Raw genomic sequence first — 144,179 nt, 5'->3', positions numbered from 1 at the left:
GCCAGCTGGTTGCATCACAATGTTGTTTAATTTAATGGAAGTGATCATCATTCTGTATAGCATATGATGTGTTTGAATAGCCTTATATAAAGATATTCCTAAAAACTTATGAGCAATCTGGTTTCACCAGAGTGTGTTCCTCAGTGAAGGAATCTTACAGAGATTCTGTCAGAGCAGTAGTGACATGTTTGGTGTTTTGTATGAAGAAACCCTAAATGGCTTCCTGCAAGATGAGTTCAACACAGTGTTATTTCATTTTAAGAAAATGATAGTCATTCTGTTTGGCATAAACTGAAATATTAGAAAAGCCTTATATCAAGAGGTTCCTAATTAGCTACCAGCAATCTGGCTTCACAATAGTGTTCTTTCATTGAATGGATGTAATAGATACTTTGTAGTGAAATGTATGATAAGTCTCTTATGAAAAGGTTCCTAAACAGCTGCCTGCAATCTGGCTTCAGCACATTATATCATTGTCTCAAAGTGATATTCATTCAGTATGTCTTATATGGAAACGCTTGAAATGGTGAACATGAAGAAGTTTCTAAATATGTACAAGCAAGATTGTTTCTCCACAGTTTTCTTTCAGTGACTGAATGTTATGTATAGTCTGTCACGACTATTGTAAAATGTTTGATGAGTCTTATGTCAAAACGTTCCTAGATAGCTATCTGTGAGCTCTATTTAGCACAGTGTTCTTTCATTGTAGGAAAATGATACCCATTCATTATGGCATATACTGAAATGTGAGAAATGTCTCAAATACAAATGTTCCTAATAATAGCTTCAAGATGCTTTCACCACAGAGTTCTTTCAGTGAAACAATATTGCAGATATTCTGTGACACTTGTAGTGAAGTGTTAGTTAAAACTTACTTGCAAGCTGGATTCAGCACAGTGTTTCTTTCATTGTTTGAAACTCATATTCAATCAGAACAGCAAATATTGAAATGGTTATAATGACTAATATGAAGAGGATCCTTAATGGCTGCAAGTAAGATGGTTTCACCACAGTTTTCTCTCAGTGAACAAATGCTATATATATTCTGTCCCGCATGCAATGAAATGTTTGTTAAGTCTTATATGAACATGTTCCTAAACAGCTACCCGCAAACTGGGCTTAGAACAGTGTTCTCACACTGTTAGTAATTGATAGGTCATCTGTAGGGCATATGCTGAAATGTTTGAAATGTCTTATGTGAATATGCCCCTAAACAGCTGTAAGCACATTTGTTTCACCAGAGTTCCTTTAGTGTCTGAATCTTATGGATATTTTTCAAGTCTGTAGTGTAATTTTTTAAGTATTTTATGAAGTTCTTCCTAAACGGATACTAGGAAACAAGGGTTCAGCTCATCCTTCTTTCCTTGAGTGAATATTAAAATCATTCTGTCATGACCATAGCGCAATATTTGTTAAGACTTATAAAAAGATATTTCTAAAAGACAACTTTCCAGCTGGGTTCTTAACATTGTTCTTTCATTTTATGGAAGTGATAACCATTCTGGATGGAATACACTGAAATGTTTGAAAAGACTTGTATGAAGATACTCCTAAATAGCTACAAGCAATCTGGTTACACCACAGTGTTCTTTCATTTAATAAACTTTATATATAGTCTCCTAAGGCTGTAGTGAAATGTTTTATATCATATATGAAAATGTTCCTACAGCTACCTGCAAGCTGGGATCAGCACACTGACTTTTCATTGTAATAAAGTGATAGTTACTTTGTATGGCATACACTGAAATGTCAGAAAAGACTTATATGAGTGTATTTCTAAAGAGATACAAGCAAGCTGGTTTCACAATAGTGATCTTTCATTGAATTAATGTAATAGATATTCTGTCGCACATGTTGTGAAATGTTCAATAAATCTTACATGAAAATGTTACTATAAGTCTACCTGAAAGCTGAGTTAAGTACAATGTTTTTTCATTTTAAGAAAGTATAGCTGTTCTCTATGGCTCATACTGAAATGCTAGAAAAGACTTACATGAAGATGTTCCTTAAAAGCTACAAGGAAGTTGCTTTCACCACAGCATTCTTTCAATGAGGGAATGTTATAGATATTCCATCATGCCCGTAGTGAAATGTTTGATAGGACTTATTTGAAGATTCCCCTAAAGAGCTGCAAGCAAGGTGTTTTCACCACAGTGTTCATTCAGAAAATGAATGTTATACGTATTCTGTCATGCCTCAAGAGAACTATTTGATGTCTTATGTGAGAGTGTTCCTGAACAGCTACAAGCAAGCTTTTTCAACATAGTGTGGTTTCCTTGAATGAATGTTATGGATATCATGTTGCGGCTGTAGAGAAACGTTTGATAAGACATAAATGAAATGCTCATAAAGAGCCACTGGTTTCATCAGAACGTTCTTTCTGGATATGGAAGTGATAGCCATTCTGTAGGCATAATGAAGTGTTTGAAGAGCCTTATACGAAGACATTCCCAAGGCGCCAGAAGTAATCTGGCTTCACCACAGTGTTCTTTCAGTGAACGAGTGTTATAGCTAGTCTGTCATGCCTGTAGTGAAATGTTTAATAAGTCTTATATGAAGAGGTTTCAAACAGCCGCCAGCAAGCCGGGTTTAGCACAGTGTCCTTTAACTGTAAGTAAGTGAGAGCCATTCTGTATGGCATATACTTAAATGTTAGAGAGGTCTTATATGAAGATGTTCCTAAATAGAATCCAACAAGATGTGTTCAGGACAGAATAATTTCATCATAAGATAGTGACAGCCGTTTAGTATGGCATATACTGAAATGCTGAAAAGGACTGAAATGAAGATCTTCCTTAACAGTAAAACCAAGCCACTTTCACCATAGTGTTCTTTCATTGAATGGATGTAATAGATATTCTGTCACGCCTGTAGTCAAATGTTCAATAGGTCTTACATAAAAATACTCCTAATAATCTACCTGAAAGCTATTAAACACAACCTTCTTTCCTTGTAAGAAGGGTATGGCCATGCTGTATGCCACATACTGAAATGCTTGAAAAGCTTTATACGAAGATGTTCCTCAACAGTTACAAGAAAACTGCTTTCATCCCTGTGTTCGTTCAATGAGTGAATGTTTAGAGATTCTGTCATTCCTGCAAAGGAATGTTTAATAAGTCTTACATGAAGATGTTTCTAAACAGCTACAAGGAAATTTTTTTAAATATAGTGTTATTACATTGAATAAACATTAAAGACATCCTGTCATGACTGTAGGCAAATGTCTGATGAGACTTGAGCAAGATATTAATAAACAATTACTTGCAAGCTGGGTTCATCACAGTATTCTTTCCTGGCTATGGAGATGATAGCCATTCTGTATGGCATAAAGTGATATGTTTGAAGAGCCTTTGATTTATATTCTTAAACAGCTAACAAGCAAGATGGTTTCTTCACAGTGTTCTTTCAGTGAATGAATGTTCTAGATATTGTCACATCTGTGGTGAAATATTTGATATATGATGTTCCTAAACAGCTACCTATAAACTGGATTCAGCATGTGTTCTTTCATTTTGTGAAAATGATAGTCGCTCTGTGTGGAATATACTTAAGTATTTGCAGTGTATTATGTGCAGATGTTCCTAAACAGTGAAAAGAAGATGGTTTTTGCATAATTTTCTTTCAGATAACAAATGTTATAGACATTGTCACATCTGTAGTCAAATGTTTGATATGATTTATGTGAAAATATCCCTAAACAGCTACCTGTTGGCTTGATTAAGCACAATGCTCTTTCATTGTAAGAAAGTGATAGCTGTTCCATGTGGCATATACTGAAATGTTTGAAATGTCATCTGTGAAGATGTTCCTTAAGAGCTACTTGCTAGGTGTTTTCAAGACAATGTTCTTTCAGTGAATGGATGTTGTAGATAGTCTATCACACCCGTAGTGAAATGCTGGATAAGTTTTATGAAGATGTCCCTAAGTAGCTACAAGCAAAATGGTTTCACAACAGTGTTCTTACAGACATTGAAGGTTATAGATATTCTGTCATGCCTGTAGTGAAATGTTTGATAAGACTTGCATGAACACTTACATGAAGATGTTTCTAAACAGCCACAAGCAAGCTTTTTCAACACAGTATTTCATTGAATGAATGTAATAATTATCACATTGTGGCTGCAGAGAAACGTTTGATAAGACACACACAAAATGTTCATAAATAGCATGTGCCAGCTGGTTGCATCACAATGTTTAATTTAATGGAAGTGATCATCATTCTGTATAGCATATGATGTGTTTGAATAGCCTTATATAAAGATATTCCTAAAAACTTATGAGCAATCTGGTTTCACCAGAGTGTGTTCCTCAGTGAAGGAATCTTACAGAGATTCTGTCAGAGCAGTAGTGACATGTTTGGTGTTTTGTATGAAGAAACCCTAAATGGCTTCCTGCAAGATGAGTTCAACACAGTGTTATTTCATTTTAAGAAAATGATAGTCATTCTGTTTGGCATAAACTGAAATATTAGAAAAGCCTTATATCAAGAGGTTCCTAATTAGCTACCAGCAATCTGGCTTCACAATAGTGTTCTTTCATTGAATGGATGTAATAGATACTTTGTAGTGAAATGTATGATAAGTCTCTTATGAAAAGGTTCCTAAACAGCTGCCTGCAATCTGGCTTCAGCACATTATATCATTGTCTCAAAGTGATATTCATTCAGTATGTCTTATATGGAAACGCTTGAAATGGTGAACATGAAGAAGTTTCTAAATATGTACAAGCAAGATTGTTTCTCCACAGTTTTCTTTCAGTGACTGAATGTTATGTATAGTCTGTCACGACTATTGTAAAATGTTTGATGAGTCTTATGTCAAAACGTTCCTAGATAGCTATCTGTGAGCTCTATTTAGCACAGTGTTCTTTCATTGTAGGAAAATGATACCCATTCATTATGGCATATACTGAAATGTGAGAAATGTCTCAAATACAAATGTTCCTAATAATAGCTTCAAGATGCTTTCACCACAGAGTTCTTTCAGTGAAACAATATTGCAGATATTCTGTGACACTTGTAGTGAAGTGTTAGTTAAAACTTACTTGCAAGCTGGATTCAGCACAGTGTTTCTTTCATTGTTTGAAACTCATATTCAATCAGAACAGCAAATATTGAAATGGTTATAATGACTAATATGAAGAGGATCCTTAATGGCTGCAAGTAAGATGGTTTCACCACAGTTTTCTCTCAGTGAACAAATGCTATATATATTCTGTCCCGCATGCAATGAAATGTTTGTTAAGTCTTATATGAACATGTTCCTAAACAGCTACCCGCAAACTGGGCTTAGAACAGTGTTCTCACACTGTTAGTAATTGATAGGTCATCTGTAGGGCATATGCTGAAATGTTTGAAATGTCTTATGTGAATATGCCCCTAAACAGCTGTAAGCACATTTGTTTCACCAGAGTTCCTTTAGTGTCTGAATCTTATGGATATTTTTCAAGTCTGTAGTGTAATTTTTTAAGTATTTTATGAAGTTCTTCCTAAACGGATACTAGGAAACAAGGGTTCAGCTCATCCTTCTTTCCTTGAGTGAATATTAAAATCATTCTGTCATGACCATAGCGCAATATTTGTTAAGACTTATAAAAAGATATTTCTAAAAGACAACTTTCCAGCTGGGTTCTTAACATTGTTCTTTCATTTTATGGAAGTGATAACCATTCTGGATGGAATACACTGAAATGTTTGAAAAGACTTGTATGAAGATACTCCTAAATAGCTACAAGCAATCTGGTTACACCACAGTGTTCTTTCATTTAATAAACTTTATATATAGTCTCCTAAGGCTGTAGTGAAATGTTTTATATCATATATGAAAATGTTCCTACAGCTACCTGCAAGCTGGGATCAGCACACTGACTTTTCATTGTAATAAAGTGATAGTTACTTTGTATGGCATACACTGAAATGTCAGAAAAGACTTATATGAGTGTATTTCTAAAGAGATACAAGCAAGCTGGTTTCACAATAGTGATCTTTCATTGAATTAATGTAATAGATATTCTGTCGCACATGTTGTGAAATGTTCAATAAATCTTACATGAAAATGTTACTATAAGTCTACCTGAAAGCTGAGTTAAGTACAATGTTTTTTCATTTTAAGAAAGTATAGCTGTTCTCTATGGCTCATACTGAAATGCTAGAAAAGACTTACATGAAGATGTTCCTTAAAAGCTACAAGGAAGTTGCTTTCACCACAGCATTCTTTCAATGAGGGAATGTTATAGATATTCCATCATGCCCGTAGTGAAATGTTTGATAGGACTTATTTGAAGATTCCCCTAAAGAGCTGCAAGCAAGGTGTTTTCACCACAGTGTTCATTCAGAAAATGAATGTTATACGTATTCTGTCATGCCTCAAGAGAACTATTTGATGTCTTATGTGAGAGTGTTCCTGAACAGCTACAAGCAAGCTTTTTCAACATAGTGTGGTTTCCTTGAATGAATGTTATGGATATCATGTTGCGGCTGTAGAGAAACGTTTGATAAGACATAAATGAAATGCTCATAAAGAGCCACTGGTTTCATCAGAACGTTCTTTCTGGATATGGAAGTGATAGCCATTCTGTAGGCATAATGAAGTGTTTGAAGAGCCTTATACGAAGACATTCCCAAGGCGCCAGAAGTAATCTGGCTTCACCACAGTGTTCTTTCAGTGAACGAGTGTTATAGCTAGTCTGTCATGCCTGTAGTGAAATGTTTAATAAGTCTTATATGAAGAGGTTTCAAACAGCCGCCAGCAAGCCGGGTTTAGCACAGTGTCCTTTAACTGTAAGTAAGTGAGAGCCATTCTGTATGGCATATACTTAAATGTTAGAGAGGTCTTATATGAAGATGTTCCTAAATAGACTCCAACAAGATGTGTTCAGGACAGAATAATTTCATCATAAGATAGTGACAGCCGTTTAGTATGGCATATACTGAAATGCTGAAAAGGACTGAAATGAAGATCTTCCTTAACAGTAAAACCAAGCCACTTTCACCATAGTGTTCTTTCATTGAATGGATGTAATAGATATTCTGTCACGCCTGTAGTCAAATGTTCAATAGGTCTTACATAAAAATACTCCTAATAATCTACCTGAAAGCTATTAAACACAACCTTCTTTCCTTGTAAGAAGGGTATGGCCATGCTGTATGCCACATACTGAAATGCTTGAAAAGCTTTATACGAAGATGTTCCTCAACAGTTACAAGAAAACTGCTTTCATCCCTGTGTTCGTTCAATGAGTGAATGTTTAGAGATTCTGTCATTCCTGCAAAGGAATGTTTAATAAGTCTTACATGAAGATGTTTCTAAACAGCTACAAGGAAATTTTTTTAAATATAGTGTTATTACATTGAATAAACATTAAAGACATCCTGTCATGACTGTAGGCAAATGTCTGATGAGACTTGAGCAAGATATTAATAAACAATTACTTGCAAGCTGGGTTCATCACAGTATTCTTTCCTGGCTATGGAGATGATAGCCATTCTGTATGGCATAAAGTGATATGTTTGAAGAGCCTTTGATTTATATTCTTAAACAGCTAACAAGCAAGATGGTTTCTTCACAGTGTTCTTTCAGTGAATGAATGTTCTAGATATTGTCACATCTGTGGTGAAATATTTGATATATGATGTTCCTAAACAGCTACCTATAAACTGGATTCAGCATGTGTTCTTTCATTTTGTGAAAATGATAGTCGCTCTGTGTGGAATATACTTAAGTATTTGCAGTGTATTATGTGCAGATGTTCCTAAACAGTGAAAAGAAGATGGTTTTTGCATAATTTTCTTTCAGATAACAAATGTTATAGACATTGTCACATCTGTAGTCAAATGTTTGATATGATTTATGTGAAAATATCCCTAAACAGCTACCTGTTGGCTTGATTAAGCACAATGCTCTTTCATTGTAAGAAAGTGATAGCTGTTCCATGTGGCATATACTGAAATGTTTGAAATGTCATCTGTGAAGATGTTCCTTAAGAGCTACTTGCTAGGTGTTTTCAAGACAATGTTCTTTCAGTGAATGGATGTTGTAGATAGTCTATCACACCCGTAGTGAAATGCTGGATAAGTTTTATGAAGATGTCCCTAAGTAGCTACAAGCAAAATGGTTTCACAACAGTGTTCTCACAGACATTGAAGGTTATAGATATTCTGTCATGCCTGTAGTGAAATGTTTGATAAGACTTGCATGAACACTTACATGAAGATGTTTCTAAACAGCCACAAGCAAGCTTTTTCAACACAGTATTTCATTGAATGAATGTAATAATTATCACATTGTGGCTGCAGAGAAACGTTTGATAAGACACACACAAAATGTTCATAAATAGCATGTGCCAGCTGGTTGCATCACAATGTTGTTTAATTTAATGGAAGTGATCATCATTCTGTATAGCATATGATGTGTTTGAATAGCCTTATATAAAGATATTCCTAAAAACTTATGAGCAATCTGGTTTCACCAGAGTGTGTTCCTCAGTGAAGGAATCTTACAGAGATTCTGTCAGAGCAGTAGTGACATGTTTGGTGTTTTGTATGAAGAAACCCTAAATGGCTTCCTGCAAGATGAGTTCAACACAGTGTTATTTCATTTTAAGAAAATGATAGTCATTCTGTTTGGCATAAACTGAAATATTAGAAAAGCCTTATATCAAGAGGTTCCTAATTAGCTACCAGCAATCTGGCTTCACAATAGTGTTCTTTCATTGAATGGATGTAATAGATACTTTGTAGTGAAATGTATGATAAGTCTCTTATGAAAAGGTTCCTAAACAGCTGCCTGCAATCTGGCTTCAGCACATTATATCATTGTCTCAAAGTGATATTCATTCAGTATGTCTTATATGGAAACGCTTGAAATGGTGAACATGAAGAAGTTTCTAAATATGTACAAGCAAGATTGTTTCTCCACAGTTTTCTTTCAGTGACTGAATGTTATGTATAGTCTGTCACGACTATTGTAAAATGTTTGATGAGTCTTATGTCAAAACGTTCCTAGATAGCTATCTGTGAGCTCTATTTAGCACAGTGTTCTTTCATTGTAGGAAAATGATACCCATTCATTATGGCATATACTGAAATGTGAGAAATGTCTCCAATACAAATGTTCCTAATAATAGCTTCAAGATGCTTTCACCACAGAGTTCTTTCAGTGAAACAATATTGCAGATATTCTGTGACACTTGTAGTGAAGTGTTAGTTAAAACTTACTTGCAAGCTGGATTCAGCACAGTGTTTCTTTCATTGTTTGAAACTCATATTCAATCAGAACAGCAAATATTGAAATGGTTATAATGACTAATATGAAGAGGATCCTTAATGGCTGCAAGTAAGATGGTTTCACCACAGTTTTCTCTCAGTGAACAAATGCTATATATATTCTGTCCCGCATGCAATGAAATGTTTGTTAAGTCTTATATGAACATGTTCCTAAACAGCTACCCGCAAACTGGGCTTAGAACAGTGTTCTCACACTGTTAGTAATTGATAGGTCATCTGTAGGGCATATGCTGAAATGTTTGAAATGTCTTATGTGAATATGCCCCTAAACAGCTGTAAGCACATTTGTTTCACCAGAGTTCCTTTAGTGTCTGAATCTTATGGATATTTTTCAAGTCTGTAGTGTAATTTTTTAAGTATTTTATGAAGTTCTTCCTAAACGGATACTAGGAAACAAGGGTTCAGCTCATCCTTCTTTCCTTGAGTGAATATTAAAATCATTCTGTCATGACCATAGCGCAATATTTGTTAAGACTTATAAAAAGATATTTCTAAAAGACAACTTTCCAGCTGGGTTCTTAACATTGTTCTTTCATTTTATGGAAGTGATAACCATTCTGGATGGAATACACTGAAATGTTTGAAAAGACTTGTATGAAGATACTCCTAAATAGCTACAAGCAATCTGGTTACACCACAGTGTTCTTTCATTTAATAAACTTTATATATAGTCTCCTATAGCTGTAGTGAAATGTTTTATATCATATATGAAAATGTTCCTACAGCTACCTGCAAGCTGGGATCAGCACACTGACTTTTCATTGTAATAAAGTGATAGTTACTTTGTATGGCATACACTGAAATGTCAGAAAAGACTTATATGAGTCTATTTCTAAAGAGATACAAGCAAGCTGGTTTCACAATAGTGATCTTTCATTGAATTAATGTAATAGATATTCTGTCGCACATGTTGTGAAATGTTCAATAAATCTTACATGAAAATGTTACTATAAGTCTACCTGAAAGCTGAGTTAAGTACAATGTTTTTTCATTTTAAGAAAGTATAGCTGTTCTCTATGGCTCATACTGAAATGCTAGAAAAGACTTACATGAAGATGTTCCTTAAAAGCTACAAGGAAGTTGGTTTCACCACAGCATTCTTTCAATGAGTGAATGTTATAGATATTCCATCATGCCCGTAGTGAAATGTTTGATAGGACTTATTTGAAGATTCCCCTAAACAGCTGCAAGCAAGGTGTTTTCACCACAGTGTTCATTCAGAAAATGAATGTTATACGTATTCTGTCATGCCTCAAGAGAACTATTTGATGTCTTATGTGAGAGTGTTCCTGAACAGCTACAAGCAAGCTTTTTCAACATAGTGTGGTTTCCTTGAATGAATGTTATGGATATCATGTTGCGGCTGTAGAGAAACGTTTGATAAGACATAAATGAAATGCTCATAAAGAGCCACTGGTTTCATCAGAACGTTCTTTCTGGATATGGAAGTGATAGCCATTCTGTAGGCATAATGAAGTGTTTGAAGAGCCTTATACGAAGACATTCCCAAGGCGCCAGAAGTAATCTGGCTTCACCACAGTGTTCTTTCAGTGAACGAGTGTTATAGCTAGTCTGTCATGCCTGTAGTGAAATGTTTAATAAGTCTTATATGAAGAGGTTTCAAACAGCCGCCAGCAAGCCGGGTTTAGCACAGTGTCCTTTAACTGTAAGTAAGTGAGAGCCATTCTGTATGGCATATACTTAAATGTTAGAGAGGTCTTATATGAAGATGTTCCTAAATAGAATCCAACAAGATGTGTTCAGGACAGAATAATTTCATCATAAGATAGTGACAGCCGTTTAGTATGGCATATACTGAAATGCTGAAAAGGACTGAAATGAAGATCTTCCTTAACAGTAAAACCAAGCCACTTTCACCATAGTGTTCTTTCATTGAATGGATGTAATAGATATTCTGTCATGCCTGTAGTCAAATGTTCAATAGGTCTTACATAAAAATACTCCTAATAATCTACCTGAAAGCTATTAAACACAACCTTCTTTCCTTGTAACAAGGGTATGGCCATGCTGTATGCCATATACTGAAATGCTTGAAAAGCTTTATACGAAGATGTTCCTCAACAGTTACAAGAAAACTGCTTTCATCCCTGTGTTCGTTCAATGAGTGAATGTTTAGAGATTCTGTCATTCCTGCAAAGGAATGTTTAATAAGTCTTACATGAAGATGTTTCTAAACAGCTACAAGGAAATTTTTTTAAATATAGTGTTATTACATTGAATAAACATTAAAGACATCCTGTCATGACTGTAGGCAAATGTCTGATGAGACTTGAGCAAGATATTAATAAACAATTACTTGCAAGCTGGGTTCATCACAGTATTCTTTCCTGGCTATGGAGATGATAGCCATTCTGTATGGCATAAAGTGATATGTTTGAAGAGCCTTTGATTTATATTCTTAAACAGCTAACAAGCAAGATGGTTTCTTCACAGTGTTCTTTCAGTGAATGAATGTTCTAGATATTGTCACATCTGTGGTGAAATATTTGATATATGATGTTCCTAAACAGCTACCTATAAACTGGATTCAGCATGTGTTCTTTCATTTTGTGAAAATGATAGTCGCTCTGTGTGGAATATACTTAAGTATTTGCAGTGTATTATGTGCAGATGTTCCTAAACAGTGAAAAGAAGATGGTTTTTGCATAATTTTCTTTCAGATAACAAATGTTATAGACATTGTCACATCTGTAGTCAAATGTTTGATATGATTTATGTGAAAATATCCCTAAACAGCTACCTGTTGGCTTGATTAAGCACAATGCTCTTTCATTGTAAGAAAGTGATAGCTGTTCCATGTGGCATATACTGAAATGTTTGAAATGTCATCTGTGAAGATGTTCCTTAAGAGCTACTTGCTAGGTGTTTTCAAGACAATGTTCTTTCAGTGAATGGATGTTGTAGATAGTCTATCACACCCGTAGTGAAATGCTGGATAAGTTTTATGAAGATGTCCCTAAGTAGCTACAAGCAAAATGGTTTCACAACAGTGTTCTCACAGACATTGAAGGTTATAGATATTCTGTCATGCCTGTAGTGAAATGTTTGATAAGACTTGCATGAACACTTACATGAAGATGTTTCTAAACAGCCACAAGCAAGCTTTTTCACCACAGTATTTCATTGAATGAATGTAATAATTATCACATTGTGGCTGCAGAGAAACGTTTGATAAGACACACACAAAATGTTCATAAATAGCATGTGCCAGCTGGTTGCATCACAATGTTGTTTAATTTAATGGAAGTGATCATCATTCTGTATAGCATATGATGTGTTTGAATAGCCTTATATAAAGATATTCCTAAAAACTTATGAGCAATCTGGTTTCACCAGAGTGTGTTCCTCAGTGAAGGAATCTTACAGAGATTCTGTCAGAGCAGTAGTGACATGTTTGGTGTTTTGTATGAAGAAACCCTAAATGGCTTCCTGCAAGATGAGTTCAACACAGTGTTATTTCATTTTAAGAAAATGATAGTCATTCTGTTTGGCATAAACTGAAATATTAGAAAAGCCTTATATCAAGAGGTTCCTAATTAGCTACCAGCAATCTGGCTTCACAATAGTGTTCTTTCATTGAATGGATGTAATAGATACTTTGTAGTGAAATGTATGATAAGTCTCTTATGAAAAGGTTCCTAAACAGCTGCCTGCAATCTGGCTTCAGCACATTATATCATTGTCTCAAAGTGATATTCATTCAGTATGTCTTATATGGAAACGCTTGAAATGGTGAACATGAAGAAGTTTCTAAATATGTACAAGCAAGATTGTTTCTCCACAGTTTTCTTTCAGTGACTGAATGTTATGTATAGTCTGTCACGACTATTGTAAAATGTTTGATGAGTCTTATGTCAAAACGTTCCTAGATAGCTATCTGTGAGCTCTATTTAGCACAGTGTTCTTTCATTGTAGGAAAATGATACCCATTCATTATGGCATATACTGAAATGTGAGAAATGTCTCCAATACAAATGTTCCTAATAATAGCTTCAAGATGCTTTCACCACAGAGTTCTTTCAGTGAAACAATATTGCAGATATTCTGTGACACTTGTAGTGAAGTGTTAGTTAAAACTTACTTGCAAGCTGGATTCAGCACAGTGTTTCTTTCATTGTTTGAAACTCATATTCAATCAGAACAGCAAATATTGAAATGGTTATAATGACTAATATGAAGAGGATCCTTAATGGCTGCAAGTAAGATGGTTTCACCACAGTTTTCTCTCAGTGAACAAATGCTATATATATTCTGTCCCGCATGCAATGAAATGTTTGTTAAGTCTTATATGAACATGTTCCTAAACAGCTACCCGCAAACTGGGCTTAGAACAGTGTTCTCACACTGTTAGTAATTGATAGGTCATCTGTAGGGCATATGCTGAAATGTTTGAAATGTCTTATGTGAATATGCCCCTAAACAGCTGTAAGCACATTTGTTTCACCAGAGTTCCTTTAGTGTCTGAATCTTATGGATATTTTTCAAGTCTGTAGTGTAATTTTTTAAGTATTTTATGAAGTTCTTCCTAAACGGATACTAGGAAACAAGGGTTCAGCTCATCCTTCTTTCCTTGAGTGAATATTAAAATCATTCTGTCATGACCATAGCGCAATATTTGTTAAGACTTATAAAAAGATATTTCTAAAAGACAACTTTCCAGCTGGGTTCTTAACATTGTTCTTTCATTTTATGGAAGTGATAACCATTCTGGATGGAATACACTGAAATGTTTGAAAAGACTTGTATGAAGATACTCCTAAATAGCTACAAGCAATCTGGTTACACCACAGTGTTCTTTCATTTAATAAACTTTATATATAGTCTCCTATAGCTGTAGTGAAATGTTTTATATCATATATGAAAATGTTCCTACAGCTACCTGCAAGCTGGGATCAGCACACTGACTTTTCATTGTAATAAAGTGATAGTTACTTTGTATGGCATACACTGAAATGTCAGAAAAGACTTATATGAGTCTATTTCTAAAGAGATACAAGCAAGCTGGTTTCACAATAGTGATCTTTCATTGAATTAATGTAATAGATATTCTGTCGCACATGTTGTGAAATGTTCAATAAATCTTACATGAAAATGTTACTATAAGTCTACCTGAAAGCTGAGTTAAGTACAATGTTTTTTCATTTTAAGAAAGTATAGCTGTTCTCTATGGCTCATACTGAAATGCTAGAAAAGACTTACATGAAGATGTTCCTTAAAAGCTACAAGGAAGTTGCTTTCACCACAGCATTCTTTCAATGTGTGAATGTTATAGATATTCCATCATGCCCGTAGTGAAATGTTTGATAGGACTTATTTGAAGATTCCCCTAAACAGCTGCAAGCAAGGTGTTTTCACCACAGTGTTCATTCAGAAAATGAATGTTATACGTATTCTGTCATGCCTCAAGAGAACTATTTGATGTCTTATGTGAGAGTGTTCCTGAACAGCTACAAGCAAGCTTTTTCAACATAGTGTGGTTTCCTTGAATGAATGTTATGGATATCATGTTGCGGCTGTAGAGAAACGTTTGATAAGACATAAATGAAATGCTCATAAAGAGCCACTGGTTTCATCAGAACGTTCTTTCTGGATATGGAAGTGATAGCCATTCTGTAGGCATAATGAAGTGTTTGAAGAGCCTTATACGAAGACATTCCCAAGGCGCCAGAAGTAATCTGGCTTCACCACAGTGTTCTTTCAGTGAACGAGTGTTATAGCTAGTCTGTCATGCCTGTAGTGAAATGTTTAATAAGTCTTATATGAAGAGGTTTCAAACAGCCGCCAGCAAGCCGGGTTTAGCACAGTGTCCTTTAACTGTAAGTAAGTGAGAGCCATTCTGTATGGCATATACTTAAATGTTAGAGAGGTCTTATATGAAGATGTTCCTAAATAGAATCCAACAAGATGTGTTCAGGACAGAATAATTTCATCATAAGATAGTGACAGCCGTTTAGTATGGCATATACTGAAATGCTGAAAAGGACTGAAATGAAGATCTTCCTTAACAGTAAAACCAAGCCACTTTCACCATAGTGTTCTTTCATTGAATGGATGTAATAGATATTCTGTCATGCCTGTAGTCAAATGTTCAATAGGTCTTACATAAAAATACTCCTAATAATCTACCTGAAAGCTATTAAACACAACCTTCTTTCCTTGTAAGAAGGGTATGGCCATGCTGTATGCCATATACTGAAATGCTTGAAAAGCTTTATACGAAGATGTTCCTCAACAGTTACAAGAAAACTGCTTTCATCCCTGTGTTCGTTCAATGAGTGAATGTTTAGAGATTCTGTCATTCCTGCAAAGGAATGTTTAATAAGTCTTACATGAAGATGTTTCTAAACAGCTACAAGGAAATTTTTTTAAATATAGTGTTATTACATTGAATAAACATTAAAGACATCCTGTCATGACTGTAGGCAAATGTCTGATGAGACTTGAGCAAGATATTAATAAACAATTACTTGCAAGCTGGGTTCATCACAGTATTCTTTCCTGGCTATGGAGATGATAGCCATTCTGTATGGCATAAAGTGATATGTTTGAAGAGCCTTTGATTTATATTCTTAAACAGCTAACAAGCAAGATGGTTTCTTCACAGTGTTCTTTCAGTGAATGAATGTTCTAGATATTGTCACATCTGTGGTGAAATATTTGATATATGATGTTCCTAAACAGCTACCTATAAACTGGATTCAGCATGTGTTCTTTCCTTTTGTGAAAATGATAGTCGCTCTGTGTGGAATATACTTAAGTATTTGAAGTGTATTATGTGCAGATGTTCCTAAACAGTGAAAAGAAGATGGTTTTTGCATAATTTTCTTTCAGATAACAAATGTTATAGACATTGTCACATCTGTAGTCAAATGTTTGATATGATTTATGTGAAAATATCCCTAAACAGCTACCTGTTGGCTTGATTAAGCACAATGCTCTTTCATTGTAAGAAAGTGATAGCTGTTCCATGTGGCATATACTGAAATGTTTGAAATGTCATCTGTGAAGATGTTCCTTAAGAGCTACTTGCTAGGTGTTTTCAAGACAATGTTCTTTCAGTGAATGGATGTTGTAGATAGTCTATCACACCCGTAGTGAAATGCTGGATAAGTTTTATGAAGATGTCCCTAAGTAGCTACAAGCAAAATGGTTTCACAACAGTGTTCTTACAGACATTGAAGGTTATAGATATTCTGTCATGCCTGTAGTGAAATGTTTGATAAGACTTGCATGAACACTTACATGAAGATGTTTCTAAACAGCCACAAGCAAGCTTTTTCAACACAGTATTTCATTGAATGAATGTAATAATTATCACATTGTGGCTGCAGAGAAACGTTTGATAAGACACACACAAAATGTTCATAAATAGCATGTGCCAGCTGGTTGCATCACAATGTTGTTTAATTTAATGGAAGTGATCATCATTCTGTATAGCATATGATGTGTTTGAATAGCCTTATATAAAGATATTCCTAAAAACTTATGAGCAATCTGGTTTCACCAGAGTGTGTTCCTCAGTGAAGGAATCTTACAGAGATTCTGTCAGAGCAGTAGTGACATGTTTGGTGTTTTGTATGAAGAAACCCTAAATGGCTTCCTGCAAGATGAGTTCAACACAGTGTTATTTCATTTTAAGAAAATGATAGTCATTCTGTTTGGCATAAACTGAAATATTAGAAAAGCCTTATATCAAGAGGTTCCTAATTAGCTACCAGCAATCTGGCTTCACAATAGTGTTCTTTCATTGAATGGATGTAATAGATACTTTGTAGTGAAATGTATGATAAGTCTCTTATGAAAAGGTTCCTAAACAGCTGCCTGCAATCTGGCTTCAGCACATTATATCATTGTCTCAAAGTGATATTCATTCAGTATGTCTTATATGGAAACGCTTGAAATGGTGAACATGAAGAAGTTTCTAAATATATACAAGCAAGATTGTTTCTCCACAGTTTTCTTTCAGTGACTGAATGTTATGTATAGTCTGTCACGACTATTGTAAAATGTTTGATGAGTCTTATGTAAAAACGTTCCTAGATAGCTATCTGTGAGCTCTATTTAGCGCAGTGTTCTTTCATTGTAGGAAAATGATACCCATTCATTATGGCATATACTGAAATGTGAGAAATGTCTCAAATACAAATGTTCCTAATAATAGCTTCAAGATGCTTTCACCACAGAGTTCTTTCAGTGAAACAATATTGCAGATATTCTGTGACACTTGTAGTGAAGTGTTAGTTAAAACTTACTTGCAAGCTGGATTCAGCACAGTGTTTCTTTCATTGTTTGAAACTCATATTCAATCAGAACAGCAAATATTGAAATGGTTATAATGACTAATATGAAGAGGATCCTTAATGGCTGCAAGTAAGATGGTTTCACCACAGTTTTCTCTCAGTGAGCAAATGCTATATATATTCTGTCCCGCATGCAATGAAATGTTTGTTAAGTCTTATATGAACATGTTCCTAAACAGCTACCCGCAAACTGGGCTTAGAACAGTGTTCTCACACTGTTAGTAATTGATAGGTCATCTGTAGGGCATATGCTGAAATGTTTGAAATGTCTTATGTGAATATGCCCCTAAACAGCTGTAAGCACATTTGTTTCACCAGAGTTCCTTTAGTGTCTGAATCTTATGGATATTTTTCAAGTCTGTAGTGTAATTTTTTAAGTATTTTATGAAGTTCTTCCTAAACAGATACTAGGAAACAAGGGTTCAGCTCATCCTTCTTTCCTTGAGTGAATATTAAAATCATTCTGTCATGACCATAGCGCAATATTTGTTAAGACTTATAAAAAGATATTTCTAAAAGACAACTTTCCAGCTGGGTTCTTAACATTGTTCTTTCATTTTATGGAAGTGATAACCATTCTGGATGGAATACACTGAAATGTTTGAAAAGACTTGTATGAAGATACTCCTAAATAGCTACAAGCAATCTGGTTACACCACAGTGTTCTTTCATTTAATAAACTTTATATATAGTCTCCTAAGGCTGTAGTGAAATGTTTTATATCATATATGAAAATGTTCCTACAGCTACCTGCAAGCTGGGATCAGCACACTGACTTTTCATTGTAATAAAGTGATAGTTACTTTGTATGGCATACACTGAAATGTCAGAAAAGACTTATATGAGTCTATTTCTAAAGAGATACAAGCAAGCTGGTTTCACAATAGTGATCTTTCATTGAATTAATGTAATAGATATTCTGTCGCACATGTTGTGAAATGTTCAATAAATCTTACATGAAAATGTTACTATAAGTCTACCTGAAAGCTGAGTTAAGTACAATGTTTTTTCATTTTAAGAAAGTATAGCTGTTCTCTATGGCTCATACTGAAATGCTAGAAAAGACTTACATGAAGATGTTCCTTAAAAGCTACAAGGAAGTTGCTTTCACCACAGCATTCTTTCAATGTGTGAATGTTATAGATATTCCATCATGCCCGTAGTGAAATGTTTGATAGGACTTATTTGAAGATTCCCCTAAACAGCTGCAAGCAAGGTGTTTTCACCACAGTGTTCATTCAGAAAATGAATGTTATACGTATTCTGTCATGCCTCAAGAGAACTATTTGATGTCTTATGTGAGAGTGTTCCTGAACAGCTACAAGCAAGCTTTTTCAACATAGTGTGGTTTCCTTGAATGAATGTTATGGATATCATGTTGCGGCTGTAGAGAAACGTTTGATAAGACATAAATGAAATGCTCATAAAGAGCCACTGGTTTCATCAGAACGTTCTTTCTGGATATGGAAGTGATAGCCATTCTGTAGGCATAATGAAGTGTTTGAAGAGCCTTATACGAAGACATTCCCAAGGCGCCAGAAGTAATCTGGCTTCACCACAGTGTTCTTTCAGTGAACGAGTGTTATAGCTAGTCTGTCATGCCTGTAGTGAAATGTTTAATAAGTCTTATATGAAGAGGTTTCAAACAGCCGCCAGCAAGCCGGGTTTAGCACAGTGTCCTTTAACTGTAAGTAAGTGAGAGCCATTCTGTATGGCATATACTTAAATGTTAGAGAGGTCTTATATGAAGATGTTCCTAAATAGAATCCAACAAGATGTGTTCAGGACAGAATAATTTCATCATAAGATAGTGACAGCCGTTTAGTATGGCATATACTGAAATGCTGAAAAGGACTGAAATGAAGATCTTCCTTAACAGTAAAACCAAGCCACTTTCACCATAGTGTTCTTTCATTGAATGGATGTAATAGATATTCTGTCACGCCTGTAGTCAAATGTTCAATAGGTCTTACATAAAAATACTCCTAATAATCTACCTGAAAGCTATTAAACACAACCTTCTTTCCTTGTAAGAAGGGTATGGCCATGCTGTATGCCATATACTGAAATGCTTGAAAAGCTTTATACGAAGATGTTCCTCAACAGTTACAAGAAAACTGCTTTCATCCCTGTGTTCGTTCAATGAGTGAATGTTTAGAGATTCTGTCATTCCTGCAAAGGAATGTTTAATAAGTCTTACATGAAGATGTTTCTAAACAGCTACAAGGAAATTTTTTTAAATATAGTGTTATTACATTGAATAAACATTAAAGACATCCTGTCATGACTGTAGGCAAATGTCTGATGAGACTTGAGCAAGATATTAATAAACAATTACTTGCAAGCTGGGTTCATCACAGTATTCTTTCCTGGCTATGGAGATGATAGCCATTCTGTATGGCATAAAGTGATATGTTTGAAGAGCCTTTGATTTATATTCTTAAACAGCTAACAAGCAAGATGGTTTCTTCACAGTGTTCTTTCAGTGAATGAATGTTCTAGATATTGTCACATCTGTGGTGAAATATTTGATATATGATGTTCCTAAACAGCTACCTATAAACTGGATTCAGCATGTGTTCTTTCATTTTGTGAAAATGATAGTCGCTCTGTGTGGAATATACTTAAGTATTTGCAGTGTATTATGTGCAGATGTTCCTAAACAGTGAAAAGAAGATGGTTTTTGCATAATTTTCTTTCAGATAACAAATGTTATAGACATTGTCACATCTGTAGTCAAATGTTTGATATGATTTATGTGAAAATATCCCTAAACAGCTACCTGTTGGCTTGATTAAGCACAATGCTCTTTCATTGTAAGAAAGTGATAGCTGTTCCATGTGGCATATACTGAAATGTTTGAAATGTCATCTGTGAAGATGTTCCTTAAGAGCTACTTGCTAGGTGTTTTCAAGACAATGTTCTTTCAGTGAATGGATGTTGTAGATAGTCTATCACACCCGTAGTGAAATGCTGGATAAGTTTTATGAAGATGTCCCTAAGTAGCTACAAGCAAAATGGTTTCACAACAGTGTTCTCACAGACATTGAAGGTTATAGATATTCTGTCATGCCTGTAGTGAAATGTTTGATAAGACTTGCATGAACACTTACATGAAGATGTTTCTAAACAGCCACAAGCAAGCTTTTTCACCACAGTATTTCATTGAATGAATGTAATAATTATCACATTGTGGCTGCAGAGAAACGTTTGATAAGACACACACAAAATGTTCATAAATAGCATGTGCCAGCTGGTTGCATCACAATGTTGTTTAATTTAATGGAAGTGATCATCATTCTGTATAGCATATGATGTGTTTGAATAGCCTTATATAAAGATATTCCTAAAAACTTATGAGCAATCTGGTTTCACCAGAGTGTGTTCCTCAGTGAAGGAATCTTACAGAGATTCTGTCAGAGCAGTAGTGACATGTTTGGTGTTTTGTATGAAGAAACCCTAAATGGCTTCCTGCAAGATGAGTTCAACACAGTGTTATTTCATTTTAAGAAAATGATAGTCATTCTGTTTGGCATAAACTGAAATATTAGAAAAGCCTTATATCAAGAGGTTCCTAATTAGCTACCAGCAATCTGGCTTCACAATAGTGTTCTTTCATTGAATGGATGTAATAGATACTTTGTAGTGAAATGTATGATAAGTCTCTTATGAAAAGGTTCCTAAACAGCTGCCTGCAATCTGGCTTCAGCACATTATATCATTGTCTCAAAGTGATATTCATTCAGTATGTCTTATATGGAAACGCTTGAAATGGTGAACATGAAGAAGTTTCTAAATATGTACAAGCAAGATTGTTTCTCCACAGTTTTCTTTCAGTGACTGAATGTTATGTATAGTCTGTCACGACTATTGTAAAATGTTTGATGAGTCTTATGTCAAAACGTTCCTAGATAGCTATCTGTGAGCTCTATTTAGCACAGTGTTCTTTCATTGTAGGAAAATGATACCCATTCATTATGGCATATACTGAAATGTGAGAAATGTCTCCAATACAAATGTTCCTAATAATAGCTTCAAGATGCTTTCACCACAGAGTTCTTTCAGTGAAACAATATTGCAGATATTCTGTGACACTTGTAGTGAAGTGTTAGTTAAAACTTACTTGCAAGCTGGATTCAGCACAGTGTTTCTTTCATTGTTTGAAACTCATATTCAATCAGAACAGCAAATATTGAAATGGTTATAATGACTAATATGAAGAGGATCCTTAATGGCTGCAAGTAAGATGGTTTCACCACAGTTTTCTCTCAGTGAACAAATGCTATATATATTCTGTCCCGCATGCAATGAAATGTTTGTTAAGTCTTATATGAACATGTTCCTAAACAGCTACCCGCAAACTGGGCTTAGAACAGTGTTCTCACACTGTTAGTAATTGATAGGTCATCTGTAGGGCATATGCTGAAATGTTTGAAATGTCTTATGTGAATATGCCCCTAAACAGCTGTAAGCACATTTGTTTCACCAGAGTTCCTTTAGTGTCTGAATCTTATGGATATTTTTCAAGTCTGTAGTGTAATTTTTTAAGTATTTTATGAAGTTCTTCCTAAACGGATACTAGGAAACAAGGGTTCAGCTCATCCTTCTTTCCTTGAGTGAATATTAAAATCATTCTGTCATGACCATAGCGCAATATTTGTTAAGACTTATAAAAAGATATTTCTAAAAGACAACTTTCCAGCTGGGTTCTTAACATTGTTCTTTCATTTTATGGAAGTGATAACCATTCTGGATGGAATACACTGAAATGTTTGAAAAGACTTGTATGAAGATACTCCTAAATAGCTACAAGCAATCTGGTTACACCACAGTGTTCTTTCATTTAATAAACTTTATATATAGTCTCCTATAGCTGTAGTGAAATGTTTTATATCATATATGAAAATGTTCCTACAGCTACCTGCAAGCTGGGATCAGCACACTGACTTTTCATTGTAATAAAGTGATAGTTACTTTGTATGGCATACACTGAAATGTCAGAAAAGACTTATATGAGTCTATTTCTAAAGAGATACAAGCAAGCTGGTTTCACAATAGTGATCTTTCATTGAATTAATGTAATAGATATTCTGTCGCACATGTTGTGAAATGTTCAATAAATCTTACATGAAAATGTTACTATAAGTCTACCTGAAAGCTGAGTTAAGTACAATGTTTTTTCATTTTAAGAAAGTATAGCTGTTCTCTATGGCTCATACTGAAATGCTAGAAAAGACTTACATGAAGATGTTCCTTAAAAGCTACAAGGAAGTTGCTTTCACCACAGCATTCTTTCAATGTGTGAATGTTATAGATATTCCATCATGCCCGTAGTGAAATGTTTGATAGGACTTATTTGAAGATTCCCCTAAACAGCTGCAAGCAAGGTGTTTTCACCACAGTGTTCATTCAGAAAATGAATGTTATACGTATTCTGTCATGCCTCAAGAGAACTATTTGATGTCTTATGTGAGAGTGTTCCTGAACAGCTACAAGCAAGCTTTTTCAACATAGTGTGGTTTCCTTGAATGAATGTTATGGATATCATGTTGCGGCTGTAGAGAAACGTTTGATAAGACATAAATGAAATGCTCATAAAGAGCCACTGGTTTCATCAGAACGTTCTTTCTGGATATGGAAGTGATAGCCATTCTGTAGGCATAATGAAGTGTTTGAAGAGCCTTATACGAAGACATTCCCAAGGCGCCAGAAGTAATCTGGCTTCACCACAGTGTTCTTTCAGTGAACGAGTGTTATAGCTAGTCTGTCATGCCTGTAGTGAAATGTTTAATAAGTCTTATATGAAGAGGTTTCAAACAGCCGCCAGCAAGCCGGGTTTAGCACAGTGTCCTTTAACTGTAAGTAAGTGAGAGCCATTCTGTATGGCATATACTTAAATGTTAGAGAGGTCTTATATGAAGATGTTCCTAAATAGAATCCAACAAGATGTGTTCAGGACAGAATAATTTCATCATAAGATAGTGACAGCCGTTTAGTATGGCATATACTGAAATGCTGAAAAGGACTGAAATGAAGATCTTCCTTAACAGTAAAACCAAGCCACTTTCACCATAGTGTTCTTTCATTGAATGGATGTAATAGATATTCTGTCATGCCTGTAGTCAAATGTTCAATAGGTCTTACATAAAAATACTCCTAATAATCTACCTGAAAGCTATTAAACACAACCTTCTTTCCTTGTAAGAAGGGTATGGCCATGCTGTATGCCATATACTGAAATGCTTGAAAAGCTTTATACGAAGATGTTCCTCAACAGTTACAAGAAAACTGCTTTCATCCCTGTGTTCGTTCAATGAGTGAATGTTTAGAGATTCTGTCATTCCTGCAAAGGAATGTTTAATAAGTCTTACATGAAGATGTTTCTAAACAGCTACAAGGAAATTTTTTTAAATATAGTGTTATTACATTGAATAAACATTAAAGACATCCTGTCATGACTGTAGGCAAATGTCTGATGAGACTTGAGCAAGATATTAATAAACAATTACTTGCAAGCTGGGTTCATCACAGTATTCTTTCCTGGCTATGGAGATGATAGCCATTCTGTATGGCATAAAGTGATATGTTTGAAGAGCCTTTGATTTATATTCTTAAACAGCTAACAAGCAAGATGGTTTCTTCACAGTGTTCTTTCAGTGAATGAATGTTCTAGATATTGTCACATCTGTGGTGAAATATTTGATATATGATGTTCCTAAACAGCTACCTATAAACTGGATTCAGCATGTGTTCTTTCCTTTTGTGAAAATGATAGTCGCTCTGTGTGGAATATACTTAAGTATTTGAAGTGTATTATGTGCAGATGTTCCTAAACAGTGAAAAGAAGATGGTTTTTGCATAATTTTCTTTCAGATAACAAATGTTATAGACATTGTCACATCTGTAGTCAAATGTTTGATATGATTTATGTGAAAATATCCCTAAACAGCTACCTGTTGGCTTGATTAAGCACAATGCTCTTTCATTGTAAGAAAGTGATAGCTGTTCCATGTGGCATATACTGAAATGTTTGAAATGTCATCTGTGAAGATGTTCCTTAAGAGCTACTTGCTAGGTGTTTTCAAGACAATGTTCTTTCAGTGAATGGATGTTGTAGATAGTCTATCACACCCGTAGTGAAATGCTGGATAAGTTTTATGAAGATGTCCCTAAGTAGCTACAAGCAAAATGGTTTCACAACAGTGTTCTTACAGACATTGAAGGTTATAGATATTCTGTCATGCCTGTAGTGAAATGTTTGATAAGACTTGCATGAACACTTACATGAAGATGTTTCTAAACAGCCACAAGCAAGCTTTTTCAACACAGTATTTCATTGAATGAATGTAATAATTATCACATTGTGGCTGCAGAGAAACGTTTGATAAGACACACACAAAATGTTCATAAATAGCATGTGCCAGCTGGTTGCATCACAATGTTGTTTAATTTAATGGAAGTGATCATCATTCTGTATAGCATATGATGTGTTTGAATAGCCTTATATAAAGATATTCCTAAAAACTTATGAGCAATCTGGTTTCACCAGAGTGTGTTCCTCAGTGAAGGAATCTTACAGAGATTCTGTCAGAGCAGTAGTGACATGTTTGGTGTTTTGTATGAAGAAACCCTAAATGGCTTCCTGCAAGATGAGTTCAACACAGTGTTATTTCATTTTAAGAAAATGATAGTCATTCTGTTTGGCATAAACTGAAATATTAGAAAAGCCTTATATCAAGAGGTTCCTAATTAGCTACCAGCAATCTGGCTTCACAATAGTGTTCTTTCATTGAATGGATGTAATAGATACTTTGTAGTGAAATGTATGATAAGTCTCTTATGAAAAGGTTCCTAAACAGCTGCCTGCAATCTGGCTTCAGCACATTATATCATTGTCTCAAAGTGATATTCATTCAGTATGTCTTATATGGAAACGCTTGAAATGGTGAACATGAAGAAGTTTCTAAATATATACAAGCAAGATTGTTTCTCCACAGTTTTCTTTCAGTGACTGAATGTTATGTATAGTCTGTCACGACTATTGTAAAATGTTTGATGAGTCTTATGTAAAAACGTTCCTAGATAGCTATCTGTGAGCTCTATTTAGCGCAGTGTTCTTTCATTGTAGGAAAATGATACCCATTCATTATGGCATATACTGAAATGTGAGAAATGTCTCAAATACAAATGTTCCTAATAATAGCTTCAAGATGCTTTCACCACAGAGTTCTTTCAGTGAAACAATATTGCAGATATTCTGTGACACTTGTAGTGAAGTGTTAGTTAAAACTTACTTGCAAGCTGGATTCAGCACAGTGTTTCTTTCATTGTTTGAAACTCATATTCAATCAGAACAGCAAATATTGAAATGGTTATAATGACTAATATGAAGAGGATCCTTAATGGCTGCAAGTAAGATGGTTTCACCACAGTTTTCTCTCAGTGAGCAAATGCTATATATATTCTGTCCCGCATGCAATGAAATGTTTGTTAAGTCTTATATGAACATGTTCCTAAACAGCTACCCGCAAACTGGGCTTAGAACAGTGTTCTCACACTGTTAGTAATTGATAGGTCATCTGTAGGGCATATGCTGAAATGTTTGAAATGTCTTATGTGAATATGCCCCTAAACAGCTGTAAGCACATTTGTTTCACCAGAGTTCCTTTAGTGTCTGAATCTTATGGATATTTTTCAAGTCTGTAGTGTAATTTTTTAAGTATTTTATGAAGTTCTTCCTAAACAGATACTAGGAAACAAGGGTTCAGCTCATCCTTCTTTCCTTGAGTGAATATTAAAATCATTCTGTCATGACCATAGCGCAATATTTGTTAAGACTTATAAAAAGATATTTCTAAAAGACAACTTTCCAGCTGGGTTCTTAACATTGTTCTTTCATTTTATGGAAGTGATAACCATTCTGGATGGAATACACTGAAATGTTTGAAAAGACTTGTATGAAGATACTCCTAAATAGCTACAAGCAATCTGGTTACACCACAGTGTTCTTTCATTTAATAAACTTTATATATAGTCTCCTAAGGCTGTAGTGAAATGTTTTATATCATATATGAAAATGTTCCTACAGCTACCTGCAAGCTGGGATCAGCACACTGACTTTTCATTGTAATAAAGTGATAGTTACTTTGTATGGCATACACTGAAATGTCAGAAAAGACTTATATGAGTCTATTTCTAAAGAGATACAAGCAAGCTGGTTTCACAATAGTGATCTTTCATTGAATTAATGTAATAGATATTCTGTCGCACATGTTGTGAAATGTTCAATAAATCTTACATGAAAATGTTACTATAAGTCTACCTGAAAGCTGAGTTAAGTACAATGTTTTTTCATTTTAAGAAAGTATAGCTGTTCTCTATGGCTCATACTGAAATGCTAGAAAAGACTTACATGAAGATGTTCCTTAAAAGCTACAAGGAAGTTGCTTTCACCACAGCATTCTTTCAATGTGTGAATGTTATAGATATTCCATCATGCCCGTAGTGAAATGTTTGATAGGACTTATTTGAAGATTCCCCTAAACAGCTGCAAGCAAGGTGTTTTCACCACAGTGTTCATTCAGAAAATGAATGTTATACGTATTCTGTCATGCCTCAAGAGAACTATTTGATGTCTTATGTGAGAGTGTTCCTGAACAGCTACAAGCAAGCTTTTTCAACATAGTGTGGTTTCCTTGAATGAATGTTATGGATATCATGTTGCGGCTGTAGAGAAACGTTTGATAAGACATAAATGAAATGCTCATAAAGAGCCACTGGTTTCATCAGAACGTTCTTTCTGGATATGGAAGTGATAGCCATTCTGTAGGCATAATGAAGTGTTTGAAGAGCCTTATACGAAGACATTCCCAAGGCGCCAGAAGTAATCTGGCTTCACCACAGTGTTCTTTCAGTGAACGAGTGTTATAGCTAGTCTGTCATGCCTGTAGTGAAATGTTTAATAAGTCTTATATGAAGAGGTTTCAAACAGCCGCCAGCAAGCCGGGTTTAGCACAGTGTCCTTTAACTGTAAGTAAGTGAGAGCCATTCTGTATGGCATATACTTAAATGTTAGAGAGGTCTTATATGAAGATGTTCCTAAATAGAATCCAACAAGATGTGTTCAGGACAGAATAATTTCATCATAAGATAGTGACAGCCGTTTAGTATGGCATATACTGAAATGCTGAAAAGGACTGAAATGAAGATCTTCCTTAACAGTAAAACCAAGCCACTTTCACCATAGTGTTCTTTCATTGAATGGATGTAATAGATATTCTGTCACGCCTGTAGTCAAATGTTCAATAGGTCTTACATAAAAATACTCCTAATAATCTACCTGAAAGCTATTAAACACAACCTTCTTTCCTTGTAAGAAGGGTATGGCCATGCTGTATGCCATATACTGAAATGCTTGAAAAGCTTTATACGAAGATGTTCCTCAACAGTTACAAGAAAACTGCTTTCATCCCTGTGTTCGTTCAATGAGTGAATGTTTAGAGATTCTGTCATTCCTGCAAAGGAATGTTTAATAAGTCTTACATGAAGATGTTTCTAAACAGCTACAAGGAAATTTTTTTAAATATAGTGTTATTACATTGAATAAACATTAAAGACATCCTGTCATGACTGTAGGCAAATGTCTGATGAGACTTGAGCAAGATATTAATAAACAATTACTTGCAAGCTGGGTTCATCACAGTATTCTTTCCTGGCTATGGAGATGATAGCCATTCTGTATGGCATAAAGTGATATGTTTGAAGAGCCTTTGATTTATATTCTTAAACAGCTAACAAGCAAGATGGTTTCTTCACAGTGTTCTTTCAGTGAATGAATGTTCTAGATATTGTCACATCTGTGGTGAAATATTTGATATATGATGTTCCTAAACAGCTACCTATAAACTGGATTCAGCATGTGTTCTTTCATTTTGTGAAAATGATAGTCGCTCTGTGTGGAATATACTTAAGTATTTGAAGTGTATTATGTGCAGATGTTCCTAAACAGTGAAAAGAAGATGGTTTTTGCATAATTTTCTTTCAGATAACAAATGTTATAGACATTGTCACATCTGTAGTCAAATGTTTGATATGATTTATGTGAAAATATCCCTAAACAGCTACCTGTTGGCTTGATTAAGCACAATGCTCTTTCATTGTAAGAAAGTGATAGCTGTTCCATGTGGCATATACTGAAATGTTTGAAATGTCATCTGTGAAGATGTTCCTTAAGAGCTACTTGCTAGGTGTTTTCAAGACAATGTTCTTTCAGTGAATGGATGTTGTAGATAGTCTATCACACCCGTAGTGAAATGCTGGATAAGTTTTATGAAGATGTCCCTAAGTAGCTACAAGCAAAATGGTTTCACAACAGTGTTCTTACAGACATTGAAGGTTATAGATATTCTGTCATGCCTGTAGTGAAATGTTTGATAAGACTTGCATGAACACTTACATGAAGATGTTTCTAAACAGCCACAAGCAAGCTTTTTCACCACAGTATTTCATTGAATGAATGTAATAATTATCACATTGTGGCTGCAGAGAAACGTTTGATAAGACACACACAAAATGTTCATAAATAGCATGTGCCAGCTGGTTGCATCACAATGTTGTTTAATTTAATGGAAGTGATCATCATTCTGTATAGCATATGATGTGTTTGAATAGCCTTATATAAAGATATTCCTAAAAACTTATGAGCAATCTGGTTTCACCAGAGTGTGTTCCTCAGTGAAGGAATCTTACAGAGATTCTGTCAGAGCAGTAGTGACATGTTTGGTGTTTTGTATGAAGAAACCCTAAATGGCTTCCTGCAAGATGAGTTCAACACAGTGTTATTTCATTTTAAGAAAATGATAGTCATTCTGTTTGGCATAAACTGAAATATTAGAAAAGCCTTATATCAAGAGGTTCCTAATTAGCTACCAGCAATCTGGCTTCACAATAGTGTTCTTTCATTGAATGGATGTAATAGATACTTTGTAGTGAAATGTATGATAAGTCTCTTATGAAAAGGTTCCTAAACAGCTGCCTGCAATCTGGCTTCAGCACATTATATCATTGTCTCAAAGTGATATTCATTCAGTATGTCTTATATGGAAACGCTTGAAATGGTGAACATGAAGAAGTTTCTAAATATGTACAAGCAAGATTGTTTCTCCACAGTTTTCTTTCAGTGACTGAATGTTATGTATAGTCTGTCACGACTATTGTAAAATGTTTGATGAGTCTTATGTCAAAACGTTCCTAGATAGCTATCTGTGAGCTCTATTTAGCACAGTGTTCTTTCATTGTAGGAAAATGATACCCATTCATTATGGCATATACTGAAATGTGAGAAATGTCTCCAATACAAATGTTCCTAATAATAGCTTCAAGATGCTTTCACCACAGAGTTCTTTCAGTGAAACAATATTGCAGATATTCTGTGACACTTGTAGTGAAGTGTTAGTTAAAACTTACTTGCAAGCTGGATTCAGCACAGTGTTTCTTTCATTGTTTGAAACTCATATTCAATCAGAACAGCAAATATTGAAATGGTTATAATGACTAATATGAAGAGGATCCTTAATGGCTGCAAGTAAGATGGTTTCACCACAGTTTTCTCTCAGTGAACAAATGCTATATATATTCTGTCCCGCATGCAATGAAATGTTTGTTAAGTCTTATATGAACATGTTCCTAAACAGCTACCCGCAAACTGGGCTTAGAACAGTGTTCTCACACTGTTAGTAATTGATAGGTCATCTGTAGGGCATATGCTGAAATGTTTGAAATGTCTTATGTGAATATGCCCCTAAACAGCTGTAAGCACATTTGTTTCACCAGAGTTCCTTTAGTGTCTGAATCTTATGGATATTTTTCAAGTCTGTAGTGTAATTTTTTAAGTATTTTATGAAGTTCTTCCTAAACAGATACTAGGAAACAAGGGTTCAGCTCATCCTTCTTTCCTTGAGTGAATATTAAAATCATTCTGTCATGACCATAGCGCAATATTTGTTAAGACTTATAAAAAGATATTTCTAAAAGACAACTTTCCAGCTGGGTTCTTAACATTGTTCTTTCATTTTATGGAAGTGATAACCATTCTGGATGGAATACACTGAAATGTTTGAAAAGACTTGTATGAAGATACTCCTAAATAGCTACAAGCAATCTGGTTACACCACAGTGTTCTTTCATTTAATAAACTTTATATATAGTCTCCTATAGCTGTAGTGAAATGTTTTATATCATATATGAAAATGTTCCTACAGCTACCTGCAAGCTGGGATCAGCACACTGACTTTTCATTGTAATAAAGTGATAGTTACTTTGTATGGCATACACTGAAATGTCAGAAAAGACTTATATGAGTGTATTTCTAAAGAGATACAAGCAAGCTGGTTTCACAATAGTGATCTTTCATTGAATTAATGTAATAGATATTCTGTCGCACATGTTGTGAAATGTTCAATAAATCTTACATGAAAATGTTACTATAAGTCTACCTGAAAGCTGAGTTAAGTACAATGTTTTTTCATTTTAAGAAAGTATAGCTGTTCTCTATGGCTCATACTGAAATGCTAGAAAAGACTTACATGAAGATGTTCCTTAAAAGCTACAAGGAAGTTGCTTTCACCACAGCATTCTTTCAATGTGTGAATGTTATAGATATTCCATCATGCCCGTAGTGAAATGTTTGATAGGACTTATTTGAAGATTCCCCTAAACAGCTGCAAGCAAGGTGTTTTCACCACAGTGTTCATTCAGAAAATGAATGTTATACGTATTCTGTCATGCCTCAAGAGAACTATTTGATGTCTTATGTGAGAGTGTTCCTGAACAGCTACAAGCAAGCTTTTTCAACATAGTGTGGTTTCCTTGAATGAATGTTATGGATATCATGTTGCGGCTGTAGAGAAACGTTTGATAAGACATAAATGAAATGCTCATAAAGAGCCACTGGTTTCATCAGAACGTTCTTTCTGGATATGGAAGTGATAGCCATTCTGTAGGCATAATGAAGTGTTTGAAGAGCCTTATACGAAGACATTCCCAAGGCGCCAGAAGTAATCTGGCTTCACCACAGTGTTCTTTCAGTGAACGAGTGTTATAGCTAGTCTGTCATGCCTGTAGTGAAATGTTTAATAAGTCTTATATGAAGAGGTTTCAAACAGCCGCCAGCAAGCCGGGTTTAGCACAGTGTCCTTTAACTGTAAGTAAGTGAGAGCCATTCTGTATGGCATATACTTAAATGTTAGAGAGGTCTTATATGAAGATGTTCCTAAATAGAATCCAACAAGATGTGTTCAGGACAGAATAATTTCATCATAAGATAGTGACAGCCGTTTAGTATGGCATATACTGAAATGCTGAAAAGGACTGAAATGAAGATCTTCCTTAACAGTAAAACCAAGCCACTTTCACCATAGTGTTCTTTCATTGAATGGATGTAATAGATATTCTGTCACGCCTGTAGTCAAATGTTCAATAGGTCTTACATAAAAATACTCCTAATAATCTACCTGAAAGCTATTAAACACAACCTTCTTTCCTTGTAAGAAGGGTATGGCCATGCTGTATGCCATATACTGAAATGCTTGAAAAGCTTTATACGAAGATGTTCCTCAACAGTTACAAGAAAACTGCTTTCATCCCTGTGTTCGTTCAATGAGTGAATGTTTAGAGATTCTGTCATTCCTGCAAAGGAATGTTTAATAAGTCTTACATGAAGATGTTTCTAAACAGCTACAAGGAAATTTTTTTAAATATAGTGTTATTACATTGAATAAACATTAAAGACATCCTGTCATGACTGTAGGCAAATGTCTGATGAGACTTGAGCAAGATATTAATAAACAATTACTTGCAAGCTGGGTTCATCACAGTATTCTTTCCTGGCTATGGAGATGATAGCCATTCTGTATGGCATAAAGTGATATGTTTGAAGAGCCTTTGATTTATATTCTTAAACAGCTAACAAGCAAGATGGTTTCTTCACAGTGTTCTTTCAGTGAATGAATGTTCTAGATATTGTCACATCTGTGGTGAAATATTTGATATATGATGTTCCTAAACAGCTACCTATAAACTGGATTCAGCATGTGTTCTTTCATTTTGTGAAAATGATAGTCGCTCTGTGTGGAATATACTTAAGTATTTGAAGTGTATTATGTGCAGATGTTCCTAAACAGTGAAAAGAAGATGGTTTTTGCATAATTTTCTTTCAGATAACAAATGTTATAGACATTGTCACATCTGTAGTCAAATGTTTGATATGATTTATGTGAAAATATCCCTAAACAGCTACCTGTTGGCTTGATTAAGCACAATGCTCTTTCATTGTAAGAAAGTGATAGCTGTTCCATGTGGCATATACTGAAATGTTTGAAATGTCATCTGTGAAGATGTTCCTTAAGAGCTACTTGCTAGGTGTTTTCAAGACAATGTTCTTTCAGTGAATGGATGTTGTAGATAGTCTATCACACCCGTAGTGAAATGCTGGATAAGTTTTATGAAGATGTCCCTAAGTAGCTACAAGCAAAATGGTTTCACAACAGTGTTCTTACAGACATTGAAGGTTATAGATATTCTGTCATGCCTGTAGTGAAATGTTTGATAAGACTTGCATGAACACTTACATGAAGATGTTTCTAAACAGCCACAAGCAAGCTTTTTCAACACAGTATTTCATTGAATGAATGTAATAATTATCACATTGTGGCTGCAGAGAAACGTTTGATAAGACACACACAAAATGTTCATAAATAGCATGTGCCAGCTGGTTGCATCACAATGTTGTTTAATTTAATGGAAGTGATCATCATTCTGTATAGCATATGATGTGTTTGAATAGCCTTATATAAAGATATTCCTAAAAACTTATGAGCAATCTGGTTTCACCAGAGTGTGTTCCTCAGTGAAGGAATCTTACAGAGATTCTGTCAGAGCAGTAGTGACATGTTTGGTGTTTTGTATGAAGAAACCCTAAATGGCTTCCTGCAAGATGAGTTCAACACAGTGTTATTTCATTTTAAGAAAATGATAGTCATTCTGTTTGGCATAAACTGAAATATTAGAAAAGCCTTATATCAAGAGGTTCCTAATTAGCTACCAGCAATCTGGCTTCACAATAGTGTTCTTTCATTGAATGGATGTAATAGATACTTTGTAGTGAAATGTATGATAAGTCTCTTATGAAAAGGTTCCTAAACAGCTGCCTGCAATCTGGCTTCAGCACATTATATCATTGTCTCAAAGTGATATTCATTCAGTATGTCTTATATGGAAACGCTTGAAATGGTGAACATGAAGAAGTTTCTAAATATATACAAGCAAGATTGTTTCTCCACAGTTTTCTTTCAGTGACTGAATGTTATGTATAGTCTGTCACGACTATTGTAAAATGTTTGATGAGTCTTATGTAAAAACGTTCCTAGATAGCTATCTGTGAGCTCTATTTAGCACAGTGTTCTTTCATTGTAGGAAAATGATACCCATTCATTATGGCATATACTGAAATGTGAGAAATGTCTCAAATACAAATGTTCCTAATAATAGCTTCAAGATGCTTTCACCACAGAGTTCTTTCAGTGAAACAATATTGCAGATATTCTGTGACACTTGTAGTGAAGTGTTAGTTAAAACTTACTTGCAAGCTGGATTCAGCACAGTGTTTCTTTCATTGTTTGAAACTCATATTCAATCAGAACAGCAAATATTGAAATGGTTATAATGACTAATATGAAGAGGATCCTTAATGGCTGCAAGTAAGATGGTTTCACCACAGTTTTCTCTCAGTGAACAAATGCTATATATATTCTGTCCCGCATGCAATGAAATGTTTGTTAAGTCTTATATGAACATGTTCCTAAACAGCTACCCGCAAACTGGGCTTAGAACAGTGTTCTCACACTGTTAGTAATTGATAGGTCATCTGTAGGGCATATGCTGAAATGTTTGAAATGTCTTATGTGAATATGCCCCTAAACAGCTGTAAGCACATTTGTTTCACCAGAGTTCCTTTAGTGTCTGAATCTTATGGATATTTTTCAAGTCTGTAGTGTAATTTTTTAAGTATTTTATGAAGTTCTTCCTAAACAGATACTAGGAAACAAGGGTTCAGCTCATCCTTCTTTCCTTGAGTGAATATTAAAATCATTCTGTCATGACCATAGCGCAATATTTGTTAAGACTTATAAAAAGATATTTCTAAAAGACAACTTTCCAGCTGGGTTCTTAACATTGTTCTTTCATTTTATGGAAGTGATAACCATTCTGGATGGAATACACTGAAATGTTTGAAAAGACTTGTATGAAGATACTCCTAAATAGCTACAAGCAATCTGGTTACACCACAGTGTTCTTTCATTTAATAAACTTTATATATAGTCTCCTATGGCTGTAGTGAAATGTTTTATATCATATATGAAAATGTTCCTACAGCTACCTGCAAGCTGGGATCAGCACACTGACTTTTCATTGTAATAAAGTGATAGTTACTTTGTATGGCATACACTGAAATGTCAGAAAAGACTTATATGAGTCTATTTCTAAAGAGATACAAGCAAGCTGGTTTCACAATAGTGATCTTTCATTGAATTAATGTAATAGATATTCTGTCGCACATGTTGTGAAATGTTCAATAAATCTTACATGAAAATGTTACTATAAGTCTACCTGAAAGCTGAGTTAAGTACAATGTTTTTTCATTTTCAGAAAGTATAGCTGTTCTCTATGGCTCATACTGAAATGCTAGAAAAGACTTACATGAAGATGTTCCTTAAAAGCTACAAGGAAGTTGGTTTCACCACAGCATTCTTTCAATGTGTGAATGTTATAGATATTCCATCATGCCCGTAGTGAAATGTTTGATAGGACTTATTTGAAGATTCCCCTAAAGAGCTGCAAGCAAGGTGTTTTCACCACAGTGTTCATTCAGAAAATGAATGTTATACGTATTCTGTCATGCCTCAAGAGAACTATTTGATGTCTTATGTGAGAGTGTTCCTGAACAGCTACAAGCAAGCTTTTTCAACATAGTGTGGTTTCCTTGAATGAATGTTATGGATATCATGTTGCGGCTGTAGAGAAACGTTTGATAAGACATAAATGAAATGCTCATAAAGAGCCACTGGTTTCATCAGAACGTTCTTTCTGGATATGGAAGTGATAGCCATTCTGTAGGCATAATGAAGTGTTTGAAGAGCCTTATACGAAGACATTCCCAAGGCGCCAGAAGTAATCTGGCTTCACCACAGTGTTCTTTCAGTGAACGAGTGTTATAGCTAGTCTGTCATGCCTGTAGTGAAATGTTTAATAAGTCTTATATGAAGAGGTTTCAAACAGCCGCCAGCAAGCCGGGTTTAGCACAGTGTCCTTTAACTGTAAGTAAGTGAGAGCCATTCTGTATGGCATATACTTAAATGTTAGAGAGGTCTTATATGAAGATGTTCCTAAATAGAATCCAACAAGATGTGTTCAGGACAGAATAATTTCATCATAAGATAGTGACAGCCGTTTAGTATGGCATATACTGAAATGCTGAAAAGGACTGAAATGAAGATCTTCCTTAACAGTAAAACCAAGCCACTTTCACCATAGTGTTCTTTCATTGAATGGATGTAATAGATATTCTGTCATGCCTGTAGTCAAATGTTCAATAGGTCTTACATAAAAATACTCCTAATAATCTACCTGAAAGCTATTAAACACAACCTTCTTTCCTTGTAAGAAGGGTATGGCCATGCTGTATGCCATATACTGAAATGCTTGAAAAGCTTTATACGAAGATGTTCCTCAACAGTTACAAGAAAACTGCTTTCATCCCTGTGTTCGTTCAATGAGTGAATGTTTAGAGATTCTGTCATTCCTGCAAAGGAATGTTTAATAAGTCTTACATGAAGATGTTTCTAAACAGCTACAAGGAAATTTTTTTAAATATAGTGTTATTACATTGAATAAACATTAAAGATATCCTGTCATGACTGTAGGCAAATGTCTGATGAGACTTGAGCAAGATATTAATAAACAATTACTTGCAAGCTGGGTTCATCACAGTATTCTTTCCTGGCTATGGAGATGATAGCCATTCTGTATGGCATAAAGTGATATGTTTGAAGAGCCTTTGATTTATATTCTTAAACAGCTAACAAGCAAGATGGTTTCTTCACAGTGTTCTTTCAGTGAATGAATGTTCTAGATATTGTCACATCTGTGGTGAAATATTTGATATATGATGTTCCTAAACAGCTACCTATAAACTGGATTCAGCATGTGTTCTTTCATTTTGTGAAAATGATAGTCGCTCTGTGTGGAATATACTTAAGTATTTGAAGTGTATTATGTGCAGATGTTCCTAAACAGTGAAAAGAAGATGGGTTTTGCATAATTTTCTTTCAGATAACAAATGTTATAGACATTGTCACATCTGTAGTCAAATGTTTGATATGATTTATGTGAAAATATCCCTAAACAGCTACCTGTTGGCTTGATTAAGCACAATGCTCTTTCATTGTAAGAAAGTGATAGCTGTTCCATGTGGCATATACTGAAATGTTTGAAATGTCATCTGTGAAGATGTTCCTTAAGAGCTACTTGCTAGGTGTTTTCAAGACAATGTTCTTTCAGTGAATGGATGTTGTAGATAGTCTATCACACCCGTAGTGAAATGCTGGATAAGTTTTATGAAGATGTCCCTAAGTAGCTACAAGCAAAATGGTTTCACAACAGTGTTCTTACAGACATTGAAGGTTATAGATATTCTGTCATGCCTGTAGTGAAATGTTTGATAAGACTTGCATGAACACTTACATGAAGATGTTTCTAAACAGCCACAAGCAAGCTTTTTCAACACAGTATTTCATTGAATGAATGTAATAATTATCACATTGTGGCTGCAGAGAAACGTTTGATAAGACACACACAAAATGTTCATAAATAGCATGTGCCAGCTGGTTGCATCACAATGTTGTTTAATTTAATGGAAGTGATCATCATTCTGTATAGCATATGATGTGTTTGAATAGCCTTATATAAAGATATTCCTAAAAACTTATGAGCAATCTGGTTTCACCAGAGTGTGTTCCTCAGTGAAGGAATCTTACAGAGATTCTGTCAGAGCAGTAGTGACATGTTTGGTGTTTTGTATGAAGAAACCCTAAATGGCTTCCTGCAAGATGAGTTCAACACAGTGTTATTTCATTTTAAGAAAATGATAGTCATTCTGTTTGGCATAAACTGAAATATTAGAAAAGCCTTATATCAAGAGGTTCCTAATTAGCTACCAGCAATCTGGCTTCACAATAGTGTTCTTTCATTGAATGGATGTAATAGATACTTTGTAGTGAAATGTATGATAAGTCTCTTATGAAAAGGTTCCTAAACAGCTGCCTGCAATCTGGCTTCAGCACATTATATCATTGTCTCAAAGTGATATTCATTCAGTATGTCTTATATGGAAACGCTTGAAATGGTGAACATGAAGAAGTTTCTAAATATATACAAGCAAGATTGTTTCTCCACAGTTTTCTTTCAGTGACTGAATGTTATGTATAGTCTGTCACGACTATTGTAAAATGTTTGATGAGTCTTATGTAAAAACGTTCCTAGATAGCTATCTGTGAGCTCTATTTAGCACAGTGTTCTTTCATTGTAGGAAAATGATACCCATTCATTATGGCATATACTGAAATGTGAGAAATGTCTCCAATACAAATGTTCCTAATAATAGCTTCAAGATGCTTTCACCACAGAGTTCTTTCAGTGAAACAATATTGCAGATATTCTGTGACACTTGTAGTGAAGTGTTAGTTAAAACTTACTTGCAAGCTGGATTCAGCACAGTGTTTCTTTCATTGTTTGAAACTCATATTCAATCAGAACAGCAAATATTGAAATGGTTATAATGACTAATATGAAGAGGATCCTTAATGGCTGCAAGTAAGATGGTTTCACCACAGTTTTCTCTCAGTGAACAAATGCTATATATATTCTGTCCCGCATGCAATGAAATGTTTGTTAAGTCTTATATGAACATGTTCCTAAACAGCTACCCGCAAACTGGGCTTAGAACAGTGTTCTCACACTGTTAGTAATTGATAGGTCATCTGTAGGGCATATGCTGAAATGTTTGAAATGTCTTATGTGAATATGCCCCTAAACAGCTGTAAGCACATTTGTTTCACCAGAGTTCCTTTAGTGTCTGAATCTTATGGATATTTTTCAAGTCTGTAGTGTAATTTTTTAAGTATTTTATGAAGTTCTTCCTAAACGGATACTAGGAAACAAGGGTTCAGCTCATCCTTCTTTCCTTGAGTGAATATTAAAATCATTCTGTCATGACCATAGCGCAATATTTGTTAAGACTTATAAAAAGATATTTCTAAAAGACAACTTTCCAGCTGGGTTCTTAACATTGTTCTTTCATTTTATGGAAGTGATAACCATTCTGGATGGAATACACTGAAATGTTTGAAAAGACTTGTATGAAGATACTCCTAAATAGCTACAAGCAATCTGGTTACACCACAGTGTTCTTTCATTTAATAAACTTTATATATAGTCTCCTATAGCTGTAGTGAAATGTTTTATATCATATATGAAAATGTTCCTACAGCTACCTGCAAGCTGGGATCAGCACACTGACTTTTCATTGTAATAAAGTGATAGTTACTTTGTATGGCATACACTGAAATGTCAGAAAAGACTTATATGAGTCTATTTCTAAAGAGATACAAGCAAGCTGGTTTCACAATAGTGATCTTTCATTGAATTAATGTAATAGATATTCTGTCGCACATGTTGTGAAATGTTCAATAAATCTTACATGAAAATGTTACTATAAGTCTACCTGAAAGCTGAGTTAAGTACAATGTTTTTTCATTTTCAGAAAGTATAGCTGTTCTCTATGGCTCATACTGAAATGCTAGAAAAGACTTACATGAAGATGTTCCTTAAAAGCTACAAGGAAGTTGCTTTCACCACAGCATTCTTTCAATGAGGGAATGTTATAGATATTCCATCATGCCCGTAGTGAAATGTTTGATAGGACTTATTTGAAGATTCCCCTAAAGAGCTGCAAGCAAGGTGTTTTCACCACAGTGTTCATTCAGAAAATGAATGTTATACGTATTCTGTCATGCCTCAAGAGAACTATTTGATGTCTTATGTGAGAGTGTTCCTGAACAGCTACAAGCAAGCTTTTTCAACATAGTGTGGTTTCCTTGAATGAATGTTATGGATATCATGTTGCGGCTGTAGAGAAACGTTTGATAAGACATAAATGAAATGCTCATAAAGAGCCACTGGTTTCATCAGAACGTTCTTTCTGGATATGGAAGTGATAGCCATTCTGTAGGCATAATGAAGTGTTTGAAGAGCCTTATACGAAGACATTCCCAAGGCGCCAGAAGTAATCTGGCTTCACCACAGTGTTCTTTCAGTGAACGAGTGTTATAGCTAGTCTGTCATGCCTGTAGTGAAATGTTTAATAAGTCTTATATGAAGAGGTTTCAAACAGCCGCCAGCAAGCCGGGTTTAGCACAGTGTCCTTTAACTGTAAGTAAGTGAGAGCCATTCTGTATGGCATATACTTAAATGTTAGAGAGGTCTTATATGAAGATGTTCCTAAATAGAATCCAACAAGATGTGTTCAGGACAGAATAATTTCATCATAAGATAGTGACAGCCGTTTAGTATGGCATATACTGAAATGCTGAAAAGGACTGAAATGAAGATCTTCCTTAACAGTAAAACCAAGCCACTTTCACCATAGTGTTCTTTCATTGAATGGATGTAATAGATATTCTGTCATGCCTGTAGTCAAATGTTCAATAGGTCTTACATAAAAATGCTCCTAATAATCTACCTGAAAGCTATTAAACACAACCTTCTTTCCTTGTAACAAGGGTATGGCCATGCTGTATGCCACATACTGAAATGCTTGAAAAGCTTTATACGAAGATGTTCCTCAACAGTTACAAGAAAACTGCTTTCATCCCTGTGTTCGTTCAATGAGTGAATGTTTAGAGATTCTGTCATTCCTGCAAAGGAATGTTTAATAAGTCTTACATGAAGATGTTTCTAAACAGCTACAAGGAAATTTTTTTAAATATAGTGTTATTACATTGAATAAACATTAAAGACATCCTGTCATGACTGTAGGCAAATGTCTGATGAGACTTGAGCAAGATATTAATAAACAATTACTTGCAAGCTGGGTTCATCACAGTATTCTTTCCTGGCTATGGAGATGATAGCCATTCTGTATGGCATAAAGTGATATGTTTGAAGAGCCTTTGATTTATATTCTTAAACAGCTAACAAGCAAGATGGTTTCTTCACAGTGTTCTTTCAGTGAATGAATGTTCTAGATATTGTCACATCTGTGGTGAAATATTTGATATATGATGTTCCTAAACAGCTACCTATAAACTGGATTCAGCATGTGTTCTTTCATTTTGTGAAAATGATAGTCGCTCTGTGTGGAATATACTTAAGTATTTGAAGTGTATTATGTGCAGATGTTCCTAAACAGTGAAAAGAAGATGGTTTTTGCATAATTTTCTTTCAGATAACAAATGTTATAGACATTGTCACATCTGTAGTCAAATGTTTGATATGATTTATGTGAAAATATCCCTAAACAGCTACCTGTTGGCTTGATTAAGCACAATGCTCTTTCATTGTAAGAAAGTGATAGCTGTTCCATGTGGCATATACTGAAATGTTTGAAATGTCATCTGTGAAGATGTTCCTTAAGAGCTACTTGCTAGGTGTTTTCAAGACAATGTTCTTTCAGTGAATGGATGTTGTAGATAGTCTATCACACCCGTAGTGAAATGCTGGATAAGTTTTATGAAGATGTCCCTAAGTAGCTACAAGCAAAATGGTTTCACAACAGTGTTCTTACAGACATTGAAGGTTATAGATATTCTGTCATGCCTGTAGTGAAATGTTTGATAAGACTTGCATGAACACTTACATGAAGATGTTTCTAAACAGCCACAAGCAAGCTTTTTCAACACAGTATTTCATTGAATGAATGTAATAATTATCACATTGTGGCTGCAGAGAAACGTTTGATAAGACACACACAAAATGTTCATAAATAGCATGTGCCAGCTGGTTGCATCACAATGTTGTTTAATTTAATGGAAGTGATCATCATTCTGTATAGCATATGATGTGTTTGAATAGCCTTATATAAAGATATTCCTAAAAACTTATGAGCAATCTGGTTTCACCAGAGTGTGTTCCTCAGTGAAGGAATCTTACAGAGATTCTGTCAGAGCAGTAGTGACATGTTTGGTGTTTTGTATGAAGAAACCCTAAATGGCTTCCTGCAAGATGAGTTCAACACAGTGTTATTTCATTTTAAGAAAATGATAGTCATTCTGTTTGGCATAAACTGAAATATTAGAAAAGCCTTATATCAAGAGGTTCCTAATTAGCTACCAGCAATCTGGCTTCACAATAGTGTTCTTTCATTGAATGGATGTAATAGATACTTTGTAGTGAAATGTATGATAAGTCTCTTATGAAAAGGTTCCTAAACAGCTGCCTGCAATCTGGCTTCAGCACATTATATCATTGTCTCAAAGTGATATTCATTCAGTATGTCTTATATGGAAACGCTTGAAATGGTGAACATGAAGAAGTTTCTAAATATATACAAGCAAGATTGTTTCTCCACAGTTTTCTTTCAGTGACTGAATGTTATGTATAGTCTGTCACGACTATTGTAAAATGTTTGATGAGTCTTATGTAAAAACGTTCCTAGATAGCTATCTGTGAGCTCTATTTAGCACAGTGTTCTTTCATTGTAGGAAAATGATACCCATTCATTATGGCATATACTGAAATGTGAGAAATGTCTCCAATACAAATGTTCCTAATAATAGCTTCAAGATGCTTTCACCACAGAGTTCTTTCAGTGAAACAATATTGCAGATATTCTGTGACACTTGTAGTGAAGTGTTAGTTAAAACTTACTTGCAAGCTGGATTCAGCACAGTGTTTCTTTCATTGTTTGAAACTCATATTCAATCAGAACAGCAAATATTGAAATGGTTATAATGACTAATATGAAGAGGATCCTTAATGGCTGCAAGTAAGATGGTTTCACCACAGTTTTCTCTCAGTGAACAAATGCTATATATATTCTGTCCCGCATGCAATGAAATGTTTGTTAAGTCTTATATGAACATGTTCCTAAACAGCTACCCGCAAACTGGGCTTAGAACAGTGTTCTCACACTGTTAGTAATTGATAGGTCATCTGTAGGGCATATGCTGAAATGTTTGAAATGTCTTATGTGAATATGCCCCTAAACAGCTGTAAGCACATTTGTTTCACCAGAGTTCCTTTAGTGTCTGAATCTTATGGATATTTTTCAAGTCTGTAGTGTAATTTTTTAAGTATTTTATGAAGTTCTTCCTAAACAGATACTAGGAAACAAGGGTTCAGCTCATCCTTCTTTCCTTGAGTGAATATTAAAATCATTCTGTCATGACCATAGCGCAATATTTGTTAAGACTTATAAAAAGATATTTCTAAAAGACAACTTTCCAGCTGGGTTCTTAACATTGTTCTTTCATTTTATGGAAGTGATAACCATTCTGGATGGAATACACTGAAATGTTTGAAAAGACTTGTATGAAGATACTCCTAAATAGCTACAAGCAATCTGGTTACACCACAGTGTTCTTTCATTTAATAAACTTTATATATAGTCTCCTATAGCTGTAGTGAAATGTTTTATATCATATATGAAAATGTTCCTACAGCTACCTGCAAGCTGGGATCAGCACACTGACTTTTCATTGTAATAAAGTGATAGTTACTTTGTATGGCATACACTGAAATGTCAGAAAAGACTTATATGAGTCTATTTCTAAAGAGATACAAGCAAGCTGGTTTCACAATAGTGATCTTTCATTGAATTAATGTAATAGATATTCTGTCGCACATGTTGTGAAATGTTCAATAAATCTTACATGAAAATGTTACTATAAGTCTACCTGAAAGCTGAGTTAAGTACAATGTTTTTTCATTTTCAGAAAGTATAGCTGTTCTCTATGGCTCATACTGAAATGCTAGAAAAGACTTACATGAAGATGTTCCTTAAAAGCTACAAGGAAGTTGCTTTCACCACAGCATTCTTTCAATGAGGGAATGTTATAGATATTCCATCATGCCCGTAGTGAAATGTTTGATAGGACTTATTTGAAGATTCCCCTAAAGAGCTGCAAGCAAGGTGTTTTCACCACAGTGTTCATTCAGAAAATGAATGTTATACGTATTCTGTCATGCCTCAAGAGAACTATTTGATGTCTTATGTGAGAGTGTTCCTGAACAGCTACAAGCAAGCTTTTTCAACATAGTGTGGTTTCCTTGAATGAATGTTATGGATATCATGTTGCGGCTGTAGAGAAACGTTTGATAAGACATAAATGAAATGCTCATAAAGAGCCACTGGTTTCATCAGAACGTTCTTTCTGGATATGGAAGTGATAGCCATTCTGTAGGCATAATGAAGTGTTTGAAGAGCCTTATACGAAGACATTCCCAAGGCGCCAGAAGTAATCTGGCTTCACCACAGTGTTCTTTCAGTGAACGAGTGTTATAGCTAGTCTGTCATGCCTGTAGTGAAATGTTTAATAAGTCTTATATGAAGAGGTTTCAAACAGCCGCCAGCAAGCCGGGTTTAGCACAGTGTCCTTTAACTGTAAGTAAGTGAGAGCCATTCTGTATGGCATATACTTAAATGTTAGAGAGGTCTTATATGAAGATGTTCCTAAATAGAATCCAACAAGATGTGTTCAGGACAGAATAATTTCATCATAAGATAGTGACAGCCGTTTAGTATGGCATATACTGAAATGCTGAAAAGGACTGAAATGAAGATCTTCCTTAACAGTAAAACCAAGCCACTTTCACCATAGTGTTCTTTCATTGAATGGATGTAATAGATATTCTGTCATGCCTGTAGTCAAATGTTCAATAGGTCTTACATAAAAATGCTCCTAATAATCTACCTGAAAGCTATTAAACACAACCTTCTTTCCTTGTAACAAGGGTATGGCCATGCTGTATGCCACATACTGAAATGCTTGAAAAGCTTTATACGAAGATGTTCCTCAACAGTTACAAGAAAACTGCTTTCATCCCTGTGTTCGTTCAATGAGTGAATGTTTAGAGATTCTGTCATTCCTGCAAAGGAATGTTTAATAAGTCTTACATGAAGATGTTTCTAAACAGCTACAAGGAAATTTTTTTAAATATAGTGTTATTACATTGAATAAACATTAAAGACATCCTGTCATGACTGTAGGCAAATGTCTGATGAGACTTGAGCAAGATATTAATAAACAATTACTTGCAAGCTGGGTTCATCACAGTATTCTTTCCTGGCTATGGAGATGATAGCCATTCTGTATGGCATAAAGTGATATGTTTGAAGAGCCTTTGATTTATATTCTTAAACAGCTAACAAGCAAGATGGTTTCTTCACAGTGTTCTTTCAGTGAATGAATGTTCTAGATATTGTCACATCTGTGGTGAAATATTTGATATATGATGTTCCTAAACAGCTACCTATAAACTGGATTCAGCATGTGTTCTTTCATTTTGTGAAAATGATAGTCGCTCTGTGTGGAATATACTTAAGTATTTGAAGTGTATTATGTGCAGATGTTCCTAAACAGTGAAAAGAAGATGGTTTTTGCATAATTTTCTTTCAGATAACAAATGTTATAGACATTGTCACATCTGTAGTCAAATGTTTGATATGATTTATGTGAAAATATCCCTAAACAGCTACCTGTTGGCTTGATTAAGCACAATGCTCTTTCATTGTAAGAAAGTGATAGCTGTTCCATGTGGCATATACTGAAATGTTTGAAATGTCATCTGTGAAGATGTTCCTTAAGAGCTACTTGCTAGGTGTTTTCAAGACAATGTTCTTTCAGTGAATGAATGTTGTAGATAGTCTATCACACCCGTAGTGAAATGCTGGATAAGTTTTATGAAGATGTCCCTAAGTAGCTACAAGCAAAATGGTTTCACAACAGTGTTCTTACAGACATTGAAGGTTATAGATATTCTGTCATGCCTGTAGTGAAATGTTTGATAAGACTTGCATGAACACTTACATGAAGATGCTTCTAAACAGCCACAAGCAAGCTTTTTCAACACAGTATTTCATTGAATGAATGTAATAATTATCACATTGTGGCTGCAGAGAAACGTTTGATAAGACACACACAAAATGTTCATAAATAGCATGTGCCAGCTGGTTGCATCACAATGTTGTTTAATTTAATGGAAGTGATCATCATTCTGTATAGCATATGATGTGTTTGAATAGCCTTATATAAAGATATTCCTAAAAACTTATGAGCAATCTGGTTTCACCAGAGTGTGTTCCTCAGTGAAGGAATCTTACAGAGATTCTGTCAGAGCAGTAGTGACATGTTTGGTGTTTTGTATGAAGAAACCCTAAATGGCTTCCTGCAAGATGAGTTCAACACAGTGTTATTTCATTTTAAGAAAATGATAGTCATTCTGTTTGGCATAAACTGAAATATTAGAAAAGCCTTATATCAAGAGGTTCCTAATTAGCTACCAGCAATCTGGCTTCACAATAGTGTTCTTTCATTGAATGGATGTAATAGATACTTTGTAGTGAAATGTATGATAAGTCTCTTATGAAAAGGTTCCTAAACAGCTGCCTGCAATCTGGCTTCAGCACATTATATCATTGTCTCAAAGTGATATTCATTCAGTATGTCTTATATGGAAACGCTTGAAATGGTGAACATGAAGAAGTTTCTAAATATGTACAAGCAAGATTGTTTCTCCACAGTTTTCTTTCAGTGACTGAATGTTATGTATAGTCTGTCACGACTATTGTAAAATGTTTGATGAGTCTTATGTCAAAACGTTCCTAGATAGCTATCTGTGAGCTCTATTTAGCACAGTGTTCTTTCATTGTAGGAAAATGATACCCATTCATTATGGCATATACTGAAATGTGAGAAATGTCTCCAATACAAATGTTCCTAATAATAGCTTCAAGATGCTTTCACCACAGAGTTCTTTCAGTGAAACAATATTGCAGATATTCTGTGACACTTGTAGTGAAGTGTTAGTTAAAACTTACTTGCAAGCTGGATTCAGCACAGTGTTTCTTTCATTGTTTGAAACTCATATTCAATCAGAACAGCAAATATTGAAATGGTTATAATGACTAATATGAAGAGGATCCTTAATGGCTGCAAGTAAGATGGTTTCACCACAGTTTTCTCTCAGTGAACAAATGCTATATATATTCTGTCCCGCATGCAATGAAATGTTTGTTAAGTCTTATATGAACATGTTCCTAAACAGCTACCCGCAAACTGGGCTTAGAACAGTGTTCTCACACTGTTAGTAATTGATAGGTCATCTGTAGGGCATATGCTGAAATGTTTGAAATGTCTTATGTGAATATGCCCCTAAACAGCTGTAAGCACATTTGTTTCACCAGAGTTCCTTTAGTGTCTGAATCTTATGGATATTTTTCAAGTCTGTAGTGTAATTTTTTAAGTATTTTATGAAGTTCTTCCTAAACGGATACTAGGAAACAAGGGTTCAGCTCATCCTTCTTTCCTTGAGTGAATATTAAAATCATTCTGTCATGACCATAGCGCAATATTTGTTAAGACTTATAAAAAGATATTTCTAAAAGACAACTTTCCAGCTGGGTTCTTAACATTGTTCTTTCATTTTATGGAAGTGATAACCATTCTGGATGGAATACACTGAAATGTTTGAAAAGACTTGTATGAAGATACTCCTAAATAGCTACAAGCAATCTGGTTACACCACAGTGTTCTTTCATTTAATAAACTTTATATATAGTCTCCTAAGGCTGTAGTGAAATGTTTTATATCATATATGAAAATGTTCCTACAGCTACCTGCAAGCTGGGATCAGCACACTGACTTTTCATTGTAATAAAGTGATAGTTACTTTGTATGGCATACACTGAAATGTCAGAAAAGACTTATATGAGTCTATTTCTAAAGAGATACAAGCAAGCTGGTTTCACAATAGTGATCTTTCATTGAATTAATGTAATAGATATTCTGTCGCACATGTTGTGAAATGTTCAATAAATCTTACATGAAAATGTTACTATAAGTCTACCTGAAAGCTGAGTTAAGTACAATGTTTTTTCATTTTAAGAAAGTATAGCTGTTCTCTATGGCTCATACTGAAATGCTAGAAAAGACTTACATGAAGATGTTCCTTAAAAGCTACAAGGAAGTTGCTTTCACCACAGCATTCTTTCAATGAGGGAATGTTATAGATATTCCATCATGCCCGTAGTGAAATGTTTGATAGGACTTATTTGAAGATTCCCCTAAAGAGCTGCAAGCAAGGTGTTTTCACCACAGTGTTCATTCAGAAAATGAATGTTATACGTATTCTGTCATGCCTCAAGAGAACTATTTGATGTCTTATGTGAGAGTGTTCCTGAACAGCTACAAGCAAGCTTTTTCAACATAGTGTGGTTTCCTTGAATGAATGTTATGGATATCATGTTGCGGCTGTAGAGAAACGTTTGATAAGACATAAATGAAATGCTCATAAAGAGCCACTGGTTTCATCAGAACGTTCTTTCTGGATATGGAAGTGATAGCCATTCTGTAGGCATAATGAAGTGTTTGAAGAGCCTTATACGAAGACATTCCCAAGGCGCCAGAAGTAATCTGGCTTCACCACAGTGTTCTTTCAGTGAACGAGTGTTATAGCTAGTCTGTCATGCCTGTAGTGAAATGTTTAATAAGTCTTATATGAAGAGGTTTCAAACAGCCGCCAGCAAGCCGGGTTTAGCACAGTGTCCTTTAACTGTAAGTAAGTGAGAGCCATTCTGTATGGCATATACTTAAATGTTAGAGAGGTCTTATATGAAGATGTTCCTAAATAGAATCCAACAAGATGTGTTCAGGACAGAATAATTTCATCATAAGATAGTGACAGCCGTTTAGTATGGCATATACTGAAATGCTGAAAAGGACTGAAATGAAGATCTTCCTTAACAGTAAAACCAAGCCACTTTCACCATAGTGTTCTTTCATTGAATGGATGTAATAGATATTCTGTCATGCCTGTAGTCAAATGTTCAATAGGTCTTACATAAAAATACTCCTAATAATCTACCTGAAAGCTATTAAACACAACCTTCTTTCCTTGTAACAAGGGTATGGCCATGCTGTATGCCACATACTGAAATGCTTGAAAAGCTTTATACGAAGATGTTCCTCAACAGTTACAAGAAAACTGCTTTCATCCCTGTGTTCGTTCAATGAGTGAATGTTTAGAGATTCTGTCATTCCTGCAAAGGAATGTTTAATAAGTCTTACATGAAGATGTTTCTAAACAGCTACAAGGAAATTTTTTTAAATATAGTGTTATTACATTGAATAAACATTAAAGACATCCTGTCATGACTGTAGGCAAATGTCTGATGAGACTTGAGCAAGATATTAATAAACAATTACTTGCAAGCTGGGTTCATCACAGTATTCTTTCCTGGCTATGGAGATGATAGCCATTCTGTATGGCATAAAGTGATATGTTTGAAGAGCCTTTGATTTATATTCTTAAACAGCTAACAAGCAAGATGGTTTCTTCACAGTGTTCTTTCAGTGAATGAATGTTCTAGATATTGTCACATCTGTGGTGAAATATTTGATATATGATGTTCCTAAACAGCTACCTATAAACTGGATTCAGCATGTGTTCTTTCATTTTGTGAAAATGATAGTCGCTCTGTGTGGAATATACTTAAGTATTTGAAGTGTATTATGTGCAGATGTTCCTAAACAGTGAAAAGAAGATGGTTTTTGCATAATTTTCTTTCAGATAACAAATGTTATAGACATTGTCACATCTGTAGTCAAATGTTTGATATGATTTATGTGAAAATATCCCTAAACAGCTACCTGTTGGCTTGATTAAGCACAATGCTCTTTCATTGTAAGAAAGTGATAGCTGTTCCATGTGGCATATACTGAAATGTTTGAAATGTCATCTGTGAAGATGTTCCTTAAGAGCTACTTGCTAGGTGTTTTCAAGACAATGTTCTTTCAGTGAATGGATGTTGTAGATAGTCTATCACACCCGTAGTGAAATGCTGGATAAGTTTTATGAAGATGTCCCTAAGTAGCTACAAGCAAAATGGTTTCACAACAGTGTTCTTACAGACATTGAAGGTTATAGATATTCTGTCATGCCTGTAGTGAAATGTTTGATAAGACTTGCATGAACACTTACATGAAGATGTTTCTAAACAGCCACAAGCAAGCTTTTTCAACACAGTATTTCATTGAATGAATGTAATAATTATCACATTGTGGCTGCAGAGAAACGTTTGATAAGACACACACAAAATGTTCATAAATAGCATGTGCCAGCTGGTTGCATCACAATGTTGTTTAATTTAATGGAAGTGATCATCATTCTGTATAGCATATGATGTGTTTGAATAGCCTTATATAAAGATATTCCTAAAAACTTATGAGCAATCTGGTTTCACCAGAGTGTGTTCCTCAGTGAAGGAATCTTACAGAGATTCTGTCAGAGCAGTAGTGACATGTTTGGTGTTTTGTATGAAGAAACCCTAAATGGCTTCCTGCAAGATGAGTTCAACACAGTGTTATTTCATTTTAAGAAAATGATAGTCATTCTGTTTGGCATAAACTGAAATATTAGAAAAGCCTTATATCAAGAGGTTCCTAATTAGCTACCAGCAATCTGGCTTCACAATAGTGTTCTTTCATTGAATGGATGTAATAGATACTTTGTAGTGAAATGTATGATAAGTCTCTTATGAAAAGGTTCCTAAACAGCTGCCTGCAATCTGGCTTCAGCACATTATATCATTGTCTCAAAGTGATATTCATTCAGTATGTCTTATATGGAAACGCTTGAAATGGTGAACATGAAGAAGTTTCTAAATATATACAAGCAAGATTGTTTCTCCACAGTTTTCTTTCAGTGACTGAATGTTATGTATAGTCTGTCACGACTATTGTAAAATGTTTGATGAGTCTTATGTAAAAACGTTCCTAGATAGCTATCTGTGAGCTCTATTTAGCACAGTGTTCTTTCATTGTAGGAAAATGATACCCATTCATTATGGCATATACTGAAATGTGAGAAATGTCTCCAATACAAATGTTCCTAATAATAGCTTCAAGATGCTTTCACCACAGAGTTCTTTCAGTGAAACAATATTGCAGATATTCTGTGACACTTGTAGTGAAGTGTTAGTTAAAACTTACTTGCAAGCTGGATTCAGCACAGTGTTTCTTTCATTGTTTGAAACTCATATTCAATCAGAACAGCAAATATTGAAATGGTTATAATGACTAATATGAAGAGGATCCTTAATGGCTGCAAGTAAGATGGTTTCACCACAGTTTTCTCTCAGTGAACAAATGCTATATATATTCTGTCCCGCATGCAATGAAATGTTTGTTAAGTCTTATATGAACATGTTCCTAAACAGCTACCCGCAAACTGGGCTTAGAACAGTGTTCTCACACTGTTAGTAATTGATAGGTCATCTGTAGGGCATATGCTGAAATGTTTGAAATGTCTTATGTGAATATGCCCCTAAACAGCTGTAAGCACATTTGTTTCACCAGAGTTCCTTTAGTGTCTGAATCTTATGGATATTTTTCAAGTCTGTAGTGTAATTTTTTAAGTATTTTATGAAGTTCTTCCTAAACGGATACTAGGAAACAAGGGTTCAGCTCATCCTTCTTTCCTTGAGTGAATATTAAAATCATTCTGTCATGACCATAGCGCAATATTTGTTAAGACTTATAAAAAGATATTTCTAAAAGACAACTTTCCAGCTGGGTTCTTAACATTGTTCTTTCATTTTATGGAAGTGATAACCATTCTGGATGGAATACACTGAAATGTTTGAAAAGACTTGTATGAAGATACTCCTAAATAGCTACAAGCAATCTGCTTACACCACAGTGTTCTTTCATTTAATAAACTTTATATATAGTCTCCTATAGCTGTAGTGAAATGTTTTATATCATATATGAAAATGTTCCTACAGCTACCTGCAAGCTGGGATCAGCACACTGACTTTTCATTGTAATAAAGTGATAGTTACTTTGTATGGCATACACTGAAATGTCAGAAAAGACTTATATGAGTGTATTTCTAAAGAGATACAAGCAAGCTGGTTTCACAATAGTGATCTTTCATTGAATTAATGTAATAGATATTCTGTCGCACATGTTGTGAAATGTTCAATAAATCTTACATGAAAATGTTACTATAAGTCTACCTGAAAGCTGAGTTAAGTACAATGTTTTTTCATTTTAAGAAAGTATAGCTGTTCTCTATGGCTCATACTGAAATGCTAGAAAAGACTTACATGAAGATGTTCCTTAAAAGCTACAAGGAAGTTGGTTTCACCACAGCATTCTTTCAATGTGTGAATGTTATAGATATTCCATCATGCCCGTAGTGAAATGTTTGATAGGACTTATTTGAAGATTCCCCTAAAGAGCTGCAAGCAAGGTGTTTTCACCACAGTGTTCATTCAGAAAATGAATGTTATACGTATTCTGTCATGCCTCAAGAGAACTATTTGATGTCTTATGTGAGAGTGTTCCTGAACAGCTACAAGCAAGCTTTTTCAACATAGTGTGGTTTCCTTGAATGAATGTTATGGATATCATGTTGCGGCTGTAGAGAAACGTTTGATAAGACATAAATGAAATGCTCATAAAGAGCCACTGGTTTCATCAGAACGTTCTTTCTGGATATGGAAGTGATAGCCATTCTGTAGGCATAATGAAGTGTTTGAAGAGCCTTATACGAAGACATTCCCAAGGCGCCAGAAGTAATCTGGCTTCACCACAGTGTTCTTTCAGTGAACGAGTGTTATAGCTAGTCTGTCATGCCTGTAGTGAAATGTTTAATAAGTCTTATATGAAGAGGTTTCAAACAGCCGCCAGCAAGCCGGGTTTAGCACAGTGTCCTTTAACTGTAAGTAAGTGAGAGCCATTCTGTATGGCATATACTTAAATGTTAGAGAGGTCTTATATGAAGATGTTCCTAAATAGAATCCAACAAGATGTGTTCAGGACAGAATAATTTCATCATAAGATAGTGACAGCCGTTTAGTATGGCATATACTGAAATGCTGAAAAGGACTGAAATGAAGATCTTCCTTAACAGTAAAACCAAGCCACTTTCACCATAGTGTTCTTTCATTGAATGGATGTAATAGATATTCTGTCATGCCTGTAGTCAAATGTTCAATAGGTCTTACATAAAAATACTCCTAATAATCTACCTGAAAGCTATTAAACACAACCTTCTTTCCTTGTAAGAAGGGTATGGCCATGCTGTATGCCACATACTGAAATGCTTGAAAAGCTTTATACGAAGATGTTCCTCAACAGTTACAAGAAAACTGCTTTCATCCCTGTGTTCGTTCAATGAGTGAATGTTTAGAGATTCTGTCATTCCTGCAAAGGAATGTTTAATAAGTCTTACATGAAGATGTTTCTAAACAGCTACAAGGAAATTTTTTTAAATATAGTGTTATTACATTGAATAAACATTAAAGATATCCTGTCATGACTGTAGGCAAATGTCTGATGAGACTTGAGCAAGATATTAATAAACAATTACTTGCAAGCTGGGTTCATCACAGTATTCTTTCCTGGCTATGGAGATGATAGCCATTCTGTATGGCATAAAGTGATATGTTTGAAGAGCCTTTGATTTATATTCTTAAACAGCTAACAAGCAAGATGGTTTCTTCACAGTGTTCTTTCAGTGAATGAATGTTCTAGATATTGTCACATCTGTGGTGAAATATTTGATATATGATGTTCCTAAACAGCTACCTATAAACTGGATTCAGCATGTGTTCTTTCATTTTGTGAAAATGATAGTCGCTCTGTGTGGAATATACTTAAGTATTTGAAGTGTATTATGTGCAGATGTTCCTAAACAGTGAAAAGAAGATGGGTTTTGCATAATTTTCTTTCAGATAACAAATGTTATAGACATTGTCACATCTGTAGTCAAATGTTTGATATGATTTATGTGAAAATATCCCTAAACAGCTACCTGTTGGCTTGATTAAGCACAATGCTCTTTCATTGTAAGAAAGTGATAGCTGTTCCATGTGGCATATACTGAAATGTTTGAAATGTCATCTGTGAAGATGTTCCTTAAGAGCTACTTGCTAGGTGTTTTCAAGACAATGTTCTTTCAGTGAATGGATGTTGTAGATAGTCTATCACACCCGTAGTGAAATGCTGGATAAGTTTTATGAAGATGTCCCTAAGTAGCTACAAGCAAAATGGTTTCACAACAGTGTTCTTACAGACATTGAAGGTTATAGATATTCTGTCATGCCTGTAGTGAAATGTTTGATAAGACTTGCATGAACACTTACATGAAGATGTTTCTAAACAGCCACAAGCAAGCTTTTTCAACACAGTATTTCATTGAATGAATGTAATAATTATCACATTGTGGCTGCAGAGAAACGTTTGATAAGACACACACAAAATGTTCATAAATAGCATGTGCCAGCTGGTTGCATCACAATGTTGTTTAATTTAATGGAAGTGATCATCATTCTGTATAGCATATGATGTGTTTGAATAGCCTTATATAAAGATATTCCTAAAAACTTATGAGCAATCTGGTTTCACCAGAGTGTGTTCCTCAGTGAAGGAATCTTACAGAGATTCTGTCAGAGCAGTAGTGACATGTTTGGTGTTTTGTATGAAGAAACCCTAAATGGCTTCCTGCAAGATGAGTTCAACACAGTGTTATTTCATTTTAAGAAAATGATAGTCATTCTGTTTGGCATAAACTGAAATATTAGAAAAGCCTTATATCAAGAGGTTCCTAATTAGCTACCAGCAATCTGGCTTCACAATAGTGTTCTTTCATTGAATGGATGTAATAGATACTTTGTAGTGAAATGTATGATAAGTCTCTTATGAAAAGGTTCCTAAACAGCTGCCTGCAATCTGGCTTCAGCACATTATATCATTGTCTCAAAGTGATATTCATTCAGTATGTCTTATATGGAAACGCTTGAAATGGTGAACATGAAGAAGTTTCTAAATATGTACAAGCAAGATTGTTTCTCCACAGTTTTCTTTCAGTGACTGAATGTTATGTATAGTCTGTCACGACTATTGTAAAATGTTTGATGAGTCTTATGTAAAAACGTTCCTAGATAGCTATCTGTGAGCTCTATTTAGCACAGTGTTCTTTCATTGTAGGAAAATGATACCCATTCATTATGGCATATACTGAAATGTGAGAAATGTCTTAAATACAAATGTTCCTAATAATAGCTTCAAGATGCTTTCACCACAGAGTTCTTTCAGTGAAACAATATTGCAGATATTCTGTGACACTTGTAGTGAAGTGTTAGTTAAAACTTACTTGCAAGCTGGATTCAGCACAGTGTTTCTTTCATTGTTTGAAACTCATATTCAATCAGAACAGCAAATATTGAAATGGTTGTAATGACTAATATGAAGATGATCCTTAATGGCTGCAAGTAAGATGGTTTCACCACAGTTTTCTCTCAGTGAACAAATGCTATATATATTCTGTCCCACATGCAATGAAATGTTTGTTAAGTCTTATATGAACATGTTCCTAAACAGCTACCCGCAAACTGGGCTTAGAACAGTGTTCTCACATTGTTAGTAATTGATAGGTCATCTGTAGGGCATAGGCTGAAATGTTTGAAATGTCTTATGTGAATATGCCCCTAAACAGCTGTAAACACATTTGTTTCACCAGAGTTCCTTTAGTGTCTGAATCTTATGGATATTTTTCAAGTCTGTAGTGTAATTTTTTAAGTATTTTATGAAGTTCTTCCTAAACAGATACTAGGAAACAAGGGTTCAGCTCATCCTTCTTTCCTTGAGTGAATATTAAAATTATTCTGTCATGACCATAGCGCAATATTTGTTAAGACTTATAAAAAGATATTTCTAAAAAAACAACTTTCCAGCTGGGTTCTTAACATTGTTGTTTCATTTTATGGAAGTGATAACCATTCTGGATGGAATACACTGAAATGTTTGAAAAGACTTGTATGAAGATACTCCTAAATAGCTACAAGCAATCTGGTTACACCACAGTGTTCTTTCATTTAATAAACTTTATATATAGTCTCCTATAGCTGTAGTGAAATGTTTTATATCATATCTGAAAATGTTCCTACAGCTACCTGCAAGCTGGGATCAGCACACTGACTTTTCATTGTAATAAAGTGATAGTTACTTTGTATGGCATACACTGAAATGTCAGAAAAGACTTATATGAGTGTATTTCTAAAGAGATACGAGCAAGCTGGTTTCACAATAGTGATCTTTCATTGAATTAATGTAATAGATATTCTGTCGCACATGTTGTGAAATGTTCAATAAATCTTACATGAAAATGTTACTATAAGTCTACCTGAAAGCTGAGTTAAGTACAATGTTTTTTCATTTTAAGAAAGTATAGCTGTTCTCTATGGCTCATACTGAAATGCTAGAAAAGACTTACATGAAGATGTTCCTTAAAAGCTACAAGGAAGTTGCTTTCACCACAGCATTCTTTCAATGAGGGAATGTTATAGATATTCCATCATGCCCGTAGTGAAATGTTTGATAGGACTTATTTGAAGATTCCCCTAAACAGCTGCAAGCAAGGTGTTTTCACCACAGTGTTCATTCAGAAAATGAATGTTATACGTATTCTGTCATGCCTCAAGAGAACTATTTGATGTCTTATGTGAGAGTGTTCCTGAACAGCTACAAGCAAGCTTTTTCAACATAGTGTGGTTTCCTTGAATGAATGTTATGGATATCATGTTGCGGCTGTAGAGAAACGTTTGATAAGACATAAATGAAATGCTCATAAAGAGCCACTGGTTTCATCAGAACGTTCTTTCTGGATATGGAAGTGATAGCCATTCTGTAGGCATAATGAAGTGTTTGAAGAGCCTTATACGAAGACATTCCCAAGGCGCCAGAAGTAATCTGGCTTCACCACAGTGTTCTTTCAGTGAACGAGTGTTATAGCTAGTCTGTCATGCCTGTAGTGAAATGTTTAATAAGTCTTATATGAAGAGGTTTCAAACAGCCGCCAGCAAGCCGGGTTTAGCACAGTGTCCTTTAACTGTAAGTAAGTGAGAGCCATTCTGTATGGCATATACTTAAATGTTAGAGAGGTCTTATATGAAGATGTTCCTAAATAGAATCCAACAAGATGTGTTCAGGACAGAATAATTTCATCATAAGATAGTGACAGCCGTTTAGTATGGCATATACTGAAATGCTGAAAAGGACTTCAATGAAGATCTTCCTTAACAGTAAAACCAAGCCACTTTCACCATAGTGTTCTTTCATCGAATGGATGTAATAGATATTCTGTCATGCCCGTAGTTAAATGTTCAATAGGTCTTACATAAAAATACTCCTAATAATCTACCTGAAAGCTATGAAACACAACCTTCTTTCCTTGTAAGAAGGGTATGGCCATGCTGTATGCCATATACTGAAATGCTTGAAAAGCTTTATACGAAGATGTTCCTCAACAGTTACAAGAAAACTGCTTTCATCCCCGTGTTCATTCAATGAGTGAATGTTTAGAGATTCTGTCATTCCTGCAAAGGAATGTTTAATAAGTCTTACATGAAGATGTTTCTAAACAGCTACAAGGAAATTTTTTTAAATATAGTGTTATTACATTGAATAAACATTAAAGATATCCTGTCATGACTGTAGGCAAATGTCTGATAAGACTTGAGCAAAATATTAATAAACAATTACTTGCAAGCTGGGTTCATCACAGTATTCTTTTCTGGCTATGGAGATGATAGCCATTCTGTATGGCATAAAGTGATATGTTTGAAGAGCCTTTGATTTATATTCTTAAACAGCTAACAAGCAAGATGGTTTCTTCACAGTGTTCTTTCAGTGAATGAATGTTCTAGATATTGTCACATCTGTGGTGAAATATTTGATATATGATGTTCCTAAACAGCTACCTATAAACTGGATTCAGCATGTGTTCTTTCATTTTGTGAAAATGATAGTCGCTCTGTGTGGAATATACTTAAGTATTTGAAGTGTATTATGTGCAGACGTTCCTAAACAGTGAAAAGAAGATGGTTTTTGCATAATTTTCTTTCAGATAACAAATGTTATAGACATTGTCACATCTGTAGTCAAATGTTTGATATGATTTATGTGAAAATATCCCTAAACAGCTACCTGTTGGCTTGATTAAGCACAATGCTCTTTCCTTGTAAGAAAGTGATAGCTGTTCCATGTGGCATATACTGAAATGTTTGAAATGTCATCTGTGAAGATGTTCCTTAAGAGCTACTTGCTGGGTGTTTTCAAGACAATGTTCTTTCAGTGAATGAATGTTGTAGATAGTCTATCACACCCGTAGTGAAATGCTGGATAAGTTTTATGAAGATGTCCCTAAGTAGCTACAAGCAAAATGGTTTCACAACAGTGTTCTTACAGACATTGAAGGTTATAGATATTCTGTCATGCCTGTAGTGAAATGTTTGATAAGACTTGCATGAACACTTACATGAAGATGTTTCTAAACAGCCACAAGCAAGCTTTTTCAACACAGTATTTCATTGAATGAATGTAATAATTATCACATTGTGGCTGCAGAGAAACGTTTGATAAGACACACACAAAATGTTCATAAATAGCATGTGCCAGCTGGTTGCATCACAATGTTGTTTAATTTAATGGAAGTGATCATCATTCTGTATAGCATATGATGTGTTTGAATAGCCTTATATAAAGATATTCCTAAAAACTTATCAGCAATCTGGTTTCACCAGAGTGTGTTCCTCAGTGAAGGAATCTTACAGAGATTCTGTCAGAGCAGTAGTGACATGTTTGGTGTTTTGTATGAAGAAACCCTAAATGGCTTCCTGCAAGATGAGTTCAACACAGTGTTATTTCATTTTAAGAAAATGATAGTCATTCTGTTTGGCATAAACTGAAATATTAGAAAAGCCTTATATCAAGAGGTTCCTAATTAGCTACCAGCAATCTGGCTTCACAATAGTGTTCTTTCATTGAATGGATGTAATAGATACTTTGTAGTGAAATGTATGATAAGTCTCTTATGAAAAGGTTCCTAAACAGCTGCCTGCAATCTGGCTTCAGCACATTATATCATTGTCTCAAAGTGATATTCATTCAGTATGTCTTATATGGAAACGCTTGAAATGGTGAACATGAAGAAGTTTCTAAATATGTACAAGCAAGATTGTTTCTCCACAGTTTTCTTTCAGTGACTGAATGTTATGTATAGTCTGTCACGACTATTGTAAAATGTTTGATGAGTCTTATGTAAAAACGTTCCTAGATAGCTATCTGTGAGCTCTATTTAGCACAGTGTTCTTTCATTGTAGGAAAATGATACCCATTCATTATGGCATATACTGAAATGTGAGAAATGTCTTAAATACAAATGTTCCTAATAATAGCTTCAAGATGCTTTCACCACAGAGTTCTTTCAGTGAAACAATATTGCAGATATTCTGTGACACTTGTAGTGAAGTGTTAGTTAAAACTTACTTGCAAGCTGGATTCAGCACAGTGTTTCTTTCATTGTTTGAAACTCATATTCAATCAGAACAGCAAATATTGAAATGGTTATAATGACTAATATGAAGAGGATCCTTAATGGCTGCAAGTAAGATGGTTTCACCACAGTTTTCTCTCAGTGAACAAATGCTATATATATTCTGTCCCGCATGCAATGAAATGTTTGTTAAGTCTTATATGAACATGTTCCTAAACAGCTACCCGCAAACTGGGCTTAGAACAGTGTTCTCACACTGTTAGTAATTGATAGGTCATCTGTAGGGCATATGCTGAAATGTTTGAAATGTCTTATGTGAATATGCCCCTAAACAGCTGTAAGCACATTTGTTTCACCAGAGTTCCTTTAGTGTCTGAATCTTATGGATATTTTTCAAGTCTGTAGTGTAATTTTTTAAGTATTTTATGAAGTTCTTCCTAAACGGATACTAGGAAACAAGGGTTCAGCTCATCCTTCTTTCCTTGAGTGAATATTAAAATCATTCTGTCATGACCATAGCGCAATATTTGTTAAGACTTATAAAAAGATATTTCTAAAAGACAACTTTCCAGCTGGGTTCTTAACATTGTTCTTTCATTTTATGGAAGTGATAACCATTCTGGATGGAATACACTGAAATGTTTGAAAAGACTTGTATGAAGATACTCCTAAATAGCTACAAGCAATCTGGTTACACCACAGTGTTCTTTCATTTAATAAACTTTATATATAGTCTCCTATAGCTGTAGTGAAATGTTTTATATCATATATGAAAATGTTCCTACAGCTACCTGCAAGCTGGGATCAGCACACTGACTTTTCATTGTAATAAAGTGATAGTTACTTTGTATGGCATACACTGAAATGTCAGAAAAGACTTATATGAGTCTATTTCTAAAGAGATACAAGCAAGCTGGTTTCACAATAGTGATCTTTCATTGAATTAATGTAATAGATATTCTGTCGCACATGTTGTGAAATGTTCAATAAATCTTACATGAAAATGTTACTATAAGTCTACCTGAAAGCTGAGTTAAGTACAATGTTTTTTCATTTTAAGAAAGTATAGCTGTTCTCTATGGCTCATACTGAAATGCTAGAAAAGACTTACATGAAGATGTTCCTTAAAAGCTACAAGGAAGTTGCTTTCACCACAGCATTCTTTCAATGTGTGAATGTTATAGATATTCCATCATGCCCGTAGTGAAATGTTTGATAGGACTTATTTGAAGATTCCCCTAAACAGCTGCAAGCAAGGTGTTTTCACCACAGTGTTCATTCAGAAAATGAATGTTATACGTATTCTGTCATGCCTCAAGAGAACTATTTGATGTCTTATGTGAGAGTGTTCCTGAACAGCTACAAGCAAGCTTTTTCAACATAGTGTGGTTTCCTTGAATGAATGTTATGGATATCATGTTGCGGCTGTAGAGAAACGTTTGATAAGACATAAATGAAATGCTCATAAAGAGCCACTGGTTTCATCAGAACGTTCTTTCTGGATATGGAAGTGATAGCCATTCTGTAGGCATAATGAAGTGTTTGAAGAGCCTTATACGAAGACATTCCCAAGGCGCCAGAAGTAATCTGGCTTCACCACAGTGTTCTTTCAGTGAACGAGTGTTATAGCTAGTCTGTCATGCCTGTAGTGAAATGTTTAATAAGTCTTATATGAAGAGGTTTCAAACAGCCGCCAGCAAGCCGGGTTTAGCACAGTGTCCTTTAACTGTAAGTAAGTGAGAGCCATTCTGTATGGCATATACTTAAATGTTAGAGAGGTCTTATATGAAGATGTTCCTAAATAGAATCCAACAAGATGTGTTCAGGACAGAATAATTTCATCATAAGATAGTGACAGCCGTTTAGTATGGCATATACTGAAATGCTGAAAAGGACTGAAATGAAGATCTTCCTTAACAGTAAAACCAAGCCACTTTCACCATAGTGTTCTTTCATTGAATGGATGTAATAGATATTCTGTCATGCCTGTAGTCAAATGTTCAATAGGTCTTACATAAAAATACTCCTAATAATCTACCTGAAAGCTATTAAACACAACCTTCTTTCCTTGTAACAAGGGTATGGCCATGCTGTATGCCACATACTGAAATGCTTGAAAAGCTTTATACGAAGATGTTCCTCAACAGTTACAAGAAAACTGCTTTCATCCCTGTGTTCGTTCAATGAGTGAATGTTTAGAGATTCTGTCATTCCTGCAAAGGAATGTTTAATAAGTCTTACATGAAGATGTTTCTAAACAGCTACAAGGAAATTTTTTTAAATATAGTGTTATTACATTGAATAAACATTAAAGACATCCTGTCATGACTGTAGGCAAATGTCTGATGAGACTTGAGCAAGATATTAATAAACAATTACTTGCAAGCTGGGTTCATCACAGTATTCTTTCCTGGCTATGGAGATGATAGCCATTCTGTATGGCATAAAGTGATATGTTTGAAGAGCCTTTGATTTATATTCTTAAACAGCTAACAAGCAAGATGGTTTCTTCACAGTGTTCTTTCAGTGAATGAATGTTCTAGATATTGTCACATCTGTGGTGAAATATTTGATATATGATGTTCCTAAACAGCTACCTATAAACTGGATTCAGCATGTGTTCTTTCATTTTGTGAAAATGATAGTCGCTCTGTGTGGAATATACTTAAGTATTTGAAGTGTATTATGTGCAGATGTTCCTAAACAGTGAAAAGAAGATGGTTTTTGCATAATTTTCTTTCAGATAACAAATGTTATAGACATTGTCACATCTGTAGTCAAATGTTTGATATGATTTATGTGAAAATATCCCTAAACAGCTACCTGTTGGCTTGATTAAGCACAATGCTCTTTCATTGTAAGAAAGTGATAGCTGTTCCATGTGGCATATACTGAAATGTTTGAAATGTCATCTGTGAAGATGTTCCTTAAGAGCTACTTGCTAGGTGTTTTCAAGACAATGTTCTTTCAGTGAATGGATGTTGTAGATAGTCTATCACACCCGTAGTGAAATGCTGGATAAGTTTTATGAAGATGTCCCTAAGTAGCTACAAGCAAAATGGTTTCACAACAGTGTTCTTACAGACATTGAAGGTTATAGATATTCTGTCATGCCTGTAGTGAAATGTTTGATAAGACTTGCATGAACACTTACATGAAGATGTTTCTAAACAGCCACAAGCAAGCTTTTTCAACACAGTATTTCATTGAATGAATGTAATAATTATCACATTGTGGCTGCAGAGAAACGTTTGATAAGACACACACAAAATGTTCATAAATAGCATGTGCCAGCTGGTTGCATCACAATGTTGTTTAATTTAATGGAAGTGATCATCATTCTGTATAGCATATGATGTGTGTGAATAGCCTTATATAAAGATATTCCTAAAAACTTATGAGCAATCTGGTTTCACCAGAGTGTGTTCCTCAGTGAAGGAATCTTACAGAGATTCTGTCAGAGCAGTAGTGACATGTTTGGTGTTTTGTATGAAGAAACCCTAAATGGCTTCCTGCAAGATGAGTTCAACACAGTGTTATTTCATTTTAAGAAAATGATAGTCATTCTGTTTGGCATAAACTGAAATATTAGAAAAGCCTTATATCAAGAGGTTCCTAATTAGCTACCAGCAATCTGGCTTCACAATAGTGTTCTTTCATTGAATGGATGTAATAGATACTTTGTAGTGAAATGTATGATAAGTCTCTTATGAAAAGGTTCCTAAACAGCTGCCTGCAATCTGGCTTCAGCACATTATATCATTGTCTCAAAGTGATATTCATTCAGTATGTCTTATATGGAAACGCTTGAAATGGTGAACATGAAGAAGTTTCTAAATATATACAAGCAAGATTGTTTCTCCACAGTTTTCTTTCAGTGACTGAATGTTATGTATAGTCTGTCACGACTATTGTAAAATGTTTGATGAGTCTTATGTAAAAACGTTCCTAGATAGCTATCTGTGAGCTCTATTTAGCACAGTGTTCTTTCATTGTAGGAAAATGATACCCATTCATTATGGCATATACTGAAATGTGAGAAATGTCTTAAATACAAATGTTCCTAATAATAGCTTCAAGATGCTTTCACCACAGAGTTCTTTCAGTGAAACAATATTGCAGATATTCTGTGACACTTGTAGTGAAGTGTTAGTTAAAACTTACTTGCAAGCTGGATTCAGCACAGTGTTTCTTTCATTGTTTGAAACTCATATTCAATCAGAACAGCAAATATTGAAATGGTTATAATGACTAATATGAAGAGGATCCTTAATGGCTGCAAGTAAGATGGTTTCACCACAGTTTTCTCTCAGTGAACAAATGCTATATATATTCTGTCCCGCATGCAATGAAATGTTTGTTAAGTCTTATATGAACATGTTCCTAAACAGCTACCCGCAAACTGGGCTTAGAACAGTGTTCTCACACTGTTAGTAATTGATAGGTCATCTGTAGGGCATATGCTGAAATGTTTGAAATGTCTTATGTGAATATGCCCCTAAACAGCTGTAAGCACATTTGTTTCACCAGAGTTCCTTTAGTGTCTGAATCTTATGGATATTTTTCAAGTCTGTAGTGTAATTTTTTAAGTATTTTATGAAGTTCTTCCTAAACGGATACTAGGAAACAAGGGTTCAGCTCATCCTTCTTTCCTTGAGTGAATATTAAAATCATTCTGTCATGACCATAGCGCAATATTTGTTAAGACTTATAAAAAGATATTTCTAAAAGACAACTTTCCAGCTGGGTTCTTAACATTGTTCTTTCATTTTATGGAAGTGATAACCATTCTGGATGGAATACACTGAAATGTTTGAAAAGACTTGTATGAAGATACTCCTAAATAGCTACAAGCAATCTGGTTACACCACAGTGTTCTTTCATTTAATAAACTTTATATATAGTCTCCTATAGCTGTAGTGAAATGTTTTATATCATATATGAAAATGTTCCTACAGCTACCTGCAAGCTGGGATCAGCACACTGACTTTTCATTGTAATAAAGTGATAGTTACTTTGTATGGCATACACTGAAATGTCAGAAAAGACTTATATGAGTCTATTTCTAAAGAGATACAAGCAAGCTGGTTTCACAATAGTGATCTTTCATTGAATTAATGTAATAGATATTCTGTCGCACATGTTGTGAAATGTTCAATAAATCTTACATGAAAATGTTACTATAAGTCTACCTGAAAGCTGAGTTAAGTACAATGTTTTTTCATTTTAAGAAAGTATAGCTGTTCTCTATGGCTCATACTGAAATGCTAGAAAAGACTTACATGAAGATGTTCCTTAAAAGCTACAAGGAAGTTGCTTTCACCACAGCATTCTTTCAATGAGGGAATGTTATAGATATTCCATCATGCCCGTAGTGAAATGTTTGATAGGACTTATTTGAAGATTCCCCTAAAGAGCTGCAAGCAAGGTGTTTTCACCACAGTGTTCATTCAGAAAATGAATGTTATACGTATTCTGTCATGCCTCAAGAGAACTATTTGATGTCTTATGTGAGAGTGTTCCTGAACAGCTACAAGCAAGCTTTTTCAACATAGTGTGGTTTCCTTGAATGAATGTTATGGATATCATGTTGCGGCTGTAGAGAAACGTTTGATAAGACATAAATGAAATGCTCATAAAGAGCCACTGGTTTCATCAGAACGTTCTTTCTGGATATGGAAGTGATAGCCATTCTGTAGGCATAATGAAGTGTTTGAAGAGCCTTATACGAAGACATTCCCAAGGCGCCAGAAGTAATCTGGCTTCACCACAGTGTTCTTTCAGTGAACGAGTGTTATAGCTAGTCTGTCATGCCTGTAGTGAAATGTTTAATAAGTCTTATATGAAGAGGTTTCAAACAGCCGCCAGCAAGCCGGGTTTAGCACAGTGTCCTTTAACTGTAAGTAAGTGAGAGCCATTCTGTATGGCATATACTTAAATGTTAGAGAGGTCTTATATGAAGATGTTCCTAAATAGAATCCAACAAGATGTGTTCAGGACAGAATAATTTCATCATAAGATAGTGACAGCCGTTTAGTATGGCATATACTGAAATGCTGAAAAGGACTGAAATGAAGATCTTCCTTAACAGTAAAACCAAGCCACTTTCACCATAGTGTTCTTTCATTGAATGGATGTAATAGATATTCTGTCATGCCTGTAGTCAAATGTTCAATAGGTCTTACATAAAAATACTCCTAATAATCTACCTGAAAGCTATTAAACACAACCTTCTTTCCTTGTAACAAGGGTATGGCCATGCTGTATGCCACATACTGAAATGCTTGAAAAGCTTTATACGAAGATGTTCCTCAACAGTTACAAGAAAACTGCTTTCATCCCTGTGTTCGTTCAATGAGTGAATGTTTAGAGATTCTGTCATTCCTGCAAAGGAATGTTTAATAAGTCTTACATGAAGATGTTTCTAAACAGCTACAAGGAAATTTTTTTAAATATAGTGTTATTACATTGAATAAACATTAAAGACATCCTGTCATGACTGTAGGCAAATGTCTGATGAGACTTGAGCAAGATATTAATAAACAATTACTTGCAAGCTGGGTTCATCACAGTATTCTTTCCTGGCTATGGAGATGATAGCCATTCTGTATGGCATAAAGTGATATGTTTGAAGAGCCTTTGATTTATATTCTTAAACAGCTAACAAGCAAGATGGTTTCTTCACAGTGTTCTTTCAGTGAATGAATGTTCTAGATATTGTCACATCTGTGGTGAAATATTTGATATATGATGTTCCTAAACAGCTACCTATAAACTGGATTCAGCATGTGTTCTTTCATTTTGTGAAAATGATAGTCGCTCTGTGTGGAATATACTTAAGTATTTGAAGTGTATTATGTGCAGATGTTCCTAAACAGTGAAAAGAAGATGGTTTTTGCATAATTTTCTTTCAGATAACAAATGTTATAGACATTGTCACATCTGTAGTCAAATGTTTGATATGATTTATGTGAAAATATCCCTAAACAGCTACCTGTTGGCTTGATTAAGCACAATGCTCTTTCATTGTAAGAAAGTGATAGCTGTTCCATGTGGCATATACTGAAATGTTTGAAATGTCATCTGTGAAGATGTTCCTTAAGAGCTACTTGCTAGGTGTTTTCAAGACAATGTTCTTTCAGTGAATGGATGTTGTAGATAGTCTATCACACCCGTAGTGAAATGCTGGATAAGTTTTATGAAGATGTCCCTAAGTAGCTACAAGCAAAATGGTTTCACAACAGTGTTCTTACAGACATTGAAGGTTATAGATATTCTGTCATGCCTGTAGTGAAATGTTTGATAAGACTTGCATGAACACTTACATGAAGATGTTTCTAAACAGCCACAAGCAAGCTTTTTCAACACAGTATTTCATTGAATGAATGTAATAATTATCACATTGTGGCTGCAGAGAAACGTTTGATAAGACACACACAAAATGTTCATAAATAGCATGTGCCAGCTGGTTGCATCACAATGTTGTTTAATTTAATGGAAGTGATCATCATTCTGTATAGCATATGATGTGTTTGAATAGCCTTATATAAAGATATTCCTAAAAACTTATGAGCAATCTGGTTTCACCAGAGTGTGTTCCTCAGTGAAGGAATCTTACAGAGATTCTGTCAGAGCAGTAGTGACATGTTTGGTGTTTTGTATGAAGAAACCCTAAATGGCTTCCTGCAAGATGAGTTCAACACAGTGTTATTTCATTTTAAGAAAATGATAGTCATTCTGTTTGGCATAAACTGAAATATTAGAAAAGCCTTATATCAAGAGGTTCCTAATTAGCTACCAGCAATCTGGCTTCACAATAGTGTTCTTTCATTGAATGGATGTAATAGATACTTTGTAGTGAAATGTATGATAAGTCTCTTATGAAAAGGTTCCTAAACAGCTGCCTGCAATCTGGCTTCAGCACATTATATCATTGTCTCAAAGTGATATTCATTCAGTATGTCTTATATGGAAACGCTTGAAATGGTGAACATGAAGAAGTTTCTAAATATATACAAGCAAGATTGTTTCTCCACAGTTTTCTTTCAGTGACTGAATGTTATGTATAGTCTGTCACGACTATTGTAAAATGTTTGATGAGTCTTATGTCAAAACGTTCCTAGATAGCTATCTGTGAGCTCTATTTAGCACAGTGTTCTTTCATTGTAGGAAAATGATACCCATTCATTATGGCATATACTGAAATGTGAGAAATGTCTCCAATACAAATGTTCCTAATAATAGCTTCAAGATGCTTTCACCACAGAGTTCTTTCAGTGAAACAATATTGCAGATATTCTGTGACACTTGTAGTGAAGTGTTAGTTAAAACTTACTTGCAAGCTGGATTCAGCACAGTGTTTCTTTCATTGTTTGAAACTCATATTCAATCAGAACAGCAAATATTGAAATGGTTATAATGACTAATATGAAGAGGATCCTTAATGGCTGCAAGTAAGATGGTTTCACCACAGTTTTCTCTCAGTGAACAAATGCTATATATATTCTGTCCCGCATGCAATGAAATGTTTGTTAAGTCTTATATGAACATGTTCCTAAACAGCTACCCGCAAACTGGGCTTAGAACAGTGTTCTCACACTGTTAGTAATTGATAGGTCATCTGTAGGGCATATGCTGAAATGTTTGAAATGTCTTATGTGAATATGCCCCTAAACAGCTGTAAGCACATTTGTTTCACCAGAGTTCCTTTAGTGTCTGAATCTTATGGATATTTTTCAAGTCTGTAGTGTAATTTTTTAAGTATTTTATGAAGTTCTTCCTAAACGGATACTAGGAAACAAGGGTTCAGCTCATCCTTCTTTCCTTGAGTGAATATTAAAATCATTCTGTCATGACCATAGCGCAATATTTGTTAAGACTTATAAAAAGATATTTCTAAAAGACAACTTTCCAGCTGGGTTCTTAACATTGTTCTTTCATTTTATGGAAGTGATAACCATTCTGGATGGAATACACTGAAATGTTTGAAAAGACTTGTATGAAGATACTCCTAAATAGCTACAAGCAATCTGGTTACACCACAGTGTTCTTTCATTTAATAAACTTTATATATAGTCTCCTATAGCTGTAGTGAAATGTTTTATATCATATATGAAAATGTTCCTACAGCTACCTGCAAGCTGGGATCAGCACACTGACTTTTCATTGTAATAAAGTGATAGTTACTTTGTATGGCATACACTGAAATGTCAGAAAAGACTTATATGAGTCTATTTCTAAAGAGATACAAGCAAGCTGGTTTCACAATAGTGATCTTTCATTGAATTAATGTAATAGATATTCTGTCGCACATGTTGTGAAATGTTCAATAAATCTTACATGAAAATGTTACTATAAGTCTACCTGAAAGCTGAGTTAAGTACAATGTTTTTTCATTTTAAGAAAGTATAGCTGTTCTCTATGGCTCATACTGAAATGCTAGAAAAGACTTACATGAAGATGTTCCTTAAAAGCTACAAGGAAGTTGCTTTCACCACAGCATTCTTTCAATGAGGGAATGTTATAGATATTCCATCATGCCCGTAGTGAAATGTTTGATAGGACTTATTTGAAGATTCCCCTAAACAGCTGCAAGCAAGGTGTTTTCACCACAGTGTTCATTCAGAAAATGAATGTTATACGTATTCTGTCATGCCTCAAGAGAACTATTTGATGTCTTATGTGAGAGTGTTCCTGAACAGCTACAAGCAAGCTTTTTCAACATAGTGTGGTTTCCTTGAATGAATGTTATGGATATCATGTTGCGGCTGTAGAGAAACGTTTGATAAGACATAAATGAAATGCTCATAAAGAGCCACTGGTTTCATCAGAACGTTCTTTCTGGATATGGAAGTGATAGCCATTCTGTAGGCATAATGAAGTGTTTGAAGAGCCTTATACGAAGACATTCCCAAGGCGCCAGAAGTAATCTGGCTTCACCACAGTGTTCTTTCAGTGAACGAGTGTTATAGCTAGTCTGTCATGCCTGTAGTGAAATGTTTAATAAGTCTTATATGAAGAGGTTTCAAACAGCCGCCAGCAAGCCGGGTTTAGCACAGTGTCCTTTAACTGTAAGTAAGTGAGAGCCATTCTGTATGGCATATACTTAAATGTTAGAGAGGTCTTATATGAAGATGTTCCTAAATAGAATCCAACAAGATGTGTTCAGGACAGAATAATTTCATCATAAGATAGTGACAGCCGTTTAGTATGGCATATACTGAAATGCTGAAAAGGACTGAAATGAAGATCTTCCTTAACAGTAAAACCAAGCCACTTTCACCATAGTGTTCTTTCATTGAATGGATGTAATAGATATTCTGTCACGCCTGTAGTCAAATGTTCAATAGGTCTTACATAAAAATACTCCTAATAATCTACCTGAAAGCTATTAAACACAACCTTCTTTCCTTGTAACAAGGGTATGGCCATGCTGTATGCCACATACTGAAATGCTTGAAAAGCTTTATACGAAGATGTTCCTCAACAGTTACAAGAAAACTGCTTTCATCCCTGTGTTCGTTCAATGAGTGAATGTTTAGAGATTCTGTCATTCCTGCAAAGGAATGTTTAATAAGTCTTACATGAAGATGTTTCTAAACAGCTACAAGGAAATTTTTTTAAATATAGTGTTATTACATTGAATAAACATTAAAGACATCCTGTCATGACTGTAGGCAAATGTCTGATGAGACTTGAGCAAGATATTAATAAACAATTACTTGCAAGCTGGGTTCATCACAGTATTCTTTCCTGGCTATGGAGATGATAGCCATTCTGTATGGCATAAAGTGATATGTTTGAAGAGCCTTTGATTTATATTCTTAAACAGCTAACAAGCAAGATGGTTTCTTCACAGTGTTCTTTCAGTGAATGAATGTTCTAGATATTGTCACATCTGTGGTGAAATATTTGATATATGATGTTCCTAAACAGCTACCTATAAACTGGATTCAGCATGTGTTCTTTCATTTTGTGAAAATGATAGTCGCTCTGTGTGGAATATACTTAAGTATTTGAAGTGTATTATGTGCAGACGTTCCTAAACAGTGAAAAGAAGATGGTTTTTGCATAATTTTCTTTCAGATAACAAATGTTATAGACATTGTCACATCTGTAGTCAAATGTTTGATATGATTTATGTGAAAATATCCCTAAACAGCTACCTGTTGGCTTGATTAAGCACAATGCTCTTTCCTTGTAAGAAAGTGATAGCTGTTCCATGTGGCATATACTGAAATGTTTGAAATGTCATCTGTGAAGATGTTCCTTAAGAGCTACTTGCTGGGTGTTTTCAAGACAATGTTCTTTCAGTGAATGAATGTTGTAGATAGTCTATCACACCCGTAGTGAAATGCTGGATAAGTTTTATGAAGATGTCCCTAAGTAGCTACAAGCAAAATGGTTTCACAACAGTGTTCTTACAGACATTGAAGGTTATAGATATTCTGTCATGCCTGTAGTGAAATGTTTGATAAGACTTGCATGAACACTTACATGAAGATGTTTCTAAACAGCCACAAGCAAGCTTTTTCAACACAGTATTTCATTGAATGAATGTAATAATTATCACATTGTGGCTGCAGAGAAACGTTTGATAAGACACACACAAAATGTTCATAAATAGCATGTGCCAGCTGGTTGCATCACAATGTTGTTTAATTTAATGGAAGTGATCATCATTCTGTATAGCATATGATGTGTTTGAATAGCCTTATATAAAGATATTCCTAAAAACTTATCAGCAATCTGGTTTCACCAGAGTGTGTTCCTCAGTGAAGGAATCTTACAGAGATTCTGTCAGAGCAGTAGTGACATGTTTGGTGTTTTGTATGAAGAAACCCTAAATGGCTTCCTGCAAGATGAGTTCAACACAGTGTTATTTCATTTTAAGAAAATGATAGTCATTCTGTTTGGCATAAACTGAAATATTAGAAAAGCCTTATATCAAGAGGTTCCTAATTAGCTACCAGCAATCTGGCTTCACAATAGTGTTCTTTCATTGAATGGATGTAATAGATACTTTGTAGTGAAATGTATGATAAGTCTCTTATGAAAAGGTTCCTAAACAGCTGCCTGCAATCTGGCTTCAGCACATTATATCATTGTCTCAAAGTGATATTCATTCAGTATGTCTTATATGGAAACGCTTGAAATGGTGAACATGAAGAAGTTTCTAAATATGTACAAGCAAGATTGTTTCTCCACAGTTTTCTTTCAGTGACTGAATGTTATGTATAGTCTGTCACGACTATTGTAAAATGTTTGATGAGTCTTATGTAAAAACGTTCCTAGATAGCTATCTGTGAGCTCTATTTAGCACAGTGTTCTTTCATTGTAGGAAAATGATACCCATTCATTATGGCATATACTGAAATGTGAGAAATGTCTTAAATACAAATGTTCCTAATAATAGCTTCAAGATGCTTTCACCACAGAGTTCTTTCAGTGAAACAATATTGCAGATATTCTGTGACACTTGTAGTGAAGTGTTAGTTAAAACTTACTTGCAAGCTGGATTCAGCACAGTGTTTCTTTCATTGTTTGAAACTCATATTCAATCAGAACAGCAAATATTGAAATGGTTATAATGACTAATATGAAGAGGATCCTTAATGGCTGCAAGTAAGATGGTTTCACCACAGTTTTCTCTCAGTGAACAAATGCTATATATATTCTGTCCCGCATGCAATGAAATGTTTGTTAAGTCTTATATGAACATGTTCCTAAACAGCTACCCGCAAACTGGGCTTAGAACAGTGTTCTCACACTGTTAGTAATTGATAGGTCATCTGTAGGGCATATGCTGAAATGTTTGAAATGTCTTATGTGAATATGCCCCTAAACAGCTGTAAGCACATTTGTTTCACCAGAGTTCCTTTAGTGTCTGAATCTTATGGATATTTTTCAAGTCTGTAGTGTAATTTTTTAAGTATTTTATGAAGTTCTTCCTAAACGGATACTAGGAAACAAGGGTTCAGCTCATCCTTCTTTCCTTGAGTGAATATTAAAATCATTCTGTCATGACCATAGCGCAATATTTGTTAAGACTTATAAAAAGATATTTCTAAAAGACAACTTTCCAGCTGGGTTCTTAACATTGTTCTTTCATTTTATGGAAGTGATAACCATTCTGGATGGAATACACTGAAATGTTTGAAAAGACTTGTATGAAGATACTCCTAAATAGCTACAAGCAATCTGGTTACACCACAGTGTTCTTTCATTTAATAAACTTTATATATAGTCTCCTATAGCTGTAGTGAAATGTTTTATATCATATATGAAAATGTTCCTACAGCTACCTGCAAGCTGGGATCAGCACACTGACTTTTCATTGTAATAAAGTGATAGTTACTTTGTATGGCATACACTGAAATGTCAGAAAAGACTTATATGAGTCTATTTCTAAAGAGATACAAGCAAGCTGGTTTCACAATAGTGATCTTTCATTGAATTAATGTAATAGATATTCTGTCGCACATGTTGTGAAATGTTCAATAAATCTTACATGAAAATGTTACTATAAGTCTACCTGAAAGCTGAGTTAAGTACAATGTTTTTTCATTTTAAGAAAGTATAGCTGTTCTCTATGGCTCATACTGAAATGCTAGAAAAGACTTACATGAAGATGTTCCTTAAAAGCTACAAGGAAGTTGCTTTCACCACAGCATTCTTTCAATGTGTGAATGTTATAGATATTCCATCATGCCCGTAGTGAAATGTTTGATAGGACTTATTTGAAGATTCCCCTAAACAGCTGCAAGCAAGGTGTTTTCACCACAGTGTTCATTCAGAAAATGAATGTTATACGTATTCTGTCATGCCTCAAGAGAACTATTTGATGTCTTATGTGAGAGTGTTCCTGAACAGCTACAAGCAAGCTTTTTCAACATAGTGTGGTTTCCTTGAATGAATGTTATGGATATCATGTTGCGGCTGTAGAGAAACGTTTGATAAGACATAAATGAAATGCTCATAAAGAGCCACTGGTTTCATCAGAACGTTCTTTCTGGATATGGAAGTGATAGCCATTCTGTAGGCATAATGAAGTGTTTGAAGAGCCTTATACGAAGACATTCCCAAGGCGCCAGAAGTAATCTGGCTTCACCACAGTGTTCTTTCAGTGAACGAGTGTTATAGCTAGTCTGTCATGCCTGTAGTGAAATGTTTAATAAGTCTTATATGAAGAGGTTTCAAACAGCCGCCAGCAAGCCGGGTTTAGCACAGTGTCCTTTAACTGTAAGTAAGTGAGAGCCATTCTGTATGGCATATACTTAAATGTTAGAGAGGTCTTATATGAAGATGTTCCTAAATAGAATCCAACAAGATGTGTTCAGGACAGAATAATTTCATCATAAGATAGTGACAGCCGTTTAGTATGGCATATACTGAAATGCTGAAAAGGACTGAAATGAAGATCTTCCTTAACAGTAAAACCAAGCCACTTTCACCATAGTGTTCTTTCATTGAATGGATGTAATAGATATTCTGTCATGCCTGTAGTCAAATGTTCAATAGGTCTTACATAAAAATACTCCTAATAATCTACCTGAAAGCTATTAAACACAACCTTCTTTCCTTGTAAGAAGGGTATGGCCATGCTGTATGCCACATACTGAAATGCTTGAAAAGCTTTATACGAAGATGTTCCTCAACAGTTACAAGAAAACTGCTTTCATCCCTGTGTTCGTTCAATGAGTGAATGTTTAGAGATTCTGTCATTCCTGCAAAGGAATGTTTAATAAGTCTTACATGAAGATGTTTCTAAACAGCTACAAGGAAATTTTTTTAAATATAGTGTTATTACATTGAATAAACATTAAAGATATCCTGTCATGACTGTAGGCAAATGTCTGATGAGACTTGAGCAAGATATTAATAAACAATTACTTGCAAGCTGGGTTCATCACAGTATTCTTTCCTGGCTATGGAGATGATAGCCATTCTGTATGGCATAAAGTGATATGTTTGAAGAGCCTTTGATTTATATTCTTAAACAGCTAACAAGCAAGATGGTTTCTTCACAGTGTTCTTTCAGTGAATGAATGTTCTAGATATTGTCACATCTGTGGTGAAATATTTGATATATGATGTTCCTAAACAGCTACCTATAAACTGGATTCAGCATGTGTTCTTTCATTTTGTGAAAATGATAGTCGCTCTGTGTGGAATATACTTAAGTATTTGAAGTGTATTATGTGCAGATGTTCCTAAACAGTGAAAAGAAGATGGGTTTTGCATAATTTTCTTTCAGATAACAAATGTTATAGACATTGTCACATCTGTAGTCAAATGTTTGATATGATTTATGTGAAAATATCCCTAAACAGCTACCTGTTGGCTTGATTAAGCACAATGCTCTTTCATTGTAAGAAAGTGATAGCTGTTCCATGTGGCATATACTGAAATGTTTGAAATGTCATCTGTGAAGATGTTCCTTAAGAGCTACTTGCTAGGTGTTTTCAAGACAATGTTCTTTCAGTGAATGGATGTTGTAGATAGTCTATCACACCCGTAGTGAAATGCTGGATAAGTTTTATGAAGATGTCCCTAAGTAGCTACAAGCAAAATGGTTTCACAACAGTGTTCTTACAGACATTGAAGGTTATAGATATTCTGTCATGCCTGTAGTGAAATGTTTGATAAGACTTGCATGAACACTTACATGAAGATGTTTCTAAACAGCCACAAGCAAGCTTTTTCAACACAGTATTTCATTGAATGAATGTAATAATTATCACATTGTGGCTGCAGAGAAACGTTTGATAAGACACACACAAAATGTTCATAAATAGCATGTGCCAGCTGGTTGCATCACAATGTTGTTTAATTTAATGGAAGTGATCATCATTCTGTATAGCATATGATGTGTTTGAATAGCCTTATATAAAGATATTCCTAAAAACTTATGAGCAATCTGGTTTCACCAGAGTGTGTTCCTCAGTGAAGGAATCTTACAGAGATTCTGTCAGAGCAGTAGTGACATGTTTGGTGTTTTGTATGAAGAAACCCTAAATGGCTTCCTGCAAGATGAGTTCAACACAGTGTTATTTCATTTTAAGAAAATGATAGTCATTCTGTTTGGCATAAACTGAAATATTAGAAAAGCCTTATATCAAGAGGTTCCTAATTAGCTACCAGCAATCTGGCTTCACAATAGTGTTCTTTCATTGAATGGATGTAATAGATACTTTGTAGTGAAATGTATGATAAGTCTCTTATGAAAAGGTTCCTAAACAGCTGCCTGCAATCTGGCTTCAGCACATTATATCATTGTCTCAAAGTGATATTCATTCAGTATGTCTTATATGGAAACGCTTGAAATGGTGAACATGAAGAAGTTTCTAAATATATACAAGCAAGATTGTTTCTCCACAGTTTTCTTTCAGTGACTGAATGTTATGTATAGTCTGTCACGACTATTGTAAAATGTTTGATGAGTCTTATGTAAAAACGTTCCTAGATAGCTATCTGTGAGCTCTATTTAGCACAGTGTTCTTTCATTGTAGGAAAATGATACCCATTCATTATGGCATATACTGAAATGTGAGAAATGTCTCCAATACAAATGTTCCTAATAATAGCTTCAAGATGCTTTCACCACAGAGTTCTTTCAGTGAAACAATATTGCAGATATTCTGTGACACTTGTAGTGAAGTGTTAGTTAAAACTTACTTGCAAGCTGGATTCAGCACAGTGTTTCTTTCATTGTTTGAAACTCATATTCAATCAGAACAGCAAATATTGAAATGGTTATAATGACTAATATGAAGAGGATCCTTAATGGCTGCAAGTAAGATGGTTTCACCACAGTTTTCTCTCAGTGAACAAATGCTATATATATTCTGTCCCGCATGCAATGAAATGTTTGTTAAGTCTTATATGAACATGTTCCTAAACAGCTACCCACAAACTGGGCTTAGAACAGTGTTCTCACACTGTTAGTAATTGATAGGTCATCTGTAGGGCATATGCTGAAATGTTTGAAATGTCTTATGTGAATATGCCCCTAAACAGCTGTAAGCACATTTGTTTCACCAGAGTTCCTTTAGTGTCTGAATCTTATGGATATTTTTCAAGTCTGTAGTGTAATTTTTTAAGTATTTTATGAAGTTCTTCCTAAACAGATACTAGGAAACAAGGGTTCAGCTCATCCTTCTTTCCTTGAGTGAATATTAAAATCATTCTGTCATGACCATAGCGCAATATTTGTTAAGACTTATAAAAAGATATTTCTAAAAGACAACTTTCCAGCTGGGTTCTTAACATTGTTCTTTCATTTTATGGAAGTGATAACCATTCTGGATGGAATACACTGAAATGTTTGAAAAGACTTGTATGAAGATACTCCTAAATAGCTACAAGCAATCTGGTTACACCACAGTGTTCTTTCATTTAATAAACTTTATATATAGTCTCCTATAGCTGTAGTGAAATGTTTTATATCATATATGAAAATGTTCCTACAGCTACCTGCAAGCTGGGATCAGCACACTGACTTTTCATTGTAATAAAGTGATAGTTACTTTGTATGGCATACACTGAAATGTCAGAAAAGACTTATATGAGTCTATTTCTAAAGAGATACAAGCAAGCTGGTTTCACAATAGTGATCTTTCATTGAATTAATGTAATAGATATTCTGTCGCACATGTTGTGAAATGTTCAATAAATCTTACATGAAAATGTTACTATAAGTCTACCTGAAAGCTGAGTTAAGTACAATGTTTTTTCATTTTAAGAAAGTATAGCTGTTCTCTATGGCTCATACTGAAATGCTAGAAAAGACTTACATGAAGATGTTCCTTAAAAGCTACAAGGAAGTTGCTTTCACCACAGCATTCTTTCAATGAGGGAATGTTATAGATATTCCATCATGCCCGTAGTGAAATGTTTGATAGGACTTATTTGAAGATTCCCCTAAAGAGCTGCAAGCAAGGTGTTTTCACCACAGTGTTCATTCAGAAAATGAATGTTATACGTATTCTGTCATGCCTCAAGAGAACTATTTGATGTCTTATGTGAGAGTGTTCCTGAACAGCTACAAGCAAGCTTTTTCAACATAGTGTGGTTTCCTTGAATGAATGTTATGGATATCATGTTGCGGCTGTAGAGAAACGTTTGATAAGACATAAATGAAATGCTCATAAAGAGCCACTGGTTTCATCAGAACGTTCTTTCTGGATATGGAAGTGATAGCCATTCTGTAGGCATAATGAAGTGTTTGAAGAGCCTTATACGAAGACATTCCCAAGGCGCCAGAAGTAATCTGGCTTCACCACAGTGTTCTTTCAGTGAACGAGTGTTATAGCTAGTCTGTCATGCCTGTAGTGAAATGTTTAATAAGTCTTATATGAAGAGGTTTCAAACAGCCGCCAGCAAGCCGGGTTTAGCACAGTGTCCTTTAACTGTAAGTAAGTGAGAGCCATTCTGTATGGCATATACTTAAATGTTAGAGAGGTCTTATATGAAGATGTTCCTAAATAGAATCCAACAAGATGTGTTCAGGACAGAATAATTTCATCATAAGATAGTGACAGCCGTTTAGTATGGCATATACTGAAATGCTGAAAAGGACTGAAATGAAGATCTTCCTTAACAGTAAAACCAAGCCACTTTCACCATAGTGTTCTTTCATTGAATGGATGTAATAGATATTCTGTCACGCCTGTAGTCAAATGTTCAATAGGTCTTACATAAAAATACTCCTAATAATCTACCTGAAAGCTATTAAACACAACCTTCTTTCCTTGTAAGAAGGGTATGGCCATGCTGTATGCCACATACTGAAATGCTTGAAAAGCTTTATACGAAGATGTTCCTCAACAGTTACAAGAAAACTGCTTTCATCCCTGTGTTCGTTCAATGAGTGAATGTTTAGAGATTCTGTCATTCCTGCAAAGGAATGTTTAATAAGTCTTACATGAAGATGTTTCTAAACAGCTACAAGGAAATTTTTTTAAATATAGTGTTATTACATTGAATAAACATTAAAGACATCCTGTCATGACTGTAGGCAAATGTCTGATGAGACTTGAGCAAGATATTAATAAACAATTACTTGCAAGCTGGGTTCATCACAGTATTCTTTCCTGGCTATGGAGATGATAGCCATTCTGTATGGCATAAAGTGATATGTTTGAAGAGCCTTTGATTTATATTCTTAAACAGCTAACAAGCAAGATGGTTTCTTCACAGTGTTCTTTCAGTGAATGAATGTTCTAGATATTGTCACATCTGTGGTGAAATATTTGATATATGATGTTCCTAAACAGCTACCTATAAACTGGATTCAGCATGTGTTCTTTCATTTTGTGAAAATGATAGTCGCTCTGTGTGGAATATACTTAAGTATTTGCAGTGTATTATGTGCAGATGTTCCTAAACAGTGAAAAGAAGATGGTTTTTGCATAATTTTCTTTCAGATAACAAATGTTATAGACATTGTCACATCTGTAGTCAAATGTTTGATATGATTTATGTGAAAATATCCCTAAACAGCTACCTGTTGGCTTGATTAAGCACAATGCTCTTTCATTGTAAGAAAGTGATAGCTGTTCCATGTGGCATATACTGAAATGTTTGAAATGTCATCTGTGAAGATGTTCCTTAAGAGCTACTTGCTAGGTGTTTTCAAGACAATGTTCTTTCAGTGAATGGATGTTGTAGATAGTCTATCACACCCGTAGTGAAATGCTGGATAAGTTTTATGAAGATGTCCCTAAGTAGCTACAAGCAAAATGGTTTCACAACAGTGTTCTTACAGACATTGAAGGTTATAGATATTCTGTCATGCCTGTAGTGAAATGTTTGATAAGACTTGCATGAACACTTACATGAAGATGTTTCTAAACAGCCACAAGCAAGCTTTTTCAACACAGTATTTCATTGAATGAATGTAATAATTATCACATTGTGGCTGCAGAGAAACGTTTGATAAGACACACACAAAATGTTCATAAATAGCATGTGCCAGCTGGTTGCATCACAATGTTTAATTTAATGGAAGTGATCATCATTCTGTATAGCATATGATGTGTTTGAATAGCCTTATATAAAGATATTCCTAAAAACTTATGAGCAATCTGGTTTCACCAGAGTGTGTTCCTCAGTGAAGGAATCTTACAGAGATTCTGTCAGAGCAGTAGTGACATGTTTGGTGTTTTGTATGAAGAAACCCTAAATGGCTTCCTGCAAGATGAGTTCAACACAGTGTTATTTCATTTTAAGAAAATGATAGTCATTCTGTTTGGCATAAACTGAAATATTAGAAAAGCCTTATATCAAGAGGTTCCTAATTAGCTACCAGCAATCTGGCTTCACAATAGTGTTCTTTCATTGAATGGATGTAATAGATACTTTGTAGTGAAATGTATGATAAGTCTCTTATGAAAAGGTTCCTAAACAGCTGCCTGCAATCTGGCTTCAGCACATTATATCATTGTCTCAAAGTGATATTCATTCAGTATGTCTTATATGGAAACGCTTGAAATGGTGAACATGAAGAAGTTTCTAAATATGTACAAGCAAGATTGTTTCTCCACAGTTTTCTTTCAGTGACTGAATGTTATGTATAGTCTGTCACGACTATTGTAAAATGTTTGATGAGTCTTATGTCAAAACGTTCCTAGATAGCTATCTGTGAGCTCTATTTAGCACAGTGTTCTTTCATTGTAGGAAAATGATACCCATTCATTATGGCATATACTGAAATGTGAGAAATGTCTCAAATACAAATGTTCCTAATAATAGCTTCAAGATGCTTTCACCACAGAGTTCTTTCAGTGAAACAATATTGCAGATATTCTGTGACACTTGTAGTGAAGTGTTAGTTAAAACTTACTTGCAAGCTGGATTCAGCACAGTGTTTCTTTCATTGTTTGAAACTCATATTCAATCAGAACAGCAAATATTGAAATGGTTATAATGACTAATATGAAGAGGATCCTTAATGGCTGCAAGTAAGATGGTTTCACCACAGTTTTCTCTCAGTGAACAAATGCTATATATATTCTGTCCCGCATGCAATGAAATGTTTGTTAAGTCTTATATGAACATGTTCCTAAACAGCTACCCGCAAACTGGGCTTAGAACAGTGTTCTCACACTGTTAGTAATTGATAGGTCATCTGTAGGGCATATGCTGAAATGTTTGAAATGTCTTATGTGAATATGCCCCTAAACAGCTGTAAGCACATTTGTTTCACCAGAGTTCCTTTAGTGTCTGAATCTTATGGATATTTTTCAAGTCTGTAGTGTAATTTTTTAAGTATTTTATGAAGTTCTTCCTAAACGGATACTAGGAAACAAGGGTTCAGCTCATCCTTCTTTCCTTGAGTGAATATTAAAATCATTCTGTCATGACCATAGCGCAATATTTGTTAAGACTTATAAAAAGATATTTCTAAAAGACAACTTTCCAGCTGGGTTCTTAACATTGTTCTTTCATTTTATGGAAGTGATAACCATTCTGGATGGAATACACTGAAATGTTTGAAAAGACTTGTATGAAGATACTCCTAAATAGCTACAAGCAATCTGGTTACACCACAGTGTTCTTTCATTTAATAAACTTTATATATAGTCTCCTATAGCTGTAGTGAAATGTTTTATATCATATATGAAAATGTTCCTACAGCTACCTGCAAGCTGGGATCAGCACACTGACTTTTCATTGTAATAAAGTGATAGTTACTTTGTATGGCATACACTGAAATGTCAGAAAAGACTTATATGAGTCTATTTCTAAAGAGATACAAGCAAGCTGGTTTCACAATAGTGATCTTTCATTGAATTAATGTAATAGATATTCTGTCGCACATGTTGTGAAATGTTCAATAAATCTTACATGAAAATGTTACTATAAGTCTACCTGAAAGCTGAGTTAAGTACAATGTTTTTTCATTTTAAGAAAGTATAGCTGTTCTCTATGGCTCATACTGAAATGCTAGAAAAGACTTACATGAAGATGTTCCTTAAAAGCTACAAGGAAGTTGCTTTCACCACAGCATTCTTTCAATGAGGGAATGTTATAGATATTCCATCATGCCCGTAGTGAAATGTTTGATAGGACTTATTTGAAGATTCCCCTAAACAGCTGCAAGCAAGGTGTTTTCACCACAGTGTTCATTCAGAAAATGAATGTTATACGTATTCTGTCATGCCTCAAGAGAACTATTTGATGTCTTATGTGAGAGTGTTCCTGAACAGCTACAAGCAAGCTTTTTCAACATAGTGTGGTTTCCTTGAATGAATGTTATGGATATCATGTTGCGGCTGTAGAGAAACGTTTGATAAGACATAAATGAAATGCTCATAAAGAGCCACTGGTTTCATCAGAACGTTCTTTCTGGATATGGAAGTGATAGCCATTCTGTAGGCATAATGAAGTGTTTGAAGAGCCTTATACGAAGACATTCCCAAGGCGCCAGAAGTAATCTGGCTTCACCACAGTGTTCTTTCAGTGAACGAGTGTTATAGCTAGTCTGTCATGCCTGTAGTGAAATGTTTAATAAGTCTTATATGAAGAGGTTTCAAACAGCCGCCAGCAAGCCGGGTTTAGCACAGTGTCCTTTAACTGTAAGTAAGTGAGAGCCATTCTGTATGGCATATACTTAAATGTTAGAGAGGTCTTATATGAAGATGTTCCTAAATAGAATCCAACAAGATGTGTTCAGGACAGAATAATTTCATCATAAGATAGTGACAGCCGTTTAGTATGGCATATACTGAAATGCTGAAAAGGACTGAAATGAAGATCTTCCTTAACAGTAAAACCAAGCCACTTTCACCATAGTGTTCTTTCATTGAATGGATGTAATAGATATTCTGTCATGCCTGTAGTCAAATGTTCAATAGGTCTTACATAAAAATACTCCTAATAATCTACCTGAAAGCTATTAAACACAACCTTCTTTCCTTGTAAGAAGGGTATGGCCATGCTGTATGCCATATACTGAAATGCTTGAAAAGCTTTATACGAAGATGTTCCTCAACAGTTACAAGAAAACTGCTTTCATCCCTGTGTTCGTTCAATGAGTGAATGTTTAGAGATTCTGTCATTCCTGCAAAGGAATGTTTAATAAGTCTTACATGAAGATGTTTCTAAACAGCTACAAGGAAATTTTTTTAAATATAGTGTTATTACATTGAATAAACATTAAAGACATCCTGTCATGACTGTAGGCAAATGTCTGATGAGACTTGAGCAAGATATTAATAAACAATTACTTGCAAGCTGGGTTCATCACAGTATTCTTTCCTGGCTATGGAGATGATAGCCATTCTGTATGGCATAAAGTGATATGTTTGAAGAGCCTTTGATTTATATTCTTAAACAGCTAACAAGCAAGATGGTTTCTTCACAGTGTTCTTTCAGTGAATGAATGTTCTAGATATTGTCACATCTGTGGTGAAATATTTGATATATGATGTTCCTAAACAGCTACCTATAAACTGGATTCAGCATGTGTTCTTTCATTTTGTGAAAATGATAGTCGCTCTGTGTGGAATATACTTAAGTATTTGAAGTGTATTATGTGCAGATGTTCCTAAACAGTGAAAAGAAGATGGTTTTTGCATAATTTTCTTTCAGATAACAAATGTTATAGACATTGTCACATCTGTAGTCAAATGTTTGATATGATTTATGTGAAAATATCCCTAAACAGCTACCTGTTGGCTTGATTAAGCACAATGCTCTTTCATTGTAAGAAAGTGATAGCTGTTCCATGTGGCATATACTGAAATGTTTGAAATGTCATCTGTGAAGATGTTCCTTAAGAGCTACTTGCTAGGTGTTTTCAAGACAATGTTCTTTCAGTGAATGGATGTTGTAGATAGTCTATCACACCCGTAGTGAAATGCTGGATAAGTTTTATGAAGATGTCCCTAAGTAGCTACAAGCAAAATGGTTTCACAACAGTGTTCTTACAGACATTGAAGGTTATAGATATTCTGTCATGCCTGTAGTGAAATGTTCAATAGGTCTTACATAAAAATACTCCTAATAATCTACCTGAAAGCTATTAAACACAACCTTCTTTCCTTGTAAGAAGGGTATGGCCATGCTGTATGCCATATACTGAAATGCTTGAAAAGCTTTATACGAAGATGTTCCTCAACAGTTACAAGAAAACTGCTTTCATCCCTGTGTTCGTTCAATGAGTGAATGTTTAGAGATTCTGTCATTCCTGCAAAGGAATGTTTAATAAGTCTTACATGAAGATGTTTCTAAACAGCTACAAGGAAATTTTTTTAAATATAGTGTTATTACATTGAATAAACATTAAAGACATCCTGTCATGACTGTAGGCAAATGTCTGATGAGACTTGAGCAAGATATTAATAAACAATTACTTGCAAGCTGGGTTCATCACAGTATTCTTTCCTGGCTATGGAGATGATAGCCATTCTGTATGGCATAAAGTGATATGTTTGAAGAGCCTTTGATTTATATTCTTAAACAGCTAACAAGCAAGATGGTTTCTTCACAGTGTTCTTTCAGTGAATGAATGTTCTAGATATTGTCACATCTGTGGTGAAATATTTGATATATGATGTTCCTAAACAGCTACCTATAAACTGGATTCAGCATGTGTTCTTTCATTTTGTGAAAATGATAGTCGCTCTGTGTGGAATATACTTAAGTATTTGAAGTGTATTATGTGCAGATGTTCCTAAACAGTGAAAAGAAGATGGTTTTTGCATAATTTTCTTTCAGATAACAAATGTTATAGACATTGTCACATCTGTAGTCAAATGTTTGATATGATTTATGTGAAAATATCCCTAAACAGCTACCTGTTGGCTTGATTAAGCACAATGCTCTTTCATTGTAAGAAAGTGATAGCTGTTCCATGTGGCATATACTGAAATGTTTGAAATGTCATCTGTGAAGATGTTCCTTAAGAGCTACTTGCTAGGTGTTTTCAAGACAATGTTCTTTCAGTGAATGGATGTTGTAGATAGTCTATCACACCCGTAGTGAAATGCTGGATAAGTTTTATGAAGATGTCCCTAAGTAGCTACAAGCAAAATGGTTTCACAACAGTGTTCTTACAGACATTGAAGGTTATAGATATTCTGTCATGCCTGTAGTGAAATGTTTGATAAGACTTGCATGAACACTTACATGAAGATGTTTCTAAACAGCCACAAGCAAGCTTTTTCAACACAGTATTTCATTGAATGAATGTAATAATTATCACATTGTGGCTGCAGAGAAACGTTTGATAAGACACACACAAAATGTTCATAAATAGCATGTGCCAGCTGGTTGCATCACAATGTTGTTTAATTTAATGGAAGTGATCATCATTCTGTATAGCATATGATGTGTTTGAATAGCCTTATATAAAGATATTCCTAAAAACTTATGAGCAATCTGGTTTCACCAGAGTGTGTTCCTCAGTGAAGGAATCTTACAGAGATTCTGTCAGAGCAGTAGTGACATGTTTGGTGTTTTGTATGAAGAAACCCTAAATGGCTTCCTGCAAGATGAGTTCAACACAGTGTTATTTCATTTTAAGAAAATGATAGTCATTCTGTTTGGCATAAACTGAAATATTAGAAAAGCCTTATATCAAGAGGTTCCTAATTAGCTACCAGCAATCTGGCTTCACAATAGTGTTCTTTCATTGAATGGATGTAATAGATACTTTGTAGTGAAATGTATGATAAGTCTCTTATGAAAAGGTTCCTAAACAGCTGCCTGCAATCTGGCTTCAGCACATTATATCATTGTCTCAAAGTGATATTCATTCAGTATGTCTTATATGGAAACGCTTGAAATGGTGAACATGAAGAAGTTTCTAAATATATACAAGCAAGATTGTTTCTCCACAGTTTTCTTTCAGTGACTGAATGTTATGTATAGTCTGTCACGACTATTGTAAAATGTTTGATGAGTCTTATGTAAAAACGTTCCTAGATAGCTATCTGTGAGCTCTATTTAGCGCAGTGTTCTTTCATTGTAGGAAAATGATACCCATTCATTATGGCATATACTGAAATGTGAGAAATGTCTCCAATACAAATGTTCCTAATAATAGCTTCAAGATGCTTTCACCACAGAGTTCTTTCAGTGAAACAATATTGCAGATATTCTGTGACACTTGTAGTGAAGTGTTAGTTAAAAATTACTTGCAAGCTGGATTCAGCACAGTGTTTCTTTCATTGTTTGAAACTCATATTCAATCAGAACAGCAAATATTGAAATGGTTATAATGACTAATATGAAGAGGATCCTTAATGGCTGCAAGTAAGATGGTTTCACCACAGTTTTCTCTCAGTGAACAAATGCTATATATATTCTGTCCCGCATGCAATGAAATGTTTGTTAAGTCTTATATGAACATGTTCCTAAACAGCTACCCGCAAACTGGGCTTAGAACAGTGTTCTCACACTGTTAGTAATTGATAGGTCATCTGTAGGGCATATGCTGAAATGTTTGAAATGTCTTATGTGAATATGCCCCTAAACAGCTGTAAGCACATTTGTTTCACCAGAGTTCCTTTAGTGTCTGAATCTTATGGATATTTTTCAAGTCTGTAGTGTAATTTTTTAAGTATTTTATGAAGTTCTTCCTAAACAGATACTAGGAAACAAGGGTTCAGCTCATCCTTCTTTCCTTGAGTGAATATTAAAATCATTCTGTCATGACCATAGCGCAATATTTGTTAAGACTTATAAAAAGATATTTCTAAAAGACAACTTTCCAGCTGGGTTCTTAACATTGTTCTTTCATTTTATGGAAGTGATAACCATTCTGGATGGAATACACTGAAATGTTTGAAAAGACTTGTATGAAGATACTCCTAAATAGCTACAAGCAATCTGGTTACACCACAGTGTTCTTTCATTTAATAAACTTTATATATAGTCTCCTATAGCTGTAGTGAAATGTTTTATATCATATATGAAAATGTTCCTACAGCTACCTGCAAGCTGGGATCAGCACACTGACTTTTCATTGTAATAAAGTGATAGTTACTTTGTATGGCATACACTGAAATGTCAGAAAAGACTTATATGAGTGTATTTCTAAAGAGATACAAGCAAGCTGGTTTCACAATAGTGATCTTTCATTGAATTAATGTAATAGATATTCTGTCGCACATGTTGTGAAATGTTCAATAAATCTTACATGAAAATGTTACTATAAGTCTACCTGAAAGCTGAGTTAAGTACAATGTTTTTTCATTTTAAGAAAGTATAGCTGTTCTCTATGGCTCATACTGAAATGCTAGAAAAGACTTACATGAAGATGTTCCTTAAAAGCTACAAGGAAGTTGCTTTCACCACAGCATTCTTTCAATGAGGGAATGTTATAGATATTCCATCATGCCCGTAGTGAAATGTTTGATAGGACTTATTTGAAGATTCCCCTAAAGAGCTGCAAGCAAGGTGTTTTCACCACAGTGTTCATTCAGAAAATGAATGTTATACGTATTCTGTCATGCCTCAAGAGAACTATTTGATGTCTTATGTGAGAGTGTTCCTGAACAGCTACAAGCAAGCTTTTTCAACATAGTGTGGTTTCCTTGAATGAATGTTATGGATATCATGTTGCGGCTGTAGAGAAACGTTTGATAAGACATAAATGAAATGCTCATAAAGAGCCACTGGTTTCATCAGAACGTTCTTTCTGGATATGGAAGTGATAGCCATTCTGTAGGCATAATGAAGTGTTTGAAGAGCCTTATACGAAGACATTCCCAAGGCGCCAGAAGTAATCTGGCTTCACCACAGTGTTCTTTCAGTGAACGAGTGTTATAGCTAGTCTGTCATGCCTGTAGTGAAATGTTTAATAAGTCTTATATGAAGAGGTTTCAAACAGCCGCCAGCAAGCCGGGTTTAGCACAGTGTCCTTTAACTGTAAGTAAGTGAGAGCCATTCTGTATGGCATATACTTAAATGTTAGAGAGGTCTTATATGAAGATGTTCCTAAATAGAATCCAACAAGATGTGTTCAGGACAGAATAATTTCATCATAAGATAGTGACAGCCGTTTAGTATGGCATATACTGAAATGCTGAAAAGGACTGAAATGAAGATCTTCCTTAACAGTAAAACCAAGCCACTTTCACCATAGTGTTCTTTCATTGAATGGATGTAATAGATATTCTGTCATGCCTGTAGTCAAATGTTCAATAGGTCTTACATAAAAATACTCCTAATAATCTACCTGAAAGCTATGAAACACAACCTTCTTTCCTTGTAAGAAGGGTATGGCCATGCTGTATGCCACATACTGAAATGCTTGAAAAGCTTTATACGAAGATGTTCCTCAACAGTTACAAGAAAACTGCTTTCATCCCTGTGTTCGTTCAATGAGTGAATGTTTAGAGATTCTGTCATTCCTGCAAAGGAATGTTTAATAAGTCTTACATGAAGATGTTTCTAAACAGCTACAAGGAAATTTTTTTAAATATAGTGTTATTACATTGAATAAACATTAAAGACATCCTGTCATGACTGTAGGCAAATGTCTGATGAGACTTGAGCAAGATATTAATAAACAATTACTTGCAAGCTGGGTTCATCACAGTATTCTTTCCTGGCTATGGAGATGATAGCCATTCTGTATGGCATAAAGTGATATGTTTGAAGAGCCTTTGATTTATATTCTTAAACAGCTAACAAGCAAGATGGTTTCTTCACAGTGTTCTTTCAGTGAATGAATGTTCTAGATATTGTCACATCTGTGGTGAAATATTTGATATATGATGTTCCTAAACAGCTACCTATAAACTGGATTCAGCATGTGTTCTTTCATTTTGTGAAAATGATAGTCGCTCTGTGTGGAATATACTTAAGTATTTGCAGTGTATTATGTGCAGATGTTCCTAAACAGTGAAAAGAAGATGGTTTTTGCATAATTTTCTTTCAGATAACAAATGTTATAGACATTGTCACATCTGTAGTCAAATGTTTGATATGATTTATGTGAAAATATCCCTAAACAGCTACCTGTTGGCTTGATTAAGCACAATGCTCTTTCATTGTAAGAAAGTGATAGCTGTTCCATGTGGCATATACTGAAATGTTTGAAATGTCATCTGTGAAGATGTTCCTTAAGAGCTACTTGCTAGGTGTTTTCAAGACAATGTTCTTTCAGTGAATGGATGTTGTAGATAGTCTATCACACCCGTAGTGAAATGCTGGATAAGTTTTATGAAGATGTCCCTAAGTAGCTACAAGCAAAATGGTTTCACAACAGTGTTCTTACAGACATTGAAGGTTATAGATATTCTGTCATGCCTGTAGTGAAATGTTTGATAAGACTTGCATGAACACTTACATGAAGATGTTTCTAAACAGCCACAAGCAAGCTTTTTCAACACAGTATTTCATTGAATGAATGTAATAATTATCACATTGTGGCTGCAGAGAAACGTTTGATAAGACACACACAAAATGTTCATAAATAGCATGTGCCAGCTGGTTGCATCACAATGTTGTTTAATTTAATGGAAGTGATCATCATTCTGTATAGCATATGATGTGTTTGAATAGCCTTATATAAAGATATTCCTAAAAACTTATGAGCAATCTGGTTTCACCAGAGTGTGTTCCTCAGTGAAGGAATCTTACAGAGATTCTGTCAGAGCAGTAGTGACATGTTTGGTGTTTTGTATGAAGAAACCCTAAATGGCTTCCTGCAAGATGAGTTCAACACAGTGTTATTTCATTTTAAGAAAATGATAGTCATTCTGTTTGGCATAAACTGAAATATTAGAAAAGCCTTATATCAAGAGGTTCCTAATTAGCTACCAGCAATCTGGCTTCACAATAGTGTTCTTTCATTGAATGGATGTAATAGATACTTTGTAGTGAAATGTATGATAAGTCTCTTATGAAAAGGTTCCTAAACAGCTGCCTGCAATCTGGCTTCAGCACATTATATCATTGTCTCAAAGTGATATTCATTCAGTATGTCTTATATGGAAACGCTTGAAATGGTGAACATGAAGAAGTTTCTAAATATATACAAGCAAGATTGTTTCTCCACAGTTTTCTTTCAGTGACTGAATGTTATGTATAGTCTGTCACGACTATTGTAAAATGTTTGATGAGTCTTATGTCAAAACGTTCCTAGATAGCTATCTGTGAGCTCTATTTAGCACAGTGTTCTTTCATTGTAGGAAAATGATACCCATTCATTATGGCATATACTGAAATGTGAGAAATGTCTCCAATACAAATGTTCCTAATAATAGCTTCAAGATGCTTTCACCACAGAGTTCTTTCAGTGAAACAATATTGCAGATATTCTGTGACACTTGTAGTGAAGTGTTAGTTAAAACTTACTTGCAAGCTGGATTCAGCACAGTGTTTCTTTCATTGTTTGAAACTCATATTCAATCAGAACAGCAAATATTGAAATGGTTATAATGACTAATATGAAGAGGATCCTTAATGGCTGCAAGTAAGATGGTTTCACCACAGTTTTCTCTCAGTGAACAAATGCTATATATATTCTGTCCCGCATGCAATGAAATGTTTGTTAAGTCTTATATGAACATGTTCCTAAACAGCTACCCGCAAACTGGGCTTAGAACAGTGTTCTCACACTGTTAGTAATTGATAGGTCATCTGTAGGGCATATGCTGAAATGTTTGAAATGTCTTATGTGAATATGCCCCTAAACAGCTGTAAGCACATTTGTTTCACCAGAGTTCCTTTAGTGTCTGAATCTTATGGATATTTTTCAAGTCTGTAGTGTAATTTTTTAAGTATTTTATGAAGTTCTTCCTAAACGGATACTAGGAAACAAGGGTTCAGCTCATCCTTCTTTCCTTGAGTGAATATTAAAATCATTCTGTCATGACCATAGCGCAATATTTGTTAAGACTTATAAAAAGATATTTCTAAAAGACAACTTTCCAGCTGGGTTCTTAACATTGTTCTTTCATTTTATGGAAGTGATAACCATTCTGGATGGAATACACTGAAATGTTTGAAAAGACTTGTATGAAGATACTCCTAAATAGCTACAAGCAATCTGGTTACACCACAGTGTTCTTTCATTTAATAAACTTTATATATAGTCTCCTATAGCTGTAGTGAAATGTTTTATATCATATATGAAAATGTTCCTACAGCTACCTGCAAGCTGGGATCAGCACACTGACTTTTCATTGTAATAAAGTGATAGTTACTTTGTATGGCATACACTGAAATGTCAGAAAAGACTTATATGAGTCTATTTCTAAAGAGATACAAGCAAGCTGGTTTCACAATAGTGATCTTTCATTGAATTAATGTAATAGATATTCTGTCGCACATGTTGTGAAATGTTCAATAAATCTTACATGAAAATGTTACTATAAGTCTACCTGAAAGCTGAGTTAAGTACAATGTTTTTTCATTTTAAGAAAGTATAGCTGTTCTCTATGGCTCATACTGAAATGCTAGAAAAGACTTACATGAAGATGTTCCTTAAAAGCTACAAGGAAGTTGCTTTCACCACAGCATTCTTTCAATGAGGGAATGTTATAGATATTCCATCATGCCCGTAGTGAAATGTTTGATAGGACTTATTTGAAGATTCCCCTAAAGAGCTGCAAGCAAGGTGTTTTCACCACAGTGTTCATTCAGAAAATGAATGTTATACGTATTCTGTCATGCCTCAAGAGAACTATTTGATGTCTTATGTGAGAGTGTTCCTGAACAGCTACAAGCAAGCTTTTTCAACATAGTGTGGTTTCCTTGAATGAATGTTATGGATATCATGTTGCGGCTGTAGAGAAACGTTTGATAAGACATAAATGAAATGCTCATAAAGAGCCACTGGTTTCATCAGAACGTTCTTTCTGGATATGGAAGTGATAGCCATTCTGTAGGCATAATGAAGTGTTTGAAGAGCCTTATACGAAGACATTCCCAAGGCGCCAGAAGTAATCTGGCTTCACCACAGTGTTCTTTCAGTGAACGAGTGTTATAGCTAGTCTGTCATGCCTGTAGTGAAATGTTTAATAAGTCTTATATGAAGAGGTTTCAAACAGCCGCCAGCAAGCCGGGTTTAGCACAGTGTCCTTTAACTGTAAGTAAGTGAGAGCCATTCTGTATGGCATATACTTAAATGTTAGAGAGGTCTTATATGAAGATGTTCCTAAATAGAATCCAACAAGATGTGTTCAGGACAGAATAATTTCATCATAAGATAGTGACAGCCGTTTAGTATGGCATATACTGAAATGCTGAAAAGGACTGAAATGAAGATCTTCCTTAACAGTAAAACCAAGCCACTTTCACCATAGTGTTCTTTCATTGAATGGATGTAATAGATATTCTGTCATGCCTGTAGTTAAATGTTCAATAGGTCTTACATAAAAATACTCCTAATAATCTACCTGAAAGCTATGAAACACAACCTTCTTTCCTTGTAACAAGGGTATGGCCATGCTGTATGCCACATACTGAAATGCTTGAAAAGCTTTATACGAAGATGTTCCTCAACAGTTACAAGAAAACTGCTTTCATCCCTGTGTTCGTTCAATGAGTGAATGTTTAGAGATTCTGTCATTCCTGCAAAGGAATGTTTAATAAGTCTTACATGAAGATGTTTCTAAACAGCTACAAGGAAATTTTTTTAAATATAGTGTTATTACATTGAATAAACATTAAAGATATCCTGTCATGACTGTAGGCAAATGTCTGATGAGACTTGAGCAAGATATTAATAAACAATTACTTGCAAGCTGGGTTCATCACAGTATTCTTTCCTGGCTATGGAGATGATAGCCATTCTGTATGGCATAAAGTGATATGTTTGAAGAGCCTTTGATTTATATTCTTAAACAGCTAACAAGCAAGATGGTTTCTTCACAGTGTTCTTTCAGTGAATGAATGTTCTAGATATTGTCACATCTGTGGTGAAATATTTGATATATGATGTTCCTAAACAGCTACCTATAAACTGGATTCAGCATGTGTTCTTTCATTTTGTGAAAATGATAGTCGCTCTGTGTGGAATATACTTAAGTATTTGAAGTGTATTATGTGCAGATGTTCCTAAACAGTGAAAAGAAGATGGTTTTTGCATAATTTTCTTTCAGATAACAAATGTTATAGACATTGTCACATCTGTAGTCAAATGTTTGATATGATTTATGTGAAAATATCCCTAAACAGCTACCTGTTGGCTTGATTAAGCACAATGCTCTTTCATTGTAAGAAAGTGATAGCTGTTCCATGTGGCATATACTGAAATGTTTGAAATGTCATCTGTGAAGATGTTCCTTAAGAGCTACTTGCTAGGTGTTTTCAAGACAATGTTCTTTCAGTGAATGGATGTTGTAGATAGTCTATCACACCCGTAGTGAAATGCTGGATAAGTTTTATGAAGATGTCCCTAAGTAGCTACAAGCAAAATGGTTTCACAACAGTGTTCTTACAGACATTGAAGGTTATAGATATTCTGTCATGCCTGTAGTGAAATGTTTGATAAGACTTGCATGAACACTTACATGAAGATGTTTCTAAACAGCCACAAGCAAGCTTTTTCAACACAGTATTTCATTGAATGAATGTAATAATTATCACATTGTGGCTGCAGAGAAACGTTTGATAAGACACACACAAAATGTTCATAAATAGCATGTGCCAGCTGGTTGCATCACAATGTTGTTTAATTTAATGGAAGTGATCATCATTCTGTATAGCATATGATGTGTTTGAATAGCCTTATATAAAGATATTCCTAAAAACTTATGAGCAATCTGGTTTCACCAGAGTGTGTTCCTCAGTGAAGGAATCTTACAGAGATTCTGTCAGAGCAGTAGTGACATGTTTGGTGTTTTGTATGAAGAAACCCTAAATGGCTTCCTGCAAGATGAGTTCAACACAGTGTTATTTCATTTTAAGAAAATGATAGTCATTCTGTTTGGCATAAACTGAAATATTAGAAAAGCCTTATATCAAGAGGTTCCTAATTAGCTACCAGCAATCTGGCTTCACAATAGTGTTCTTTCATTGAATGGATGTAATAGATACTTTGTAGTGAAATGTATGATAAGTCTCTTATGAAAAGGTTCCTAAACAGCTGCCTGCAATCTGGCTTCAGCACATTATATCATTGTCTCAAAGTGATATTCATTCAGTATGTCTTATATGGAAACGCTTGAAATGGTGAACATGAAGAAGTTTCTAAATATATACAAGCAAGATTGTTTCTCCACAGTTTTCTTTCAGTGACTGAATGTTATGTATAGTCTGTCACGACTATTGTAAAATGTTTGATGAGTCTTATGTAAAAACGTTCCTAGATAGCTATCTGTGAGCTCTATTTAGCGCAGTGTTCTTTCATTGTAGGAAAATGATACCCATTCATTATGGCATATACTGAAATGTGAGAAATGTCTCCAATACAAATGTTCCTAATAATAGCTTCAAGATGCTTTCACCACAGAGTTCTTTCAGTGAAACAATATTGCAGATATTCTGTGACACTTGTAGTGAAGTGTTAGTTAAAAATTACTTGCAAGCTGGATTCAGCACAGTGTTTCTTTCATTGTTTGAAACTCATATTCAATCAGAACAGCAAATATTGAAATGGTTATAATGACTAATATGAAGAGGATCCTTAATGGCTGCAAGTAAGATGGTTTCACCACAGTTTTCTCTCAGTGAACAAATGCTATATATATTCTGTCCCGCATGCAATGAAATGTTTGTTAAGTCTTATATGAACATGTTCCTAAACAGCTACCCGCAAACTGGGCTTAGAACAGTGTTCTCACACTGTTAGTAATTGATAGGTCATCTGTAGGGCATATGCTGAAATGTTTGAAATGTCTTATGTGAATATGCCCCTAAACAGCTGTAAGCACATTTGTTTCACCAGAGTTCCTTTAGTGTCTGAATCTTATGGATATTTTTCAAGTCTGTAGTGTAATTTTTTAAGTATTTTATGAAGTTCTTCCTAAACAGATACTAGGAAACAAGGGTTCAGCTCATCCTTCTTTCCTTGAGTGAATATTAAAATCATTCTGTCATGACCATAGCGCAATATTTGTTAAGACTTATAAAAAGATATTTCTAAAAGACAACTTTCCAGCTGGGTTCTTAACATTGTTCTTTCATTTTATGGAAGTGATAACCATTCTGGATGGAATACACTGAAATGTTTGAAAAGACTTGTATGAAGATACTCCTAAATAGCTACAAGCAATCTGGTTACACCACAGTGTTCTTTCATTTAATAAACTTTATATATAGTCTCCTATAGCTGTAGTGAAATGTTTTATATCATATATGAAAATGTTCCTACAGCTACCTGCAAGCTGGGATCAGCACACTGACTTTTCATTGTAATAAAGTGATAGTTACTTTGTATGGCATACACTGAAATGTCAGAAAAGACTTATATGAGTGTATTTCTAAAGAGATACAAGCAAGCTGGTTTCACAATAGTGATCTTTCATTGAATTAATGTAATAGATATTCTGTCGCACATGTTGTGAAATGTTCAATAAATCTTACATGAAAATGTTACTATAAGTCTACCTGAAAGCTGAGTTAAGTACAATGTTTTTTCATTTTAAGAAAGTATAGCTGTTCTCTATGGCTCATACTGAAATGCTAGAAAAGACTTACATGAAGATGTTCCTTAAAAGCTACAAGGAAGTTGCTTTCACCACAGCATTCTTTCAATGTGTGAATGTTATAGATATTCCATCATGCCCGTAGTGAAATGTTTGATAGGACTTATTTGAAGATTCCCCTAAAGAGCTGCAAGCAAGGTGTTTTCACCACAGTGTTCATTCAGAAAATGAATGTTATACGTATTCTGTCATGCCTCAAGAGAACTATTTGATGTCTTATGTGAGAGTGTTCCTGAACAGCTACAAGCAAGCTTTTTCAACATAGTGTGGTTTCCTTGAATGAATGTTATGGATATCATGTTGCGGCTGTAGAGAAACGTTTGATAAGACATAAATGAAATGCTCATAAAGAGCCACTGGTTTCATCAGAACGTTCTTTCTGGATATGGAAGTGATAGCCATTCTGTAGGCATAATGAAGTGTTTGAAGAGCCTTATACGAAGACATTCCCAAGGCGCCAGAAGTAATCTGGCTTCACCACAGTGTTCTTTCAGTGAACGAGTGTTATAGCTAGTCTGTCATGCCTGTAGTGAAATGTTTAATAAGTCTTATATGAAGAGGTTTCAAACAGCCGCCAGCAAGCCGGGTTTAGCACAGTGTCCTTTAACTGTAAGTAAGTGAGAGCCATTCTGTATGGCATATACTTAAATGTTAGAGAGGTCTTATATGAAGATGTTCCTAAATAGAATCCAACAAGATGTGTTCAGGACAGAATAATTTCATCATAAGATAGTGACAGCCGTTTAGTATGGCATATACTGAAATGCTGAAAAGGACTGAAATGAAGATCTTCCTTAACAGTAAAACCAAGCCACTTTCACCATAGTGTTCTTTCATTGAATGGATGTAATAGATATTCTGTCATGCCTGTAGTCAAATGTTCAATAGGTCTTACATAAAAATACTCCTAATAATCTACCTGAAAGCTATTAAACACAACCTTCTTTCCTTGTAAGAAGGGTATGGCCATGCTGTATGCCATATACTGAAATGCTTGAAAAGCTTTATACGAAGATGTTCCTCAACAGTTACAAGAAAACTGCTTTCATCCCTGTGTTCGTTCAATGAGTGAATGTTTAGAGATTCTGTCATTCCTGCAAAGGAATGTTTAATAAGTCTTACATGAAGATGTTTCTAAACAGCTACAAGGAAATTTTTTTAAATATAGTGTTATTACATTGAATAAACATTAAAGATATCCTGTCATGACTGTAGGCAAATGTCTGATGAGACTTGAGCAAGATATTAATAAACAATTACTTGCAAGCTGGGTTCATCACAGTATTCTTTCCTGGCTATGGAGATGATAGCCATTCTGTATGGCATAAAGTGATATGTTTGAAGAGCCTTTGATTTATATTCTTAAACAGCTAACAAGCAAGATGGTTTCTTCACAGTGTTCTTTCAGTGAATGAATGTTCTAGATATTGTCACATCTGTGGTGAAATATTTGATATATGATGTTCCTAAACAGCTACCTATAAACTGGATTCAGCATGTGTTCTTTCATTTTGTGAAAATGATAGTCGCTCTGTGTGGAATATACTTAAGTATTTGAAGTGTATTATGTGCAGATGTTCCTAAACAGTGAAAAGAAGATGGTTTTTGCATAATTTTCTTTCAGATAACAAATGTTATAGACATTGTCACATCTGTAGTCAAATGTTTGATATGATTTATGTGAAAATATCCCTAAACAGCTACCTGTTGGCTTGATTAAGCACAATGCTCTTTCATTGTAAGAAAGTGATAGCTGTTCCATGTGGCATATACTGAAATGTTTGAAATGTCATCTGTGAAGATGTTCCTTAAGAGCTACTTGCTAGGTGTTTTCAAGACAATGTTCTTTCAGTGAATGGATGTTGTAGATAGTCTATCACACCCGTAGTGAAATGCTGGATAAGTTTTATGAAGATGTCCCTAAGTAGCTACAAGCAAAATGGTTTCACAACAGTGTTCTTACAGACATTGAAGGTTATAGATATTCTGTCATGCCTGTAGTGAAATGTTTGATAAGACTTGCATGAACACTTACATGAAGATGTTTCTAAACAGCCACAAGCAAGCTTTTTCAACACAGTATTTCATTGAATGAATGTAATAATTATCACATTGTGGCTGCAGAGAAACGTTTGATAAGACACACACAAAATGTTCATAAATAGCATGTGCCAGCTGGTTGCATCACAATGTTGTTTAATTTAATGGAAGTGATCATCATTCTGTATAGCATATGATGTGTTTGAATAGCCTTATATAAAGATATTCCTAAAAACTTATGAGCAATCTGGTTTCACCAGAGTGTGTTCCTCAGTGAAGGAATCTTACAGAGATTCTGTCAGAGCAGTAGTGACATGTTTGGTGTTTTGTATGAAGAAACCCTAAATGGCTTCCTGCAAGATGAGTTCAACACAGTGTTATTTCATTTTAAGAAAATGATAGTCATTCTGTTTGGCATAAACTGAAATATTAGAAAAGCCTTATATCAAGAGGTTCCTAATTAGCTACCAGCAATCTGGCTTCACAATAGTGTTCTTTCATTGAATGGATGTAATAGATACTTTGTAGTGAAATGTATGATAAGTCTCTTATGAAAAGGTTCCTAAACAGCTGCCTGCAATCTGGCTTCAGCACATTATATCATTGTCTCAAAGTGATATTCATTCAGTATGTCTTATATGGAAACGCTTGAAATGGTGAACATGAAGAAGTTTCTAAATATATACAAGCAAGATTGTTTCTCCACAGTTTTCTTTCAGTGACTGAATGTTATGTATAGTCTGTCACGACTATTGTAAAATGTTTGATGAGTCTTATGTAAAAACGTTCCTAGATAGCTATCTGTGAGCTCTATTTAGCGCAGTGTTCTTTCATTGTAGGAAAATGATACCCATTCATTATGGCATATACTGAAATGTGAGAAATGTCTCCAATACAAATGTTCCTAATAATAGCTTCAAGATGCTTTCACCACAGAGTTCTTTCAGTGAAACAATATTGCAGATATTCTGTGACACTTGTAGTGAAGTGTTAGTTAAAAATTACTTGCAAGCTGGATTCAGCACAGTGTTTCTTTCATTGTTTGAAACTCATATTCAATCAGAACAGCAAATATTGAAATGGTTATAATGACTAATATGAAGAGGATCCTTAATGGCTGCAAGTAAGATGGTTTCACCACAGTTTTCTCTCAGTGAACAAATGCTATATATATTCTGTCCCGCATGCAATGAAATGTTTGTTAAGTCTTATATGAACATGTTCCTAAACAGCTACCCGCAAACTGGGCTTAGAACAGTGTTCTCACACTGTTAGTAATTGATAGGTCATCTGTAGGGCATATGCTGAAATGTTTGAAATGTCTTATGTGAATATGCCCCTAAACAGCTGTAAGCACATTTGTTTCACCAGAGTTCCTTTAGTGTCTGAATCTTATGGATATTTTTCAAGTCTGTAGTGTAATTTTTTAAGTATTTTATGAAGTTCTTCCTAAACAGATACTAGGAAACAAGGGTTCAGCTCATCCTTCTTTCCTTGAGTGAATATTAAAATCATTCTGTCATGACCATAGCGCAATATTTGTTAAGACTTATAAAAAGATATTTCTAAAAGACAACTTTCCAGCTGGGTTCTTAACATTGTTCTTTCATTTTATGGAAGTGATAACCATTCTGGATGGAATACACTGAAATGTTTGAAAAGACTTGTATGAAGATACTCCTAAATAGCTACAAGCAATCTGGTTACACCACAGTGTTCTTTCATTTAATAAACTTTATATATAGTCTCCTATAGCTGTAGTGAAATGTTTTATATCATATATGAAAATGTTCCTACAGCTACCTGCAAGCTGGGATCAGCACACTGACTTTTCATTGTAATAAAGTGATAGTTACTTTGTATGGCATACACTGAAATGTCAGAAAAGACTTATATGAGTCTATTTCTAAAGAGATACAAGCAAGCTGGTTTCACAATAGTGATCTTTCATTGAATTAATGTAATAGATATTCTGTCGCACATGTTGTGAAATGTTCAATAAATCTTACATGAAAATGTTACTATAAGTCTACCTGAAAGCTGAGTTAAGTACAATGTTTTTTCATTTTAAGAAAGTATAGCTGTTCTCTATGGCTCATACTGAAATGCTAGAAAAGACTTACATGAAGATGTTCCTTAAAAGCTACAAGGAAGTTGCTTTCACCACAGCATTCTTTCAATGTGTGAATGTTATAGATATTCCATCATGCCCGTAGTGAAATGTTTGATAGGACTTATTTGAAGATTCCCCTAAACAGCTGCAAGCAAGGTGTTTTCACCACAGTGTTCATTCAGAAAATGAATGTTATACGTATTCTGTCATGCCTCAAGAGAACTATTTGATGTCTTATGTGAGAGTGTTCCTGAACAGCTACAAGCAAGCTTTTTCAACATAGTGTGGTTTCCTTGAATGAATGTTATGGATATCATGTTGCGGCTGTAGAGAAACGTTTGATAAGACATAAATGAAATGCTCATAAAGAGCCACTGGTTTCATCAGAACGTTCTTTCTGGATATGGAAGTGATAGCCATTCTGTAGGCATAATGAAGTGTTTGAAGAGCCTTATACGAAGACATTCCCAAGGCGCCAGAAGTAATCTGGCTTCACCACAGTGTTCTTTCAGTGAACGAGTGTTATAGCTAGTCTGTCATGCCTGTAGTGAAATGTTTAATAAGTCTTATATGAAGAGGTTTCAAACAGCCGCCAGCAAGCCGGGTTTAGCACAGTGTCCTTTAACTGTAAGTAAGTGAGAGCCATTCTGTATGGCATATACTTAAATGTTAGAGAGGTCTTATATGAAGATGTTCCTAAATAGAATCCAACAAGATGTGTTCAGGACAGAATAATTTCATCATAAGATAGTGACAGCCGTTTAGTATGGCATATACTGAAATGCTGAAAAGGACTGAAATGAAGATCTTCCTTAACAGTAAAACCAAGCCACTTTCACCATAGTGTTCTTTCATTGAATGGATGTAATAGATATTCTGTCATGCCTGTAGTCAAATGTTCAATAGGTCTTACATAAAAATACTCCTAATAATCTACCTGAAAGCTATTAAACACAACCTTCTTTCCTTGTAAGAAGGGTATGGCCATGCTGTATGCCATATACTGAAATGCTTGAAAAGCTTTATACGAAGATGTTCCTCAACAGTTACAAGAAAACTGCTTTCATCCCTGTGTTCGTTCAATGAGTGAATGTTTAGAGATTCTGTCATTCCTGCAAAGGAATGTTTAATAAGTCTTACATGAAGATGTTTCTAAACAGCTACAAGGAAATTTTTTTAAATATAGTGTTATTACATTGAATAAACATTAAAGATATCCTGTCATGACTGTAGGCAAATGTCTGATGAGACTTGAGCAAGATATTAATAAACAATTACTTGCAAGCTGGGTTCATCACAGTATTCTTTCCTGGCTATGGAGATGATAGCCATTCTGTATGGCATAAAGTGATATGTTTGAAGAGCCTTTGATTTATATTCTTAAACAGCTAACAAGCAAGATGGTTTCTTCACAGTGTTCTTTCAGTGAATGAATGTTCTAGATATTGTCACATCTGTGGTGAAATATTTGATATATGATGTTCCTAAACAGCTACCTATAAACTGGATTCAGCATGTGTTCTTTCATTTTGTGAAAATGATAGTCGCTCTGTGTGGAATATACTTAAGTATTTGAAGTGTATTATGTGCAGATGTTCCTAAACAGTGAAAAGAAGATGGTTTTTGCATAATTTTCTTTCAGATAACAAATGTTATAGACATTGTCACATCTGTAGTCAAATGTTTGATATGATTTATGTGAAAATATCCCTAAACAGCTACCTGTTGGCTTGATTAAGCACAATGCTCTTTCATTGTAAGAAAGTGATAGCTGTTCCATGTGGCATATACTGAAATGTTTGAAATGTCATCTGTGAAGATGTTCCTTAAGAGCTACTTGCTAGGTGTTTTCAAGACAATGTTCTTTCAGTGAATGGATGTTGTAGATAGTCTATCACACCCGTAGTGAAATGCTGGATAAGTTTTATGAAGATGTCCCTAAGTAGCTACAAGCAAAATGGTTTCACAACAGTGTTCTTACAGACATTGAAGGTTATAGATATTCTGTCATGCCTGTAGTGAAATGTTTGATAAGACTTGCATGAACACTTACATGAAGATGTTTCTAAACAGCCACAAGCAAGCTTTTTCAACACAGTATTTCATTGAATGAATGTAATAATTATCACATTGTGGCTGCAGAGAAACGTTTGATAAGACACACACAAAATGTTCATAAATAGCATGTGCCAGCTGGTTGCATCACAATGTTGTTTAATTTAATGGAAGTGATCATCATTCTGTATAGCATATGATGTGTTTGAATAGCCTTATATAAAGATATTCCTAAAAACTTATGAGCAATCTGGTTTCACCAGAGTGTGTTCCTCAGTGAAGGAATCTTACAGAGATTCTGTCAGAGCAGTAGTGACATGTTTGGTGTTTTGTATGAAGAAACCCTAAATGGCTTCCTGCAAGATGAGTTCAACACAGTGTTATTTCATTTTAAGAAAATGATAGTCATTCTGTTTGGCATAAACTGAAATATTAGAAAAGCCTTATATCAAGAGGTTCCTAATTAGCTACCAGCAATCTGGCTTCACAATAGTGTTCTTTCATTGAATGGATGTAATAGATACTTTGTAGTGAAATGTATGATAAGTCTCTTATGAAAAGGTTCCTAAACAGCTGCCTGCAATCTGGCTTCAGCACATTATATCATTGTCTCAAAGTGATATTCATTCAGTATGTCTTATATGGAAACGCTTGAAATGGTGAACATGAAGAAGTTTCTAAATATATACAAGCAAGATTGTTTCTCCACAGTTTTCTTTCAGTGACTGAATGTTATGTATAGTCTGTCACGACTATTGTAAAATGTTTGATGAGTCTTATGTAAAAACGTTCCTAGATAGCTATCTGTGAGCTCTATTTAGCACAGTGTTCTTTCATTGTAGGAAAATGATACCCATTCATTATGGCATATACTGAAATGTGAGAAATGTCTCCAATACAAATGTTCCTAATAATAGCTTCAAGATGCTTTCACCACAGAGTTCTTTCAGTGAAACAATATTGCAGATATTCTGTGACACTTGTAGTGAAGTGTTAGTTAAAACTTACTTGCAAGCTGGATTCAGCACAGTGTTTCTTTCATTGTTTGAAACTCATATTCAATCAGAACAGCAAATATTGAAATGGTTATAATGACTAATATGAAGAGGATCCTTAATGGCTGCAAGTAAGATGGTTTCACCACAGTTTTCTCTCAGTGAACAAATGCTATATATATTCTGTCCCGCATGCAATGAAATGTTTGTTAAGTCTTATATGAACATGTTCCTAAACAGCTACCCGCAAACTGGGCTTAGAACAGTGTTCTCACACTGTTAGTAATTGATAGGTCATCTGTAGGGCATATGCTGAAATGTTTGAAATGTCTTATGTGAATATGCCCCTAAACAGCTGTAAGCACATTTGTTTCACCAGAGTTCCTTTAGTGTCTGAATCTTATGGATATTTTTCAAGTCTGTAGTGTAATTTTTTAAGTATTTTATGAAGTTCTTCCTAAACGGATACTAGGAAACAAGGGTTCAGCTCATCCTTCTTTCCTTGAGTGAATATTAAAATCATTCTGTCATGACCATAGCGCAATATTTGTTAAGACTTATAAAAAGATATTTCTAAAAGACAACTTTCCAGCTGGGTTCTTAACATTGTTCTTTCATTTTATGGAAGTGATAACCATTCTGGATGGAATACACTGAAATGTTTGAAAAGACTTGTATGAAGATACTCCTAAATAGCTACAAGCAATCTGGTTACACCACAGTGTTCTTTCATTTAATAAACTTTATATATAGTCTCCTATAGCTGTAGTGAAATGTTTTATATCATATATGAAAATGTTCCTACAGCTACCTGCAAGCTGGGATCAGCACACTGACTTTTCATTGTAATAAAGTGATAGTTACTTTGTATGGCATACACTGAAATGTCAGAAAAGACTTATATGAGTGTATTTCTAAAGAGATACAAGCAAGCTGGTTTCACAATAGTGATCTTTCATTGAATTAATGTAATAGATATTCTGTCGCACATGTTGTGAAATGTTCAATAAATCTTACATGAAAATGTTACTATAAGTCTACCTGAAAGCTGAGTTAAGTACAATGTTTTTTCATTTTAAGAAAGTATAGCTGTTCTCTATGGCTCATACTGAAATGCTAGAAAAGACTTACATGAAGATGTTCCTTAAAAGCTACAAGGAAGTTGGTTTCACCACAGCATTCTTTCAATGAGTGAATGTTATAGATATTCCATCATGCCTGTAGTGAAATGTTTGATAGGACTTATTTGAAGATTCCCCTAAACAGCTGCAAGCAAGGTGTTTTCACCACAGTGTTCATTCAGAAAATGAATGTTATACGTATTCTGTCATGCCTCAAGAGAACTATTTGATGTCTTATGTGAGAGTGTTCCTGAACAGCTACAAGCAAGCTTTTTCAACATAGTGTGGTTTCCTTGAATGAATGTTATGGATATCATGTTGCGGCTGTAGAGAAACGTTTGATAAGACATAAATGAAATGCTCATAAAGAGCCACTGGTTTCATCAGAACGTTCTTTCTGGATATGGAAGTGATAGCCATTCTGTAGGCATAATGAAGTGTTTGAAGAGCCTTATACGAAGACATTCCCAAGGCGCCAGAAGTAATCTGGCTTCACCACAGTGTTCTTTCAGTGAACGAGTGTTATAGCTAGTCTGTCATGCCTGTAGTGAAATGTTTAATAAGTCTTATATGAAGAGGTTTCAAACAGCCGCCAGCAAGCCGGGTTTAGCACAGTGTCCTTTAACTGTAAGTAAGTGAGAGCCATTCTGTATGGCATATACTTAAATGTTAGAGAGGTCTTATATGAAGATGTTCCTAAATAGAATCCAACAAGATGTGTTCAGGACAGAATAATTTCATCATAAGATAGTGACAGCCGTTTAGTATGGCATATACTGAAATGCTGAAAAGGACTGAAATGAAGATCTTCCTTAACAGTAAAACCAAGCCACTTTCACCATAGTGTTCTTTCATTGAATGGATGTAATAGATATTCTGTCATGCCTGTAGTCAAATGTTCAATAGGTCTTACATAAAAATACTCCTAATAATCTACCTGAAAGCTATGAAACACAACCTTCTTTCCTTGTAAGAAGGGTATGGCCATGCTGTATGCCACATACTGAAATGCTTGAAAAGCTTTATACGAAGATGTTCCTCAACAGTTACAAGAAAACTGCTTTCATCCCTGTGTTCGTTCAATGAGTGAATGTTTAGAGATTCTGTCATTCCTGCAAAGGAATGTTTAATAAGTCTTACATGAAGATGTTTCTAAACAGCTACAAGGAAATTTTTTTAAATATAGTGTTATTACATTGAATAAACATTAAAGACATCCTGTCATGACTGTAGGCAAATGTCTGATGAGACTTGAGCAAGATATTAATAAACAATTACTTGCAAGCTGGGTTCATCACAGTATTCTTTCCTGGCTATGGAGATGATAGCCATTCTGTATGGCATAAAGTGATATGTTTGAAGAGCCTTTGATTTATATTCTTAAACAGCTAACAAGCAAGATGGTTTCTTCACAGTGTTCTTTCAGTGAATGAATGTTCTAGATATTGTCACATCTGTGGTGAAATATTTGATATATGATGTTCCTAAACAGCTACCTATAAACTGGATTCAGCATGTGTTCTTTCATTTTGTGAAAATGATAGTCGCTCTGTGTGGAATATACTTAAGTATTTGAAGTGTATTATGTGCAGATGTTCCTAAACAGTGAAAAGAAGATGGTTTTTGCATAATTTTCTTTCAGATAACAAATGTTATAGACATTGTCACATCTGTAGTCAAATGTTTGATATGATTTATGTGAAAATATCCCTAAACAGCTACCTGTTGGCTTGATTAAGCACAATGCTCTTTCATTGTAAGAAAGTGATAGCTGTTCCATGTGGCATATACTGAAATGTTTGAAATGTCATCTGTGAAGATGTTCCTTAAGAGCTACTTGCTAGGTGTTTTCAAGACAATGTTCTTTCAGTGAATGGATGTTGTAGATAGTCTATCACACCCGTAGTGAAATGCTGGATAAGTTTTATGAAGATGTCCCTAAGTAGCTACAAGCAAAATGGTTTCACAACAGTGTTCTTACAGACATTGAAGGTTATAGATATTCTGTCATGCCTGTAGTGAAATGTTTGATAAGACTTGCATGAACACTTACATGAAGATGTTTCTAAACAGCCACAAGCAAGCTTTTTCAACACAGTATTTCATTGAATGAATGTAATAATTATCACATTGTGGCTGCAGAGAAACGTTTGATAAGACACACACAAAATGTTCATAAATAGCATGTGCCAGCTGGTTGCATCACAATGTTGTTTAATTTAATGGAAGTGATCATCATTCTGTATAGCATATGATGTGTTTGAATAGCCTTATATAAAGATATTCCTAAAAACTTATGAGCAATCTGGTTTCACCAGAGTGTGTTCCTCAGTGAAGGAATCTTACAGAGATTCTGTCAGAGCAGTAGTGACATGTTTGGTGTTTTGTATGAAGAAACCCTAAATGGCTTCCTGCAAGATGAGTTCAACACAGTGTTATTTCATTTTAAGAAAATGATAGTCATTCTGTTTGGCATAAACTGAAATATTAGAAAAGCCTTATATCAAGAGGTTCCTAATTAGCTACCAGCAATCTGGCTTCACAATAGTGTTCTTTCATTGAATGGATGTAATAGATACTTTGTAGTGAAATGTATGATAAGTCTCTTATGAAAAGGTTCCTAAACAGCTGCCTGCAATCTGGCTTCAGCACATTATATCATTGTCTCAAAGTGATATTCATTCAGTATGTCTTATATGGAAACGCTTGAAATGGTGAACATGAAGAAGTTTCTAAATATATACAAGCAAGATTGTTTCTCCACAGTTTTCTTTCAGTGACTGAATGTTATGTATAGTCTGTCACGACTATTGTAAAATGTTTGATGAGTCTTATGTCAAAACGTTCCTAGATAGCTATCTGTGAGCTCTATTTAGCACAGTGTTCTTTCATTGTAGGAAAATGATACCCATTCATTATGGCATATACTGAAATGTGAGAAATGTCTCCAATACAAATGTTCCTAATAATAGCTTCAAGATGCTTTCACCACAGAGTTCTTTCAGTGAAACAATATTGCAGATATTCTGTGACACTTGTAGTGAAGTGTTAGTTAAAACTTACTTGCAAGCTGGATTCAGCACAGTGTTTCTTTCATTGTTTGAAACTCATATTCAATCAGAACAGCAAATATTGAAATGGTTATAATGACTAATATGAAGAGGATCCTTAATGGCTGCAAGTAAGATGGTTTCACCACAGTTTTCTCTCAGTGAACAAATGCTATATATATTCTGTCCCGCATGCAATGAAATGTTTGTTAAGTCTTATATGAACATGTTCCTAAACAGCTACCCGCAAACTGGGCTTAGAACAGTGTTCTCACACTGTTAGTAATTGATAGGTCATCTGTAGGGCATATGCTGAAATGTTTGAAATGTCTTATGTGAATATGCCCCTAAACAGCTGTAAGCACATTTGTTTCACCAGAGTTCCTTTAGTGTCTGAATCTTATGGATATTTTTCAAGTCTGTAGTGTAATTTTTTAAGTATTTTATGAAGTTCTTCCTAAACGGATACTAGGAAACAAGGGTTCAGCTCATCCTTCTTTCCTTGAGTGAATATTAAAATCATTCTGTCATGACCATAGCGCAATATTTGTTAAGACTTATAAAAAGATATTTCTAAAAGACAACTTTCCAGCTGGGTTCTTAACATTGTTCTTTCATTTTATGGAAGTGATAACCATTCTGGATGGAATACACTGAAATGTTTGAAAAGACTTGTATGAAGATACTCCTAAATAGCTACAAGCAATCTGGTTACACCACAGTGTTCTTTCATTTAATAAACTTTATATATAGTCTCCTATAGCTGTAGTGAAATGTTTTATATCATATATGAAAATGTTCCTACAGCTACCTGCAAGCTGGGATCAGCACACTGACTTTTCATTGTAATAAAGTGATAGTTACTTTGTATGGCATACACTGAAATGTCAGAAAAGACTTATATGAGTGTATTTCTAAAGAGATACAAGCAAGCTGGTTTCACAATAGTGATCTTTCATTGAATTAATGTAATAGATATTCTGTCGCACATGTTGTGAAATGTTCAATAAATCTTACATGAAAATGTTACTATAAGTCTACCTGAAAGCTGAGTTAAGTACAATGTTTTTTCATTTTAAGAAAGTATAGCTGTTCTCTATGGCTCATACTGAAATGCTAGAAAAGACTTACATGAAGATGTTCCTTAAAAGCTACAAGGAAGTTGGTTTCACCACAGCATTCTTTCAATGAGTGAATGTTATAGATATTCCATCATGCCTGTAGTGAAATGTTTGATAGGACTTATTTGAAGATTCCCCTAAACAGCTGCAAGCAAGGTGTTTTCACCACAGTGTTCATTCAGAAAATGAATGTTATACGTATTCTGTCATGCCTCAAGAGAACTATTTGATGTCTTATGTGAGAGTGTTCCTGAACAGCTACAAGCAAGCTTTTTCAACATAGTGTGGTTTCCTTGAATGAATGTTATGGATATCATGTTGCGGCTGTAGAGAAACGTTTGATAAGACATAAATGAAATGCTCATAAAGAGCCACTGGTTTCATCAGAACGTTCTTTCTGGATATGGAAGTGATAGCCATTCTGTAGGCATAATGAAGTGTTTGAAGAGCCTTATACGAAGACATTCCCAAGGCGCCAGAAGTAATCTGGCTTCACCACAGTGTTCTTTCAGTGAACGAGTGTTATAGCTAGTCTGTCATGCCTGTAGTGAAATGTTTAATAAGTCTTATATGAAGAGGTTTCAAACAGCCGCCAGCAAGCCGGGTTTAGCACAGTGTCCTTTAACTGTAAGTAAGTGAGAGCCATTCTGTATGGCATATACTTAAATGTTAGAGAGGTCTTATATGAAGATGTTCCTAAATAGAATCCAACAAGATGTGTTCAGGACAGAATAATTTCATCATAAGATAGTGACAGCCGTTTAGTATGGCATATACTGAAATGCTGAAAAGGACTGAAATGAAGATCTTCCTTAACAGTAAAACCAAGCCACTTTCACCATAGTGTTCTTTCATTGAATGGATGTAATAGATATTCTGTCATGCCTGTAGTCAAATGTTCAATAGGTCTTACATAAAAATACTCCTAATAATCTACCTGAAAGCTATGAAACACAACCTTCTTTCCTTGTAAGAAGGGTATGGCCATGCTGTATGCCACATACTGAAATGCTTGAAAAGCTTTATACGAAGATGTTCCTCAACAGTTACAAGAAAACTGCTTTCATCCCTGTGTTCGTTCAATGAGTGAATGTTTAGAGATTCTGTCATTCCTGCAAAGGAATGTTTAATAAGTCTTACATGAAGATGTTTCTAAACAGCTACAAGGAAATTTTTTTAAATATAGTGTTATTACATTGAATAAACATTAAAGACATCCTGTCATGACTGTAGGCAAATGTCTGATGAGACTTGAGCAAGATATTAATAAACAATTACTTGCAAGCTGGGTTCATCACAGTATTCTTTCCTGGCTATGGAGATGATAGCCATTCTGTATGGCATAAAGTGATATGTTTGAAGAGCCTTTGATTTATATTCTTAAACAGCTAACAAGCAAGATGGTTTCTTCACAGTGTTCTTTCAGTGAATGAATGTTCTAGATATTGTCACATCTGTGGTGAAATATTTGATATATGATGTTCCTAAACAGCTACCTATAAACTGGATTCAGCATGTGTTCTTTCATTTTGTGAAAATGATAGTCGCTCTGTGTGGAATATACTTAAGTATTTGCAGTGTATTATGTGCAGATGTTCCTAAACAGTGAAAAGAAGATGGTTTTTGCATAATTTTCTTTCAGATAACAAATGTTATAGACATTGTCACATCTGTAGTCAAATGTTTGATATGATTTATGTGAAAATATCCCTAAACAGCTACCTGTTGGCTTGATTAAGCACAATGCTCTTTCATTGTAAGAAAGTGATAGCTGTTCCATGTGGCATATACTGAAATGTTTGAAATGTCATCTGTGAAGATGTTCCTTAAGAGCTACTTGCTAGGTGTTTTCAAGACAATGTTCTTTCAGTGAATGGATGTTGTAGATAGTCTATCACACCCGTAGTGAAATGCTGGATAAGTTTTATGAAGATGTCCCTAAGTAGCTACAAGCAAAATGGTTTCACAACAGTGTTCTTACAGACATTGAAGGTTATAGATATTCTGTCATGCCTGTAGTGAAATGTTTGATAAGACTTGCATGAACACTTACATGAAGATGTTTCTAAACAGCCACAAGCAAGCTTTTTCAACACAGTATTTCATTGAATGAATGTAATAATTATCACATTGTGGCTGCAGAGAAACGTTTGATAAGACACACACAAAATGTTCATAAATAGCATGTGCCAGCTGGTTGCATCACAATGTTGTTTAATTTAATGGAAGTGATCATCATTCTGTATAGCATATGATGTGTTTGAATAGCCTTATATAAAGATATTCCTAAAAACTTATCAGCAATCTGGTTTCACCAGAGTGTGTTCCTCAGTGAAGGAATCTTACAGAGATTCTGTCAGAGCAGTAGTGACATGTTTGGTGTTTTGTATGAAGAAACCCTAAATGGCTTCCTGCAAGATGAGTTCAACACAGTGTTATTTCATTTTAAGAAAATGATATTCTGTTTGGCATAAACTGAAATATTAGAAAAGCCTTATATCAAGAGGTTCCTAATTAGCTACCAGCAATCTGGCTTCACAATAGTGTTCTTTCATTGAATGGATGTAATAGATACTTTGTAGTGAAATGTATGATAAGTCTCTTATGAAAAGGTTCCTAAACAGCTGCCTGCAATCTGGCTTCAGCACATTATATCATTGTCTCAAAGTGATATTCATTCAGTATGTCTTATATGGAAACGCTTGAAATGGTGAACATGAAGAAGTTTCTAAATATATACAAGCAAGATTGTTTCTCCACAGTTTTCTTTCAGTGACTGAATGTTATGTATAGTCTGTCACGACTATTGTAAAATGTTTGATGAGTCTTATGTAAAAACGTTCCTAGATAGCTATCTGTGAGCTCTATTTAGCACAGTGTTCTTTCATTGTAGGAAAATGATACCCATTCATTATGGCATATACTGAAATGTGAGAAATGTCTCAAATACAAATGTTCCTAATAATAGCTTCAAGATGCTTTCACCACAGAGTTCTTTCAGTGAAACAATATTGCAGATATTCTGTGACACTTGTAGTGAAGTGTTAGTTAAAACTTACTTGCAAGCTGGATTCAGCACAGTGTTTCTTTCATTGTTTGAAACTCATATTCAATCAGAACAGCAAATATTGAAATGGTTATAATGACTAATATGAAGAGGATCCTTAATGGCTGCAAGTAAGATGGTTTCACCACAGTTTTCTCTCAGTGAACAAATGCTATATATATTCTGTCCCGCATGCAATGAAATGTTTGTTAAGTCTTATATGAACATGTTCCTAAACAGCTACCCGCAAACTGGGCTTAGAACAGTGTTCTCACACTGTTAGTAATTGATAGGTCATCTGTAGGGCATATGCTGAAATGTTTGAAATGTCTTATGTGAATATGCCCCTAAACAGCTGTAAGCACATTTGTTTCACCAGAGTTCCTTTAGTGTCTGAATCTTATGGATATTTTTCAAGTCTGTAGTGTAATTTTTTAAGTATTTTATGAAGTTCTTCCTAAACGGATACTAGGAAACAAGGGTTCAGCTCATCCTTCTTTCCTTGAGTGAATATTAAAATCATTCTGTCATGACCATAGCGCAATATTTGTTAAGACTTATAAAAAGATATTTCTAAAAGACAACTTTCCAGCTGGGTTCTTAACATTGTTCTTTCATTTTATGGAAGTGATAACCATTCTGGATGGAATACACTGAAATGTTTGAAAAGACTTGTATGAAGATACTCCTAAATAGCTACAAGCAATCTGGTTACACCACAGTGTTCTTTCATTTAATAAACTTTATATATAGTCTCCTATAGCTGTAGTGAAATGTTTTATATCATATATGAAAATGTTCCTACAGCTACCTGCAAGCTGGGATCAGCACACTGACTTTTCATTGTAATAAAGTGATAGTTACTTTGTATGGCATACACTGAAATGTCAGAAAAGACTTATATGAGTGTATTTCTAAAGAGATACAAGCAAGCTGGTTTCACAATAGTGATCTTTCATTGAATTAATGTAATAGATATTCTGTCGCACATGTTGTGAAATGTTCAATAAATCTTACATGAAAATGTTACTATAAGTCTACCTGAAAGCTGAGTTAAGTACAATGTTTTTTCATTTTAAGAAAGTATAGCTGTTCTCTATGGCTCATACTGAAATGCTAGAAAAGACTTACATGAAGATGTTCCTTAAAAGCTACAAGGAAGTTGGTTTCACCACAGCATTCTTTCAATGAGTGAATGTTATAGATATTCCATCATGCCCGTAGTGAAATGTTTGATAGGACTTATTTGAAGATTCCCCTAAAGAGCTGCAAGCAAGGTGTTTTCACCACAGTGTTCATTCAGAAAATGAATGTTATACGTATTCTGTCATGCCTCAAGAGAACTATTTGATGTCTTATGTGAGAGTGTTCCTGAACAGCTACAAGCAAGCTTTTTCAACATAGTGTGGTTTCCTTGAATGAATGTTATGGATATCATGTTGCGGCTGTAGAGAAACGTTTGATAAGACATAAATGAAATGCTCATAAAGAGCCACTGGTTTCATCAGAACGTTCTTTCTGGATATGGAAGTGATAGCCATTCTGTAGGCATAATGAAGTGTTTGAAGAGCCTTATACGAAGACATTCCCAAGGCGCCAGAAGTAATCTGGCTTCACCACAGTGTTCTTTCAGTGAACGAGTGTTATAGCTAGTCTGTCATGCCTGTAGTGAAATGTTTAATAAGTCTTATATGAAGAGGTTTCAAACAGCCGCCAGCAAGCCGGGTTTAGCACAGTGTCCTTTAACTGTAAGTAAGTGAGAGCCATTCTGTATGGCATATACTTAAATGTTAGAGAGGTCTTATATGAAGATGTTCCTAAATAGAATCCAACAAGATGTGTTCAGGACAGAATAATTTCATCATAAGATAGTGACAGCCGTTTAGTATGGCATATACTGAAATGCTGAAAAGGACTGAAATGAAGATCTTCCTTAACAGTAAAACCAAGCCACTTTCACCATAGTGTTCTTTCATTGAATGGATGTAATAGATATTCTGTCATGCCTGTAGTCAAATGTTCAATAGGTCTTACATAAAAATACTCCTAATAATCTACCTGAAAGCTATGAAACACAACCTTCTTTCCTTGTAAGAAGGGTATGGCCATGCTGTATGCCACATACTGAAATGCTTGAAAAGCTTTATACGAAGATGTTCCTCAACAGTTACAAGAAAACTGCTTTCATCCCTGTGTTCGTTCAATGAGTGAATGTTTAGAGATTCTGTCATTCCTGCAAAGGAATGTTTAATAAGTCTTACATGAAGATGTTTCTAAACAGCTACAAGGAAATTTTTTTAAATATAGTGTTATTACATTGAATAAACATTAAAGACATCCTGTCATGACTGTAGGCAAATGTCTGATGAGACTTGAGCAAGATATTAATAAACAATTACTTGCAAGCTGGGTTCATCACAGTATTCTTTCCTGGCTATGGAGATGATAGCCATTCTGTATGGCATAAAGTGATATGTTTGAAGAGCCTTTGATTTATATTCTTAAACAGCTAACAAGCAAGATGGTTTCTTCACAGTGTTCTTTCAGTGAATGAATGTTCTAGATATTGTCACATCTGTGGTGAAATATTTGATATATGATGTTCCTAAACAGCTACCTATAAACTGGATTCAGCATGTGTTCTTTCATTTTGTGAAAATGATAGTCGCTCTGTGTGGAATATACTTAAGTATTTGCAGTGTATTATGTGCAGATGTTCCTAAACAGTGAAAAGAAGATGGTTTTTGCATAATTTTCTTTCAGATAACAAATGTTATAGACATTGTCACATCTGTAGTCAAATGTTTGATATGATTTATGTGAAAATATCCCTAAACAGCTACCTGTTGGCTTGATTAAGCACAATGCTCTTTCATTGTAAGAAAGTGATAGCTGTTCCATGTGGCATATACTGAAATGTTTGAAATGTCATCTGTGAAGATGTTCCTTAAGAGCTACTTGCTAGGTGTTTTCAAGACAATGTTCTTTCAGTGAATGGATGTTGTAGATAGTCTATCACACCCGTAGTGAAATGCTGGATAAGTTTTATGAAGATGTCCCTAAGTAGCTACAAGCAAAATGGTTTCACAACAGTGTTCTTACAGACATTGAAGGTTATAGATATTCTGTCATGCCTGTAGTGAAATGTTTGATAAGACTTGCATGAACACTTACATGAAGATGTTTCTAAACAGCCACAAGCAAGCTTTTTCAACACAGTATTTCATTGAATGAATGTAATAATTATCACATTGTGGCTGCAGAGAAACGTTTGATAAGACACACACAAAATGTTCATAAATAGCATGTGCCAGCTGGTTGCATCACAATGTTGTTTAATTTAATGGAAGTGATCATCATTCTGTATAGCATATGATGTGTTTGAATAGCCTTATATAAAGATATTCCTAAAAACTTATGAGCAATCTGGTTTCACCAGAGTGTGTTCCTCAGTGAAGGAATCTTACAGAGATTCTGTCAGAGCAGTAGTGACATGTTTGGTGTTTTGTATGAAGAAACCCTAAATGGCTTCCTGCAAGATGAGTTCAACACAGTGTTATTTCACTTTAAGAAAATGATAGTCATTCTGTTTGGCATAAACTGAAATATTAGAAAAGCCTTATATCAAGAGGTTCCTAATTAGCTACCAGCAATCTGGCTTCACAATAGTGTTCTTTCACTGAATGGATGTAATAGATACTTTGTAGTGAAATGTATGATAAGTCTCTTATGAAAAGGTTCCTAAACAGCTGCCTGCAATCTGGCTTCAGCACATTATATCATTGTCTCAAAGTGATATTCATTCAGTATGTCTTATATGGAAACGCTTGAAATGGTGAACATGAAGAAGTTTCTAAATATATACAAGCAAGATTGTTTCTCCACAGTTTTCTTTCAGTGACTGAATGTTATGTATAGTCTGTCACGACTATTGTAAAATGTTTGATGAGTCTTATGTCAAAACGTTCCTAGATAGCTATCTGTGAGCTCTATTTAGCACAGTGTTCTTTCATTGTAGGAAAATGATACCCATTCATTATGGCATATACTGAAATGTGAGAAATGTCTCCAATACAAATGTTCCTAATAATAGCTTCAAGATGCTTTCACCACAGAGTTCTTTCAGTGAAACAATATTGCAGATATTCTGTGACACTTGTAGTGAAGTGTTAGTTAAAACTTACTTGCAAGCTGGATTCAGCACAGTGTTTCTTTCATTGTTTGAAACTCATATTCAATCAGAACAGCAAATATTGAAATGGTTATAATGACTAATATGAAGAGGATCCTTAATGGCTGCAAGTAAGATGGTTTCACCACAGTTTTCTCTCAGTGAACAAATGCTATATATATTCTGTCCCGCATGCAATGAAATGTTTGTTAAGTCTTATATGAACATGTTCCTAAACAGCTACCCGCAAACTGGGCTTAGAACAGTGTTCTCACACTGTTAGTAATTGATAGGTCATCTGTAGGGCATATGCTGAAATGTTTGAAATGTCTTATGTGAATATGCCCCTAAACAGCTGTAAGCACATTTGTTTCACCAGAGTTCCTTTAGTGTCTGAATCTTATGGATATTTTTCAAGTCTGTAGTGTAATTTTTTAAGTATTTTATGAAGTTCTTCCTAAACAGATACTAGGAAACAAGGGTTCAGCTCATCCTTCTTTCCTTGAGTGAATATTAAAATCATTCTGTCATGACCATAGCGCAATATTTGTTAAGACTTATAAAAAGATATTTCTAAAAGACAACTTTCCAGCTGGGTTCTTAACATTGTTCTTTCATTTTATGGAAGTGATAACCATTCTGGATGGAATACACTGAAATGTTTGAAAAGACTTGTATGAAGATACTCCTAAATAGCTACAAGCAATCTGGTTACACCACAGTGTTCTTTCATTTAATAAACTTTATATATAGTCTCCTATAGCTGTAGTGAAATGTTTTATATCATATATGAAAATGTTCCTACAGCTACCTGCAAGCTGGGATCAGCACACTGACTTTTCATTGTAATAAAGTGATAGTTACTTTGTATGGCATACACTGAAATGTCAGAAAAGACTTATATGAGTCTATTTCTAAAGAGATACAAGCAAGCTGGTTTCACAATAGTGATCTTTCATTGAATTAATGTAATAGATATTCTGTCGCACATGTTGTGAAATGTTCAATAAATCTTACATGAAAATGTTACTATAAGTCTACCTGAAAGCTGAGTTAAGTACAATGTTTTTTCATTTTAAGAAAGTATAGCTGTTCTCTATGGCTCATACTGAAATGCTAGAAAAGACTTACATGAAGATGTTCCTTAAAAGCTACAAGGAAGTTGGTTTCACCACAGCATTCTTTCAATGAGTGAATGTTATAGATATTCCATCATGCCCGTAGTGAAATGTTTGATAGGACTTATTTGAAGATTCCCCTAAAGAGCTGCAAGCAAGGTGTTTTCACCACAGTGTTCATTCAGAAAATGAATGTTATACGTATTCTGTCATGCCTCAAGAGAACTATTTGATGTCTTATGTGAGAGTGTTCCTGAACAGCTTCAAGCAAGCTTTTTCAACATAGTGTGGTTTCCTTGAATGAATGTTATGGATATCATGTTGCGGCTGTAGAGAAACGTTTGATAAGACATAAATGAAATGCTCATAAAGAGCCACTGGTTTCATCAGAACGTTCTTTCTGGATATGGAAGTGATAGCCATTCTGTAGGCATAATGAAGTGTTTGAAGAGCCTTATACGAAGACATTCCCAAGGCGCCAGAAGTAATCTGGCTTCACCACAGTGTTCTTTCAGTGAACGAGTGTTATAGCTAGTCTGTCATGCCTGTAGTGAAATGTTTAATAAGTCTTATATGAAGAGGTTTCAAACAGCCGCCAGCAAGCCGGGTTTAGCACAGTGTCCTTTAACTGTAAGTAAGTGAGAGCCATTCTGTATGGCATATACTTAAATGTTAGAGAGGTCTTATATGAAGATGTTCCTAAATAGAATCCAACAAGATGTGTTCAGGACAGAATAATTTCATCATAAGATAGTGACAGCCGTTTAGTATGGCATATACTGAAATGCTGAAAAGGACTGAAATGAAGATCTTCCTTAACAGTAAAACCAAGCCACTTTCACCATAGTGTTCTTTCATTGAATGGATGTAATAGATATTCTGTCATGCCTGTAGTCAAATGTTCAATAGGTCTTACATAAAAATACTCCTAATAATCTACCTGAAAGCTATGAAACACAACCTTCTTTCCTTGTAAGAAGGGTATGGCCATGCTGTATGCCACATACTGAAATGCTTGAAAAGCTTTATACGAAGATGTTCCTCAACAGTTACAAGAAAACTGCTTTCATCCCTGTGTTCGTTCAATGAGTGAATGTTTAGAGATTCTGTCATTCCTGCAAAGGAATGTTTAATAAGTCTTACATGAAGATGTTTCTAAACAGCTACAAGGAAATTTTTTTAAATATAGTGTTATTACATTGAATAAACATTAAAGACATCCTGTCATGACTGTAGGCAAATGTCTGATGAGACTTGAGCAAGATATTAATAAACAATTACTTGCAAGCTGGGTTCATCACAGTATTCTTTCCTGGCTATGGAGATGATAGCCATTCTGTATGGCATAAAGTGATATGTTTGAAGAGCCTTTGATTTATATTCTTAAACAGCTAACAAGCAAGATGGTTTCTTCACAGTGTTCTTTCAGTGAATGAATGTTCTAGATATTGTCACATCTGTGGTGAAATATTTGATATATGATGTTCCTAAACAGCTACCTATAAACTGGATTCAGCATGTGTTCTTTCATTTTGTGAAAATGATAGTCGCTCTGTGTGGAATATACTTAAGTATTTGCAGTGTATTATGTGCAGATGTTCCTAAACAGTGAAAAGAAGATGGTTTTTGCATAATTTTCTTTCAGATAACAAATGTTATAGACATTGTCACATCTGTAGTCAAATGTTTGATATGATTTATGTGAAAATATCCCTAAACAGCTACCTGTTGGCTTGATTAAGCACAATGCTCTTTCATTGTAAGAAAGTGATAGCTGTTCCATGTGGCATATACTGAAATGTTTGAAATGTCATCTGTGAAGATGTTCCTTAAGAGCTACTTGCTAGGTGTTTTCAAGACAATGTTCTTTCAGTGAATGGATGTTGTAGATAGTCTATCACACCCGTAGTGAAATGCTGGATAAGTTTTATGAAGATGTCCCTAAGTAGCTACAAGCAAAATGGTTTCACAACAGTGTTCTTACAGACATTGAAGGTTATAGATATTCTGTCATGCCTGTAGTGAAATGTTTGATAAGACTTGCATGAACACTTACATGAAGATGTTTCTAAACAGCCACAAGCAAGCTTTTTCAACACAGTATTTCATTGAATGAATGTAATAATTATCACATTGTGGCTGCAGAGAAACGTTTGATAAGACACACACAAAATGTTCATAAATAGCATGTGCCAGCTGGTTGCATCACAATGTTGTTTAATTTAATGGAAGTGATCATCATTCTGTATAGCATATGATGTGTTTGAATAGCCTTATATAAAGATATTCCTAAAAACTTATGAGCAATCTGGTTTCACCAGAGTGTGTTCCTCAGTGAAGGAATCTTACAGAGATTCTGTCAGAGCAGTAGTGACATGTTTGGTGTTTTGTATGAAGAAACCCTAAATGGCTTCCTGCAAGATGAGTTCAACACAGTGTTATTTCACTTTAAGAAAATGATAGTCATTCTGTTTGGCATAAACTGAAATATTAGAAAAGCCTTATATCAAGAGGTTCCTAATTAGCTACCAGCAATCTGGCTTCACAATAGTGTTCTTTCACTGAATGGATGTAATAGATACTTTGTAGTGAAATGTATGATAAGTCTCTTATGAAAAGGTTCCTAAACAGCTGCCTGCAATCTGGCTTCAGCACATTATATCATTGTCTCAAAGTGATATTCATTCAGTATGTCTTATATGGAAACGCTTGAAATGGTGAACATGAAGAAGTTTCTAAATATATACAAGCAAGATTGTTTCTCCACAGTTTTCTTTCAGTGACTGAATGTTATGTATAGTCTGTCACGACTATTGTAAAATGTTTGATGAGTCTTATGTCAAAACGTTCCTAGATAGCTATCTGTGAGCTCTATTTAGCACAGTGTTCTTTCATTGTAGGAAAATGATACCCATTCATTATGGCATATACTGAAATGTGAGAAATGTCTCCAATACAAATGTTCCTAATAATAGCTTCAAGATGCTTTCACCACAGAGTTCTTTCAGTGAAACAATATTGCAGATATTCTGTGACACTTGTAGTGAAGTGTTAGTTAAAACTTACTTGCAAGCTGGATTCAGCACAGTGTTTCTTTCATTGTTTGAAACTCATATTCAATCAGAACAGCAAATATTGAAATGGTTATAATGACTAATATGAAGAGGATCCTTAATGGCTGCAAGTAAGATGGTTTCACCACAGTTTTCTCTCAGTGAACAAATGCTATATATATTCTGTCCCGCATGCAATGAAATGTTTGTTAAGTCTTATATGAACATGTTCCTAAACAGCTACCCGCAAACTGGGCTTAGAACAGTGTTCTCACACTGTTAGTAATTGATAGGTCATCTGTAGGGCATATGCTGAAATGTTTGAAATGTCTTATGTGAATATGCCCCTAAACAGCTGTAAGCACATTTGTTTCACCAGAGTTCCTTTAGTGTCTGAATCTTATGGATATTTTTCAAGTCTGTAGTGTAATTTTTTAAGTATTTTATGAAGTTCTTCCTAAACAGATACTAGGAAACAAGGGTTCAGCTCATCCTTCTTTCCTTGAGTGAATATTAAAATCATTCTGTCATGACCATAGCGCAATATTTGTTAAGACTTATAAAAAGATATTTCTAAAAGACAACTTTCCAGCTGGGTTCTTAACATTGTTCTTTCATTTTATGGAAGTGATAACCATTCTGGATGGAATACACTGAAATGTTTGAAAAGACTTGTATGAAGATACTCCTAAATAGCTACAAGCAATCTGGTTACACCACAGTGTTCTTTCATTTAATAAACTTTATATATAGTCTCCTATAGCTGTAGTGAAATGTTTTATATCATATATGAAAATGTTCCTACAGCTACCTGCAAGCTGGGATCAGCACACTGACTTTTCATTGTAATAAAGTGATAGTTACTTTGTATGGCATACACTGAAATGTCAGAAAAGACTTATATGAGTGTATTTCTAAAGAGATACAAGCAAGCTGGTTTCACAATAGTGATCTTTCATTGAATTAATGTAATAGATATTCTGTCGCACATGTTGTGAAATGTTCAATAAATCTTACATGAAAATGTTACTATAAGTCTACCTGAAAGCTGAGTTAAGTACAATGTTTTTTCATTTTAAGAAAGTATAGCTGTTCTCTATGGCTCATACTGAAATGCTAGAAAAGACTTACATGAAGATGTTCCTTAAAAGCTACAAGGAAGTTGGTTTCACCACAGCATTCTTTCAATGAGTGAATGTTATAGATATTCCATCATGCCCGTAGTGAAATGTTTGATAGGACTTATTTGAAGATTCCCCTAAAGAGCTGCAAGCAAGGTGTTTTCACCACAGTGTTCATTCAGAAAATGAATGTTATACGTATTCTGTCATGCCTCAAGAGAACTATTTGATGTCTTATGTGAGAGTGTTCCTGAACAGCTTCAAGCAAGCTTTTTCAACATAGTGTGGTTTCCTTGAATGAATGTTATGGATATCATGTTGCGGCTGTAGAGAAACGTTTGATAAGACATAAATGAAATGCTCATAAAGAGCCACTGGTTTCATCAGAACGTTCTTTCTGGATATGGAAGTGATAGCCATTCTGTAGGCATAATGAAGTGTTTGAAGAGCCTTATACGAAGACATTCCCAAGGCGCCAGAAGTAATCTGGCTTCACCACAGTGTTCTTTCAGTGAACGAGTGTTATAGCTAGTCTGTCATGCCTGTAGTGAAATGTTTAATAAGTCTTATATGAAGAGGTTTCAAACAGCCGCCAGCAAGCCGGGTTTAGCACAGTGTCCTTTAACTGTAAGTAAGTGAGAGCCATTCTGTATGGCATATACTTAAATGTTAGAGAGGTCTTATATGAAGATGTTCCTAAATAGAATCCAACAAGATGTGTTCAGGACAGAATAATTTCATCATAAGATAGTGACAGCCGTTTAGTATGGCATATACTGAAATGCTGAAAAGGACTGAAATGAAGATCTTCCTTAACAGTAAAACCAAGCCACTTTCACCATAGTGTTCTTTCATTGAATGGATGTAATAGATATTCTGTCATGCCTGTAGTCAAATGTTCAATAGGTCTTACATAAAAATACTCCTAATAATCTACCTGAAAGCTATGAAACACAACCTTCTTTCCTTGTAAGAAGGGTATGGCCATGCTGTATGCCACATACTGAAATGCTTGAAAAGCTTTATACGAAGATGTTCCTCAACAGTTACAAGAAAACTGCTTTCATCCCTGTGTTCGTTCAATGAGTGAATGTTTAGAGATTCTGTCATTCCTGCAAAGGAATGTTTAATAAGTCTTACATGAAGATGTTTCTAAACAGCTACAAGGAAATTTTTTTAAATATAGTGTTATTACATTGAATAAACATTAAAGACATCCTGTCATGACTGTAGGCAAATGTCTGATGAGACTTGAGCAAGATATTAATAAACAATTACTTGCAAGCTGGGTTCATCACAGTATTCTTTCCTGGCTATGGAGATGATAGCCATTCTGTATGGCATAAAGTGATATGTTTGAAGAGCCTTTGATTTATATTCTTAAACAGCTAACAAGCAAGATGGTTTCTTCACAGTGTTCTTTCAGTGAATGAATGTTCTAGATATTGTCACATCTGTGGTGAAATATTTGATATATGATGTTCCTAAACAGCTACCTATAAACTGGATTCAGCATGTGTTCTTTCATTTTGTGAAAATGATAGTCGCTCTGTGTGGAATATACTTAAGTATTTGCAGTGTATTATGTGCAGATGTTCCTAAACAGTGAAAAGAAGATGGTTTTTGCATAATTTTCTTTCAGATAACAAATGTTATAGACATTGTCACATCTGTAGTCAAATGTTTGATATGATTTATGTGAAAATATCCCTAAACAGCTACCTGTTGGCTTGATTAAGCACAATGCTCTTTCATTGTAAGAAAGTGATAGCTGTTCCATGTGGCATATACTGAAATGTTTGAAATGTCATCTGTGAAGATGTTCCTTAAGAGCTACTTGCTAGGTGTTTTCAAGACAATGTTCTTTCAGTGAATGGATGTTGTAGATAGTCTATCACACCCGTAGTGAAATGCTGGATAAGTTTTATGAAGATGTCCCTAAGTAGCTACAAGCAAAATGGTTTCACAACAGTGTTCTTACAGACATTGAAGGTTATAGATATTCTGTCATGCCTGTAGTGAAATGTTTGATAAGACTTGCATGAACACTTACATGAAGATGTTTCTAAACAGCCACAAGCAAGCTTTTTCAACACAGTATTTCATTGAATGAATGTAATAATTATCACATTGTGGCTGCAGAGAAACGTTTGATAAGACACACACAAAATGTTCATAAATAGCATGTGCCAGCTGGTTGCATCACAATGTTGTTTAATTTAATGGAAGTGATCATCATTCTGTATAGCATATGATGTGTTTGAATAGCCTTATATAAAGATATTCCTAAAAACTTATCAGCAATCTGGTTTCACCAGAGTGTGTTCCTCAGTGAAGGAATCTTACAGAGATTCTGTCAGAGCAGTAGTGACATGTTTGGTGTTTTGTATGAAGAAACCCTAAATGGCTTCCTGCAAGATGAGTTCAACACAGTGTTATTTCATTTTAAGAAAATGATATTCTGTTTGGCATAAACTGAAATATTAGAAAAGCCTTATATCAAGAGGTTCCTAATTAGCTACCAGCAATCTGGCTTCACAATAGTGTTCTTTCATTGAATGGATGTAATAGATACTTTGTAGTGAAATGTATGATAAGTCTCTTATGAAAAGGTTCCTAAACAGCTGCCTGCAATCTGGCTTCAGCACATTATATCATTGTCTCAAAGTGATATTCATTCAGTATGTCTTATATGGAAACGCTTGAAATGGTGAACATGAAGAAGTTTCTAAATATATACAAGCAAGATTGTTTCTCCACAGTTTTCTTTCAGTGACTGAATGTTATGTATAGTCTGTCACGACTATTGTAAAATGTTTGATGAGTCTTATGTAAAAACGTTCCTAGATAGCTATCTGTGAGCTCTATTTAGCGCAGTGTTCTTTCATTGTAGGAAAATGATACCCATTCATTATGGCATATACTGAAATGTGAGAAATGTCTCAAATACAAATGTTCCTAATAATAGCTTCAAGATGCTTTCACCACAGAGTTCTTTCAGTGAAACAATATTGCAGATATTCTGTGACACTTGTAGTGAAGTGTTAGTTAAAACTTACTTGCAAGCTGGATTCAGCACAGTGTTTCTTTCATTGTTTGAAACTCATATTCAATCAGAACAGCAAATATTGAAATGGTTATAATGACTAATATGAAGAGGATCCTTAATGGCTGCAAGTAAGATGGTTTCACCACAGTTTTCTCTCAGTGAACAAATGCTATATATATTCTGTCCCGCATGCAATGAAATGTTTGTTAAGTCTTATATGAACATGTTCCTAAACAGCTACCCGCAAACTGGGCTTAGAACAGTGTTCTCACACTGTTAGTAATTGATAGGTCATCTGTAGGGCATATGCTGAAATGTTTGAAATGTCTTATGTGAATATGCCCCTAAACAGCTGTAAGCACATTTGTTTCACCAGAGTTCCTTTAGTGTCTGAATCTTATGGATATTTTTCAAGTCTGTAGTGTAATTTTTTAAGTATTTTATGAAGTTCTTCCTAAACGGATACTAGGAAACAAGGGTTCAGCTCATCCTTCTTTCCTTGAGTGAATATTAAAATCATTCTGTCATGACCATAGCGCAATATTTGTTAAGACTTATAAAAAGATATTTCTAAAAGACAACTTTCCAGCTGGGTTCTTAACATTGTTCTTTCATTTTATGGAAGTGATAACCATTCTGGATGGAATACACTGAAATGTTTGAAAAGACTTGTATGAAGATACTCCTAAATAGCTACAAGCAATCTGGTTACACCACAGTGTTCTTTCATTTAATAAACTTTATATATAGTCTCCTATAGCTGTAGTGAAATGTTTTATATCATATATGAAAATGTTCCTACAGCTACCTGCAAGCTGGGATCAGCACACTGACTTTTCATTGTAATAAAGTGATAGTTACTTTGTATGGCATACACTGAAATGTCAGAAAAGACTTATATGAGTGTATTTCTAAAGAGATACAAGCAAGCTGGTTTCACAATAGTGATCTTTCATTGAATTAATGTAATAGATATTCTGTCGCACATGTTGTGAAATGTTCAATAAATCTTACATGAAAATGTTACTATAAGTCTACCTGAAAGCTGAGTTAAGTACAATGTTTTTTCATTTTAAGAAAGTATAGCTGTTCTCTATGGCTCATACTGAAATGCTAGAAAAGACTTACATGAAGATGTTCCTTAAAAGCTACAAGGAAGTTGGTTTCACCACAGCATTCTTTCAATGAGTGAATGTTATAGATATTCCATCATGCCCGTAGTGAAATGTTTGATAGGACTTATTTGAAGATTCCCCTAAAGAGCTGCAAGCAAGGTGTTTTCACCACAGTGTTCATTCAGAAAATGAATGTTATACGTATTCTGTCATGCCTCAAGAGAACTATTTGATGTCTTATGTGAGAGTGTTCCTGAACAGCTACAAGCAAGCTTTTTCAACATAGTGTGGTTTCCTTGAATGAATGTTATGGATATCATGTTGCGGCTGTAGAGAAACGTTTGATAAGACATAAATGAAATGCTCATAAAGAGCCACTGGTTTCATCAGAACGTTCTTTCTGGATATGGAAGTGATAGCCATTCTGTAGGCATAATGAAGTGTTTGAAGAGCCTTATACGAAGACATTCCCAAGGCGCCAGAAGTAATCTGGCTTCACCACAGTGTTCTTTCAGTGAACGAGTGTTATAGCTAGTCTGTCATGCCTGTAGTGAAATGTTTAATAAGTCTTATATGAAGAGGTTTCAAACAGCCGCCAGCAAGCCGGGTTTAGCACAGTGTCCTTTAACTGTAAGTAAGTGAGAGCCATTCTGTATGGCATATACTTAAATGTTAGAGAGGTCTTATATGAAGATGTTCCTAAATAGAATCCAACAAGATGTGTTCAGGACAGAATAATTTCATCATAAGATAGTGACAGCCGTTTAGTATGGCATATACTGAAATGCTGAAAAGGACTGAAATGAAGATCTTCCTTAACAGTAAAACCAAGCCACTTTCACCATAGTGTTCTTTCATTGAATGGATGTAATAGATATTCTGTCATGCCTGTAGTCAAATGTTCAATAGGTCTTACATAAAAATACTCCTAATAATCTACCTGAAAGCTATGAAACACAACCTTCTTTCCTTGTAAGAAGGGTATGGCCATGCTGTATGCCACATACTGAAATGCTTGAAAAGCTTTATACGAAGATGTTCCTCAACAGTTACAAGAAAACTGCTTTCATCCCTGTGTTCGTTCAATGAGTGAATGTTTAGAGATTCTGTCATTCCTGCAAAGGAATGTTTAATAAGTCTTACATGAAGATGTTTCTAAACAGCTACAAGGAAATTTTTTTAAATATAGTGTTATTACATTGAATAAACATTAAAGACATCCTGTCATGACTGTAGGCAAATGTCTGATGAGACTTGAGCAAGATATTAATAAACAATTACTTGCAAGCTGGGTTCATCACAGTATTCTTTCCTGGCTATGGAGATGATAGCCATTCTGTATGGCATAAAGTGATATGTTTGAAGAGCCTTTGATTTATATTCTTAAACAGCTAACAAGCAAGATGGTTTCTTCACAGTGTTCTTTCAGTGAATGAATGTTCTAGATATTGTCACATCTGTGGTGAAATATTTGATATATGATGTTCCTAAACAGCTACCTATAAACTGGATTCAGCATGTGTTCTTTCATTTTGTGAAAATGATAGTCGCTCTGTGTGGAATATACTTAAGTATTTGCAGTGTATTATGTGCAGATGTTCCTAAACAGTGAAAAGAAGATGGTTTTTGCATAATTTTCTTTCAGATAACAAATGTTATAGACATTGTCACATCTGTAGTCAAATGTTTGATATGATTTATGTGAAAATATCCCTAAACAGCTACCTGTTGGCTTGATTAAGCACAATGCTCTTTCATTGTAAGAAAGTGATAGCTGTTCCATGTGGCATATACTGAAATGTTTGAAATGTCATCTGTGAAGATGTTCCTTAAGAGCTACTTGCTAGGTGTTTTCAAGACAATGTTCTTTCAGTGAATGGATGTTGTAGATAGTCTATCACACCCGTAGTGAAATGCTGGATAAGTTTTATGAAGATGTCCCTAAGTAGCTACAAGCAAAATGGTTTCACAACAGTGTTCTTACAGACATTGAAGGTTATAGATATTCTGTCATGCCTGTAGTGAAATGTTTGATAAGACTTGCATGAACACTTACATGAAGATGTTTCTAAACAGCCACAAGCAAGCTTTTTCAACACAGTATTTCATTGAATGAATGTAATAATTATCACATTGTGGCTGCAGAGAAACGTTTGATAAGACACACACAAAATGTTCATAAATAGCATGTGCCAGCTGGTTGCATCACAATGTTGTTTAATTTAATGGAAGTGATCATCATTCTGTATAGCATATGATGTGTTTGAATAGCCTTATATAAAGATATTCCTAAAAACTTATGAGCAATCTGGTTTCACCAGAGTGTGTTCCTCAGTGAAGGAATCTTACAGAGATTCTGTCAGAGCAGTAGTGACATGTTTGGTGTTTTGTATGAAGAAACCCTAAATGGCTTCCTGCAAGATGAGTTCAACACAGTGTTATTTCACTTTAAGAAAATGATAGTCATTCTGTTTGGCATAAACTGAAATATTAGAAAAGCCTTATATCAAGAGGTTCCTAATTAGCTACCAGCAATCTGGCTTCACAATAGTGTTCTTTCACTGAATGGATGTAATAGATACTTTGTAGTGAAATGTATGATAAGTCTCTTATGAAAAGGTTCCTAAACAGCTGCCTGCAATCTGGCTTCAGCACATTATATCATTGTCTCAAAGTGATATTCATTCAGTATGTCTTATATGGAAACGCTTGAAATGGTGAACATGAAGAAGTTTCTAAATATATACAAGCAAGATTGTTTCTCCACAGTTTTCTTTCAGTGACTGAATGTTATGTATAGTCTGTCACGACTATTGTAAAATGTTTGATGAGTCTTATGTAAAAACGTTCCTAGATAGCTATCTGTGAGCTCTATTTAGCACAGTGTTCTTTCATTGTAGGAAAATGATACCCATTCATTATGGCATATACTGAAATGTGAGAAATGTCTCCAATACAAATGTTCCTAATAATAGCTTCAAGATGCTTTCACCACAGAGTTCTTTCAGTGAAACAATATTGCAGATATTCTGTGACACTTGTAGTGAAGTGTTAGTTAAAACTTACTTGCAAGCTGGATTCAGCACAGTGTTTCTTTCATTGTTTGAAACTCATATTCAATCAGAACAGCAAATATTGAAATGGTTATAATGACTAATATGAAGAGGATCCTTAATGGCTGCAAGTAAGATGGTTTCACCACAGTTTTCTCTCAGTGAACAAATGCTATATATATTCTGTCCCGCATGCAATGAAATGTTTGTTAAGTCTTATATGAACATGTTCCTAAACAGCTACCCGCAAACTGGGCTTAGAACAGTGTTCTCACACTGTTAGTAATTGATAGGTCATCTGTAGGGCATATGCTGAAATGTTTGAAATGTCTTATGTGAATATGCCCCTAAACAGCTGTAAGCACATTTGTTTCACCAGAGTTCCTTTAGTGTCTGAATCTTATGGATATTTTTCAAGTCTGTAGTGTAATTTTTTAAGTATTTTATGAAGTTCTTCCTAAACAGATACTAGGAAACAAGGGTTCAGCTCATCCTTCTTTCCTTGAGTGAATATTAAAATCATTCTGTCATGACCATAGCGCAATATTTGTTAAGACTTATAAAAAGATATTTCTAAAAGACAACTTTCCAGCTGGGTTCTTAACATTGTTCTTTCATTTTATGGAAGTGATAACCATTCTGGATGGAATACACTGAAATGTTTGAAAAGACTTGTATGAAGATACTCCTAAATAGCTACAAGCAATCTGGTTACACCACAGTGTTCTTTCATTTAATAAACTTTATATATAGTCTCCTATAGCTGTAGTGAAATGTTTTATATCATATATGAAAATGTTCCTACAGCTACCTGCAAGCTGGGATCAGCACACTGACTTTTCATTGTAATAAAGTGATAGTTACTTTGTATGGCATACACTGAAATGTCAGAAAAGACTTATATGAGTGTATTTCTAAAGAGATACAAGCAAGCTGGTTTCACAATAGTGATCTTTCATTGAATTAATGTAATAGATATTCTGTCGCACATGTTGTGAAATGTTCAATAAATCTTACATGAAAATGTTACTATAAGTCTACCTGAAAGCTGAGTTAAGTACAATGTTTTTTCATTTTAAGAAAGTATAGCTGTTCTCTATGGCTCATACTGAAATGCTAGAAAAGACTTACATGAAGATGTTCCTTAAAAGCTACAAGGAAGTTGGTTTCACCACAGCATTCTTTCAATGAGTGAATGTTATAGATATTCCATCATGCCCGTAGTGAAATGTTTGATAGGACTTATTTGAAGATTCCCCTAAAGAGCTGCAAGCAAGGTGTTTTCACCACAGTGTTCATTCAGAAAATGAATGTTATACGTATTCTGTCATGCCTCAAGAGAACTATTTGATGTCTTATGTGAGAGTGTTCCTGAACAGCTTCAAGCAAGCTTTTTCAACATAGTGTGGTTTCCTTGAATGAATGTTATGGATATCATGTTGCGGCTGTAGAGAAACGTTTGATAAGACATAAATGAAATGCTCATAAAGAGCCACTGGTTTCATCAGAACGTTCTTTCTGGATATGGGAGTGATAGCCATTCTGTAGGCATAATGAAGTGTTTGAAGAGCCTTATACGAAGACATTCCCAAGGCGCCAGAAGTAATCTGGCTTCACCACAGTGTTCTTTCAGTGAACGAGTGTTATAGCTAGTCTGTCATGCCTGTAGTGAAATGTTTAATAAGTCTTATATGAAGAGGTTTCAAACAGCCGCCAGCAAGCCGGGTTTAGCACAGTGTCCTTTAACTGTAAGTAAGTGAGAGCCATTCTGTATGGCATATACTTAAATGTTAGAGAGGTCTTATATGAAGATGTTCCTAAATAGAATCCAACAAGATGTGTTCAGGACAGAATAATTTCATCATAAGATAGTGACAGCCGTTTAGTATGGCATATACTGAAATGCTGAAAAGGACTGAAATGAAGATCTTCCTTAACAGTAAAACCAAGCCACTTTCACCATAGTGTTCTTTCATTGAATGGATGTAATAGATATTCTGTCATGCCTGTAGTCAAATGTTCAATAGGTCTTACATAAAAATACTCCTAATAATCTACCTGAAAGCTATGAAACACAACCTTCTTTCCTTGTAAGAAGGGTATGGCCATGCTGTATGCCACATACTGAAATGCTTGAAAAGCTTTATACGAAGATGTTCCTCAACAGTTACAAGAAAACTGCTTTCATCCCTGTGTTCGTTCAATGAGTGAATGTTTAGAGATTCTGTCATTCCTGCAAAGGAATGTTTAATAAGTCTTACATGAAGATGTTTCTAAACAGCTACAAGGAAATTTTTTTAAATATAGTGTTATTACATTGAATAAACATTAAAGACATCCTGTCATGACTGTAGGCAAATGTCTGATGAGACTTGAGCAAGATATTAATAAACAATTACTTGCAAGCTGGGTTCATCACAGTATTCTTTCCTGGCTATGGAGATGATAGCCATTCTGTATGGCATAAAGTGATATGTTTGAAGAGCCTTTGATTTATATTCTTAAACAGCTAACAAGCAAGATGGTTTCTTCACAGTGTTCTTTCAGTGAATGAATGTTCTAGATATTGTCACATCTGTGGTGAAATATTTGATATATGATGTTCCTAAACAGCTACCTATAAACTGGATTCAGCATGTGTTCTTTCATTTTGTGAAAATGATAGTCGCTCTGTGTGGAATATACTTAAGTATTTGCAGTGTATTATGTGCAGATGTTCCTAAACAGTGAAAAGAAGATGGTTTTTGCATAATTTTCTTTCAGATAACAAATGTTATAGACATTGTCACATCTGTAGTCAAATGTTTGATATGATTTATGTGAAAATATCCCTAAACAGCTACCTGTTGGCTTGATTAAGCACAATGCTCTTTCATTGTAAGAAAGTGATAGCTGTTCCATGTGGCATATACTGAAATGTTTGAAATGTCATCTGTGAAGATGTTCCTTAAGAGCTACTTGCTAGGTGTTTTCAAGACAATGTTCTTTCAGTGAATGGATGTTGTAGATAGTCTATCACACCCGTAGTGAAATGCTGGATAAGTTTTATGAAGATGTCCCTAAGTAGCTACAAGCAAAATGGTTTCACAACAGTGTTCTTACAGACATTGAAGGTTATAGATATTCTGTCATGCCTGTAGTGAAATGTTTGATAAGACTTGCATGAACACTTACATGAAGATGTTTCTAAACAGCCACAAGCAAGCTTTTTCAACACAGTATTTCATTGAATGAATGTAATAATTATCACATTGTGGCTGCAGAGAAACGTTTGATAAGACACACACAAAATGTTCATAAATAGCATGTGCCAGCTGGTTGCATCACAATGTTGTTTAATTTAATGGAAGTGATCATCATTCTGTATAGCATATGATGTGTTTGAATAGCCTTATATAAAGATATTCCTAAAAACTTATGAGCAATCTGGTTTCACCAGAGTGTGTTCCTCAGTGAAGGAATCTTACAGAGATTCTGTCAGAGCAGTAGTGACATGTTTGGTGTTTTGTATGAAGAAACCCTAAATGGCTTCCTGCAAGATGAGTTCAACACAGTGTTATTTCATTTTAAGAAAATGATAGTCATTCTGTTTGGCATAAACTGAAATATTAGAAAAGCCTTATATCAAGAGGTTCCTAATTAGCTACCAGCAATCTGGCTTCACAATAGTGTTCTTTCACTGAATGGATGTAATAGATACTTTGTAGTGAAATGTATGATAAGTCTCTTATGAAAAGGTTCCTAAACAGCTGCCTGCAATCTGGCTTCAGCACATTATATCATTGTCTCAAAGTGATATTCATTCAGTATGTCTTATATGGAAACGCTTGAAATGGTGAACATGAAGAAGTTTCTAAATATATACAAGCAAGATTGTTTCTCCACAGTTTTCTTTCAGTGCCTGAATGTTATGTATAGTCTGTCACGACTATTGTAAAATGTTTGATGAGTCTTATGTAAAAACGTTCCTAGATAGCTATCTGTGAGCTCTATTTAGCACAGTGTTCTTTCATTGTAGGAAAATGATACCCATTCATTATGGCATATACTGAAATGTGAGAAATGTCTCCAATACAAATGTTCCTAATAATAGCTTCAAGATGCTTTCACCACAGAGTTCTTTCAGTGAAACAATATTGCAGATATTCTGTGACACTTGTAGTGAAGTGTTAGTTAAAACTTACTTGCAAGCTGGATTCAGCACAGTGTTTCTTTCATTGTTTGAAACTCATATTCAATCAGAACAGCAAATATTGAAATGGTTATAATGACTAATATGAAGAGGATCCTTAATGGCTGCAAGTAAGATGGTTTCACCACAGTTTTCTCTCAGTGAACAAATGCTATATATATTCTGTCCCGCATGCAATGAAATGTTTGTTAAGTCTTATATGAACATGTTCCTAAACAGCTACCCGCAAACTGGGCTTAGAACAGTGTTCTCACACTGTTAGTAATTGATAGGTCATCTGTAGGGCATATGCTGAAATGTTTGAAATGTCTTATGTGAATATGCCCCTAAACAGCTGTAAGCACATTTGTTTCACCAGAGTTCCTTTAGTGTCTGAAGCTTATGGATATTTTTCAAGTCTGTAGTGTAATTTTTTAAGTATTTTATGAAGTTCTTCCTAAACGGATACTAGGAAACAAGGGTTCAGCTCATCCTTCTTTCCTTGAGTGAATATTAAAATCATTCTGTCATGACCATAGCGCAATATTTGTTAAGACTTATAAAAAGATATTTCTAAAAGACAACTTTCCAGCTGGGTTCTTAACATTGTTCTTTCATTTTATGGAAGTGATAACCATTCTGGATGGAATACACTGAAATGTTTGAAAAGACTTGTATGAAGATACTCCTAAATAGCTACAAGCAATCTGGTTACACCACAGTGTTCTTTCATTTAATAAACTTTATATATAGTCTCCTATAGCTGTAGTGAAATGTTTTATATCATATATGAAAATGTTCCTACAGCTACCTGCAAGCTGGGATCAGCACACTGACTTTTCATTGTAATAAAGTGATAGTTACTTTGTATGGCATACACTGAAATGTCAGAAAAGACTTATATGAGTGTATTTCTAAAGAGATACAAGCAAGCTGGTTTCACAATAGTGATCTTTCATTGAATTAATGTAATAGATATTCTGTCGCACATGTTGTGAAATGTTCAATAAATCTTACATGAAAATGTTACTATAAGTCTACCTGAAAGCTGAGTTAAGTACAATGTTTTTTCATTTTAAGAAAGTATAGCTGTTCTCTATGGCTCATACTGAAATGCTAGAAAAGACTTACATGAAGATGTTCCTTAAAAGCTACAAGGAAGTTGGTTTCACCACAGCATTCTTTCAATGAGTGAATGTTATAGATATTCCATCATGCCCGTAGTGAAATGTTTGATAGGACTTATTTGAAGATTCCCCTAAAGAGCTGCAAGCAAGGTGTTTTCACCACAGTGTTCATTCAGAAAATGAATGTTATACGTATTCTGTCATGCCTCAAGAGAACTATTTGATGTCTTATGTGAGAGTGTTCCTGAACAGCTACAAGCAAGCTTTTTCAACATAGTGTGGTTTCCTTGAATGAATGTTATGGATATCATGTTGCGGCTGTAGAGAAACGTTTGATAAGACATAAATGAAATGCTCATAAAGAGCCACTGGTTTCATCAGAACGTTCTTTCTGGATATGGAAGTGATAGCCATTCTGTAGGCATAATGAAGTGTTTGAAGAGCCTTATACGAAGACATTCCCAAGGCGCCAGAAGTAATCTGGCTTCACCACAGTGTTCTTTCAGTGAACGAGTGTTATAGCTAGTCTGTCATGCCTGTAGTGAAATGTTTAATAAGTCTTATATGAAGAGGTTTCAAACAGCCGCCAGCAAGCCGGGTTTAGCACAGTGTCCTTTAACTGTAAGTAAGTGAGAGCCATTCTGTATGGCATATACTTAAATGTTAGAGAGGTCTTATATGAAGATGTTCCTAAATAGAATCCAACAAGATGTGTTCAGGACAGAATAATTTCATCATAAGATAGTGACAGCCGTTTAGTATGGCATATACTGAAATGCTGAAAAGGACTGAAATGAAGATCTTCCTTAACAGTAAAACCAAGCCACTTTCACCATAGTGTTCTTTCATTGAATGGATGTAATAGATATTCTGTCATGCCTGTAGTCAAATGTTCAATAGGTCTTACATAAAAATACTCCTAATAATCTACCTGAAAGCTATGAAACACAACCTTCTTTCCTTGTAAGAAGGGTATGGCCATGCTGTATGCCACATACTGAAATGCTTGAAAAGCTTTATACGAAGATGTTCCTCAACAGTTACAAGAAAACTGCTTTCATCCCTGTGTTCGTTCAATGAGTGAATGTTTAGAGATTCTGTCATTCCTGCAAAGGAATGTTTAATAAGTCTTACATGAAGATGTTTCTAAACAGCTACAAGGAAATTTTTTTAAATATAGTGTTATTACATTGAATAAACATTAAAGACATCCTGTCATGACTGTAGGCAAATGTCTGATGAGACTTGAGCAAGATATTAATAAACAATTACTTGCAAGCTGGGTTCATCACAGTATTCTTTCCTGGCTATGGAGATGATAGCCATTCTGTATGGCATAAAGTGATATGTTTGAAGAGCCTTTGATTTATATTCTTAAACAGCTAACAAGCAAGATGGTTTCTTCACAGTGTTCTTTCAGTGAATGAATGTTCTAGATATTGTCACATCTGTGGTGAAATATTTGATATATGATGTTCCTAAACAGCTACCTATAAACTGGATTCAGCATGTGTTCTTTCATTTTGTGAAAATGATAGTCGCTCTGTGTGGAATATACTTAAGTATTTGCAGTGTATTATGTGCAGATGTTCCTAAACAGTGAAAAGAAGATGGTTTTTGCATAATTTTCTTTCAGATAACAAATGTTATAGACATTGTCACATCTGTAGTCAAATGTTTGATATGATTTATGTGAAAATATCCCTAAACAGCTACCTGTTGGCTTGATTAAGCACAATGCTCTTTCATTGTAAGAAAGTGATAGCTGTTCCATGTGGCATATACTGAAATGTTTGAAATGTCATCTGTGAAGATGTTCCTTAAGAGCTACTTGCTAGGTGTTTTCAAGACAATGTTCTTTCAGTGAATGGATGTTGTAGATAGTCTATCACACCCGTAGTGAAATGCTGGATAAGTTTTATGAAGATGTCCCTAAGTAGCTACAAGCAAAATGGTTTCACAACAGTGTTCTTACAGACATTGAAGGTTATAGATATTCTGTCATGCCTGTAGTGAAATGTTTGATAAGACTTGCATGAACACTTACATGAAGATGTTTCTAAACAGCCACAAGCAAGCTTTTTCAACACAGTATTTCATTGAATGAATGTAATAATTATCACATTGTGGCTGCAGAGAAACGTTTGATAAGACACACACAAAATGTTCATAAATAGCATGTGCCAGCTGGTTGCATCACAATGTTGTTTAATTTAATGGAAGTGATCATCATTCTGTATAGCATATGATGTGTTTGAATAGCCTTATATAAAGATATTCCTAAAAACTTATGAGCAATCTGGTTTCACCAGAGTGTGTTCCTCAGTGAAGGAATCTTACAGAGATTCTGTCAGAGCAGTAGTGACATGTTTGGTGTTTTGTATGAAGAAACCCTAAATGGCTTCCTGCAAGATGAGTTCAACACAGTGTTATTTCATTTTAAGAAAATGATAGTCATTCTGTTTGGCATAAACTGAAATATTAGAAAAGCCTTATATCAAGAGGTTCCTAATTAGCTACCAGCAATCTGGCTTCACAATAGTGTTCTTTCATTGAATGGATGTAATAGATACTTTGTAGTGAAATGTATGATAAGTCTCTTATGAAAAGGTTCCTAAACAGCTGCCTGCAATCTGGCTTCAGCACATTATATCATTGTCTCAAAGTGATATTCATTCAGTATGTCTTATATGGAAACGCTTGAAATGGTGAACATGAAGAAGTTTCTAAATATATACAAGCAAGATTGTTTCTCCACAGTTTTCTTTCAGTGCCTGAATGTTATGTATAGTCTGTCACGACTATTGTAAAATGTTTGATGAGTCTTATGTAAAAACGTTCCTAGATAGCTATCTGTGAGCTCTATTTAGCACAGTGTTCTTTCATTGTAGGAAAATGATACCCATTCATTATGGCATATACTGAAATGTGAGAAATGTCTCAAATACAAATGTTCCTAATAATAGCTTCAAGATGCTTTCACCACAGAGTTCTTTCAGTGAAACAATATTGCAGATATTCTGTGACACTTGTAGTGAAGTGTTAGTTAAAACTTACTTGCAAGCTGGATTCAGCACAGTGTTTCTTTCATTGTTTGAAACTCATATTCAATCAGAACAGCAAATATTGAAATGGTTATAATGACTAATATGAAGAGGATCCTTAATGGCTGCAAGTAAGATGGTTTCACCACAGTTTTCTCTCAGTGAACAAATGCTATATATATTCTGTCCCGCATGCAATGAAATGTTTGTTAAGTCTTATATGAACATGTTCCTAAACAGCTACCCGCAAACTGGGCTTAGAACAGTGTTCTCACACTGTTAGTAATTGATAGGTCATCTGTAGGGCATATGCTGAAATGTTTGAAATGTCTTATGTGAATATGCCCCTAAACAGCTGTAAGCACATTTGTTTCACCAGAGTTCCTTTAGTGTCTGAATCTTATGGATATTTTTCAAGTCTGTAGTGTAATTTTTTAAGTATTTTATGAAGTTCTTCCTAAACAGATACTAGGAAACAAGGGTTCAGCTCATCCTTCTTTCCTTGAGTGAATATTAAAATCATTCTGTCATGACCATAGCGCAATATTTGTTAAGACTTATAAAAAGATATTTCTAAAAGACAACTTTCCAGCTGGGTTCTTAACATTGTTCTTTCATTTTATGGAAGTGATAACCATTCTGGATGGAATACACTGAAATGTTTGAAAAGACTTGTATGAAGATACTCCTAAATAGCTACAAGCAATCTGGTTACACCACAGTGTTCTTTCATTTAATAAACTTTATATATAGTCTCCTATAGCTGTAGTGAAATGTTTTATATCATATATGAAAATGTTCCTACAGCTACCTGCAAGCTGGGATCAGCACACTGACTTTTCATTGTAATAAAGTGATAGTTACTTTGTATGGCATACACTGAAATGTCAGAAAAGACTTATATGAGTCTATTTCTAAAGAGATACAAGCAAGCTGGTTTCACAATAGTGATCTTTCATTGAATTAATGTAATAGATATTCTGTCGCACATGTTGTGAAATGTTCAATAAATCTTACATGAAAATGTTACTATAAGTCTACCTGAAAGCTGAGTTAAGTACAATGTTTTTTCATTTTAAGAAAGTATAGCTGTTCTCTATGGCTCATACTGAAATGCTAGAAAAGACTTACATGAAGATGTTCCTTAAAAGCTACAAGGAAGTTGGTTTCACCACAGCATTCTTTCAATGTGTGAATGTTATAGATATTCCATCATGCCCGTAGTGAAATGTTTGATAGGACTTATTTGAAGATTCCCCTAAACAGCTGCAAGCAAGGTGTTTTCACCACAGTGTTCATTCAGAAAATGAATGTTATACGTATTCTGTCATGCCTCAAGAGAACTATTTGATGTCTTATGTGAGAGTGTTCCTGAACAGCTACAAGCAAGCTTTTTCAACATAGTGTGGTTTCCTTGAATGAATGTTATGGATATCATGTTGCGGCTGTAGAGAAACGTTTGATAAGACATAAATGAAATGCTCATAAAGAGCCACTGGTTTCATCAGAACGTTCTTTCTGGATATGGAAGTGATAGCCATTCTGTAGGCATAATGAAGTGTTTGAAGAGCCTTATACGAAGACATTCCCAAGGCGCCAGAAGTAATCTGGCTTCACCACAGTGTTCTTTCAGTGAACGAGTGTTATAGCTAGTCTGTCATGCCTGTAGTGAAATGTTTAATAAGTCTTATATGAAGAGGTTTCAAACAGCCGCCAGCAAGCCGGGTTTAGCACAGTGTCCTTTAACTGTAAGTAAGTGAGAGCCATTCTGTATGGCATATACTTAAATGTTAGAGAGGTCTTATATGAAGATGTTCCTAAATAGAATCCAACAAGATGTGTTCAGGACAGAATAATTTCATCATAAGATAGTGACAGCCGTTTAGTATGGCATATACTGAAATGCTGAAAAGGACTGAAATGAAGATCTTCCTTAACAGTAAAACCAAGCCACTTTCACCATAGTGTTCTTTCATTGAATGGATGTAATAGATATTCTGTCATGCCTGTAGTCAAATGTTCAATAGGTCTTACATAAAAATACTCCTAATAATCTACCTGAAAGCTATTAAACACAACCTTCTTTCCTTGTAAGAAGGGTATGGCCATGCTGTATGCCATATACTGAAATGCTTGAAAAGCTTTATACGAAGATGTTCCTCAACAGTTACAAGAAAACTGCTTTCATCCCTGTGTTCGTTCAATGAGTGAATGTTTAGAGATTCTGTCATTCCTGCAAAGGAATGTTTAATAAGTCTTACATGAAGATGTTTCTAAACAGCTACAAGGAAATTTTTTTAAATATAGTGTTATTACATTGAATAAACATTAAAGATATCCTGTCATGACTGTAGGCAAATGTCTGATGAGACTTGAGCAAGATATTAATAAACAATTACTTGCAAGCTGGGTTCATCACAGTATTCTTTCCTGGCTATGGAGATGATAGCCATTCTGTATGGCATAAAGTGATATGTTTGAAGAGCCTTTGATTTATATTCTTAAACAGCTAACAAGCAAGATGGTTTCTTCACAGTGTTCTTTCAGTGAATGAATGTTCTAGATATTGTCACATCTGTGGTGAAATATTTGATATATGATGTTCCTAAACAGCTACCTATAAACTGGATTCAGCATGTGTTCTTTCATTTTGTGAAAATGATAGTCGCTCTGTGTGGAATATACTTAAGTATTTGAAGTGTATTATGTGCAGATGTTCCTAAACAGTGAAAAGAAGATGGTTTTTGCATAATTTTCTTTCAGATAACAAATGTTATAGACATTGTCACATCTGTAGTCAAATGTTTGATATGATTTATGTGAAAATATCCCTAAACAGCTACCTGTTGGCTTGATTAAGCACAATGCTCTTTCATTGTAAGAAAGTGATAGCTGTTCCATGTGGCATATACTGAAATGTTTGAAATGTCATCTGTGAAGATGTTCCTTAAGAGCTACTTGCTAGGTGTTTTCAAGACAATGTTCTTTCAGTGAATGGATGTTGTAGATAGTCTATCACACCCGTAGTGAAATGCTGGATAAGTTTTATGAAGATGTCCCTAAGTAGCTACAAGCAAAATGGTTTCACAACAGTGTTCTTACAGACATTGAAGGTTATAGATATTCTGTCATGCCTGTAGTGAAATGTTTGATAAGACTTGCATGAACACTTACATGAAGATGTTTCTAAACAGCCACAAGCAAGCTTTTTCAACACAGTATTTCATTGAATGAATGTAATAATTATCACATTGTGGCTGCAGAGAAACGTTTGATAAGACACACACAAAATGTTCATAAATAGCATGTGCCAGCTGGTTGCATCACAATGTTGTTTAATTTAATGGAAGTGATCATCATTCTGTATAGCATATGATGTGTTTGAATAGCCTTATATAAAGATATTCCTAAAAACTTATGAGCAATCTGGTTTCACCAGAGTGTGTTCCTCAGTGAAGGAATCTTACAGAGATTCTGTCAGAGCAGTAGTGACATGTTTGGTGTTTTGTATGAAGAAACCCTAAATGGCTTCCTGCAAGATGAGTTCAACACAGTGTTATTTCATTTTAAGAAAATGATAGTCATTCTGTTTGGCATAAACTGAAATATTAGAAAAGCCTTATATCAAGAGGTTCCTAATTAGCTACCAGCAATCTGGCTTCACAATAGTGTTCTTTCATTGAATGGATGTAATAGATACTTTGTAGTGAAATGTATGATAAGTCTCTTATGAAAAGGTTCCTAAACAGCTGCCTGCAATCTGGCTTCAGCACATTATATCATTGTCTCAAAGTGATATTCATTCAGTATGTCTTATATGGAAACGCTTGAAATGGTGAACATGAAGAAGTTTCTAAATATATACAAGCAAGATTGTTTCTCCACAGTTTTCTTTCAGTGACTGAATGTTATGTATAGTCTGTCACGACTATTGTAAAATGTTTGATGAGTCTTATGTCAAAACGTTCCTAGATAGCTATCTGTGAGCTCTATTTAGCACAGTGTTCTTTCATTGTAGGAAAATGATACCCATTCATTATGGCATATACTGAAATGTGAGAAATGTCTCCAATACAAATGTTCCTAATAATAGCTTCAAGATGCTTTCACCACAGAGTTCTTTCAGTGAAACAATATTGCAGATATTCTGTGACACTTGTAGTGAAGTGTTAGTTAAAACTTACTTGCAAGCTGGATTCAGCACAGTGTTTCTTTCATTGTTTGAAACTCATATTCAATCAGAACAGCAAATATTGAAATGGTTATAATGACTAATATGAAGAGGATCCTTAATGGCTGCAAGTAAGATGGTTTCACCACAGTTTTCTCTCAGTGAACAAATGCTATATATATTCTGTCCCGCATGCAATGAAATGTTTGTTAAGTCTTATATGAACATGTTCCTAAACAGCTACCCGCAAACTGGGCTTAGAACAGTGTTCTCACACTGTTAGTAATTGATAGGTCATCTGTAGGGCATATGCTGAAATGTTTGAAATGTCTTATGTGAATATGCCCCTAAACAGCTGTAAGCACATTTGTTTCACCAGAGTTCCTTTAGTGTCTGAATCTTATGGATATTTTTCAAGTCTGTAGTGTAATTTTTTAAGTATTTTATGAAGTTCTTCCTAAACAGATACTAGGAAACAAGGGTTCAGCTCATCCTTCTTTCCTTGAGTGAATATTAAAATCATTCTGTCATGACCATAGCGCAATATTTGTTAAGACTTATAAAAAGATATTTCTAAAAGACAACTTTCCAGCTGGGTTCTTAACATTGTTCTTTCATTTTATGGAAGTGATAACCATTCTGGATGGAATACACTGAAATGTTTGAAAAGACTTGTATGAAGATACTCCTAAATAGCTACAAGCAATCTGGTTACACCACAGTGTTCTTTCATTTAATAAACTTTATATATAGTCTCCTATAGCTGTAGTGAAATGTTTTATATCATATATGAAAATGTTCCTACAGCTACCTGCAAGCTGGGATCAGCACACTGACTTTTCATTGTAATAAAGTGATAGTTACTTTGTATGGCATACACTGAAATGTCAGAAAAGACTTATATGAGTCTATTTCTAAAGAGATACAAGCAAGCTGGTTTCACAATAGTGATCTTTCATTGAATTAATGTAATAGATATTCTGTCGCACATGTTGTGAAATGTTCAATAAATCTTACATGAAAATGTTACTATAAGTCTACCTGAAAGCTGAGTTAAGTACAATGTTTTTTCATTTTAAGAAAGTATAGCTGTTCTCTATGGCTCATACTGAAATGCTAGAAAAGACTTACATGAAGATGTTCCTTAAAAGCTACAAGGAAGTTGCTTTCACCACAGCATTCTTTCAATGAGGGAATGTTATAGATATTCCATCATGCCCGTAGTGAAATGTTTGATAGGACTTATTTGAAGATTCCCCTAAAGAGCTGCAAGCAAGGTGTTTTCACCACAGTGTTCATTCAGAAAATGAATGTTATACGTATTCTGTCATGCCTCAAGAGAACTATTTGATGTCTTATGTGAGAGTGTTCCTGAACAGCTACAAGCAAGCTTTTTCAACATAGTGTGGTTTCCTTGAATGAATGTTATGGATATCATGTTGCGGCTGTAGAGAAACGTTTGATAAGACATAAATGAAATGCTCATAAAGAGCCACTGGTTTCATCAGAACGTTCTTTCTGGATATGGAAGTGATAGCCATTCTGTAGGCATAATGAAGTGTTTGAAGAGCCTTATACGAAGACATTCCCAAGGCGCCAGAAGTAATCTGGCTTCACCACAGTGTTCTTTCAGTGAACGAGTGTTATAGCTAGTCTGTCATGCCTGTAGTGAAATGTTTAATAAGTCTTATATGAAGAGGTTTCAAACAGCCGCCAGCAAGCCGGGTTTAGCACAGTGTCCTTTAACTGTAAGTAAGTGAGAGCCATTCTGTATGGCATATACTTAAATGTTAGAGAGGTCTTATATGAAGATGTTCCTAAATAGAATCCAACAAGATGTGTTCAGGACAGAATAATTTCATCATAAGATAGTGACAGCCGTTTAGTATGGCATATACTGAAATGCTGAAAAGGACTGAAATGAAGATCTTCCTTAACAGTAAAACCAAGCCACTTTCACCATAGTGTTCTTTCATTGAATGGATGTAATAGATATTCTGTCATGCCTGTAGTCAAATGTTCAATAGGTCTTACATAAAAATACTCCTAATAATCTACCTGAAAGCTATGAAACACAACCTTCTTTCCTTGTAAGAAGGGTATGGCCATGCTGTATGCCACATACTGAAATGCTTGAAAAGCTTTATACGAAGATGTTCCTCAACAGTTACAAGAAAACTGCTTTCATCCCTGTGTTCGTTCAATGAGTGAATGTTTAGAGATTCTGTCATTCCTGCAAAGGAATGTTTAATAAGTCTTACATGAAGATGTTTCTAAACAGCTACAAGGAAATTTTTTTAAATATAGTGTTATTACATTGAATAAACATTAAAGACATCCTGTCATGACTGTAGGCAAATGTCTGATGAGACTTGAGCAAGATATTAATAAACAATTACTTGCAAGCTGGGTTCATCACAGTATTCTTTCCTGGCTATGGAGATGATAGCCATTCTGTATGGCATAAAGTGATATGTTTGAAGAGCCTTTGATTTATATTCTTAAACAGCTAACAAGCAAGATGGTTTCTTCACAGTGTTCTTTCAGTGAATGAATGTTCTAGATATTGTCACATCTGTGGTGAAATATTTGATATATGATGTTCCTAAACAGCTACCTATAAACTGGATTCAGCATGTGTTCTTTCATTTTGTGAAAATGATAGTCGCTCTGTGTGGAATATACTTAAGTATTTGCAGTGTATTATGTGCAGATGTTCCTAAACAGTGAAAAGAAGATGGTTTTTGCATAATTTTCTTTCAGATAACAAATGTTATAGACATTGTCACATCTGTAGTCAAATGTTTGATATGATTTATGTGAAAATATCCCTAAACAGCTACCTGTTGGCTTGATTAAGCACAATGCTCTTTCATTGTAAGAAAGTGATAGCTGTTCCATGTGGCATATACTGAAATGTTTGAAATGTCATCTGTGAAGATGTTCCTTAAGAGCTACTTGCTAGGTGTTTTCAAGACAATGTTCTTTCAGTGAATGGATGTTGTAGATAGTCTATCACACCCGTAGTGAAATGCTGGATAAGTTTTATGAAGATGTCCCTAAGTAGCTACAAGCAAAATGGTTTCACAACAGTGTTCTTACAGACATTGAAGGTTATAGATATTCTGTCATGCCTGTAGTGAAATGTTTGATAAGACTTGCATGAACACTTACATGAAGATGTTTCTAAACAGCCACAAGCAAGCTTTTTCAACACAGTATTTCATTGAATGAATGTAATAATTATCACATTGTGGCTGCAGAGAAACGTTTGATAAGACACACACAAAATGTTCATAAATAGCATGTGCCAGCTGGTTGCATCACAATGTTGTTTAATTTAATGGAAGTGATCATCATTCTGTATAGCATATGATGTGTTTGAATAGCCTTATATAAAGATATTCCTAAAAACTTATGAGCAATCTGGTTTCACCAGAGTGTGTTCCTCAGTGAAGGAATCTTACAGAGATTCTGTCAGAGCAGTAGTGACATGTTTGGTGTTTTGTATGAAGAAACCCTAAATGGCTTCCTGCAAGATGAGTTCAACACAGTGTTATTTCATTTTAAGAAAATGATAGTCATTCTGTTTGGCATAAACTGAAATATTAGAAAAGCCTTATATCAAGAGGTTCCTAATTAGCTACCAGCAATCTGGCTTCACAATAGTGTTCTTTCATTGAATGGATGTAATAGATACTTTGTAGTGAAATGTATGATAAGTCTCTTATGAAAAGGTTCCTAAACAGCTGCCTGCAATCTGGCTTCAGCACATTATATCATTGTCTCAAAGTGATATTCATTCAGTATGTCTTATATGGAAACGCTTGAAATGGTGAACATGAAGAAGTTTCTAAATATATACAAGCAAGATTGTTTCTCCACAGTTTTCTTTCAGTGACTGAATGTTATGTATAGTCTGTCACGACTATTGTAAAATGTTTGATGAGTCTTATGTCAAAACGTTCCTAGATAGCTATCTGTGAGCTCTATTTAGCACAGTGTTCTTTCATTGTAGGAAAATGATACCCATTCATTATGGCATATACTGAAATGTGAGAAATGTCTCCAATACAAATGTTCCTAATAATAGCTTCAAGATGCTTTCACCACAGAGTTCTTTCAGTGAAACAATATTGCAGATATTCTGTGACACTTGTAGTGAAGTGTTAGTTAAAACTTACTTGCAAGCTGGATTCAGCACAGTGTTTCTTTCATTGTTTGAAACTCATATTCAATCAGAACAGCAAATATTGAAATGGTTATAATGACTAATATGAAGAGGATCCTTAATGGCTGCAAGTAAGATGGTTTCACCACAGTTTTCTCTCAGTGAACAAATGCTATATATATTCTGTCCCGCATGCAATGAAATGTTTGTTAAGTCTTATATGAACATGTTCCTAAACAGCTACCCGCAAACTGGGCTTAGAACAGTGTTCTCACACTGTTAGTAATTGATAGGTCATCTGTAGGGCATATGCTGAAATGTTTGAAATGTCTTATGTGAATATGCCCCTAAACAGCTGTAAGCACATTTGTTTCACCAGAGTTCCTTT

The sequence above is a fragment of the Equus asinus genome, chromosome 25, assembly GCF_041296235.1.
Source record: "Equus asinus isolate D_3611 breed Donkey chromosome 25, EquAss-T2T_v2, whole genome shotgun sequence".
Taxonomy (NCBI): domain Eukaryota; kingdom Metazoa; phylum Chordata; class Mammalia; order Perissodactyla; family Equidae; genus Equus; species Equus asinus.
The sequence above is the reverse complement of the archived record's forward strand: the minus strand, read 5'-3'. Positions refer to the sequence as shown.